Source organism: Numida meleagris, chromosome 5, assembly GCF_002078875.1.
Source record: "Numida meleagris isolate 19003 breed g44 Domestic line chromosome 5, NumMel1.0, whole genome shotgun sequence".
Lineage (NCBI taxonomy): Eukaryota > Metazoa > Chordata > Aves > Galliformes > Numididae > Numida > Numida meleagris.
The window spans coordinates 46,335,535-46,478,656 of record NC_034413.1 but is presented as its reverse complement, the minus strand read 5'-3'; the positions used below and the strand labels follow the sequence as shown (position 1 = coordinate 46,478,656).

Genomic DNA, 143,122 nt, shown 5'->3' with positions numbered 1-143,122 from the left:
TGTCGTGTGTAGGCATCAAGGGAATTACCACTGACTTCATGAAGAAAACAAAGGCAGTAAAAAGGGAGAGCAAAAGGGTAGCGTGAGCAGGTGGAGATGGGAAGCCACTCACTTTCTTCCACTCATCTGCTCTGAGAAGCATTTCTGCAGCTGTCTTCAGTGGAGTCAAATGGAAATGGACACACTGTTATGACCGCCTTTGGCTTGCACCGAATTATGTAGCAACCAATGAAGAGACAATCTTGCTGAAATCCAACTTAACTGTCTCTGTGAGTACGTGCTTTCAGGGTCCTAAACTACTCCTCCAAACATATGCTTCTAGATGCCATGCACTGGCATCAAGGGAACATATCAAATAGCAAGTACAACTGTATAACTTTTCCCATAATTCAAACATTCATACTCAACTAATCATCTGTATGGAATATTTTACCTTATTAATTGCATATACAATTAACTTACTATAGGAATGTATCTTCAAGACATATTCTAAACTAACAAAAAAGGCAAAAACAGTGTTTTCAAAGTTAAATGACATTTCTTGTAGAAGCTAGGAGAAATATTTTGAAGGATCTCCCAAAGGAACTGCAATGAAGACTTTGAGAAGTTCAGTCTCGAGTGTATTTAGAAGAAGGTAAAGAAGCAATTTGTTTGAGGGTTATAGTTCATAACGGTGTGCTCAGGCACAAATGAAGAAGAGAGAGAACAGCTTTAATTTGACCAGCTTAACTAGGAAGAAGAGTAAGCAAATTCCCACAGTTTTAGGCATATGCTTTCAGAATCTGATGGCTTTGGAAAAGCATTTCCACTGCTTTTCTGGTAAAATTAACCAAAACTCAGAGCACAGCAAGCTGACCAAATCAGGAGCTATCAGTCTGAACTGCCAGCAAAACAGAATCATTTTGACCAATCAAATCACCCAAATAGCGGTTTGAACTAATTCATCTTCAGCGGCAGACAGACCAGAGTGCAAGAATATCAAAGTAGAACATTCCATGTCAACCTCTACAGAAGGTTGCAGAACAGAAATAAAAGTTTTAGGAGGCTGACAGCGAGTGCATGTGTCAATGTTTATGAATAAACAAAATCAGGAAAATTGCTGAAGAGCAGCCAACACCAGGCAGACTGACTGAAGTACAAAAGTAGCCAGTACTGCCAGTACTATACAAACAAACACGTAACCGTTGTGATCAGTTAAGAAACCGTTTAATTAAAATGCATAAAATGCTAGAATGGATCAGAAAGATGTCAAGAAAAGGTATCAATATGTGAAAAGAAGAGGAAAAATTCAAAGGAAGTTAAGACAAATAGAAGACAAAATACACACAGATGACCTTTAGAAGTTGATGAAAAAAAAAAACATACAGGGATCTATGGAAGAACTAGTTCAAATGTCAAAGAGAGATGAGTGTATGGGAGTCATTTGATAGATATATCTGCTTTGAACATTATGTGTGATTTAAAAGATGAACTGAATGTTGCTTCATGTTCTCCCAGAACACTTTGGTTCAAAGTCACCTTTTATTTAAAACTAATGCTTGTGAAAGTTCACTCTCTGACTGCCAATGCCCTAAAAAAAACATCCTTCCACAGTTGCAAGACCTCTTTCTTCTTAAAAAAATAAAAATCTGTGCCCTGCAATTAAGCTTTGATTCACTAAGGGCTCTCAGTACTTGGTATGTTGCTGCCTGTCCTGATAACAGCTCTGTTGGTGACTGTGCAGACATGCTTCAGAGATGGACAGAAGTTCTGTCAAGTCTCAGAGTTTCCATTTAACAATAAGATGACGCTAAATGTTACTTGACTAGGATATTAAAAGAATAAACAAATGGGAGAGCTGCAGTATCAAGAAATCCATTAACGTATTGAAAGAGAACATCTTTATAGAAACTAGTCAGACCTTCTTGAGACCCAGTTTCCTTTTGTTAACAGTTTCTTTACAGCAACACGCTTGAGATGCTTTGCTTTAGCTTTGCACCTTACAACTTATGTTAATAAGAATGGGTATTATGATATCCTAGTGTAAGTCCAGAATAATGAGATCACTACCAGCCTTTCTGCACCAACCGCTGACACCTGCTCCATTTATCTCTCAGTCACATCCCTTCCACCTTTCAGTGCTCCTCACTATTTGACAAAAGTTTATTCATCACTTCTTAATTACCAGAAGAAATACCATGCCCTTTGAAAAAAAACACATTAAAACAAAATCCTGCACAACTACCATAAGGATTAACAAGTAAAATGCAGCAAGTTTACTAACAAGCTTATTCACAAACAGTAGGGAAGACAAGAAACCAAGAACAACTCCCTTATCTTGGTTACAAGTCAGGAAATCTCTCTATCCAGCAAGATACATAAGTTCAGGAATAAACATCACTAAACCCAACTAAATTTAGGCTAATAAGCTTTAATTCTTTCCTGATGCATCCTTCTGATAGGAGACCGCACAAAGGTGTCCACATTAAGTGAAAGCTGGGGCTGAAGGCAGAAAGCTGTTTAGTAGCTCTGAACAAATGAGTTCAAAAAATCCTTCATTTCAGCAAACCACTTAAGGGTCCGATGACTCCACTGAAAGTAATGCTCAAAATTACATGATTTACTGCATCAAGGGCAGCATGAGCACTGATGAATCATACTCACTCATGTCTTTCGTAGCCGAGGGTTTCTCGGACAGACCACGCGACCTGATAAGGGGAGGTTTGCTCTGAATCCTCCAACTCCTCTCCACTGTCTTCAGACCAATCCAGCCCTAAGGGAATTGAAAACACGAAAGCTGGGTGAAAAGTGGACCCGCCTTCCACAGGTCTCTGATCAACCTATGGCAAAAAAGACAAACGTATAGCACAGCTTGCAAGCATAATTATGTTTCATTAAATATATAACATTCTCAATTAGACTGTAAAGTTACACTAGCAGCTTCATTATAGTGTGCAAACAGCAGGCACTGATTTATTTCAAATTTGAGTTTTCCTTTTAAAATTCTTCCTGGACTCTTTATCCATAAGCGGTGAAAGCAAAGACATCAGCTTTCTTACCTATAGGAAACATTACAGCTCTTCTACCAAGCACGTGGAATCTTCAGAGATGAGGTAACAGTGAAGTCCCTGCCACAAAGAACTGACAGCCTGATAACTTCTAAAGCTATACGACCTAAATAGGCCACTTCCATTTCTGCTTATGTTCTGACCAGTGCTCTGTGCCAAAACACCTGAGAGTGGGAAAACTGTGAGACAGAGCAGCATGGGTAGAGACAGATACACAGCTACACAGGATGTTCCACTGCTCAGTCTTTGTAATTGCCTGCCAAATGCATATACTAGTGGGAAAAAAGAACTATAAGAAATGTAGATACTTGTGCACTTTTCAAAGGAGCATGCTTTTCCTTAACGATAATACAGTAGGTTCAACTCACTGTATGCATCAGCAGCTTCTGTTAGTCAAACTGATGGACTCTGTTATTGGCTTTCCTATTATATCCTCAGGTGGAAAATATTAGCTGGGGCATCTTTTGCAATTTTTCCTACTCTCACCCACATCCAGTAAAATTCTTGCCAATCCCTTGCAGCAGGTGGGACAAAAATCCTGCAGCCACATTTACAAGCCATCGTCATTACTTTTTCATTTCCTCACGTGCTCCTTGAAAATGGCACAGCAGTTTGGACAGAATTAAAGAGCACTTTATTTTTGCCGAAAATACACTAACTAACTCTATCTGAGATGATTCTGAAGTCAGATGCTTTCAGTTTGGGAAACACCTCAGTACTTGGTCACTTACACTCTGAGACAGAGGCACGTGTCATTTGGAACACAATCATCAGGAGCCCCTCTACCATTTAGAACCGACACTTCTGGAAGAAAGATTAGAAACCCTATTTTACAGCAACTTCAGCATCCTGAAAATATTTTCTTGGCTCCTATTTTTTAAGATACGCATATGAACTACATTAAGATAGCTTAACACATTTGAGAAAATGCCAGAATTATACTTGCTATGTTTTTGTTTTTTTTTTACACTCCTGCCTTCCATAAAGTAAGGGAAATACAGCTTCATCAGTGGATAAAGACTGAGCACAATGATACCATGTAACAAATTATTTACCCAAAGTTGAAAAATAAAATCAGAGTTTGGGTTGTTTTCACTTTCAATGGGCAATGAAGAAACAAAGGGATGAAATCTAATCCAGACTCAGCTATACTCACACTAAAGACTGCAGCTATACTAACAACCAATTACATGCTGCTCATAGCACGTACACGTAAAACTGAGTTTCTCTCCTTAAGGATTCTGCACCGCCATCTGTAGTGCTACTTCATCAATAAACACAAATCCTAAAATTTTCTGAACTAGCATAACCAGGCTTTAATATCAAGGCATATTATGAATAAATAACAAATACATTTTCCACTCTGACATGTTTAATATGTCAATTCTGTTAGCTGCCAAATATGAAATGTTCCAAGCATATATACCATTTTCATGTTTATCTTAGTATAGCATTTGCTTAACCCTACATTTGTAGGCCTAATCCATTTTCTACTATGCCTCTTTTTCAGGAAAATGTATTTCTCTGTCCAAACATCACATGAGAACGTAAAACATTAAACACAGAAAGTGATCTTTCTACAGCATCTCAAAACACAGGTCACTTTTTAAGCTATTTGAGTCTGTGACACGTGGAAGTGCCTCTGGAGATGCCATTCTTCTGAAGACCTGCATTATATATAGGATCATCAGACAAGATTTCTAACGAACAATGTCCTTTAGAGAATGTTATGGGATGCTAATTATCTTTGAACAAATAGTCAAGCTATCCCGTGAGTGCCAAAGGGCAGATCTTAACTGCAAATTAAAAAAGGTTAATTGAAACAGCAAAAATTACAGATGCTTGCAATTAAGTAAGATGTTCATATAAGTACTTTCAGATTTATTTGAAGTCTTTAAAAAAAAAAATCATCATAAATGGCATTCCTGCTCTAATATCACACACTGACCTCTGTTCCCCTTCTTCCGATCAGTATTTTACTTGTTAGGAAAGCACAGTCTAAAACTAAGCAGAAAAGCAAGGTAACTTTGGAGCACGAGGGACACGTCAAGGAAAGCTAGGTGTACCTGAGTCTGTATTCATCATCAGACAAATAAGCCATAAGGTCAGCTGCCTTTTTTGAAGCTTCACAGAGCACTACTGCCACAGCAGCAAGTTGGTTATTTTCATTTAAACTTTTGCAAGCAATAACTGATTATCACGGTTTCTAGATAATAAGAAAGGAGGAAACTATTTCATGCAGACAAGTCTCCACCTCTCCAACTACCTTTATAACGGTACTATTTTCCAGGCTGGCGCAACGACACTCTTCGTTTGTTGAGCCAAGTTCTGTACACGACTGGGTCCAGTTCAGAAAAATTCCCTTGTGCTCCAACTCTCCTAGCCAAGTCAACCATAAACTTGGATCTGTACTGAATGATGGACTGAATATCCCAACTTTCACTTGCACTTATTTTGTAACCTGCACTTGTCACATGGTTCAACCTTGTCTAGTCTGCAACGCGCCTTTACTAAACGGGCTGCAAATCCTCTGCACAATACGTATGTCATCAAGCAATGCTTTCTATGCCTCAGCTTGATTTCTCAAATGGTTAATGGTGCACTAATAAGAACGAACAACTAAAGCGCCATAAACCGTATGTAATAGGTCCAGACATCCCTCCATAGAGAGATGAGGCTAACAAAAACACCAAGTGATGACCTAGCGTAGGTTTATTTCATGAGAACGACACATGAAAGCAGGACAGAGGTAGGAGGGCATTCCTGTTTTGTGTTCTGTTTTCAGGATAAGAAAACAACAGGGAAGGCATTTATTATCTACCCACCTAGATGTGGAAACAGATCAGTGTCCAGCTGCTGTTTTCGAGTGCACAGTTTCACCAGTCTCTGTAGCCGGCTCATGCAGGACGAGTGCGGAGAAAAGGCTGTGGCTTTCATTAGGACCCGATCAGTCCTTGGAGGGTCCGTGATGGGAGCCCTAGCAGGTGGCAGGAGAGGCAGAGGTCTCTTGTTAGACAACTGCCGGGCTTGTGCTATAGTGTGTGTGGTGGGTGCCACTCCCTGCATTGGTAGGCTGGTGTTCGGAGGTTGAGGTGACTTGCAGACTATGCCCTGCGGTAGCCCTGTTGGCTTTAACAAAGCTGATGAAGGTGGCAGATGGGAGTGCTGCTGCTGCAGAGGCTGCTGCTGCAAAGGTGCAGGAAGGGGGCTAAAGTGCTCTTGGCGAACTTTTAAAATCTCTGTCTCTCTCTGGCGCTGCCGGTTTTGAGCCAACTTGCTCTGCAACTTTTTCCTCACCGTTGCCCCTTTCTTTAGGTCATCATCCTCCTCGTTGAAAGCAAAGGGGTCTTCTAGTTCTGCCTCCAGGTAGTGGAGAGGAAGCCTAGCCCCAGGAGGGGAGAGGGACATCCCATCCAGTCCATTGGGCATCTTCAAGGCCAGGGTGGGCATCGTCAGACTGAGGGCCATAGTATCCATCTGGTGCCTGACCTTTACCTCCTCTATGGGATCATTCTTTTTCTTCCTCTCCTTTTTCGGTATAAAGCCAAGTACCTGCAGGTGGCTGTTGCAGTACCTATGAAAAGTAAAAGCAGTCAGTTCTTAATTCAGTTCCTGCAAGTAAAACCTGAAGAAAACAGACTTCGCTAAAGGGAAACCTACACACAACATGAGAAATTGGATCAAAACACAGGAGATTTTACACACACTGTAAACAACTCCTTCGAACACAACAGATAATTGTGGTGTTCCCAACCTATAACAGAAACAAACTTTTCCAAGTCACAATTTGAAATCTTAAAAGTATTCATTTCTAATTCGTAGGAGACTCTCACAGTATATTCAAAGTATTTACTTTCTAGTAGGGTAAATAATCAAAACCCAAAGTGAACAAAACAAATGGACTGATAAATAGAAGAGTAAGAACTCAAGCTATTATCTGATCATACAAAACCATTTCAAAAGATCCCAGGAATGAGTACACTGATGAATACTTCCTTCATTTGGTTATTCTTCCGCTGGAAGTAGTTAATGTTTTCATCAATGCACACATCATTGTTATGAATCCCACTGTAGTAGGGAGTGGTTTGTCATGGGGACAATCTCACTGGAGATGCTTGCTGAGAAGGGTCAGTACTTGCAGTTAATGAAAAAAGTAGCTTCATATTTAAGCTCTATTTTAGCAATTTAACATAAATTGGTAACCAGAGGATTAGTGGAGTACTCTTCAAATAAAAAGCTAGTTTAAAAGAAAATCTGTGTTTTCTGAAGACGTTTACACAACGCCAAGAATATATATACATACAGATTTCAAGTTCTTCTAATATAAAAGAGTTACAATCTACAGGTGCAGATAGGTGCATACTAAGAAGTAAACAATTAATTCGTCTGTTTAAAATAAGCAGGCGATAGAGATACAGGAATCACAATCCCACATTTTCCTGCTTTTATAAAGGCAGACTTCCTGCCTCTGCAGAATGCCCCAGCACATGAAGCTTCTGCCCTTTGCAGATCCCATCTACAACTTGCAGCTTACAGAAGAAAACAAAGACATGATGAAAGAGTGATGTCTATGTATTTATGGACAAGATAAGGAAATATCCATGAAAGTATTCTTTAAAATCTTATCAGTATGATAGAGTAGAACCGAGCATCCTGTGTTGTAAGGGACGTAACCCGAGAAAATTAAGTTTTGTGGAACAAAAAAATAAAAATGAAATGACTCGTGGTCTTTATGAAGAAAAAAAAGTAACAAAAAAGGCCAAATCAACTCCCACATGGTTGAACACTTCAGTTTAGTGGCTTTCAATTTGTCGTCCTGTCCCTAAAGAAGCAATATGTGAATGTTTTCTGAATGGTTCATAAAAGGCATAAATCTAAATTACTGTATGTCCTTTAACAACCTCCATATAGCTAATGCCTTGAAGGGTCCACACCCACAAGGATTTACAAATCAAAAAAAGGCTGAAAAGCATTGCTACATATTACTGTCCAAATAATTTCTTTATTACATTAAGTCCAAAGTAATAAATAAATGAGACAAGCTGAAGTCCTTATTGGAACAGACTACAATACTATAAATTCATACTGAGATGCACTTCTAAAAATTAAATTCTATAATGAGGACTCAGCAAAGTTTCCCTTAAAGTCAATAGCACTATTCACGTAATTAAAATTAAGCACTTTCTTAGCATTTTGTTTGAACAAGACTGAGATAAGTTAGAACAGCACTTTTAGTATGACAGAATAAAAATCACAAACAGACAAGACAAGCACAATGGATTTTTCTTCCCTTAATACCATAAAAATGAGAGTTTTGCTCAGTTTGAATGTTTCCCTTGTACTGTTCAGAACTTATATTGCCATCTTGTGCTCATGCAGGAGCAAGGAGGTAAAACTGGAAACAAGAGAAAGCCAAACACAGAAAAAGGAAATAAACCTATGGAAAGGTAGTTGGCTTCTCTCTGAGTTCCAGGCTGCTAAGTGTTTAGCTTGCTTGTTTAACTCTAACTCTGTTCTCTGTTTTACACAACCGAGAATAAAGCTTTGGTTCTTACAAATGACCACGCTTCATCAGCAAAAGCCAGTAGTATCTTACACAGGCACCTCCTCTGGACACAAACCTACAGCTGCCAGGCTACATCACAAAAACACAGATCACATGCAGGTGGGTGTGCACAGGGACCTCCCTCCCTGCAGGCTCCAGGACAGCTTGGTAGCCAGCCCTGTCCCAGACTGGCCCCGTGCTGCAGAGGAGGGTGCAGGCAGTAAGCGGCTCTGCTGGAACCAGCCAAGCCGAGCCAGAGGTTCTTAAGATCAGAGACAAGGGCAGGGAAGCAGCTCTTGCTCCACTGAGGCAGGCTACTGGGAGGACGGGACTAGCGCCTGTTAGCAGCACCATGCCTTTTGCACGGCCCTGAGCACGATGCTGGGAGGGTCAAGCTGGCCCTGCACGCAGCCAGTGCTGGCGTGCCTGTCTCAGTGGCACAGCTTGTCATTTCCAAAACCTTCTGAGTTATTCTCAGCTTGCAGCATCATGCTGAGTACCTAATATAGTTTCTTCCCCCTTCCTTATTCAGCACTAAAGGCACTTATTCCGGTGCAGGTGAGGTCAAATGCAGTCAACATACGTGGTAAGAGCGGTGGGTTGATATCTATTAAAGCTACCACAATGCACCACTCACAAAGGTGACGGGCTGTGAAAGCTTTAGCCAGATAGCTTCCCACATCGTGGGAAAGGCAGGAACCCAGAAAACCAGGTTTTCTACCAACACCTGCATCCTGCTTCCCAGTACCTCCCAGGTTTGTATTCGGTTCAGTCACTTATTTAAAGGAAGATCTAACTAAACTGGAAAGTAGCTTGCACATTATTTATAGGGTCTGTTGAAAGAAGAAAATTAACAGATAAAACAGTATTTAAGCTAGCTACATTGTAATAATTATATACTTAAAAATATAAATAAACTGAGCATCATAATCTGTGTGTGTATTTGGACAACAAAGAACGAGGAGACGTATTGAAGAGGAAGTACAGGTGCACTGTCCATGTCTGTATCGTCCACTTATTTCTTTAAAAAAAACAAGATAGAGAATAGAGAAACTAGACTTCAGTTGAGGCAATGAAGTCATGCGCTATAAATAGCTTTAATTTCTAGAATGTTAATGGTTAATAAGAAATTTAATAATATAACAGCATATTAAACATCCTTGTGGCTGACGCCAACTCATTTGTCAGGGGTTAAGGGATAATTATTTTTAATTATCTGTGGACAGAGATGAGGTTTTGGCATATAATGCGTGCAACCTGTTAAGACATTCTATTTTTTAGAATCTTTAAAAATATATAAGAACGTAGCTGTCAAAGTATCATACAGCCTGCTTCTGATCACGTACGTGTCTCAAACTGACAAAATGACCATCTGACAGTAATTTCATACACAGAAGATTAAAAGCTATGAGCAGAAAACTCAGACATAGCAAACATCTTTATATTGAATAGAGTGTGAAAGAAGTCTCTTAAGATACAGATACAGGTTTGCCTGCCAAAAAAAACACTGTTTAGAGCAGGCACAATCTTATCACTAGCATTCATCAAATCTTATTGTTAAAGCTAAACTCCACCCTGAGAAGCAGTCTTTTAAAATATTCTTTCCAACGATCACATCCTCTCATTTGAAATTGAAAGTTTATTTTCTCCTTCAGACACCTGCCGTCCTCTTCAAGCTCTGTAATGTGACACTCGACATGCAGTCAAATTATTCTAATATAACATACACCAGATGTCATGACCACACTTCACTTTAACTTGAGAAAAATCAAAAAAGAACAAAGTGTGAACTCAGTTCAAGGTGTAAAGAAAAATCTCAAATTCCATGGGAACATATGAGACCTAAAAAGTGTCATTAAGTAGTATTATTTCTATTGTTTTTGAGTGTGATCCTGCTAAGAGGCAACTCGGTCTCAGTTGGCTCTTGCATCTGAAATTACAGCATATCATTTGCTCAAACAATTTCTATGACCATTTTTGTGAGCTTATTTCAAAGAGCCTCTATTGTACAGCAGCAAAGAAACAGTCACCGACTGTCAAACTGCAGCTTAAAGTTATTCATCTTGTGCCATTTGAGCATTTGCCCTACAGCTTTTGACAAACATTCGTGTTTTTTTCTCACTTCATCAGTCTCCTCAAGTGAAATGGCAGGTGAAGTGCAAGTTAATTTAGAGCACAGTCCAACTGTTGTTTCAGACAAGAGAGGGAGCTGTGAGCCAAGGAGGAAGTTATATGTAGGGCACAGTGGGAACACTGCTAATAACGCAAAAGGTTAGTGAATGGCAGCTAATAATGTGAAAGGTCAAGGAAGAGTGGTTTGATTCTTTTTTGGCATATTTTGTTTATATTTTAGGTTTAAAAAATTATTTCTAACAGAATAAGCCCCAGGTAGTTAACACACACATTAATTAAATACTGTGGTACTGGCAAAACCTAGAGCAATGAGTGAAAAATTAAAGTCACAGACACCTTGCAGATAGGATCAGACAAATTCTGCCATTTCACCCCAAGCAGCACCAGTGAGACGTGTGTTCAAAAAGTCTTCAAGAGCAAGGAAAAATGCCCTTGTGGTTACAGTACAAGCTGCAATTCAGGAAGCCTGGTTTGAATTCCCAGCTCTCCAACAACTTCAAGCACTATCTCTTGCAAGCCATTTCATATTGGGCACCTCAGGCATCTTCATTTGGGCAGGGATGGGGAGAGAAAGGGAGGAAGCAGAGAAGAAAGTGAGCAAACAGCACTTTCCCAGCTGACTGATCTGTTACCAAGTAATACATGTTTTGTTCCAGTAATACACCACAACAGATCAGCAGTAAAGCAAGAATACAGAGCTGCAGTTCTGCGTTTGCCCCTATGCGTCACTGCTCCCTAAGCCCAGAAGGTATGCATTTTCAGTTGCTTGTCCTGAAAAAGTAGATAGAAGCATGCTTTTGCCACAGTTGGCCAAATAAGCACGCCCTTTTAAGAGTGCAGACTATGAGTGACAAAGCAAACTAATCAGAACGGCAGATACTGCACAGCAAATTTGATCCACACTTTATAGTGAATTTGAGCAAAGCAAAAAACCCTCCTGAAAACTTCCTTGGGAGTGAGTTACTGCCCTTTTTGAACACTTGACTCCCACAAAAAACAAAATAAAGTTTACTGGTCTTACAACAAAACCCTCAAAGAAACATCCTGGAATTCAATTCACTCAGGCCCAGTTCCTCCCTCATCCTGAAACCAGGCAATATCTTAAAAAGAAATTCACGCCTACATCCCAGCCAGTTCCCGTGTCGCAGGTGGGCAACCACAACTCACCTACGGTCCTCAGATTTGGGGATGGGGTTGGTGCAGCGTTGGCTGTTATACTTGGCCACATATTCACATTGCTTGAAGGGGGCAGTCTTGTCCTCCAGAACGTGTCTGATACAGAAGGCGTAGCCGTTAAGTCGCCTCTGCTTGCACAGTTTGGGGCTATACGAGCACAAGGGCTTATTGTCAACCTCAGAGAAGTGTATGTGTTTGCCTTCATACATCACGTGACTCTATTCCTTGTGAACATCAGCTGAAAAAGCCAAAATATTAAGATAAATCACATAAGGAAAAAAATGCATTCAGTTCTAGATTGTGTATTTCAGTTTAATGCTAAAGAGAGACCCAAAACAATACCTGATTTTAAATCTTCTGTACCATATCAATGTTAAGAGAGAGCCCCAAGGACACCGCTATCCTGGAATGATGACGAATCAAGACGATGTGGATTGTCTAAGGAAAACATCAAAAAGGTCAAAGTCAGACAGAATAAAATAGATAGGATCATACTGCTTAATAAGTAAGTGGCCAGATGTGGCCATTTAACCTGTGGTTCAGCTGGCATCCAATAAGCCAAACCCACTAGCACAACTGTTTTCAACTATCAGTCACAGAGCTTTGGGAATCATAAAAGGAAAAAATGTTGACTGTCACCATGCTTAAACCTGCTAAACAAAACTCCACTCGTATACCACAAAATGATCAGAAGCTACAAGTTGGGAAAGGTTAAGCAACAAATCAGATCTCCTTCTTTCAGGAATCAAGCTGAAAGCTGATGTAACATTAACTCATTTGATTGCAGAACGGTTCTCCTTCAAGAATCTTTGCTTACGAAAATGCTTGGGACTATCCTCGCTCTACCAAATATTAATTTTCACAGGCAGCATAGGAAAGCCTTTCATCATTGTAAGATGTCTTTATCACACCTGGTAAACTGTCTGGCGATACTGTAGCTGCCCACTGCTTTTGCAAACAGAAGTTTTAGGCGAGTGCTGGCATTAACAATGCCAGAGACAGTACTCCCATTGAACCCAAGAGGGCTGAAATGCCATTTTGGCAGGAGACTGCTTTCTTCCCTGCTCCCCAAAACAGTCTCCAACAGTGCAACACAATAACAAAGCTATGAAAGCTTTCAGTACTTTTTCATTTCCCACCACTACCCAGTCTTCAGCAATCATCTTTCTTAAAACATGCACAAACAAAACCAAAGCAGCATCAAGTGAAAACTAACAGTGCACACAACCTGCAGCTCCCTGCTGCACCCAGCTCAGCCTGCCAAAGGCAGCTGGGGTTTGGGAAGGCCATCCTGAACCACAGGATGCATACGCAGTGTTTTCAGTACTCAGATTCAGGTGCGTTATACACCAAGCAAAGGAATGCACATAGAGGTGATATCCAGGAAGTATGCAGTAAATGAGAGACGTGTGACAACTGCACAGATTACCAACTTGACCAACTTATTTTTAAGGCACCACATGGCAAGGAAAAGATGGCAAGGAGGGAGGGGAGGCTCTGGCCTCTGCAAGGAAGGTATTTCCTCCCTGGGGAAGCCATCTCTCATCGCTGCAGAAAAGCACCTTGAGAAGACGGCAATACCATGGCAGCTGGGAATCTTAAAGTCACTGGCAGAACTAAACACTCTACCATACTTCCAGCAGCAAACTGCATAAGGCAGACATTTCCATTAGCTGTAGGAGCAGGACACAAGGTAGCACTGAAAATTAAAAAAATACAGCTATTTAAATAGTGTTGTAAGTGCACATGCAGCACGCAGAATGGAGATCTGCTATAAAACATGGTCCAAATATCAGCAACTCGATCAAACATTTGTCAGTAAGGAGGACTGTCCCATGTTTCCTCTCCATGCACAGTCCCCTTTCCAGCCACACAGGCCAGCAGCACCTTGGGGGCAGCCCTGGCACTTCACTTACAAACAATGAGAGCAAGAGCACAGACATCAAATCTGCTTCCCACTGCCTTCCCCTCAATGCAGGGCAGCACAGGAAGGTGCACACTCCATATATCTGAAACTGATCACTGAAGTGTGACCCTTCACAACGCATTCATCCTCAAAGCAACAACGTGAAAGGAAATCCCATGATGCCGTGCCTAAGTAGTAGCGAGGTGACCAGGGCTCAGGTCCCACATGCATGACAGAAAGCCTCCTCCATTACTGGGGTAGCAAAAGTAATTAAATGAGTCTAAACTAATTGTATTTCTTACACAGAACGAAGCTGACAAAGTCTTTTGCCCCAGAGTTTACTGCTCTCCACAGGGACCCAAAGCCTGCACTGGTGCCACAGGCTTAGCGTCCTGCATCAGGTGGGCAAAGACAAAGGACTGGACAGAACACGTCCATCTTGCAAGGATGGGGTGACCCACATGCTGCTATTTCTTTCCACCATGTTTTCTACCACCTCTTAAGCTGCTGCTATCGTGCTCTGCAGAGTTTTGGACTAACAGGTGACCTCCTTCTCCTTTGCACAATGCAGCCACATTTCTTGTCCGAAGGTTATCAAGCAGCAGAGCAAAGAGAGTTTTTCAGAGCGGTTCCAAAGTAAACAACACAAAACACGTATCTGGGTTCCTCAGTTAAGTTTTGGGAAGGAAAATGCTCCACAGTTCCCAACCACTGTAATTGTGGATTTATTCCTGTGCCCCCTGTCTTATTTTTGGACTTAACTCATAATTAAGTCTTATTTTTGCACTTATATTTGCAACGCAACCATGTTGAGGCAGGCACGGCATTTTCCATCCCACTTGTCTGAAAGATACAGGTCACAAGCACCATGCCATATGAAACACTGAAGCTGGGATAGCAGCAGTAATCCTCAGGGAAACCCCTGAGCTCGCACATGTATTTTGAGATCTATATTTACACCAAGAGAAGCTCAGAGAAATACAACCAAGCTCAAAATCCTGCTAGGAACCGATCAGTACAACCACACAGTAACGAATAAAAAGAAAGCTAATGCACCCAGCAGCCAGCGTTACACGGGGAAACTACAGCAACCCTCGCAAACTGCGATATACGTGTGATGGGCAGACTGCTACACAGACCCCAGAAAGACAGCGGCACTGCATGGACATGCTGACCCCACACCAGCCCTACAATGAGCCTTTTCTTTTCGTTCTGTGCCACATACAGGCGCTCAAGAACCGGGGAGATGTGGCACTGAGGGCCATGGTTAGTGGGCATGGTGGGGCAGGCTGGCGCTGGACAAGATGATCTTAGAGGTCTTTTCCAACCTTAATGATTCTATATATAAAACAAAGACTTCTTAATTTATCAATTCTGATTTCATCTGTTGTAGCATTTTCTTTAAAGGAAATAAGAGTTGTTAGCAGAGCTTTCTGCTGTGACACAGAAAGCAGCACAAGCACAGCACAGGCACATGCTACTTAACTGAAGAGAACTGAAACTACACTTAGCTAAACAGTGGGTGGGGAAAAAATATTTTTGTCCCACAGAATTCAGCAGAGATGACGGAAACATGGACTTCCCGTGGAAAATCAAATGCTTGAGCAGCTGTACTTTGCCACACAACTATCGGGGTACAAAACCTTTTGGAAGATGTTCTGGGGTCCGCAATTATACTCCACATTGAAGCTGTAGAGAGGTTCCAAACAAATTTAATTTAAGCCAGCATGTCCTTAGACTGGCTTTAACCACAACCCACAAATGAATGAAAAACCAGTGACTACTACTGGAGGAACTTATATTTTCCTTAAACAACTGCTTCTTAAGTATAAGATTTTGAGAGTAAGAACAGAAGAACTCAGAAATCTGTCATTGCCAAATGACATAGGACATGACTGAGGTTTTAAAAACCTAATGGTTGGGGATAAGTGACTACAGAATGGTCAAGTGACAAGTCACACAATGTTAGAACTAGAGGCACCTGGGGTAGTTAGTATGAGGTTGACTCAAAACACAGGAAAGAAGTACTTCTCTATATTGCTGCTGCTGCTCACAGGTAGTGAGCTGGTGGAACTCGCTGTCACAGGAGCTGCAGGAGCATGCAGCATCATTGGGTTCTGAAGGGCAACAGAAAAATTTATAGACAGTGTAGCCACTGATACTAAAAGTAGGCAGTGATGTACCTGCTAGCACGCCCAACTTAATAAACATGGACACCGGAGGAGCAAAAGAAGAAAACACTAAAAGAAATTGGGCTTTCATACTCTGCCTCAACAGCATCAGTTGTTCCCGCTGTCCAAGACAGAACAGCGGGTAGGCTCAACCCCTGAGCTTACCCAGGAGGGTACTCCTGACGTTCTTACAAGCTTGCCACTAACATCTGTCATTTGATAACATATTCATGTTTTACACCTGAGCAGACGACTGGAAGAAAATCACCTCCCTCTGGTAAAAGCCCTGTCTGGGCATGCAAAGAGGAACAAACTGCGTGTCCCAGCAAGGCTTTCGCGCGAGGACAGGCAGGATGCACAGCAAAGCCACACTCTGACAGAACTACTACACAGAGCTACCCGTCCTGCTGGCTGCAGCCACCAGTGGTCCGTACAGCAACAGAGGGTGGTTTGCAAAGTGGCTATGAAAAGACAAATGAGACTTAAATATACACATGCACACACCTGCGCAGCTGCCAGTGCCTGCTGCCAGGCATAGGAGGAAGCCAACTCTCAGACACTTTCAGTGCTTACAAGCATAATGGGTTCCCCCGCAGTGTGCATCGGCTCCAAGGGAACATACCTCTTCCAGTACAGTTAAACGTTCCTTCAGAGAGGTCAGAAAACAGCCAGTCTTGGGGAAACCTCTGCGAGATCATACTGAGTACCAGCATCGCGTCATACAGAAATTGGTACCTGGCATCACCTGTGTTCTACAGAGAAGTTAATGGCTCGGTCACTATTACCAAAGCCAAAGTACTACAGCCCCAAACCCAGTCAGCAATCCTGAGAAAACACTGCACAGAAAACATCAGAACATTTTAAACCACATGGGGTTAGATCTACTGTCAAATGTACGCTCAGAATATGACATTCAACCTAAGTGAGACCAAATTTAGGCAACGGAAACCCTAAATGCATTGTAAATTGCAATGAAATTATATGCCAATGGTTAAATGATGTATAATTAAGAGGACTGAGCTCGGAGGTTCACACATTGCATCCAAATAAGATCTCTTTAATTGTGACTTTTAACTGTGTTCTTTGAATTCTTAATACCAGCGCAGACTTAATACTGTATTGCTTGGTGTGTTCATGACATCTCACAAGGAAGGTGCAATCATCTACATATGCCCCAAACCATCACCTTGGGGCCAGAAAGCAGAACTCTGATCTCCACAAACCTCAGATTTTCCACGAACAGCATAAATAGCAGTTCTGCTGATTCCTTGACCTGACCAAGAGAGGATTCCCTGTGCTCCCACCGCCTGATCCTTTTTGCTGAGACTGACAATAAACACATGCACCTTAACGTGCTTTTGGCAACTTGGAATTTAATCCACTCAGAGTGGAACAGAGGCCATAAAAGTCATTACAAAAAGACACACATTTAAAACTACCTTACCATAAAACTGTCCAGTCAGTACTAGTAAAACGTGTATTATTAGAAAGAAGGATGCCCCCTCCCTGGAAGCATTCAAGGCTAGGCTGGATGGGGCTTTGAGCAACCTGGTCTAGAGGGAGGTGTCCCTGCCTATAGCAGGGGAGTTGAAACTAGATGCTCTTAAAGGTCTCTTCCCATCCAAACCATTATATGACTCTATGACTCCATTTCTTCCCATTTCATACCAAGAGACGATTACCTCTCGGGGAAGTACTCTGTTTTATCAAAAGAAGCTGTACCACATCTAATTGTGGTCACCACTGACACCACAGAGTTGTAACTTCTGTCTCCGTTCTATGATTTAACTCCAACTTTGGCTTACTTCTAGTCATCTAATGATGACGAGGCACCAAACCAAGCCTGCTTTAATTCCAGAAAGAGTCCAGTCAGTAAAAGCACGCAAATCAAGACAGAACACTGGGAGGTAACCAAAGTCAGCTACAGGAGTTCCCGTCGGGAACAACTCTATTAACTAGAGCACAGTCTTTGCTCAAGAAGACCTCTGAAGAGCCCACACAAGTGACGAAGGCACTGCACACACATGCAAGAACTGGGATGAACCTACCCCCAAGATGGAGGCACTGAGCATGCTAGACCTTACTGGACATTCTTAGTTCCCACCTGGAATCATATTTTGGACTAGTTTTCACATGTGGAAATCTACCCAGGAAGTCAGAAGCAGCAACATTGTCCTCATTCTGCCTTTTTAGAAAGCTCATTACTTCAACTCTGCAAAAAGGCAATATATATTGCATAAAGGTGTCCAACATATAAACGAAAAAGCAGAGGTATGTTATAAGCAACACTGACAATATGAATTACTCTTCATGATACAACACAACAAATACATAACTAAATTTCAGTATTACTCCTAATAATAACCAAACAACATACAGACTTGTAACAAGTTCCAGTCAACAACAGACAACATAACTAAGGAGAGGGGAAAAAATACTTGCTGTTTCAAAACTGTGCAAGTTGCTGGTTTTGTTTTCTTACACAAAATAAACTTCAGTAGCAATGGTAGAAACTTCACAGGATTTCAAGGAGGAAAGATGGTCAGTAATAAGACTTGTTACTGAAATTTATAGATTTCAATGTAACATTTCCTAAATAGAGCTATTCCTCATCTGTGGCTCCAGACTGGTTCCCTATCTCGGAAGGCTTTTGAACAAGGATTGCTCTATCTGACCCAGTCCAAGGCCCCTGTCCTGCAATCACATCCACACAACAGGATCCTCATGCTTGCACAGAAGCACACTTATTTCAACATGGCTATAAACAAACCCAGGGACTGCCAGGGCGACGGGCTGCAGAAAGAAGGTCTTCAGACACAGTAATAAATGGGACATTTAAGGAATTGCAACATTGCAAAAACGCAAACTAAAATGTTATCTCAAAATATCTAAACCATGATCCAGAAAGAAAGCACAGACTAAAATATAACCACACCATACCTTATATCTGCACTTGCATTTACAAAAAAAAAAAACAAAAAACCTAAGTCCCAGTCCATATTTATCCAAATAGCAGCTAACTTGCACTTGCATATGAGGTTAAACAAAATACTTCTGCCTTATTTTTAGTCCCAGTGGTGCACAGACAAACAAACTTATTTTCACACAATACAGGAATATCATTCTTGCTTCAGTAGGAATACTCAGTAAGTAAAATAAAGCAGCAGAGCTCCTCACAGAGCTGCCTTTTAGCAGTTATAAGCGATCAAAGTTTCCATGTGGCATTACAATGAATTTCTGCCTCCTGAGGATCTGCCACACTGCGAGAACATGGTACATGCAACTCCGTAGGACAAGGCCCTACATACAGCTCATTCATTCATCATGAAAGTACTCAAACATCAAAATTACACCTACTAAGTAAACTCGGGGTTGCTTTCTGTGGACAATTTAGCCTTACAATTAATAAAATCTGCCTTATGCATGTATATAATGCAAACAAACATACTAGGCTGAAGATGGCTGCAACAATGTCACTAGGCTGCAAGTGACAGCTTTGCAGGCAACACTTGTGCTGGGATTTACCCATTAGCAGCAGTACCCAGTCAGTACAGTCTGAGAGTGGCACTGCTGGTACAAACAGTGCCCAGAGGACAGGACGCTCAGCTGGAAGGGAACGATGTGTTGTCCTAAATCTGCCAATTTTAAGTATACCAATCCTTAAAAATTGAGAGCAGCCTTAAAATAAACCCTCATATGTTGTTAAGTAACAAAGTTAGAACTAACTGTAGATCTACACATTTTAATCAGATGGTGTAATATAAAGCTGTAAGTTGTTACTGTTATTCTCAAAATTTATTCAAGGTTACTTGTACAAAACAATTAGCCCTCTGAGCTAAAAGGCATTTTAAAGGAACATTTGAACAAAAGTACGCATCTCCAGCATGAGAAACCAGAGCTGGTTCACCTGTGTGGGGTGAAGTGTGTTGGCTGGCTCTCCAGTAGGCTCACTTCACAACTACAGACGTTCCCTTCCCTGAAAAAAAGCATCCTTTCATTTTCCGCTCCTGGCAGCAGCGCCTCAGAGGCAACCAATGCCCCACATTTGTCCTGACTACAGCCCACACTGTGTCCATCTCCACGGCTGAGGATGTGGGACAGGGCTGGAGGCCACACTCAAACGAGCCCCGGTTGGAATGGGACCTCGAGGGGGGGTCCCTTTCCTGGGCTGCGGGGTCAGGAGAACTGCCCCAGCTCAGTGGTGCTGAGGGGGCACCGCCCCCCCGGTCAGGGGGTGCCGGAGCAGGGCAGGCACTGCAGCACATGGTAGGGCACAAGGGTGAGGCCTTTGCCCCCCGCCCTGACCTCCGGTTTTGGGCTACGTCCCCCCACGCGGGGGCAGCTTATGGGGAGCCCTAACAGCCTTCCCACTACCGTCCAAAAGAAACCCCCGTTCCCACCCAAAAAGTTGGGAGGCGAAATAACCCAAACGAGCACGCAAGGACCGGGATGGGTGGGGGTGCAACCGCGGCGTGGGGGGGGGGAGAGGGGGGGGGGACCGCGGCCGCGTCCCGGGCGCCCCCGCCCCATCCCCAAGGCCGCCGAGGCGGGGCGGGCGCGACGAAGAGTGGGGTGAGCGCCCTAAAAACGCCACGAAACTTTCCAGGCCGCGGTCCCGCGCGCCCCGCGGGACCGGCACCGCCTCCGCAGCCGCGGCCCCGGACCGGACCGGACCGGGCCGGGGGAAGGGGCGCCCCCACCCCCGGCACCACCGCCGCTCATTAAAAGTCATTTCAGGAAATTAATGCCGTCCCCGGCACCCCCCGGTCCGCGCTCCCACCCACCCCCCCCCGCCCCGCCGCGATGTGGGGGGTGGAAGCGGCCCCGCCGCCGCGCCCCGCCGCCTTCCCCCTGCCCGCAAGGCTCCGGCTCCGGCGGCGGCGGGGCTCAGCCCGCTGTGGGCCCGGGGCCCGGCGCGGGGGGCCCGGCGGGGCGGGGAGCGGAGCGGGCAGGCCGCGCCGCGCTGAGGCCTAGCGCCCCCCCCCCCCCGTTCTCCCCCCACCGCCCTTCACCTCCCGGGCAAAGGCTCCGCAGCGCCGCGCCCCGACCCTCCCGCTGAGCCCCGGCGACCGTCTCACCCCCCTCCGGGGCTCCTCTCGGCGCCCAAAAGCCGCGAAACGCCCCCCGGCTCCCCTCACCCCCCGCTGCGGCCTACACCGCCCCGGCCGATCCCCGGCCTCGCGTAACCCGCCTCTCCGCCCGCCCTGCACCCTTCGCACCGCCTGCCGCGCTACGCGAGCCCGGGGATGCAGGCCGGGCCTGGCTTACCTTTCCAGCTGCTTTTTTTTTCTCCTCTCTCTCCTCTCCCCCCTTTCCCTCTGTTGGGCTGACAGATCAGAGTTTCCTCCCCAGCAGAGGGACTGGGAATGGGCTCGGGCTCTGTGCTGAGGAGCTGCTGCCCCCCTGGCTCTGAGGAGATCCTGCTTTTTGTGGGAAGGAAGCTTTGGGGGCTCTTTATTATTTTAAAACTACAAAGTGCTCAGAGGGTAGGTGATTATTAAGGGGAATCCCTGAATATATTCTCCAGCAAAGAAGGCAGGGCTGCTGGGGCTGCTCAAGAAGAGAGCCAGCAGCCTCCTACAGCACCACTACAGGCACCGAGAGGACATAACATCACAGAGCGGCTCCTCTGCCCTCCAAAACAACAACTTTCCTACCATCTTGGAGGTAGAAGAGGGAGAGAGGGAGGGGGAAAAAAGTACAGAAGGTTTTTATAAAGTGTGGATTTGGGGGAGGGAGCCAAATGGACAAAAGCAATTTTTTTTATTCATGTATATGACTTATTATTTTAAATAAAAATAAAATACAAAGGTATGTGACTGAATAAATAATTTTATTTATATCAAGTTAAGATCAGCTTTCTGAGATGGGGGGGGGAAGAGGATGTAGGGTCAATTTTTTTTTTTTTGAAATTTTTTTTTTTTTAAATAAGAATGTGTATTTTTTCATATAATTTAGAAACGTGGCTACTTTTTATTGTTTTGTGATAGTTCTAAAAATTAATATGCAATTGTGAAAGTTGGTATAACTTTTTGTGGTGCCGCTACTGCCAGTAGAGCAACTGCGATTGATGCGGGATGGTTTGGCAGATCTGTATCATTACATCCTCTCTCTCAAGGCATTGTAAATAAAACTGAATGTACAGGTAAGAAAAGCTTTTTTTTTTTTTTTAATTTATATGTATAAATATAGATCTATCTATGGAGTAGGAATGCCTTATAGAGAAGCCATGGGAGATTTAATGTGAGTGGAACCTGAGATAGAAATCTGTAAAATTCTGCTAATCTGTCATAAATTTGGCATCATCTGCCCCTCAGGAGGGGATGTGAAAAATAAAGCTCATAGAGGAAATTTGGAGGTAACAGATTAGTTTTTGTTTTTAGTATTTCCAAAGCGTATTGCAGCCTTTTAAAAATCTGTTTGAGTTCTTTCTAAGTTGCTGTTTTGATTTGGGGGCTTTGTTTCTGATATTTATGAATATGATTATTTCTGACTTCTTGCTTGCAAAGTTGAGAAATGCTGTTTAGTTATGCTACAATGCCCTGTAATACAGGATGGTCGCTGTGTTTTTCCTTCTTGCAGATGCTTCTGTTCGATTGTTAAACATAGATAAAATGCTGTCAAAACAGTATGAGATTTTACTGTGTGTCGATAGGTGAGAACACTGATCACCGCTTTGAGCAGACCTATGATAATGTTTGTGATAGGGTTATATGCAGCCCTGCACAAAGATGAACTGCAGAGATAGCTATTTATTCTTCCTGGAGGAAGATGAAATAATTAGGAAACTAATAAGCTATACATGGAAAAATGCATTTACATTTTTTCATTGTAAAAAAAATTATTCAGGTGGTGTAGGCTAATTGAGCTGCAATCAGACTGAAGTTGTATGAATGAGGGTATTGAGTTGTTTAGTATGTTATCACAACCTCCCTCTCTTCTGTCAAATCTGAAATATATTGAGTCTTACCTCTCTTACTGTAATTTTTTATTTAAAGATATATTTTCCAAATACAGATGTATGCCTTCGTTCTCTTCTGAAAATACACTTTGTCAGTTGCCTGGCGAGCATAGTGAGCATAGTTTGTGTGTTCATCATGGCTTTTTCATTTAGATAAATTAGTTTGAATTAAAGTTTAATTAGAAGTCAGTTGGTCTTTGCGTCAAACTGCATATTTTTTGTTTGGCTGGATTTTTTTAAAATGATGGTTAGTCTAATTAGCATGCTTTAATAATGCAGCGTTGCATTCCGTGGCGTTACTGCAAAGGTGTTTTTTGTATCAGATTATTAATCCATTAAGTGCATTATTCGGCTCTGACATTAGGAAAATAATAATAATAATAATCAAATGCATTGCTCCTGTTTCCTATTTGAAAAAATTGTATAAAAGTAATGGCATAATTAGGGTACTTTGTAATCTTACCAGTCATTATTGTGTCATTTGAAGCATGAAATATAATGATTATTTTGTAGGATATTTAAATAAAAATACTTCTATATTCTGTATATAAAACTCACTGCAGGAATGACAGCGATTACAAATGTTGATCGTAATTGGGATGATTAAAAAAAAAAAACACTTTTTGAAATATTACGAGTAAATGCTCTCCTGTGGCAATGGATTCAGAAATGAAACAAATGCAGAGCAAGCTAATACTTCCTTTTAGTCTAGATAAGTAACGGACCAAATTCTCAGACCAGTTTTTTAGATGCTTGCAGGTCTGGTTAATAATTCAGGGGTGTTTGAGGAATTGCTCCATACTTGCATAAAACTCATTAATAAGTTGTTAGAGTTTTGCTGTAATACAGTATTTAAGTTTTTACACTAGGTGATTTCTTGTATCTACCTATGTGTTGAACAGAATTGCCACTTTTAACTGGAAGTCAGTAGTTCAGTGTAATTCAAATGTAATACAAGTTTGTTCTTTTCGTGGCACTATTTATTAATTTTTAGTGTCATAGAGTGGGAGGCACAATGCTAACAACTGGTCTATACTGAGTCTGGCTGTGGCTCTTGAGAATGCCCATACAGCATGCTGAGGGGTGTCTTAGTGCTTTCTGAAATGGGATGCAGATGATACAACATGTTAGAGAAAAGGCTATGAAAGAAAGCACTTGAGAACCCAAGTACAGAAACAATACTAAACCCTTTCTTTGGCTTACGTGCTTGACTTCGCAGATACTGACTTTAATCGGATTACTTGCGTGCCTAATGGTACCAAGAAATGTGGTTTAGTGGGCAATATTAGTGGTAGGTAGACAGCTGGACTACATGATCTTAGAGGTCTTTTCCAACTTTAACGATGCTATGATTAAACATGCATCATAGCAGCATTATACATTTTTGTGACCTCCTGAGATCAGTTTGATTTGTGTTAACTGTGAAACCAGAAGCTGAAGAGAAATGTTTTGAATCCAGTTTGGAAACAGAAAACTGCAAAGGGATATTTATGAGTGGCTTTTTAAAAATATATAAATATAAGCAGTACTTTGTAACAAAGATAAAGAGGAAAAATTAGTTACATCGTAGATGTGTGGACTGCTGGCTGTTGTGTAGTCATTCAACAGAGAAATGAAAATGTCCACACTGTGGACAGAGGAATTCATTTAACAAAACTCTGCATGTCTGAAAGGATTCAAAAGACTTGCTTTTTAGTTATTTACTAAAAATTGCAAATATTGTTTTGCTCACAACAAAATGTTAAGCTGTTAACACTTCTAATCCTTAGAATTATCCTAGCAATTTTTCCTAGCAATCCTAGCAATTTTTGCTAGCTTTAGTCATGCAGAATTTTTTATATTGTATCATATAGTTACGGACGAGACTTGTAGCTTGGGAGTCGCATCATTTTGATAGAGTGGAGCTGTGCTCTGAAATTATTTTTGAGGAAAAATTCAATGGCCATGACTCCTGCACAAGGAAGGTGTGTGAGCCCATAGCAAGAAACCGCCCCTGTGCAGAATGTGGATGGGAATTCTGTCCCTTGATTTCCTTGTTACAGAATAGGTCCGTGTGGCCAAAACCCTGGACTAACCACTCCAGCCAGTCATTATGTTGTATGCTTGAGCACAGAGTGGTCAAGGAAAATTAAAGTTCCTTAAATCACTACTTCCAAGTTAATGAGGCATACTTTGCTGATGTGTCTCGCTGGTATTAATAGTGAGACCGAGGGCAGCAACACAGTGAGTAAGCCTTGTGAGTCTAATAAAAGAACTGAAATAAATGCTTTTGGTTGTACACCAGAGGAGACTGCTTCAAAAAGCAAACTGTGACTCTCCCAAGGTCGTCTGGACCCCAAGCACCTCTGGATCATAACTTAAGACTTTACGCGTGTGATGGAGAGTCTTGGCTTTTCAGCAAATATTGTTACAGCAGAGCTATGGTATTATTCCTTGACATGCATGTGTTCTGAAGAAACAGTTCCAATGTCTTCAAATGCTTGTGAAAGTGACCAGCAAGTTATTTAAAATACGTGAGAAATACCTGTGAAGGGGAGGGATAACTCTAAGCACGTAGACGTTTGTTAGAAATTTTTATACAGAGCCCAATTGATGTATGAGATCTTATCTTTTAAACATTTAAACACTGAAGGGGATGACAAGAAGTTCTGGTATGATCTATTCTTCTAAGTGAGATCTTGAACAGCATCTTTAAGGAGTGTTGCTTTATTTGATTGTGGTGAATTCTGGGATTGAGCTAGCCATTAAAAACCAGCACATTAGAGTTACTGAACAGTGCTCGTTCTGGTTTTTTTTTTTTTTTTTTTTTTTAAAACAATTCTTTGACATGGACATGTTGTTCATTGCAGTGGTTGTCTATGGGATGTCTGGATTCCCATTATCCTGCACTAGTATGTATTAGGTAACCAGCAAAACAATACCAACAACAAATGACTGTCTTTGTTTTTCTGAGTTTTAGTGTCCTTATTAAAGCTTATTGGAGCAATGGGAATTTTGCTGTGGATTTCAGTAGGAATGAGGCTGCAGAAGTATTTAACCAACTGGGAGTGGGCATATGCTAGCTTATTGCATGGTAATATAATTGACAATGAACTGAACTGAAAATAGTAATTAAGACTTTACTAACTTGTTCTTCATTACCAGTGCATATTTTAATCTGCATTAAATAAATGTTATTGTCTCCTAAATCTCAGCAAATACAAAATAGTAATATGATCAACTGTGGGAAAGTTGTCCAGAGTACATGACAGGCCTCTGTGGAGACTTCTTTAAATAGAAGACAAGTGAAAAAACTGCCCCAGCAGAGTGCTCTAATACAGTCCTATTTTACTAGGGAGGCCACTGTTAATTGAAAGCATGCTATTACGTTTTTCCTTATCTATACATTTGTGCTTATTGATATTTCATTAACTGTAATCGTGGCTGTTAAAAAGCTACACACTTTATTACCAGACCTTCTTTCAGTTACTCATCTGCATTCAGGTTACAGTGGATCTTGGTCATCACTGCAAAGATAATTCCAATTGTAGACCAAATCAGCGATCTCTTAGATTTCTGACAGCGTCCTGTATAAGATGCTTCAGAAAAGGTATGGGATGCCCCATGACGGGTAGCTCAGAAATAAAAAGCACAGCATTTGGGCACTGATCCCACATTTTCACTTTTTGGGGAAATGCTGCAGCTATTTCCTTCTCTGCCTTGAGCTATATACTTCAAAACACATTTAAAAATGAGGCATTTAGAACTATTTTTACGAATGGCCTAGTTTTGTTGGCTGTTTCAAAGTCTTGCCAAAAAAGTGCATCTCAGTTTGACTTGACTTTCCAATTGGGACCATGCTGATTTTTTTTTTTTTTTTACTTTTTTTTTTTTTCAATCAAAGAATCTCACTAAATTGCTCAGGGTTCAGTCTCCCTCTGGAACATGGGCTGCTGCTGCTTTTGGTTATGTAGATACTGAGTGGGAAATGTTTTTTTTTTTTTAAATCACAATTTAAAAACTTAAGTCTAAAGCGTGTCTGCACTATTTTGACAAGAGGTGGGAAAAGGAGACAGTTTGTTCCTCTTTAATCTGACCGTTGGTGCTAACTTTGCCTATACTTGCTCCAAAATGTAAGTGCTCAGTAGGGCTTTACCTTGAATCAACACACTCCTTACCTTTCTCTGATTCTCCATAACCTTCTGCTGAGGTGCAGGGCTACATAAAAGCAAGGTTTAATGTAAGGCGCATTTAAGAGCTTATTTACATAGCACTTCATTAAGAGAAAAGAGTGCTTAGTGACTGAACCCATCCATCTCTGCTAGACACATTCTTTCTCATGATATCTTTGCAGGCAGAAGAGTATAGGAAAAAGCAAGATGAAGGTTACTGTTCTGTAACTGGTCCTGCATCAAGTGAGAAAACATGCCAGCTGGCCACTGGGTAAGATCAAGGCTGCATCTGGGGAACAGATCTCTCCCAGCTCTCACCTCCCGCTTTGCTCAGCCTACATCAACTCCATTTCTGTGTAGACCCCTATTCTTTTATCAGTACCTGGACAAAAGTCCACACATCTGACTGTCCAGCCAGCACAGCAAACAAAAGAGGTAAGGTTTACACTATTAACTCAGTTGATAAGCACACCCATTTAGATTTCTCTTTACTACCTAGTTTCCAGTAGTCAAATTTGTAGAGCCTTGTTGTTATTACCGAGTTTCTCTAAAAAGTTATTTACTTTGTGACTAGTTAGGTGGCCAGGGAAGAGGGCAGAAGCAGGACAGCAACACCGCCTGTACTACTTACCTTTTTTAAAATAAGGTCTGGGTACTTATATTCAAGAAGCATCTCCTATATACACACTAACTGAAGGATGCAGGGCTTTCAAAAGTAATAATAATGTGCCTGTGCTCCCAGAGTTAAATAATGCTATCTTAAGGAAAAAAAAAAAAAAACTGTAGATTTTTTGAGCCTGTATAAATTTTGAAATGAAGAAGTGATGACTGAGTTGCTGCACAACTGAAATTATTCTTCTACGTATGTACAGTATGGATTTTCAGGGGGAAAAAAAAGGGTACTAACCCAAAGAACATAAGAACCAACTATTTTACTGAATACAGGATTCGGTTAAACCTTTTCCTTTTGAACCCACCACCTGTGGAAAGAACCGGCCGTCTTGCTTTTGGCATATGTTCTTATACACGTTCTTCTTTTGCTGTTCCTGCCACAACCTCCTTTTTCACCTAAAGAAGTAACATTCCACAAGGAAAGAGAAAGTTCGTATGCTGTGTTTGGTTACACATGTGGACATACCTGTTAACTGCCACATTAAAAATAGACTATAGTACTTCCAGGTGTCTCCTTAATGTGCATAGTATCTTTGCATGGAGTGAATAGTTACTTTGTACCACCAAGAGAACTGACCCTGTTGATAACTGGAAAATGGCAGGCTGGGTTGAACAAAATCCAGTACTTAAGGTTTGGTTAGGTAGGGTAAGGCAGACTAGGCTGTACTGAGGAAACCAGGAAGAGACTTCTTCCTTGGCAGGAGGAAAGCAACTTTTAAAATACTACTTGCTTATTATTGAAAAATGTCAAAGATGGAAGAAAGAGCTTTTAGAAAGTTGAGAATTCTATAGCAGCATTCAAGTGAACTCAGTATTATTCTACACCAGAAAAAGTAGGTTTTCCTCATGAAAAATTAAACTTAAAAAAAAAAGTTGGAAGTGACGACTTTATATCAGCATTTTGGTCTGCATGATTCCTGGAAGGATTCCTCTAGCTCTTATTACTCTAGCACCTCATTGCTGGGGTAGCTAGCCTTCTTCCAAACTTGCATTATCCAACATCCTGTAACGCTGAGCAGCGACTCACTGTTCTGAAGTCACGCAAAGCTTTAAAATGAAACCCCACAGTCTCCTCTTCCACTTTGCTATAAAAAGATCAGTGCACAGAGGAACTACAGTGAGATTTTTTCTTGTACTGGTGCAGCTGAAGGCCTTTTATCTTTTGCTAAGTTTTAAAAAGTTTAACATTTCAAAGCTGTGTGAAAATTGCTTGCTCCTTTTCACAGCATAAAAATAATAATTCTTCCCTTGAGTAGTTTTCTCAACTGCCAACAAAATGGAGAAACACAGACAAATATCTAGAGCAGCAGGTGTACACTGACACAAACCAGGTATGTTTGACTGAAAAGAGAGACAACTTGCTCTGAAAGTGCATGACAAAAATAGAGCGTTCACATCCTCATCAGTGTTTACAATAGCTAGATGCTCTGGAAGGTTGCAGTCTAGTGTCTAGGCCACAAAAAATTGTTCTTGGCAAATCAAAACTTCTATTGAGGCCGAGCTGTTTTCATACAAGAAGCGTGAGCTTTATAAATTACATGTGTAATGGCTTGTTTAATATTATAATTTATTTGTATACAGTCATCGTGTATGCAGCCTCTAGGTACAGCAAGCTGAATGCTGCATGTTCTCTCCAGCCACAAGAGTTTTATACTGTGGGACTATGTGAACTGATGAAAATGTGGATGAAAAAAGAAATACCGCTGCCTAGCAAATAGATTCTGAAAAAAAAAAAAAAAAGGTATTGGTCACAGCTATTAACTGCAACAAATACTTGGATGGAGTTGGTAGCGGTTTGATCAGTAACTAGCAGCTGGCTGGCTCTTCCACTGCATGAGCACCTTCAACAACTGCTTTCACACACTTGGCCATAGTCTGGGATGCTCGACTGATGGAATCTGCAGAAAAAAAAAAGACAATACCACATTTGTATGTAAACTATTAATTTTCACCATATGCAGATTTACACAGCCACTATAAAAATATGTAGTACAGGACTGCATACAAAGATGAGAAAGAAAAATGCCCTATACTTTGTGGGAATTCCAAATGATTTCATGAGAAAATTTTGTTTGAAGGAGTCAAATTCAACATATATTACTGGAGAGCTTTAAACACGTCATAAAAATCATACTGTAAAGCCAAGTAAAATGTATTGCTGGTTTCAGAATGGAAAAGCCATCCTCTACATACCTGTCATATAGAAGTCTTTTATTGTGAGCTGAGGTGGAACAAGAGGATCAGCAAGAAGCTGCTGCTTCACTAACTGTGGCAAGAAAGGAAAAAAAATGAAATTAAGCAGCTTTATGATAGGAACTCGGTACCAAAGCATTTCTGTTGTGAAATCTGCATTCACTGTTCAGTGTAGATCAAGTTATGCTTACAGTACTATGTATGAAGAAGGCTCGTTTTCTTAAAAAGCATTAATCTATATAACAGCATTAAACCATGCTTAAGTGCTTTGGTTTTGGTTACCTTTGATAATTCATTTGCCTGTTTGAAGTAGTTAGCCTCCTCCACGTCATCATACCGGACCAGATTAGGAGATACTTCTTCTAGACGCTTCCGTATTTCAGCAAGGTTCTCGTAAGGCAAGGTCAAACCAGCCACCTAAGAGATTCACAGAAAGAAATGCCATCAAATCCACGTGTTCAATACACTGTATTTTAACTACCAATCCATTAGCATACTTAAAGTAGAAAAATAAATAAATCAGGAAAACTCTATGCTCCTGAAAACATTGTCAGTTCTAACATACAAACTGAAGCCGTTACACCAGTCATAGTATTCTGTTGAGCTTTTGATGCCTACAGTTAGAACTACATGGCAGTAAAAAATAATAATAATTAAAAATAAATCAGGAAAACACTTTCCAATAGAGAAGGAACTTAACCACTCGGTATACTTTTACTAGGAGCAATTTATAGTGGGGAAAAAGTACCTCAGAGACAGCTCTAATGATTTTCCAGTCTTCCCTTGCCATCCCAGGAGGTGTTACTGCTACTCTTGTCTGCTGGGCCCTACCTTCAGTATTCACGTATGTTGCTGCTTTCTCTGTATACGCTGCTCCTGGGAGAATAACATCAGCCATGGGAGCTCCCACATCCCCGTGATGTCCTGAATAAGTGAACAAAAAAGAAAACTGTAAACAACCGCATAAGACATAAAGAGGAATGCTTTAGTAAAGTAATACAGAATTTCTGTGTTCCCAGAAGAAAGAAAAAAAGAGCTTGAGGTTCACTTGATCAGACAAAGCGTATTTTGCTGACTGCTCTGAGGTCTTACGTGCTCATCACTTTGGGGAAAATGAAGAGCCTGCAAGCAGTATAAAATAGTGATTCAGCCTCTACAGCCATTCAGCTTAGTGAATTAAGGTAAGACCAAGTTTTGGTATGACAGAACAGCTGGGAACCAACTTACTTCTTTCTGCCAGGTCTGAAGCTAAGCTCCACATTGTCAAACTGGTTTATACTCCCCTATTAGTCATCAATAATTTCTTATTTCTACTTAAGAAGTAGACAATCTATCATTTGCATGATGGAAGATTCATTTCTCATCAGAAAATTAAGGCTATAATTTATCAAAGGGTCAGATATGACCCTGTGTAGGCTCTCTCTCCAGCTTTTAGATCACAACGCTTCTACATTTACACCTACTAATTACCTTGATAGATGATAAAGCAATCCTTTGGCAAATCCTGACGTGTTATACAACCAGAATCCGCTCCCAAGAGATACAATAATTTTGGAGGATTTTTCCTAATTGCCTCCACTCCTGGTTTGAAACCCAGATCCAAAGCAGCTACCTGGCTTGCAACCCTACAGGAACAAACATTATGACTGCAAGTTATTTCAGAAGTCTCTCATCAGAACACGCTTAACTTTTTTTTGACCAAATATTTTGGACTGCTATGTCTCTAACAGTAACAGAACAAAATTGAAGCATAAAGGGAGCTGAGAATTTTGATAAAATAGTTGACAGAATATTAGGTTGGTTCTGCCTTTTGACAGACTGCTGCCAATTTAACTCGTCATGACAAATCTCACTTAAGATGGGATAGCAGAATAAAGGCAGACAGTAAAGTTCACGGCCTAGTGGCAGAGAGCTAACTTGTCATGTGGAACACTATGGTTCACATTTCAGCCATGACCTTTGCTTAGCAGGACTTTTCATTTAGAGCACTCGCATGGCAGATGAAAGACAACCACACTGAATCATCTTAATTCTTACGACCACCACTTCATCACTATTCGCTTATTCATACACACCCAAAACATCCTTAAAATGAAATCGCCATTCTTAATTTGCAGCATTTACTTTTCCATAATCCTACACAGTCAGGTGCCATGTTCATGGATATATTTAGAAGATTCTCTCTGTAGAGTACATATCTTTCAATGTTACTGAGGTAAAAAGTAAATTGAAAAACATTTCTCCTTTCATGCGAAATAGTGATTTTTTTTTAACCTATTAATATTCCTCAAAAAGTTTTGACCTTGGCTCCCAGACACAATGCAAAATGTGGCTTACACCTTTAAGGCCTTTGCTACTTATGTTTGTCTGATACAATCAGGAATATAGGTTTCATTAATTTAAGTTGTTCTTGGTGTGCCATCTCTCTGCCTTCAGTGTAAAGAACATGAAAGTCATGATAGTACAGGAGGCTGGCAAACCACATGTAAAAAAGGTAGCAACATTGTCCTTTAGTTCATCAGCACTTTGATATTAGATGTTTGAGTTTCAACAGTAGGGTTTTACATTCCAGTTTCCTTCAGAGCTCCATGCGTTGCTCTTGCTAAGGAGCTTTAGACAGAAGGACTTTGTTGAATCTCTGAATCTGAGAGCAACTGTATTTTCTGAAATTGTTTTTCCTTTACAGAAGTTGTCAGTGTGACAAAGTTTTAGAATGAGTGGAGAAGGACCTTCACAAGAGAAGCTTGCCTATTGAAATAATAATGGCACTAAGGTGAAAAGTTTTAAGGTACACACACCACTCAGTTAAGAACCTGCACAGTAAAAGGAATATGAGGCCATACTATTCAGATAAATTTGCCTTTCTGTTTTACTTCATCAAGATAAGAAGCCATCATTTAACAAGTGGCACCGGTCTGCCCTGCCTTCTGCTGGGCACTTGGGTATGTTATTGAACCTTGTAAATTTACACATTAAATTCCATATTTAAAAATAGCAGAATAAGAGAATCTAACGTAATCTTGTGAAGAGCCTGAGAAGTTTGCCAGGTCAGGAAACCCATTTTTATTTATGCTTCTGCTAGTTACATTCCCTGCAGGTTCTAACCTGATACAGCGTTTGCGTATACACAAAGAAACGTGTACGCATACTTTAAGGTAACCTGTGTAGGGCCAGCATTAAGGAAATGAAAACATCTCCAAAGAAAAGCTTTAAAGCAAACCTGTGAAGGATATTCATAACTTTCCAGTCAGAACCAACACCGCTCTTAGTCCTGGCATTTTGTGCAATGGTGGAAACTGCAGCATGGATAGCTGCTCCATCGTTGCGCTGCAGTGCTGCACTTCCTACCACCACCATTGGCTTTTTAGCCTGGCTGAGGACCTGTGCAAGTTAAGTATCAAGACATGAATTCCAAGGCTCTGAAGACTATTCTTGGCGCAGATAATGTAATAGATAGCTTAATTTCTACATAAGTCTTCCATGCAAAACTACAGTTCTGAAATGGTCATCATTTCATTTAGTGATAAAGCCAAGAGAAATGACTATGACAGTAAGCTACCCTGTTAGTACAGAACTATACTCCACACTCTTCAGTGGAAACAGCAGTGGCTGAAACAGCTTCACATCAAGAAATATTTCAAGAGTTTCCTGCACTGGAAAGTTTTACCTTAATATATTAAACAGTTCACACACACTTAGTGCACACCAATCACTACCTCATCTCTGCATTTGATTAAAAGCTAATAACCCTATACACAGTATGGTACTTCTGATCAAATCTGTCTCTGTGAGGAGTCCAGATCATTATTCAATGTATCTGAACATTTAACAGTTAGACTCTCAACTAGCATGTACCTTGCAGAATGCATGTTTCCCAGAAGCAATGTCCTGGAGTATCTGTGGTGATTCTCCCAGATGATCATACGTGTAGGTCAAATTCACAGCAGAGCCAACGAGGGCCACGTGCAAGTCATTGTGAAGCCAGCTGAAAATGCAGCAAATATATTATACACCAAAACAAATACGAAATTTTAGTCAAACCCACTGATAAAATTTCCCAAAATAGGATGCAAATTCTTTCTAAACAGTTTAAACATCTTTCACTGTTTTATTAAAATGTGGCTTAACATTACTCATTTAGGCAAGCTTATGGTTTTTAGAGCAATTTCTCTATATACATTCTGGGAGTAATGCAGCAGCACACCTTATGTGAGAAGTTCAGGTCTCAGTTCTCTTCTTCCCTCAAACTTTTGCCAATTTAATGGAAAAAAAGGATGCACAAAATGAGGTGCCGCACCTTTAAGGCATCTTTTACAGTGTTAGGCAAAAACAAAATTAAAAAAAAAAAAAAAACAACACTTACAGCTATTACTAAGACTACTCTTTTGCTTAATTCTTGGTTACTTTAGAATTGAAATTAGAATCGTTCATAAAAGGAAAGAGTTCTGAATCCCCAAACGTTAGGTAGGACAGGGCTTTTATAAACTTCAGTTATCCCCCGCTGATGCATCTTGTTAAATTAGCAGTGTTCAGAAGGTTGGGAAGTGGTCCCACTGCTTGTCAAAGAAAACACTACATTTGAATTATTGTTTCTACATCAGAAAGTTTGGTTTGTTATAACAATAATACAAAAAGGAGCAAACTGATGCTGAAAACTATTCTTTAAAGAATTATGCCTTAACATACATCTTTAAGACAAAGTCTGAGGTGTCTGCATTACATAAGAAAGGAATAAATGCGCATATGAATCTCTGTAAAATGTCAAAGTGACAATGAACAAAACATAGCCATACACTACAGGAAGAGACACCCTTGGTCTACACACGTCCCCTTTACTAAAAGGGTGAACTAAATCCACCAGGTCCACCTGGATGAATGCCCTCAACTTACTGCCTGCAGCTCCAGTTGTGCCAAATCCAGATGCATTTGCATGCTCATTCACCACCAAGGGATACAAACCTCTTTCGAATTCTAGCATTAAAAAGTGGCGCTTCAAAGCGTGGATTGGTGCCAACCAGAAGCAGCACATCTGCCTCCTCCACTCCAGCAATCTTGGTATTAAGCAGGTAGTTAGAGCGTAAATCTGTGCTATAATAAAGTGATATAAAAAAGAAAAAGGCAAGGCAATGAGGATTCAGGGAAGGAGTGAAGAAATAAATGTGAAAAAGATTCTAGATGTCCCAAATATTTTTTCACCTCAGGAAAAGATATTTTTCAATCTGAATTACTAACCCAAATAGAATCGGCAGCTTCTGCCTTTTCTGAGTGTCAGAAACAGAAAACATGAGAAGAATTACAATGTAGACAACTGAATAGAATGACTGAATTATCAAATTTACAACAGAATACAAAACTAACTCTCAGTAGCTTGTCAAACCGCAACAGAGTCAGTAAACGTGAAGCACACAAACCTTGTTGTAGGGGAGACTTCTGCCTCCACTCACAATCAATACTCTATATAAACAAATGTTGTGAGCTCAAATGAAACCTGCTAACATATCAGCGATTACTATCCTCGGTCATTTCAGAATCTTACCACAAGACAATTAACAGGCTGGAAAGTTTATTGATGTAATAATTACGAACTCTGCCTTGACTCTTACCCAGCTCCAGTAGTAGGGAAGATCTCTTCTGTGCAGAGCGTATCGCAATTTACTCTATTCAGTAAGTCTTTTAGAGCTATTAGTGCTTCTGCATCCACCAGTCCTCCTACAATTGCTGCTACATCCTTACCTTGGACAGCCTTTAGCTGGAGGGACAGAAAGTATAAATGTAAGCAAAAGAAGCCACAGAAATAAATTCCCTTTGGACTCAGGTAAATGCGTATTACATCACGTCAAGCCAAAGCCAGGCAATCTGCTAGCCTGGAGGAACACAAAATCAGCGGTAGGAGACTTCTGCAAGGCAGCAATTCCAGCTCCCTCAGAACTCACAACTGAAGCAAAGAACAGCTCTATGCAGGGGTCTTTCACTTGAATTATTATCGGAAGACTAGTTAATGCTTTTATTTTAGTGAAGCTACAGCACAGACAGAAAACAAACTTCCATTAGACAAGCTCTGGTAGTAAACTCAATTCAGAGGCATTATCTGAGAAGCAATGACTTTCATAACAAATCCTGCTACTGTACCACAGGGTGAAACATCCTTGAGGTAAGTTCAATTACAGTTATTCAATTCTACTTCAACCACATAAAATTTTAATCAAAATCCAGAGCAGTCATGCAGCACTTCATTTGAGCACCAGAATCAATCACTGCACACAGAAAGCAATGAGGCAAGCACGATTCAGATAAAAGTAATACAGAATTAATGGCTCTGATGGCAAAAGTGTTGATAGCACAATTCCAGTAAATTTAAAGATTCAGACAGATCGGAGTAATTTATGAAAGGCATTTCCTCTTGGGTTTCTGAAGGAGTAGTTTAGTTTCCTATTTAAATGCCCCAAATTATGCACTGCCTGCATGGATGTGAAATCATGATAAGGCAAAGTTCTTCGGGTCATCTAATCCACAAAATACTGAACGATATGCAAAAGATAAGAGATGTAAGTGGAAGTACAATAGAAGTCAAATTCTCCCCACTAACCTTAGAAAAAAAATGTCCTTTTCTATGTAGCTCTTTTCCTATTAATCATTTTAACATGTCCAGCCTTAGAAATTAATTTTACATGCTACATATATTGAAAATTGCTCTTACCACACCAGCAACACGAGTTAACACATCCTCCCATGAAGCATAAACGAAGAGTCCTTTCTCATTTTTGATCATGGGCTGTGTAAGCCTCTGACGCTTCAGACCATCATATGCAAACCTGAGCCAACACCACTGATATTAGTAAAGAGCAAAGACAAAGACATTTGTGTATACCAGATACTTTCTAAGACTGTACTTAAAAAAAAAGTTTGCAATGATTAGAAAAAAAAATAGAAGTTCTCCTCCTCAAAACCATGCAAAAAAATCTGACACAAAAAGGAAAATGCCACAAAAACGGCACAAAACCCAATAGCTTCGATTATCATATTAAAAGTATGTTGTACCAATTACTCTTCATTCTATCTTTCCAATAGTAACAGCGAAAATCAGAAGTCAGAGCTACTGTGCTGGTTTCTGTTTTAAAAAAAATGTGCCTTTAACGCACATGTGCAAATTCCTCCCACACACCTTGTTTTGTCAGATATCCATTCCTCATTGATATCTTCATGCAGCCTTGGCAAAATTCTCATCACTTCTCCAGTCCTTGTGCTTACTACAATGTTGCTTCCAACTGCATCAAGAACATCAATGGACTCTACCTTCCTGTTCAGGAGAATCAACAAACCATTTGCAATTTTCTATAGACTAAGAGCACGCAACTGCATAATAAATATTAAAAAAAGAAATCACGTGTTGCAGTGTAAGCTTTAGATTCACAGTTAAGAGCTTAGTTTCAAAGATATTTTAAATCATATCCTCAACAATTAATTTAAATTTGTTTACTTGATTTCAATTTTTCTTTATAGACATCTTTTCTAATAAGCGCAACCTCAAAGATTATGAACATAATCTGAAAGATTAAAAGTATAGTTTACTAACTATATCCAGAAACTCTACCATTTTTTCCTTTTCTTGAAAGATTTCTCAGTCAATAACAGAACATTAGGTTTAGTCTACTAAAAATTCTACAGTAAAAATCGGAAAAAAAAACCCTTGGATCCATAGGCAGGCGTACTGTCAGATAAAGTGCAATAAGAAAAACAGAGAAAGGTGCATCTTCAGTGTATGCTAAGACACATACCTTGTCTCCCATGGGCGTGCAGTAAAGGCATATGGCTTGGAGGTAAGTGCACCAACGGGGCAGATGTCAATAATATTTCCTGATAACTCTGACATGAACATTTTTTCAACATAGGTACCAACTTGCATGTCATTTCCTCTTCCGGTTGTTCCCAAGTCATCTACACCTGCGACCTCACTAGCAAATCTGGTAGATACAAAAAGATTGAAAAATAAATTTGGATGCTTAACAGCAACACAGCACATTTTTCAACTCATCTTATTTTCTGAAGATGAACATTAGCCTTAGCTCACATACCTGAAGAAAGAGAACAACTACTTAGATATAGTCCTGGACATGATGGCACTGCCCAACGTATCTATCTGCTGAAATTCATTTAGATGGGGCTACAAAAATTAGGTGTCGTTAAATCAAAACACCACAGAGGTTCAGTGGTCACTGAATTTCACAGTCAAAGTCTAAGATCAGCAGTATCTAAGAACTTCTTTCTGGAAGTAGGCAGGTATGTTGTATTTTTTTTCCATCAGGCTCAAGTTAGCTGGTACTGAATCTCAGGACTATGGAACAGCATAAATATAGCTACCAGAGGCTGTCTGAATAGAATAAATAAATCTTGCAGCTATGGCTGAGGAGGTCACCAGTTCTGTCTTAGAGATGCCAACTTTACTCCCATGTTTTGGCCATCTCTCTCTGCTTCCTATGACAGCTGTCTGGCAGCTCTGGGAAAACAGCCATCAGTCCCTACCAGAAAGAGTTCTTAAGTACAATTAGAAAAGAAAGAAAAAAAGAAACATTGATTGCCCCTCATGTTTCTTTGACAAGTAACAAATTTATATAGATATTCCTGCTCAAGTACTCTCTCCCGTGAAAAATAAAGGACGTTACCTGATACACCGAGTGCACTGTATACACCGAGTCATGATCGTTTTAACTAGTGGGCCAATGTTCTTGTCCTCAACTGCGCGTTTTCCCTCTCTAAATCTACTCCTATCACTGCCAAACATCATTGATTGATCCTAGAATGAACAACAGAAAAATATATGTATCGGGGGCTGCCGGACAGCACAATTTCACCTAAGGCAAGAAAATTAATGCACGTTTACACCATTTAATTGCATGCTGTACCTGTAGGTCACATTCTCCACCCTGATCACAGATTGGACAGTCCAGTGGGTGATTTGCCAGCAGGAACTCCATTACACCCTCTCTGTTGGTTTCAGGAATACAGTTAATGTCCACTCCATTATGTCCAGCAGACAGTACAAGTAATCAGCCACAGGAGACTAAAAGAAAGGTACCTTGCTTTCCTGGACTTCTCAGAATTTGTCAGTATGTTCCAGCCCTTCATAACTGGCATGGCACAAGCAGCTACTGGCTGCAATCATCATAAACAGCAAGCATGAGCACAACAGTATGGGCATAAATCCCAGCCTCCCCCCCGAATTCTGACATAGGCACCTGTTATTAACTTAACACGTTGCAGAAATAAAAAAGTATCTGAAATAAAAAATAAAAAAAATCTAATACAGAGTCACTAGAAGTCATACTTACTAATAACTTGCTATATAAGAAGGTTAAATAATTGAGGTACATTATTTTGAAAACCTCTAGTACTGAAGTTCAAAGCATGCATCATTATTTACTGGGCACTTATTTGGATACAACATTTCCCAAGAGTCTCGGAATAAAACTTTTCACAAGATGACTGCAAGATTAACAAAAACTCCTGCTCAGAAAATGAATCCTTCCTGCCTTCCACTCACATCATGATACAGATCATCATGACTTCAGTCCGTAACGATGTAACACTGCCAGAGATGCAAAGTTTTAACTGCTGAATTCAAGCTGAGGTGAGCTAGAGAGTTTTATATGGGTACATAAATGTTTATTTAAATGTGTAATCCAAAAGTAAACTCCAAAAGAATGCCTTAACTATCTAACTAGATTTCTTAGAACAATACTGCTGAAGACAGTATTCAGTCCTAAAGTTAATTACTATTTTACAGTGGACTTCAATGGTACAAAATGCACTAAAATATAAAGCAGTAACTGCAGTCTTCCCTTAGTTAGAACAAACCTGCAAGCACTAATTCTATGGCTGAATCCAAACAGTAACTGAAGTGTACTGCTTGCATGCTCTCAACTGAAAATCTGCAGGTGATGCTTGAATTACGTAACATAAAAATACATCTGAAAATACACAGTTATCAAATGCTCATCTTCAGCAGCAAGATAATCCCTAAGAAACAGAGTGACTGATCCATAGGTTTAAAAGTAGACAATCACTACAGCCCAGCATATCTTGGTCTTAACGCATACATAATACAGAGATTAACTTAAAAGCGGGAAAAGGGAAAAACCTGCTTGAAGCAGCTGAATTACAGTAATTTGTGTGCTTAAGATTGTGCAAAACAAGTATTTACAAGATTAACTAGGCCCTAAGCACAGCAGAAAACTGCACTTCTTATGGAACATACATAGTACCTTTGGAGCTTTCTCTATTTCCACAAGACACATCCTACAGTTTCCAGCAACAGAGAGACGGTCATGGTAACAAAACCGTGGTATCTGAATTCCAGCCTTCTCACAGGCCTACACAGAATAAGGAACAAAGGGAAATTAAATTTCAGTCACATCTTTCAGTAACACCTCATAACATATAGCTGGGTTTTTTTTTCAAAGAACAGCAGTTTTAGTGCTCGGAAATACAGTGCATTCAATCTTTCAACTTAAGTTGACTAAACTTTTAGCCTTTGTAGGAATAAATTTTAAAAACTGTAAACAAGCAGCAATACATAAGGTTATCAACTATAAATACAATTATTTTTCAACAAAATGACTGAGGAAATGAGAATTGACCTTTCTCTCATTCCTTTCCTCAAAGGACAGAGAAATTTATTAGATAGGACACCAGAAGCAAAAACAAAGTTTTAAAGAAAGAAGGCACTATTTGCAGAAAAGTGCATAAAAGAGCAAAAAATGAAAAATATATAAGAATGGCCACTATAATGTCAGATAATTCAACAAAATAGGTACTCTGCATGAAGGCGCCGGGCACTGTCAATTTTCAACGTAAACAGAAACTCAAGCCCAAAGAAACATTCTTCCATGCCATGCCTGAAGAGGTAACAGGAGGACTTAGACAATAGATTTCGTGAGAATGGATTAAGGCCCTTCTTGCTTAAAATCTTCCCCCATCTCATGAGATCTACACTATAGCACTAGCTTCAGCTGCCATGAGAAACACCACAGAATTATTTGTGTATGTGCCACCACTGAGAAGTCAGCATCAATTAATTAATAAATTAGTGTTTTTTATCCAAAGAGTGAGAGCTCTATCTTGAAACAAAGGCTATGTCCTTATTTATTATACCATACTCCCACTGAACGGCTGCTTGAAAAGATGGCAGTCTGGAGAATGATCTACTTGAAATTTTGGCCTGAAAAGCCACAAAAATGAGCATAAGATGGGAGACCCAGGGTCTGCTACTCCCCACAGCAGAAAGAACAACAACGCAGGAACAGCATTCTGAACCATAAGAACTAATAACCAAAAGTGATCCCTTGTTTCTCTGAGACACCACTTTAAGGTACAAAATCAGCAGATGAGAATGCTCAGCTCAGCCAATAAGCAGACAGCTGCCGCAGCTTCTAGAATCAAGAGCTAGAATTTGTAGCTTATAGAATTTGCCATACTGATAGAGTTCAGAGCTAGAATTTGAACTAGAACTTATTTATGCCTGTTCTTGTACGGATTACTTCAGCTTTGCAGTTTGGGTTCAACGTGAAACGGGAGGCGTTCAAGGGCAGGCTGGACGGGGCCCCGGGCAGCTTCACGTGGCGGGTGGCAGCTCCGCCCACAGCAGGGGTGGAACTGGGTGGTCCCTTCCAATCCCAACCAATCCCTGATTTTATGAAGAGAGCTTCTGCAATGAGAACCGAATCGCTGCGAAGAAGTGAGATGGAGGTCCAAGAAAACCCTGCCGTGCCAGTGCCCGCACCTGCAGCACTGTGGTTCCGGGGTCCACCAGCACGGGCTGGCCGTCCACAAACACCTCTATCTGGTTGCTGGCTGCTGTGGCGGTCGTGCGGCCTGAAAGACAGGGAAAACTTTTCGTAGCAAACCCTTCCCCGGCTGCTGGACGCGAACTGGCAGACCCCGCGGCCCTCCCCTCGCAGCTGCACAGCACCGGTGTAACTCCGCTTCCGCACGCCTCCCACCGCCAGCACCCTCCCGCAGCGGGACGCGGGCGCTGTGGGGAGCGCTGGCGCGGGGCGCGGGCCGGCGCCACTTACCGCGTACCGCGAAGGCCGGCGCGGCCGCAGGCAGGGCCCTGCGGAGGGCAGGCAGGCGCAGCATGGTGCTCTGCGGGGAGAGAAACGGCGCTGAGATGTATCGGTTCGAACGCTTTCGGTCGGGTTTTAAACAGGCAGAGTGACGGCAGCGGCGCGCGGCCCGGGGTCACCTTGCAGGCGGCTCCCGCCGGCAGCCCCGGCCCGCCTCACGGCCCGTCGAGGGCGCGGCGGGAGGAAGGCGCCGGGACCCCAGCTGCAGCCCGGTGCCCCGACCTCGAGGAGGAGCCGCCGCCGCCGCCGTTACCTGCGGGCACACGACGACTGGCGGAGACGGCTCGGCCTTACCCGTCCGCCTCGGCCCCTATGACGACCGGCTCGGCCCTTTCCGCCGCTCCTTCGGCAATCTCCGGGAACGAGCCGCCCGGAGCGCGCGCTCGGCAATCTTCGGAACGGGGCTCTTCGGGGAGTTCCGCTAGGTTGCGCCCGTCCGCGATTTCCGCCCTCCGGCAGAGCCCTCTCGGCCACCGTCAAACGCGCCGCTTCGGCCAGTTCCGCCTCTGCCGCTGCCGCGTTCGTCGTCCGACTCCGGCAACTTCCGCTGGCGCAGCGAAGCGGGGGGAGGGCGGGACGGGACGGGGTGCTTTAAAACACCAGTCCGACACTGACAGGCCTGCCGAGCTCCACGCGTACCGCTGCACATCTCACTCTAATCCATCTCAGCTCCTATGACGCCCGCTTCACAGTACGCCCTGCGCTGGAGCGGTGCCCAACCCACCGGGAACTATTTCGGTTCTTCCTAGCGGAAGGATACGTGTACGTGCGACGCCGCGCAGGACTTAAGCCCTATATAAGGGGAGCGCAGAGGCTGCCGGGCCTCTTTGCGCGGCGGCGGGGCTGGGCGGTTGGCTGGTGTTGTGCGCCGCTGCCGCCATGGGCTTTGGGGACCTAAAGTCCGCTGCCGGCCTGCGGGTCCTTAACGACTTCCTGGCCGACAAGAGCTACATCGAGGGGTGAGGGGCGGCGGGAGGGAGGCGAGCTGGGCCGGGCCGCGGCGGGGCCTGATGAGGGAGCAGCGGGGAGGCCCCGGGACACGCGTGTGCGTAAACCTCTTGTCGGGAGGGCGGGCGCCGAACCCTCGGCCGCCAGGGCGCACCCGCGGTGTCGGACTGCGGGGCTCCGCGCTCTCGCCGCCGTTCCTGCAGCCGGGCGGGCGCCGGGCCGCTGCTAGGGCATAGGCCGCCCTGTGTTCGGCGGCGGGTGCCTCGCGTCCTGCGTGCGTTGAGGATGGGGCTAACTAAAGCTTGTTTCTGCAGGTACGTGCCCTCCCAGGCCGACATAGCAGTCTTTGAAGCTGTTGGTGCCCCGCCTCCGGCGGAGTTGTTCCATGCTCTTCGGTGGTACAATCACATTAAGTCGTATGAAAAGCAAAAGGCAAGGTACGCGTAAACCGCAAAGTGAACACGTGTGCAAACCAGCATGCAAACTGTTGCGTTTGTGTCCGAGCTTAAAGAGGAAGGGGCTTTTCGCTGGTACTGTACGGCTTGTCAGAACAGAAGATTAGAAGTAGAGCAGACCTGCCAGTATGTTACAGAGGCCAGTCAGAGTTGAGAAAGCAGAATCTGCCTTTGTGCAGTTATGGGGCTCCTGTAGAAGCTTATAAGAAAGTTTGGGTCTCGTTGCTGCCTCCTACGCAATGATGAAAGCTGGAAATTGCTTCCAGTGGTCTACTCCATAAGGACAACAGCAGAACTAGGAACTATGACAGAAGCCTGAAGACAGCAGGCAGAGAAGAAATAAGAAAGGTGATTCGTTCCGATTTTTAATCCCAGAAGGTGATGCTAAATTTATGATTGACAGTACAGAAACACATACAAAGAAGGGGGACTGTAAAAGCAGATGTTATCTCTTCTCTTTTTTAGTGGTTTTAGTGTTCATGAAAGGTGCTGTATTGACATCCATGGAGACTGCAGGCCTCTCTAAAAAGGTACAGCATAGGTAGTGTCGGTACTGCTACACTGCCGCCTTTTTGGGCCTCAGTCCTGTTCTGGAGGGAGTTCTTGTGAAGTTGGGTGGCTCAGCTCATTTTTGAAGCTCTCAAACCTAAACGGAACTGAGATGATAAGCGTTCTTCTGAAAGTCCACTCTGGTAACTTCAGCTAATTACTGAAAACTAAGTCTAATTTTATGAATCTATAATAGCAGTTCACAGTAACAATAGGAAATTAATGAGATTTTGATCCATTGTGGATCATCAATGTGGTTTCTGTTAATTTAAACAAATGAAAATATTTTTAGGGAAACAAATTGATAACTCCTTCCACAAAATATATTGAGATTTCATTATGAAGGCTTTTACTATCCATATAGTCACACAGGGCAGCAAAATAACACAGGATCCATCAATGACTAGATAGGCAATCTTCGTAGGATTTGCTGTAGTTTTAACTAAGGTGTTTTCAGAAGCATTGTTTTGGGGAAGGTTTTCAAGAAGCAGAATTAACGTTTTCGAGTTATCACAACATTTTTGCTATGAATGTACTTATGAATGACAAATAGGTAGTATTTCTACAGGTATTTCAGTAGCTTCTTAGTACCTGTTGTTTTCCTTTAGCTTGCCAGGAATAAAGAAGGCTTTGGGGAAATACGGTCCTGCTGATGTTGAGGACACAACAGGTGCAGCCACAGATAGCAAAGATGATGATGACATTGATCTTTTTGGATCTGATGATGAAGAGGTATTGGTGACTTTCTTGTGTTTTAGTTTTATATATATGTAAGAACTACCTGGATAGGCAAGTTTTTACCTTACTAGTTTAGGTTACTTTAATTTGTGACCTTAACATATACTGTTCAGGATCTGTAAACTCCAGTGTCTTTGTAGAACGTAACACAAAAACTCTCCATTAGAAAGAAATATGATGGGATGAAATGTCTATTTTGACTGGTTACATGATGAATAAAACAAAAATCACCATCTTTCGGCTGACAGCTGTGATGATTTGTTTTTTTCCTGAGTAGATGCCAGTCAATGTAATAGTGCTTTAAAGATCCAGGGGTTTGGTGCTTTTTTTGTGACTTTGTATTTCTCTTTCAGGAAAGTGAAGAAGCGAAAAAACTGAGGGAAGAACGCTTGGCCCAGTATGAATCAAAGAAGTCCAAAAGTATGCCTTTGAATAACTCTGACCTTTTTATGCATTTGAACAGGATGGTTAGAAATAGATATACTTCTCTGGAATGAGGCAGAAGTGGTTTGCTTCACTTGAATTGTCTGTGAGCTTAGCCTTTCCTATAGCAAATCATTGAACCTTAGCATACTTTTTGTTCTGCCTGTTGTACTTCTGCTTGTCCTACCAAAGAAGCTGAGCTTTTTCTCTACAGAAGGAGAACCCTAGGATTTTCTTTGAATAAAACAGGTGAAAAGTAGTATAAAACACATCTGCATGAGAACTTTGGCAGACTAACTTAAGAAGGCTGATCAATACTTGGTGAGTTACGAGAGGAAAGGCTGCCAGGTACAAGTCCGTCCACAGTTACTGGTCTGAAACTGTTCAGGACTGTAGCAGTTGCAGTATTCCCTCTGTGGAAGATAAACTGTTACGTAGTATTAAGCTCCTTCTCAGATCCATTAAGAAGGACTCGCTATGTAACAAACAATGTTAGCTTATGTTATCTTTTCAGAGTATTTTTCAAAAGCGTGCATCTGCATCTTAAAAAACCAGGATATATATTTTAAAATACCCTTAAAAATGCATGTTGGCACAAGAGGTCTGTCTGAGTTATGAGTTTTTTATTAAGCTGGGAAAGTTGTTCTTGTGAAGTTAGTTTTGCAAGTATATTCATGAGTTTGTGATTTTCCTTCTTTTTTTTTTTTTTTTCCTTTCCTCAGAACCAGCTGTTGTTGCCAAATCATCGATCTTGCTTGATGTGAAACCTTGGGACGATGAGACAGACATGGCCAAATTAGAGGAGTGTGTTCGAAGTATTCAAGCAGATGGCTTGGTCTGGGGGTCTTGTAAGTAAAATTCAAAGTGGGGAAATGGTGATCATGTGATCTGTTAGGGTACTGTATGAATAGGTAGCCTTGGGGTTACTGTTGGCCCATCTGTGATAATGCAGGTAGCTAAAATAGTGAACTAACTGCCATACTACATAGATCATGTGTAGCATGAGCTGTGCATGTATGGGGCTTGGTGAACTAGCACCCACTAAATAGCAAGCTGATGTTTTTCTTTGCGTAATATCACAAGAGTGATAATTTTAAAGGGGTTAGTCAAAAAGCTGCTAAAGCAGAAACAAGGTTGATTCAAATAAGCACTTTTTAGATCAGCTTGTTGATTAATGCTATCAGCCAGTTACATCTTTGATTTGCATTTCCAAGCAAGGAGTGTTTAATGCTTTTTTGTTTTGTTTTGCAGCCAAGCTTGTACCAGTTGGCTATGGTATCAAAAAGCTTCAGATTCAGTGTGTTGTTGAAGATGATAAAGTTGGAACAGACATGCTGGAAGAAAGAATAACAGCTTTTGAAGATTATGTACAATCAATGGATGTAGCTGCTTTCAATAAGATCTAAGTCTTGATACATCTAGAATAAATGTAATTGCAAAAATTGGGCCATGTCTGTGGTTAATTCAAAATCATAGTGCAGTCCAGTTTGTTAATGTAAAATTTGACTGATGGGTAAAGTAGAGGCTAATAAACTGGATTTCTAGGATTGTTCCAGCACCATAGTGCCCTAGTGCCAGAGAAAAGAGTTGGTTTTTAAAAAATAAAAAATAATAAAAAAAAATTATACAGTTGCCTTATGTCTAGGCTTAACATTTAGATGGCTTTAAATACCTGAAATGCCCTTTCCTCTGTGTTAGGCAAAGTTGCATCCTCAGAAACTTGTAATTCTTCTGGAAGAAGAGATGGCTTTCAGGGAGAAGCACAGGGCTGTAGCACTTTAAGAGGAATATAAATTTTGTATAGAAAGGGTGGTGAATAACCAAATGGTTGTATGGTGGCTTTTTTCTTTTGAAAGCTAACAGTTTAACTCTCACTAAATGAATGGAGACAAAGATAAGGAATTTTAAAGCAAGGAGGACTGCAGTGCACTGGAGATTATGTGGTGAAATGGACTTTTTAATTTGACTTGAGACTGCCAGGGTAACTTCTCACCATCTCCTGTTGTGTGGACCTGAGTTTTTCTTTTTTTTCTTCTGAAGTGTTTAAAATAAAAAATAGAAATAACCTCAAATTTTGCATCTTTTGGGGGGCCTCCTTCATTAGTACTGCAAATAGTGGTGTTGACAAAATGGTGTTAACAATTCCTGCTTTAAGATCAAGGGCTTAGTGCACCTTAAACTGCAGGCCAGCATTGTTTTTTTTTTAACCTTGAGTGGCAGGATCGTGATCCTTGAGAGGTGGAATTAACGTACAGCTCACTAGGGGGCAGCGTGTCCCTTCAAGAAGGCCGAGGCCTTGGCGCCTCGGCACCTTGGCCGGTGCCATGTGCTGGGTGGATTAACGTGCAGTGGTTGCATGCTACAGCTAATGCACGTGGATGATACCTTGTAAATTTGTTAAAATACAGCTTACTACAGTGTTACTGTGCCTCTGAAAAATCTGTATCCTAGGCAGAATAAGACATACCTATATCAAATGTAACCTATAACAACGAGATCAACAGTAAATTTGAGAAATATAATCATGCATAGGAACATGGGAACACATGGGTGCATCTTTTAAAAAGGGCTGCCAGTTACCACTATTTTAAGTAACAAAGTTTTAACAGAAGTGTCAGAAACACTTCTACACAATCTTCAAAAGTACAAACATCAGGAAGTTAAGACTAGAACCTGTTGCTATTAAGTTCTGTTGTTTTATTTTCCTCTGCAGTATCTGATAGCAAAATCAGAGATATCCCTTTCCTCTGGCATTTTTTTTTTATTGTAGAGGTTTGAATGAGCATTCTTCTGTCCAAACAGTGCAGGAGAGTAATTTATATTTTTTGGTTATTCTTTGGAAACAAATCTAGAATGAGTCTGTCTTGTTTAGGTATTTTCCATTATTCTTGCTGGAATGAGTTGGAGACAATTCTGTAGCTGATCTTGGTACGAAGGAGGTAGTAATTACCTTGCAAAGTTATTAGTCCGTTTATTTCTACAGCCCAGCACTGATGTTGTGCCAGACTCTATACTACCTGGGGGAGGCTTTTGGTCGAGGTGGTGGTTAGATGTTGGCAATATATTTTTTTTAATCCAGACAGCTGGTCCAAGCAAAGCGTTGTGAAATACTTTATGTACTCAAGACAAAGCAAATTAAAATTCTCTTGTCTGAAAATCGAGCTCTTTACTGCATATGTTTGTCCTCATATACCTCACGTGCATGAAGAAATCTGAATAAACTGAAAAAAAATTCTCGTAATAGAAAAGGTCAGGGTTTGTTTTCATCTTTCAAAAATGTCAGGAAGGTGCTGTTCTGTGAACAGTCGCTGCATATTTGCTGCTGAGAAAAGCAAATGAACATATTCTTTGGAGCCAACCAAATTTTATTACTCCACTTGGAGTACAGTCAGGAAATGAGCACTAAAACACATCATTCTTAGAAAGATGTCAAGGAATATGTGGAGAAAAACTGAAAACAGTTGATTTTGGCACATTCAGCTGCATTGTGCCAAAATATTACAGATGAGTCACTGTGTACCAGGCAGTGAATGACTCAAAGGAAAGAATGCTGCTTACCAGCTTTCCAGCCCAAAGTTAAATACACTGAAATTCCATGGACTGTCTCACTCTCAGACTCTGAGACCAGAGCCCAAAGAAACAGCTACAGACCACAATCAGACAGTTGCTATTTATACAGCTATCCGTACTGGATGTGCTTGTGCATACATACAGATGCATATATATAGTTTTATGTATAAGGCCTCATTTACAGTATAAATGCAACTTAGGTGTTAGAATGTATGTTATCTGAAAGCCAGTTTTACTCTAGATATGGAGGCCAGTAACAATACAGAGCTAGTTCAGATTTACCTAAAGCTTTATGTTTTTATTGTTTGCAGAGTTTTATCCCGCATACAACTTCTTAAGCGGTACTTCCTCAGAAATTGGCCCACTCTACTTAGCATGTATATTTGCATTGGTGCATGTGTGATTCTACAGCAGGCAACAAGTTGGAGCAGAAAATAGGACAACTGGGTCTACTGCCTCTTTCTTACGCAAGTGAACTTCATATCTTGGATGTACGATCTCAACTGCAGCTTGGTAGAGAAGTCTGAATTTGGCTACATGCTTATGAAAGAATAATTGTAAGCTCTCTAAAACCTGAAAGTTTAAACACAGAAAAAGAACAAGGGCCTTTAGTCTCAGGTTCAGTAGGAAATATTTCCACTAATTCTTTGCACATTTTAAGTGAGCCAAAATACTTTCTGAAACACCTGCTTAGTATTTTACAACCAGCTGGCATTAAGAGCACAAAAGTAAGTGACAAGAAACTACAGCACCCTGGCTCAGCTGAGTATAAGACAAAGCAATGGGAGAAAACATTTTATTTCCATGCTTCTTTTGAAGGAAAAGGCAGCAATTCAGTATTCTCTGTATTGAGTTACTTCTCTGATTGCAGAGTGAAGCTAGTGATTGCCTGGTTTGGCTGGGATATAGCTAGGTGACTCCTACTTTAAACAGTAGTGAAATATTTGCATACTCACAAACCACTGATGTCTGATCATGATCTCTCAGATGAGGATGCCTAGATCAAAAGTGTTATCAGTAGCGATCAGAGGAATGTTATGTGCTCTTTTGAGATCAGTGAAGTATCGTCAGCAACAGGATTACAACAACATTCCTGATAGAAAACCCAGACAACTTTCTATTCAGGCTGTCCACACTGCAACTGCACCACACCCAAATGATGCGTCCTTTAAAAAATTTAAAGGAAAGTAGCAAGCACAGTTAAGCCAGCTGTTTATATAAAACTGTATATGCTAAGATGCACATCTCATTGGCAGATGTGAAGTTAGCAACACCTCCAAATCTGTCAGCTATTTTATAGATGGATGGTGATGAACAGTCACTGAGCAGTTTCGCAGCAGTGCACAGGCACATGAGTGTTGTCTGAGTCCCACAGCTGCTCACTGATGGTTCCTGAGCGGCTCACCTCCCACAGTGCCAATTTTAGCACCTCAGAGACTGTCGTCTTGACCTGGGCCTGGAATTTCTTGCTAATGAGAACATAGAGGATTGGATTGAGACAACTGTTGATGAAAGCAAGGCCCGTGGAGAGGGGAATGCCATCCTGCAATAAGTCGTGCAAATTTTCGTCATGGTGAGCAGAGAGCTCCACAATGCTGAATATGTGATACGGTGTCCAGCAAAGAAAAAAAGCTACAACTACAGCAACGATGGTCCAGAAGAGCCTGCTAGAAGTCAACACAGTTCTCCTCTTTACTTTAACAATCAGCAAGGTGTAGCAAATGACCATGGTCAGTAGAGGAAAGAGGTAACCAAATGCAAGCCTCACCCAAATCAGAATGTGATGTCTCAGCAAAATGAGTTCTCTGTCATGCATATGGAAGTTGTTGTAGCAAATGGTGACATTGTTGAGAACAGTAGCCGTGTCTCTAAAGTATAGGGCAGGGCCACCAATAATTGCAGCTGACATCCAAATGATCCCACTAAGAATGAGGGTATTCTTTATAGTCCGGTACTTGTAGGAAAAAACTGGGTGGACAAGGCGGATGTAGCGGTCGAGGCTGATGAATGTCAGGAAGAAAACACTGGCGAACATATTCAGTAGTGCGATGAACGAGTTCATTTTACAGAGCCATTTCCCAAAAGGCCAGTGGAAGCCCATTGCCACGTATGTGATATAAAGGGGCAGAAAGAGAACAAAAATGAAATCTGCAATGGCCAGATTGAGGAACCAGAGTGTAGAGACAGATTTATCCCACTTGAAGCCCATAAACCAGATGACAATGGCATTTCCTGGGACTCCCAGAAGAAATGCCACACTGTAAAATGAAAGGGAAATCATATGGGCAATGCTGAGGGTGGACTGAGGTGATTCTTCTTCCTCAGACAGGTCATAGAAGTAAGAGTAGTTCTCAAAATCTTCAAATGTCATGTTGCACAGCTGCTTTCTAAGAAAGAAAAGAAATGGAACAATCAAAAGGGAACTGTTTCATTGCACTGTGCATAGTAACCTGCAACTCCTTTGAGTTTAGTTTCACATACCTATCACTTCCTAGCTGTCAACCTCTATTACAAAGCTTGTGGAGTATTTTGGCTCAAAACATTTCAAGAAAAACTCAAGACAAGTAGTCTGGGAACTGTTTCCCTTACCTTTATTTCTTAAGAGATCACTGACCACAACATCACTGGTAGATGACGTTGCAAAGTTCTACTGAAGTGTGATTTGTATTCTTTTCTAGCTGGGTTTAGAATTTAACTGCTCTGATCCTATTTGAAACAGATTTTATGGACCATATCTGTATCAGAAATCAGAGAAGCATCAGGCATCTACAAAGGCAAGAAAGTGCCAGGAAGCCTTCCTTCTCTTCTAAAGAAAAGATTTATGTGCATCCTCACACATCTCAAGTTATAGTTAACAAAATATAGACAGTGATTTTGCCAGCAAATGCAAGTTCATGGCTTTATTCCTGTCTATCACGTATCTGTCCTTGTATCAAGGAATGCTGATTCTCAGACCCACTCAACATGCTAGATTCCCTGGGATACAGCCCAGACAAAACGCAGCAAAGGATGTAGAGAAGGAAACATGAGGAAAATATTTCAGTGGCAATGCATACAACTGGCATATTCTTCCACTAGTGATCTGAGAAACAGCTAATAGATGAAAGAAAATAAAGTTTCCAGGAGAATAATACACACTGTAAGAGCTACAGCTGGAAAGATGTTATATTTGGTTTGTGGTTCTGTTTATTTGTTGGTTTTATTAGCATTTAAAAAAAAAACAAACTCCATTTTCTTCTGTTACAAAAGCTTCTGGAACTTACAACACAATTTTTCAAATAGGAATTTTCCTGTAAAGCTGAAGAGGATGAGCGTAGGAGGGAGTAAAAAGGAAAACATAAACCAATAGAAAGATCCAGAAGACAGAAGAAAAGGGGAAGGGGAAGGGGAAGGGGAAGGGGAAGGGGAAGGGGAAGGGGAAGGGGAAGAAACTCAGAGGAAAACATCAAATGACAGTTGAGCGGGAAAAAACACCTAGAGGTTCTGTGTTCATTCCAAAGTACAGAAAAATAATAGTATAGATGACAATGGTCTGACAAAAGTATCTGCCATACGCAAAAGAAATATCCTGCTAAATTCTATCACCATTTAAAGCAATGTTTTTTGGCTGGACTCAGCTGCACTGGTAGCAGGATATGACCTGCCCGTTGGCTGTACCATGGATGAGCTCAATGTTACATTTCTGAGTGCTAGTTCTGTTCAGAAACTGAGATTCATCCCGCACTTTTGGAACCCAGCTATGCATTCCTGTAATTCCATTAATTTTAGTATGCTAAAAGACAACAGAAGCAGGATGTCAGGAGAAAGCTGCCTCCAGAAGCACATCTGCAAGCCTGTATTTATATACATAACTTTCCTCACAAAAGTGAAGCTATATACGTGCACATATTGGCAGGATTTGATTTCTCATTTATGGATGGATGGGGCAAGGTTAAAACAACAACAAAGTTGTGGAACTTCATATCTCTTGTTAAAAAAAAATCTGTAATAAAAGTCAAGAATCTGGTCTATCAAAAAGCTATGATAACATTCGCCCCTTGCAATTTACATCAAGCTAAAGGAATGTTATTTACTTCGCTGTCCTGATAAAATGATACGTATTGGGCTGTATTCATGTAATTACATGCCTCATGGGGGTAGACTCTGCATCAAATACTGGTACCACCCATCTGAGTAATTTTTTCAAATAGCATAACATCTGGTAAGAAATGGTATAAACAAGAAGCAGTACCACTAACATCTGGAACAACGCTACATTTGTACAGTTTCAGAGAATACTGAAGTTATTTGGATTTTTAAGCATCTTTGCCTGTGTACAGAATTATACCTTCAAGTTGAATTTATGCAATTAAATAAATCAGCACAATTTTTCAGTATCTTGATGATTAACATCCTGTATCTTAGTCATTAATCAGGTTTGTTTCTAAACTTCTCAATAGCTAGCACAATACAGCACTTGAATTCAAGCATTTTCTCCCTATAAGTGCAACCTCAAAACTATTTTTTCCTAACTGGGCTAAAAACAACAACAGTAACAGATGTTTGCCTACTGCCCCACAATGTTCATTTAATATTTAGAATTTCATGGATGATGTACAGCAGAAGGAAAACATAGCTAAATATCAAATACTTACAAGCCTCCTGTAATTTAAAACATCCGCTGAAAGAACATACATCTAAAATGCAATGTACTTTGAGGAAATATTTTTCCAAGGTTATCTTTCTCCTTATCTCTAACTCCCAGTCTTCCAATATAGTAACTCTTTAGGATTGGGGCGAAAAAGGCAGGAGGAACATTGTTTACCACTGCTCTCAGGGCACAGATGCTGAAATTAGGCTATATGGCTAAGACTTAGCAAGACTGCCAATTCCATTTGCAAAGCCCAGAAGCTTCTGCACCTACCTTCCACATATACAAAGCACTTCTGTAACAGGATTCATGGCATTAGGTGCTGCAAGACAAGCAGTAGGGAATTTTCAGTGGAGCTATGCTGTTTCAAGGTAGTAAGGACACAGATTTTTTTCTCCTGTGATAACTGCTAACCATCATTCACAACAGATATTTCTTCATGTTACACATACAGTCCCAAATGTATGAGTTTATTTATTAATACATTTTAAGAAACAGAACTATCTTGCAGTTCAAGACCACGTCTTGAAAGTGAAGAAATTTAATTTTATTCCTTATTTTGCTTCTGATTTCCTGCACAATCTTTGCAAAATGGCCTAATTTCCAGACTGAGAAGACTCTTTCATGAACCTGTCTGCAAACAGAGGTCCAGTAGAAAAAAAAAGTAGACTTTCTGCAGTTTCCATTTGGCTTTCAGGCCTACTGTTAGAAAGGGTGAGGGAGAGGGTGTAGTTCAATGTCTCAGACCCTGCTGGTCCAGAGCTGCAAAAAAGGGCCACAGAGAGGAAAATATGTTTTAATAAACAGGAAAATGTGGTCAGAGACCTGGCAATAGGACTTGGGGGCAGCTACAGGTTACAGAACAGTGTCGTATTGCATTTGGATGAATATAACCAAGCTTAGACTTCATCCTGTCTTCTTTTTAAATAGTACACAGTCTGTGTAAAGTGTATGCTTAGCAGTTGTCCTTTGACTGGTGTCTGTTCCTGTTTGCTGAGGTCACAAGCAGCTCTGAAAACCGACTTTCCTTGATTCAGTTTCTTAATTATGAATATAGTTGTTTTTAAGCAAATAGATTTCAGAATGTTTGACTAGGAGGTTTCGTTTCCCGTCCCCTTCCATAACACGGAAATTAATTATGAAATGACTTCATAGGAATATCACAGGATGATGCTCAGTGTTAATGCATTTCAGATCCTAGGACAGAACATTCAAAGAAACAAAGATTATTAATAAACGTATCTAAAACATAAAGCCTAAGCTGCTGGGAAAAAATTTACCATGTGTCACACGCAATGCCTTTCTCTGCATTTCAGGGAGGAAATGCAGAATAAGATCTGAATTGACAGATTCACAGTTTTTTATTACAAGTACCTGAATTTTGTATTCTCTGCCACCATTATAGTATTTTAGAAAGTGAGCCATAATGACAACTCATACAAATAGCTGAACCTGCTCACAACAGAACAACTTTTGTCCCAGTAAGAAGGGGGGACAGTTATGACATGGGACAAGGTCTATGGACTATTCCTGGCTATGCCACATGCATCCTCTTTGACCAGGGGAAGTCATTCGACCTCACCATGCCCCAGCCCTGAGGTCAGTGGAATGGCTTTGGAATTAAATTAGGCTGGGTTTTCAGTCTAAAATAGGAGACGACAAACAGAACAGTCACTATTTCCTTTCACCTCACTCAGTGTAAGGTCTTTCTGGGGGTTCAAAGATCCCCAGGCAATATGCAAGTTAGGGTCCAATTTAATTGCACTGGTAGTTTCTGCCATGTATGTGGGCTGCAGCCCATGCAGCCTCTCCCTCACACTCGGCCCTAAAATCTTAGAAATTTACAGATATGTCCAAGGGAAGAGCTTATTCATTGTGTCGGTTAAAAGTTAACACAAATATTTGAGAGGCCACCTCTAAATCTGTTTGTTCAGTGTGATAAACAGTGCTGAGAGCCTTTGGGCAGCTAAATTCATTTCAGAGGTCTCAATAGCAAGCCCTGACTCAATAGGAAAATTATAGTATGTAGAGTTGGCTGTCTCAATAGTTAGTTTCATAAGGGGCATATAATGCACAATCCCTACTTTTAATGTTTTCATGAATAATTCAGAGCTTATCATACTCTGCATGTATGATCTATGGCTACAGGAAAGCCCGTTTGACTGATTCATTTCAACATTTGTCATTTGCAGGAGTTAGATGCTGAAGAACAGCTAGCTTTTCAAAAGGTCACCCGAAGCCTGCTTTTCATGCTGTGTCTTAGCAATCCGTGTGGATATGGGATTCATTTGAGAGCCCCCAGGAAAAAAAAAATCTTTGAAAAAAAATCTTCAAGCTTTTGAGGTGCCAAATTTTGAATTTATGTAGCTTCAAAAACATAAACTACTAGGTGAATTTTATGTTTATCTGTGATGTTCAAAACACAGATGGCTGAGCAAGTTTGTTAGGAGAATATACATATTTCTAGAAAGTATTTTACAAAGGCATAAGTAAAGATCCTAAAATTCACAGACAATACCAATGAGACGACAAACTGTCAGCCAACTACGTACTAAGATGACCACCTGCCTCCCTGTAGAAACATTCCTACAGCAAGAAGTGCCCGGTATACCCATGCTACAAATTTAATTACAGCTATGCTACAATTTAAGCTTAAAACCCTGAAGACAAAGCTACTAGGAAAGTGGTTGCTTTATCTGGTACACAGAAAAGCAGAAGCAAGGCTTGCGTGTATGTTTTCTCTTCCACAAAAATGCACAATCGTTCTAATGGTCGGTAGACATATGGTAACAAAGTGACTTTGTATGCTGCTGTGAATTCAATGACTTGAACGGATAGTGATAGGTATGATACGTAACAGAAACATTTTCAAGACATAGCACAGATATAGATTTGCTCTAGCAGATAAGACAAGAGTGTAAATAACCATCATTCTCCATTCTATCTCTCACTGAAACAGTGTTGGAAATGCATATGCAATGTCCTAGCTAGACATCTTCTAAAATGTATGCCAAAAGCAACTGTCTTTAAGCAAGGCCAAACATGATACTATTAGTCATAACACACCACTTCATCTGCGGTATTGAAGTCATCTGACCAGATAATAGTCTCATAACATTTTGTACAGACAAAGTGAGTCCTGCAGCGAGATTAACAAACTCACAGACAGACACAGTTAATACTGGTAAAACAACAATTTCAGACATGGACTTCTGCTGCCACAGAAATGTTCAACAACAAATGGAAAACCCAACTCTATATCTAAAGAATGCTGCTGTAATGGAAAAAATATCTACAGTAACTCTGGTTTGAATATAACAAATCATCCAGACAACTGCTGCAATTGGGTAGCTTATCATTTCCATAGAGAGGTAACTCAAAATTTTCTAGAACCAGCAACTGCATTTGGTAAAAACTCGTTTATTTTCATGCAGATCCCATGCACTAAGATTTCCGTCTCCAAAGAAAACACAGAAACTTGGGATATGCACAGGGAAGAGATGACCTGGTAACTCCATAGTCAGTTTGTGCTCTCATTACTCTCTGTTAATACAGCTAAAAGTTTAAACAACTCTTTTAGTATTCTTTTGAGCGTAAAGGGTTATCGTAATCTCTGCTAGTCTATTGTGTGACCATAAATATATTACAAGGTCAAGCAGAGTCAAGAAAATGACAAAAGTTTAGATAAACAGTGTATCTCAATATTTAAAATATGGTCTTATATCCTACAAGTCAGAACTGTCTGACTGAGTATTTACATAACCAGTTGTAACACCTAAGTATTCACAGGCTGTAGTGAAACTGGACTCACATGGGAAGTATCATCAGTTGATTTACAGACAAACAAGAAGGTTGAGAATGAACTACAGGAAGTCTCTGATAAACCAGGTGTTAAACCTAGTATCAGAACCTTGCCTGGTTCTTCAAACACAGTCTGATCTTCCTTTCTTAAAAATAACACCATGCTTTCACTCACAATGAAGTGGAGAAACCAGAGCTTCACCTCTGGGATACCTTTTCCCTCCTGAAACAGGACTCTGCCCTGTGACATGATGCCCACTGTTCTGGTGGGAGCCAGCACCTACCTGGGCAGCCTTGCAGATTTTGGCTGGCTTTCTCTACGATGAAAAGGAGCCTGGATCTCTGTCCAGGCTTATCTTTATCTGTCAGGTCCAAGTTTTGTACATATCTTAGTCTTCCTCAAATGCATCTCAATATTTAAAATATTTATATATTTCCCTAATATGGTACAGGGAACACTCCCTAGCAGTGATAAGAATAGATGGCATTTGATTCAAGTATTAAACTAGAGGCTTGGAAATACTGGTTTTACAGGTTTCCCGTATTACCTTTGCAAATCACTTCAATGTCACATTGAATTTGACTCCACCAGACACAGTACAATACACTCCGATAAGAGTTTAAGACACTGAGGAACATCATACTCAGTTTTCTTAAAAGGACAATGATTCTTAATGTTTCTGAAACATCTCACTAGAACAATATGAGGCTGAACTCTTTGAAAGACGACCAGAAAGAAGAAATGGGAGTGTTGAAAATGGTATTACGTTGATGCTTCAGGGGCTTTCTACTCACTCCCTCAACCAGGTAGCTTGAAAAGAGATCAAAACTTGCTGTGCCAGGCTCACGCTTGCTGAAAGAGGCAAGTATTTTGTGTTGGGAAAGTATTCAAAGGCCCTAGCCTTTGGAGATCAAAGCCTCACTGCATCTAGACACAGCAAGCACATAATGAGAGAAAATTCCTGCCTTGTTTATAATCAAAACAGAATAAACAGACACAAGAGAAATAGGGAAGGAACAGAAGTAGCTTGCCTAAAGCCAAACAGTAGATTCAAAGGAAGAGATGAAGGCAGAATCCAGACCTTGCCAAAACAATGAAGAGGCAAATATATTTTGCGGATAAAGGGAAAAGGTGCTGGTTCTTCACACCTGCGTCTTATAATTCTAGAAATATTCTGAGAAGTGTCAGAAAGGGACGAGAGAGATATTAGGGAAGAGAAGAAAGAAAGAAAGACACAAAGTTTGGAAGAACACAAATGAAGTTAATAGAGATGGGAATACATTGCTCCCTGCCTCCCTGGAAGATCTTTCTGTGATTTCTGTGATCTAATCAAGAATTCTGAAAGTGAAATTAAAAATGCCATTCATTGCCCATTAGACTGTGCATGTTTTTCTGCCTTCTCTGTATGCGGTGACCTGATCAATATTAAAAAAAAAAAAAAAAAAAAAAGCAAACAAAAAGAAAACTCTAGCCAAAAGAAGTAAACAGGTAACTAAACATTAGACTAACCATGGAAAATTTAATTTGTTTGGCTTCCATTCTTACACGAGTATACCTGGGTACTAGATAGCTGATGGCTAGAAACGTGTTAAAACTGCATCTACAAGTCTTAATGATTTTAGGGTTAAAAAACATAAGAATAGTAGATACTGGGAACTGGATACTCTTTGGGAGCTAAAGTTCCTGGAAAAGTCTGGAGTCTTCTGGAGTGCTGGCCTTTGTAGATACCCCTGAAACCAAACCTGGCTTATAGAAATGGGTTTTGTTAATTTATCACTGGGCCCACTAATGAAAAGGTATTGTATCTGAAGCAGGACTATTCAGTTCCTCTAAAGAACTGTAATGCAGTAAAGCAGTGGGCAGGTGAAAAAGAGCTGCAACAAGCCAGCAAAAACTATCTCTTGAAGAGAGCACTCATAGCCTGATATGTGTTTTCTTTCCTCACATCTCCAAGCCCACGGCATCTGGAACACACTGAAAATAAGAGCATAGAAGCAAACGCTTTGAGGACAATTTTTCTTTTAGTGTCAAGAACTTACAAGTGTTGGAAAGATGATCCATGCATGACGATATCTTCCTTTCTAAAACCAAATGTCTCCTGGGTACTGCCCACCCCAGTCTCAACAGTTCCTTCTGGTAATGAGCCATGAGAAACTGTTCCTCCAACTCAGTTCTCTTCTGCAAAGCCAGCAACAACACAGCCCTGCACTCTTATGAAACTTCTAGCTTCAGACTGAATGAACACAAATCAAACCACTGTTAGAAATAATGAGTGAAAATTAGCCAGACAACCAGCAACCACAGTGAGAGAACATCTGAACTGTTGGCACATTCCACTAGACAAAATGAATAAAAAAGCCAGTAACAAAAGCATTCAACAGACTGCAGTGTTCTGCAAAACTATCTATTTACTGTTTGGAATAGTGGAGTTATTCACACATTCACACACAAAAATATCTAAGAACAGATCACAGACTGAAGAATTTATATGTAAAATTATTCAAGAAGAATATTTTATGCAGCTAAAATGAAAATGTGTCTTAATTGTCATTGAATCTATACATCTTCTATCAAGCTACAAAAAGAGTTCTGGTATTGTGTTTGATTTTGCGAGATAGCATTTAAAAAGGCTAAAGGGGAAAATGACATGGCTATCACTAGGGCTGAATAGGAGGTGGAATCCAGCCCTGCTTATTATATGCTCATATAGGAAGCTTTAAATCTTGTTGCTTCCTAGAAAACACTATTCCATGCACTGAGTGACAGATGCACATCATTCCATCTTACTTCATGATAGTAGGGGAAACACACACCTTTCAGCTCAGATCATAAAGAACTCTTTATAATTCTGCATGACTAACTGTTCAGAATAATGATGTTCTTAACCTTTTAATAATTACAGAATTGTCAATTGTTAAAAATCAATTTGTTATCTGAAGTTGAAATGATATCCAGTTCCTGTTCTGGAATCTAGATCAGAACCAGCGTACTTCTTTTTCATATTACTGGAATTTGCGATAGCTGTAGGAGATGTACTATCCCTAAGCAAAGCAAACAAATAAAACTAATACAGGGTGCGGGGAGATATTTCAGCCAAGGTCAGCTGGCATTCTTTGGCAGCCTAAAATACTTCTTGAACAGTATATGAACACATTTGAAAGTTATTAAAAATGAAATTCACACCTACTTTCATATCCCTTATTGCTTCAGGGTTGGTTCAAAATAACCTTTGAAACAAATGAGTATCACATTCTTTATACGAAGAAACTCTTTTAACCACTATACACTACACTACCTTACAGAATTTGCCTGTGAGTGTTGTTTTGTTTGTAGATACACGTTATTCTGAAGGAAGGAAAAGAAAGATTTAAAACTTAATAGAAAGATTGACCTACCTTCTTCAGCTCTTCAGAAGAAAGCACACTAAGTCAGGGATGTGCTCTCTGTAGCAGAAGGAAGAATGAAGTGATCTGTAGAGTTCAGAGTGACTTCAGTGTGATTCCAGCTGCTTCACTTGGCTACTGCCTTCCTCCTAATAAAGCTGCAGAATGATATAACACTGTGTTTGTTTTCAGCTGTGAGGAAGTTGTTCCCAACTTCCCTTGGTTTGCTAAACCCGGTTTTGAAATATTGCCCTTCTGTATAATCTCAGTATTTCACCAAAATAAATGTTAGACATGTGAATGAATCATTTTGGCCAGTGTCCAAGCAAGCAACAGATGTGGTGGCTGATGAATGGAAATGGACTTTACAGTTGCAGGCTGCTTTTTGTTATGAAGAGAAGGATTTGAACAGTATTTCTTTGTTTCTGTCCACTCTGGTTTATAGAAAATAATGTTGAATGAGCAGAAAGATGCTTAAGAAGCTGCACTGAAAGCATAATTTGTTAACTGTATGGTGAGATACTTTCAGTTTGTGTTTATAATTATTAAACTCCTTTTGTATGCAAGAGAAAAGAGAACTTCTCAAAGTATGAGTTACTAGTCCTCTTGCCCACCAGTCAGTGTAATTCTGTGGTCAGACATTTGAACCAGGCTTTAGGAGACTTGGCTTGAACCCCAGTTCTGTCAAGAGGCTACCGAGTATTTGTGGTCAGGCCTCATGCTCTCCATGTACCTTAGGATCTCAGCAAGTAAAATGGGAATATTATTCCCCTAGTATGTTCATACCATAGTTTCACCTGACTTGGATGGTACTGCATTCACCATACCATTTTAAATCAGCTGTGAGTCTGTCAGCCCAGCCTTACCAAAAAGCAAATCTTAACAGCTGCACTGATCTGTGACTAATGCAAAACACCTAAAATGTTCAACACCGTTTGAATTCAGTCAGTTCCAAATTTTCCAGGTATCAACTCTACTGATTTCAGTGAAAATTAAAAAAAAAAAAAAGAAAAAAAAAAAGAGGGCATTACTTAGTGAGAAGCAGCATTACTTAGTGAGAAGCAGCATTACTGAAATTTCAGCATCTGGCTAGTCAGACTATCAATTTTAAGCGCTACTGTTACTGGCCCACAAGTTATATATTCTATTATCAGAAGCCAGAAACTCCTTCCAGCAAAACAATCACGCTTTGTCTTTCTTCCACGTCAGCTCTTCTTGTTCTGCCAATATAACATAAATTGCTGACAGCTTGTATGAGGAGGCAAAAAGCTACGAATGAAAGAAGGATGGAGATTATGTTACAGCAGGACACAGAGTCTGGACCTGGAGAAAAGGACGGCGGTGGGACATGATACCTGCAAATATGTGACATAGAGACAGATAGCTGGGTTGCCTGAAGACAGCCGAAAGATTTCAGAAGACCTCATGATTTGGCTCCTCACTTGCGTATTTTTTGCTGTTTAAATATTTCGCCTTTCTTCTAGGAAACTGATGAGTGAATCTTTGCTGATAAAAAGCTCTTTTAATAGCAGTTCTTTTGTAAATATTGGGATAGGGTGAATACAGGCACCATTTAACAGCAGATCTGCAAAGGATTTTGCTTGTAAAAGTATGAGTCTATCTCTGTAGGTACTTGGTGAAAACCAGTTATTGTAAGGCAGTTAACTCAAAGGCTTGCTCAGCACTATTTGAGTAAGATAAGAGAGAAAATTACTGTGTAAAAATGCCCACGAATGCTCTGCACTAAAAGACAAGCCTCAGCAAGCAAAGTAGAATTACATACATGTCAACTGCTCTTCACCTTCTCGGTGTAGGGAGTATTCTGATGAGTGCAATGGTTTCTATCAGTTTGAGGTGGTGAGCAGTTGTCTATAAGAGCCTGTTTCCTTCACCGTAAACTTAAGCTGATTGGGACTGCTCTAACGTGTACTTAGTTGATAGTTCAACTCCTTCATTCTTCTGAAGCATAAGAGGATTAAAATTCACGCAGCAGTTTTCTTCATTCTGCCTACCATGGTGGCAAACACGAAATCACAACTGCAAAGGATCCAGAAGAAATTTTGTGGAGACGATTTTTCATAAAAAAGGAGGGCTTTTTTTCTTCCCTAGGAAGAGCAAGTCACAGCATTTCAAAGACATTTTTTTCTGCCAGTAAGCTCTACCTACATTTCCTCCTTTTAAATTGAAAAGGACTTCTGCACTGATGAGCAATTACCAAATTTGCACAGTATGACCCGCACATACAATGTATCTGTGAGCAAAAAAATAGAGAACAGGATTTTACAGGCAAAATTCCATTTAATCTGAATTTTTTTTGGTCTGTTTTCCGCTCAGAACGAAAAATATCGTTTCATTCTCGCGCAGTTTTGATCAACCACAATGGGAATCTTACATCCCCAAGGAATGTAAGCTTGGTTCCTACAACTTCCTATGTTTTAATTCCTTCTGTGCTCAGAGTAAAAACTGGAATGGTGAGTCCAACATTTTTGCATGTACTTTCATGCAACACATTAAGCATTGATATCATTTTACCATTGCGACCTTTTCAGATAATTTTTGAATGTTGTACTTGCAAGAAAGTAAGTGAAAAAGTTACCCCTTGTTTGCTTTCATGCCTTTGCCTTTTCCAACATGGAAGTTGCTTTTATTTCACTGTGTTGGTTTTGCCTTTTCAACAGGGTAAGTTAATGAAGTTCTGGAGTATTTACTCTCCATTTGGGTAAGTGTAGGACTTGCAGAGCAGAGAACTAGTAATATATATCGGATAAATAAGGGAGAACATTTTCATACAAATAACAGGTTTGAGGTTGAACAGCGGTGGATAAACTAGGTCCACAGAAAAGCAAATGCATTTTAAAACTCTTCAGAATTTTTCTTCTTTTCTTTAAAAACAAACATACAAAAAAAAACAACCTATAGAACAAAAGCAGTATATCTGGAAGAAAAAATACAGAGAAGCCTTCTGAAAGAAGCACTTCACCAGTATTAACCAAAGCACAAATTACAAACCGACTAACAAAACCAAAACAGCTAAATTGCCAGGATTACAAATAATTGCCTAATAGTTGTGACAATTATTTCCCACTCATAGGACCACCGGTTCTTATCAAGCTGCATATTGATATGAGCAGATAATCTAAGCACTGAAGAACACATCAGACTAAATCCAAAGTGTATAAAATCAATTTAGTTGCACTAACCATGGATTTGTAAATTAAGTCAAACAAAAGAGATTTGTTTTTCCCAGGGTTAATTTAAGCTGAAGAACACAAGAAATGAGCTACTTACTTTTTGAGGATTCAGATGTTTACAGTTCAGTTTGTTTCAGTTTTAACTATTCACTGTTCCTTCGTCCTCATTGTTTGAATTAACAGCTCACCGATAAAAAATCTGCTCTGGAAAGACTGGATTTAACTACTTGACAATCAGGAAAAGAGTAATTTCCTCCCTTTCCGTGAAACTAATGACTATTCACGCCTATCCTTTCGGTGAAGCTGTAATGTTTGCTTGTGGCTTAACTGCCCACTATATACCATAGTGAGCAACTACAACATTCTCCAGCGTTTAGACCAAACAACTTGATGAAGGGACGTTTTTTCTTTTAGCAGATCCACATCCTCGTCTTACACAGATATTGGAATTCTGAAGACTTTCATGTATAACGTATTGAAAAAAATCAACAACGTGCAAAAAAATGCACCAGCATAGAAATGAATAACTGTATGTATGTAGATATATGTATATGCATACAAGTTTGAACACGATTTTTAAAAGCAGCACTCCATGCAACTCCTGCAAACAAAACAAACACAGTTTTGTGATGAATATTGGACACTAATTTACAAGGAAGTGAAAGAAAAGCACAGAAAGGAACCTGAGCCATACTTTTTCAGGATTTTAGCTACCTCCATCCACTTGGGCCCAAGTCACCAGTATGGATGCCTACACCTACTCTTTCAAATAAGTGAAGTCTTTTTTTCTATTTAAAGTCTAAGTTCTGAGGGTTCGGTCATCCATCTTTTACGTACCAGCCCTTTGATTAAGCTCTCAAATCCACAATTCTATTGGGATTATATCCTAGTGTTGTCATAACCCAGGAGGTCATTTATAATTCACCTTCTGCAATCATCCATAACAATTAACAGTTAAATTGTGAAGTTTGTTGTGATGATTAACAGTGCAGAAAACAAGCAGGTTCATAAGGAGGAGAGGATGAGTGCCGGGCCCTCACCAGCCTGCCACTAAACTATCTCTCTCAGCTACTGTGATAGCTGTGACAGGGCTGCTCTGAAACACTAAGTGAAATTGGAAATTAAAAAGTTCTCATCACATGCGAAATATAGAGAGCAAAGCTGAGGTTTGATACAAAATAAAGTTACCGCTCCCTGAAAATATAACAGGCAAGGTGCATATATAGGACATAAGGGTTATCAAGCAAGACTGCTGCTTTGCGGCATTACTGCTCAAAATCTGAACAGGGAGAAATATCTAGGCACATGTGGAACAGTGAAGCATGCTGCTTACTCTCTACAGTACTGTCTAGCTGATAGCATTCCTTAGGATTTACGGGCATGCAAGGGCTTTAAACTGGACAGTAGCACCTTGTATATAAATGGAGAATGGTTCCTGAACACCAGTGCAAAGCCATTGCAAATCAAGTTCAAACCAAGCCCAAATGAAGCATAATCAACTACGGATCCTCTGATGTGGAGGTCAGTGGTTTCAGCGAATTTCGTTTGTATCTTTAAAGTTGCTTTTTACAGTCAGCTACATTCGTCAGATTGTTTTTCTGCTTAGTGGATGTAAATGCTTTTTGTGAAAGGTGCCAGGTGACCTTGACTTCCTGGGTATCAAAGTTACTTTTCCATAGCAATGAATATGAGACTTAAGGAATGTAAGCTACGTAGCCCTCAGCCTCTGTAAGGAGAAGGGAGCTGAGACACCCGAGCTTGATACAAAATGGCAAGGCTGTTACTGGTTGAACAGTGTGCTGTAAGAACATTTCCACGCTGTGTATCACTCTTATCTCGCAAGTTGCCAGGAAAAGCCGAAACTGACATCAGTGTTTTTTCACATTTTTTTTACATGCTCACCATTGCTTCAGAGGACTTGAGTCTAATGGCCGTGTAGTTTTAATACCAAATGAAAAAGGAAGGATCCCGAATCCTTCACTCTACTGCAGCCACGTGCAAAAAGATGTAAAAATAAGGACTGCACATTTTCTTGGAAAGCATGGTGAAATCACTGATATATTTAAATCACACACAGAAACAATCACCAAAAAGTAAGTTTCATTCACAACAAACACTGGCCAAATCTGAAATACTGTCAAATACCTTCATGTTGCAGAAACATTTTCCAAAAATATTAGGCAAGAGAAAAAAAACCATTGATTTATTTTCCCCTCATTCAGTCTTGAGGTTTCAACTTTAATTTATAACATAGTTGTAGAATAAGTGAGTATTGTGTCAGGAAACGTTTCTAAAATCACATACTCTTTGAGGAAATAGTATATTTGCTCCACCCTCTATTTGAACTGTCCCATTATTGTTGTACCTCTACAATTTGCAGCAAATAACTAATCTACTAGGAGTGCTCCAAAAGTAATGCCTCCTATTTTATTGTATTGACCCTCAATGTCAGAGGTGCATGTTGGTGGTATGGCTGTAGTGGTTGAACCTTCCCACCAACATTCCGTTACATGTTGCTGCCATGTGACAGGTGGCAGCAGAGGGGCAGCCGGACACAATGGCATCTGGCAGGTAAGTGCAGATGAAGCAAAGGGGTGGAATTGAATTCCCCCACGTGGAAAAAAATGGCACCCGCTGACATTCATTGATACTTGCTGAATGTTTATGGAGACCAAAGAGTGGATGTGAGCACAGCAAGGCAGTGGGTGGTGTGCTTCAGCAGTGGTGAGAACAATGTAAAAGACAAGCCATGATCCAGACAGCCATGCAAGTTTTTACAAGCATAGCACACAGGCTCTTTGTCATCGCTGCGAAAAACACATAGATAATGGTGGTGACTATGTTTTGTAGCTGAGGATTTGCTCCACCAAATAGTGTTATTGTGCTCTTTGTATCTTTTGTATTTTCTATGGAAATAAATAGGAGCGACATTTGGAGTGACCCACTTTCCGTTTCTGTTACCCTTGCAGAGAAGGAAACTGCCACTTCTCCATTTCAAGATGAGAAACAAGGCAAAGGGGCATTACACTAAGTGTACATATCTCATGTCCAAAGCAGAAACTGATTTCCAGTCACTTCTGTATTACAAACATAGACCATCCAACAACATGTAAGAGACTGCTGGTTTTATTGGTGGACCAGAAAACAAAGACACTAAACTCTGACGTAGAGAACTACTACAGTTCCAGAATTAGTACACGAAATGCTGAACACCACTCAAATAAAAGGTTTTTTGTTCTTTTTCTTCCTCCATTTTCTGAATTTTCCAGGAAATTGTCTCCATATTTTCCATTTGTAAGAGAAAGAGGTTTCTTTCAAAGGCTGACGTTGTTGCTTATCAGCTTTTCTAGACCAAAAGCAAGTTTTGTCCCCGGAGAAAAACAGAACTTCTCTATTCCACATAATTTAACTTCCTGCTTTTTTTTTTTTTTTTTTTTTTTTCTGAATAGGATAAAGAAATCTTTCTTTAAATGATTCCCAAAGTAAAACAAGGTAGAGTTTGCTTGCTCTCAGGTGTAAGAAAATATTTTATGTGGTTTATTGTGGGAACATTTAAAAAATTAAATATAATTTAGAACAGCCAGTGTGGAAGAAAAGAGCATTTATTTAATTACCTTGGGAATACATTTTGACCCCACCTAAAAATGCCTGCAGAACATCCACTGACTCAACATAATAGCATATATATTTGCAGCTCCCTGACTCCTCTAAATTACACTACAGAGAAGGAAGCTGCTGAGGTATTTTACTCTCAGGGTCATCTTACATTCACGCATATCTATTTAAAACTGGAACTGTTCAACTGAAATTTATATATATAAATATTTAATTTAGATATTCAAAGGGGTCAAGGTAGATAGAAAACTTTTGGGAGCCTGAGCACTGAATGTTCTTAAAAAACAGAATACATCTCCAATCGGCTTTGAGAAAATTAACTCTATTGGAAGTGCATTATTCCCTGCCTGAATAATGGGGATAAATACTTACTTTCATGAAAAAGTCTCAGAGTTTGTACTATGACAGAAAGGGAGGTGAGCTACAAGGGAGAAGTAGCCACCTATGATTCCTATTTAAAATATTTCAAGGCTCACATTAGCTTCTCATAAAAAGCCTGCATTCATTTTGTGACACACCTATACCATGAAAAAAGGATAGTTTAAAATCTGCCAATCAAACATTCTGCCATGCAGTTGAGAATAATGCTGTTCTAAGTGTGTTTTGCTCCTGTTATCTGTTTGTGATTAATACTAGAACCTACTGTTCTTTCCATTTCTTTCATAGGTGGAGGCTCTCAGGTCATAGAGCTCCCTTCAGCACAGGTAAACGGAGTCATTTTACTACTTTCTACTGCATTTGCTAGCATGCCTATTTCAGATATTATTGTATATTTCAGACTGATTTGGTAATGAACAACTTCACTTGAAAGTGTTGTCAATCCTCAAGGGCTGATCTGACTATATCAAACAGGCAATTTTAAATGGTGCTATTTTAAAAAATAAATATAAAACAAATTGGGAACAGAATTAAGAAATGTTAAGGGACTATTATTTCTGAAGCTAAAAATAAATCCATGCACAAGCTGAAGGTGAAAGTATATCCTGCAATTCCTGACCATTCATGACAAGCAACCCCCAACCTACTTCCCGTCCTAGTCCTGTTCTTTGTGTCACGTTTTTAAAAACATAGACTCTGCTATTTCAGAGAGATGAACTCGCTGAACAATTATTAGCAGAGTGTGGAAATAACTGTGAATGCAACACCAAACTAATTAGCATTTTACGATGAAAGATGCATTCTCTGAAAGCAAACTTTATTTCGAGTTACAAATGGGAAAAGGATCTGGAGATGAGTTTCCCCTTTACTTTGAAAAGTCCAGCAAATTTTATTTTGCTCCACAAGAGGGCTGTCTGGACACCGAGACAACATTTTCCCTATGCTATCTTCAGTAGCCTGGTTAGGCTCGGTCAAGTAAGAAAGAATTTCATGCAGTGCTAGATAAATGCATACAAACTACTCAAGTGCTGCCTTTATTTCTTTGCAGAAAGTCTGTTCTCAATTTCTGTTTTAGGACAAAGTGTCTTGAAAACTTGTTAACTTAAACTACGTGAAAAGATTCAAAACAGTTGAGCAGTACTAGAGTACGGATTTGAAGAGTAAACAAGAACAGAAGTAGCCCCCAATGCAGAAACTTTCTGAAAGCACTGAATTCTAAAACATTTTGTACATTTTCACTGTTTAAAGTGACACATTTTGAGTTGTCTCATCAGCTGTTCCTTCTGGATGACCTGCCAACAAATGAACAGCAACAGCAGCTGTAACAGCAACAACAACAGGCTCTGGAACCAGCCTGAATGTCACAGAATTTTGCTCAGCATTATCATAATAAAAATCTCAGTATTCTCTACCATACATGTGTACAAAAATCTATTACCCAGAGCAATTACAGAAAAAAAAAAAAAAAAAAAGGGTGTGGAGGGTGTTAATCTAATCCTTTAACAAATATAAAGATTTCATTTATTTTTTTTTAAACTCTGAAAACACTATTACTAGGTATAAGTGGAGTGATTAGATAGGGGAAAAAGTACCACGGAATATCACATCATTCCTCCAGTTAGTCTGGTACCTCATAACAGTGGCCCCTACAAGATTATTGAAAAATACCAAAATTCCTTTACGAGAATTTTACACTTCTTCATAATTAAAGCTTTTAATATAACACCATGTATCATGGAACACTCATTCTCCTACAGAGTTGAAGAGACCCACGCTTCCCAATTTCACTCAGAACTGAAGTGCTCTAAAACCTACACACGTGCTTCGGATTGTCTCGACATTTGCTGTCCTTGTAATCCAGGCTAGGCCTACTTATCCACCTTTGTGGCTATTTGGTTACAGCACCCTCTGCATACCTCAAAGCCTCAGCCCTCAACGGATGTCAGTCATTCAACACTCAACTCAGACTCTTAATCAATTTTACCAAAACAACAGTTCAATGATAAAATAGACTTTTAAAATTTAAATGGGAAGCACATATGTATCAAACTAAAAATCTGAGCAGCTTTCCTCCCAGATAGTTTTATCAACCTTGATTTTCATTTGTTACTCTCTCTATGCAATCCTAACACAACTACTGGAAGAATTTTGACTCTATTTAGGAAAATATATATTGTTTACATTTGTCAGAGGTTTTTTTTTTTCTTAATATTCTTCATAGCTATAACTTTGACATGGATTTGGCTAACAGGAGCAGAAAAACATATCAAATCGAAGCAAAAGTAGAAAGAAAAGCAGTACAAGGACAATATATGGAAACAGGTATAAATTGGCACAGATATCATCTAACGGGAAAGAAGTTGGATGCTCCTATCAGAAGAGAGAGAAATTTTTAAAAGTGGGAAGGAAGTTTCTCAGCCCTGATTCATCATTCATGTACACATGTGAGTAGGCTAATTCCTATGGTCAAGAGGAGACTAGAGGGAAAGGACCTCTCTCAATACCTTAGCTGAGCTTGAATCAAGATGCAACCTCAAGTTCATAAATACAGAAAGAGCTGGAAGCCATGAAATAACTGACAACACATGCCTAATTTCTGCTGTCTTTGACTGATAGTCCAAAAGATAGAAAATTCCTTTCTCTCATTGCAAAAAACATTCAGGAATATTCCAAGGACAAGCTAGATGGCATTGTAAGATGGATTCTGCAGAGTTCTCTTCTTTGCTAAGGATTTCTGTTTTACACAAGCTATTCTGGAAATGAAATGTTAGTATTTGAGCTACACTGAAACCTCAGATACGTGAGTGAGCTTATTTTGTTCCAACAAGTCACGGAGGGTTGGTAATCCACAGCAACTCACTAAGCTCGCTACGAACCCATCATAAAGGTAAACTATTTGGCTTGAGATAGTATTTCAAAGCGTGTTTGCCACAGAAGGAGCATTCACCTTTAAACAATGCAACTCTGCCAATATGAAATGATTTGGCCATGTGCCTGAGTCTTCACATATGTAAATATTCTCCAAAGAAATACTGCATTTCCAAGATTTTATGACTGCTTCTCACAGATCTCCATTGCTACCCACAGGATGCTATCTAAATCTAGGTTTTCACTTGTCGATCACTGAAATCAAGAATCATTTCCATGTTTCTGAAGTAACTCATTCTCCCCACATATGTTTGTATTGCAATCTCATACCTTCTGACCAGTCTGCCTTACTCAGCTATGTCCAACAAAATAAACAAAACTACAATTAGTTTATAATGATTAGTGGATCTTGTCAGGCTTGAGAAGCAAAACCCCTATGCTATACGTACCTAAGTATAGTATCCCCCTTACTCGTTTAATCAGTTAAGAGTTTTGCCAAGTTCTGTATTAAACCAGGCAACCAAATGCCACCAGGCAACTTAAGCTACTCATCCATTGGCAATGAAAATATATCTGTATCTACGCAAAAAAATCCAAAGAATTCAACAGCAATTAAAGTAATTTCCCTCCTAAAGTGAAGCCTTCTCCTGCTGTTCTTCCGTGCTGTTTTTCTCAGACTTTCTGTGCTCAATTACTTGTTCAGTGTGGGTGGACATTTCTAAGTCACGGTTTCATAATCACACAACAGCAGCCCCTTTTCACAGCAACCTCAGTTTAAATTTTCCAGTCATTCCCCCCCCGCTGCACCAGTCATGGCTGGTATCTGCACCTGTCTTCTCACGTAAGTGCTGGTCACCTTTGCCTCTGCTCCGGCTGCTTAAAACATCCTGTTTCCAGCAGCAATAATACAAGGGAAACATGCAATCTCTACTTTCCCACGGCAGATTATATCTAAAGTGTTAAAAACCTACAATTGAAAGCAAAAGTGAACTTGAACTATATCATATTCTTAATCTCACTCGTGAGAAAACCGAAAGCTTTTTTATTTCCACGGAAAGCGAACAGATCCACCACCATACCGCAACCACGGGCCGCCACCTCACCGAGCAGCCCCAGCAGCCGCTGCCCGAAGGCAGCAGCCCAGCGCCCCGCCCACAGCGCGGCCCGCAGCGCGGCCCGCAGCACCGCCCTCCGCCGCGCCCCCCGCCCACAGCGCCGCCCCGGAGCAGGAAGCCGGGATGGCGTCCCATGACCCCGGCGTGGCACGGAAGGACTTACTGGGAAGGGACGGAGGTGAGGCGGTGCCGGGGAGCGATTCGGGCGGCGCGCGGCAGCGGCGGGAAGGCGCGCCGCGGGGCGGGGGGGCAAGCGGCGGGAGGGGCCGCCGGGGCCGTTGGGGCGAACGAGCGCGCGTGGAGAGGGGCGGGGTCCGCGCGCTGCCCAGCGGACCTGCGCGCGCGCTCACAGGCGGGGCGCCGGCAGCGCCCCCTCCACCGCCGCCTCGCCCCGCAGCCCGGCGTTACGGCGGGCAGGGCTCACCGTGCCTGGCGGAGCCCTCGGAGCGCCGCGGCCCTGCCCGGCCCTCAGAGCTGCCCGCGGCTCCGCCCCGCGGGCCGTCGTTTTTGCTCTTTTCTCGTTGACTTGTTGCAATACGAGAGTGGCACTAGAGTTTCTTCGGTGCTTTTGTTTTTCGTTTTCCCCGGTGGTAGAATGTCTAAACTAATGCTAACGCAGACGCGATTTACTCTTTAATCCAGCAGCTTAAGATTTTCCAGTCAGAAAAATCCTAACAAAGCTAGAACTGTCCGCACAAAGTCCACAAATCTGAGAAGTCCTGTGTGGATTTTCAGAGCTGATAAAGTGAGGAGCGCAGTTGAGCGTGCCTGATTTTGGGAGCTGTTACTGCGCTCTGCTTTGCACTTGATCTCGGGGCAAATACACTGCGTATATCTTCAGATCAGCTTCTTACTTTGTCCTGTATCAGTGTTCTCTCAGAACACTGAGCTAGGGCAGCTTGTTTCTCCTCTGCTATCAGCTGCTTACAGAAGTATCTCTGCAGGTTCTCCTCAGATATTCGTCTCTGTTCGTGGCAGTATGTGCGTGTACAGGTCTTACCTTGCGTGCCCCTCCCCTGTGAGGAAATCTGGTCCATTGAATCTCCTGAACAGTAGAAACTTGCTGAGGAGATGTGCAGACTGGAGTATCTCCATTCTGGTAATAGTCCCGCAGTTTTGATTTACAACACTTTTAACTCAGTTTAATGTGTGTGAGTAAAGCCTCAGTATGTAACAACCACTGAAATTACTTGAAATAAAAGAAGTGATAAACCACTGTAGTGGTTGCCCTCCCACATACTCCAGTTGCTGCTGTCGGGCATTTCAGAGTTGAAACGAGACCCTTTAAGTTATGGTGCTGTCATCCAGCTCTGGGGCAGGATAACGGTTTGTGGTGCCCCTGCTGACTCTGGATGAGGGTCCCACTCTCCTGTTTCTCAACAGTCAGAGTGAATGGGATAATCTCTGTGCTCTTACTGCCCTGTCCATCTAGAGCATAGGTGGATAGTAAGATTCAGTACGTTGACTTCAAGTGCAAGGAAGAAGTTATTTTCCATAGTGCATCATTCATGAAGGATAGTGTTGTGGGTTTTTCTTCATGTTTTTGGGTCCCAGCTATGTATAGATCTGTTGATTATATCAAGAAAGCCTTTCTCAGTTGACAGATGAGGATCAGATTATCAGTAAGCAAATTCCCCAGGTCAGATTTTCAGGGCCCCAGGGGAATTCCTATGTTCTTCCTAGGCCTGGGATATCGTTTCCCTCCAAGTGTAATCCCAGCTGGTGATTTCCATATTGTTGCTGGAGCTGTGGGCACTGTCTGTCAGTGGTGTATATCAGCTTTACTGAGCCCCTCCTATGGTGTTGACAGCTTGTTTCTATTGGGTACGAAATGGCAGCGCTAACTTAGTGGTATCAATAATATATTAGTCAGAAAGAGAGAAGTTTCTAAGAGCAATTTTCTTTTATTATGTGGATTGATACTGTAGAAATAGCATGAGAGAGTTCTGTTTTATTCTTTGGAACTGTGATATTAAGATACTCCTGTTAACCATAACTACTCTAGCAGCCCTACTGTTACATAATATAAAGTAAATAGTGGAAAAGAGCAAAACAACTTGAAAAAATCCAAACACTTGAGACTGGTAGTATAGGCCTCACAGAGGAGCATAATGTTTCCCACATATGAGAACAGGCATAGGAGAAGGGAAGGAATGATTCTTATAAATGTATACACACCATATATATGGTAAAAGGTAAAAGTCACTGTTTGAATCTTTAGATTTGCTATTCCACATTTACGTTAAAGGTAAGCCAAGAGCAGATCTAGGAATTGCGAAGTCCTGAGTTTTAAGACTAGGGCAACACTAGTGACAGGGATTGTGGAAATTCTTGAGGTCTTTCTCTCTTTCCGTGTCTGTAGTGAGGAAATTATAATACTTCATTGAGTATGTAATGATGAGTTCATAAAATGCTGTGAATATCCAACATCCTGTGAAAGTTCCAGTTAGTGTTCTATTGCAATATCTGGTGAGTTTGCATAAATAAAGGAAACTGTTGTTTTTCTGAGTAGGTTCATAAATAAAACTCAGTTTAGCTAATATTGAGGGTTTTTGTTTTTTTTTTTCTTCTGCTATTGTAGAAGCATATTTCATTTCCTGAATAGTAGCATCACCAGAATTTGATATGTAGAGACTACATGGAAGAAAGAGGGAAGAAAGTTATTCTGATAGGAACAGTTAACATTGAGGGAGGAAAGAATTGTTTGTGAAGAGGTACAGAAAAATTTACTTGCCTAAGGGCTAGGAAAACGTGTTATTAGCTCTATTTTAAAAGGCACTTTAAATTAATTTTTGACAGATGGGATGAGAAGAGACAAGTGTCCTGCACTGCAAATGGCCTCCTGTTTGACATTAGTTGTTTGCTAGCCTGAAATCGTCTTTGGTGGGGGAACGCTGACAACGCTAAGGTTTGTATTAGAAAGTTTGGCTTTATTTTTGTATTCTGTAACGTAAAAGGATTGTGTTAGAAGATGTTTATGGTTGGGCACCCTAAAGCATGTTACTGCAGTCATATTTCAATTAAAAATTATGGGTTTCAATACTGGTTTGCTCGTCTTCTGAACAATAAGTATTACTTTTCCAGCACGGGTGATTATTTTATTTGGTCTAGGTCTTGTATAGTTTTTATTAGAGTACATCTTCCATATTCATTGCAAAGATAATTGCAAAATTAAATGAATTTGATGTGGTTTTTGCGTAAAAACCTAACACAGTCTAAGCTGTATTCATAAATATAGTACTTAGTTTCATTAATTAGACCAGAAATTGTCCTGTCCTGTCAAAGGAAGTGTGCATTCTTAAGTGTAATATTGGGGTAACCTAGTAAAGCAGAAGTTGTTTTTTACAATGCAGATTAATTTAAGTCAAGTCATTGTCTACAGCTGAAACTATGTAGTACATCTGAACAGCTTGGTCTGAAGGATGGACTAGAAGATGGGTCTGGGTTTGTTTGTTCATTTTTTCTGTTATTTTAATTCTCAGTTGTTTCATTTTTGATTTACAGATGTTTGACAGAATCAAACCATCTGATGAAGCTTCTGCTTCTTCAGCACAAGGTGAGGCATTTAAAGTACATGTTTTTATTGTAGTTTTTTTTTTATATATAATTTTTTTTTTAATAATAGTTATCAGTACGGACATCAGTTCACCTTACAGCTTCAGTTGTGTCATTTGATTTCCTAAATTTCAGTTTGGAACTTAGATGGAAGAAGTGACTTCTAAATTATCTAAAAGTTTCCGTACAAACATGATTTTCTTTCCCTATGGTAAGCTGTTTAAGACATGCTGCATGTGATCAGCTTGATCAGCTCTCCGATCAAGTATGGAACGGTCTTATAAATGTAGATTTCTTGATCTTGATCCCAGACAAATGTGAAAAATACCAACTCACCTTAACCATGAAAGGGTGAAGCTTATTTTATGAAACTCATGGAGGATCTTTGAGAATGAAATGATCTCTCTAAACGTTTATTCTAACTTTTAAACTTTAAAATACTATTTTTGACAAGTACAGTGTAAGGGAACTAGATGACTGCAAGTAAAAACTTCATTTTTTTTTTTTATAATAGGAACAGAAAGACATGGTGTTGAAGGCTCACTACAACAGGACAGCAATAGCAGGTAAGTAAGGCGATAATCTAACTGACATCCAGTTTACTGCTTACACAAAGTAAAACAAGAATAATCTATTTTTCCACCTTATATGTCATCTTGTGTAATGGTTGATAGTGATGCGATGTAGATCAAGTGTATGATGGAGATCTTTTATCTTTACGCATATTATAAACTGTAGGGGAAGGGCACTGTAGCGCCCCAAACCAATTATGTGCGTGTCAGAATCCTCAGTTTTCATTTTATTCTTTTTTAATTTCAGAAGGCTAAAAATAGAATAATAAAAGAATGACTGCCTTTTTCTGGACAGACAGATCTCTTCAGACTACAGCCAACTCAAATGAGAATCTGTGCTAGTTGTGCCTTCAACCTGTTATCCTTTGTTCTGCATTTAAGAAAAAGTTTTCTTGGGAATAGCTTAAACTATGCATTCCTACTTGCCATTATTATTCTGAAATAGAAATGTTTATTTTGCAAGTTTGCTCCACCTCTAGAGTGAGGTGGATGTTCTGGGTTTCTATGTTAAGAATGTAATTAACAAGCCAGCATTTCCCATTTTCTTAATGAAATGTCTGGCTAATATTACCTGCTTCTTTCAGTTTACGTTCAAGAAGGCAAGATCATCGTCGGCCTGGAGTATCCACCATGCAAAATAGACAAGGATACTGCAACTGCTGCCACGTACACTACAGTAATCTGGAACAGGTAGGAAGGCTTCTGCATGATTCAGCAGCAGAGAACGAGAAGTACCAGCAGGCTTTGTGAGTTTACAGAACATCATTTTCTGCACTGAACAACCAACTCTGAATGGAAAAGAATCGATTTGTGAATTGTACAAAGTATGCACAAAGAAGAGGAATCCTTCTTAGCCGTTATCTGTTATGAAGAAACTGGTGGAATGGCATGCTTGCTGCAGTCTGCTTGTCTGAAGTGTCACCCTACTATGCTTTACACTCACTAGATTTATTTCTGTAGCTTTAACCCTGAGAATTAGATACACTGTTAAATATTAGGGTTAATATGTTAGATATCATAGCTGAGTACTTTTGATCAACTATTAACTTATCTGTTCTTAATTCTGTTTGTCTCTTGTCTTCTAGACTTTTTTAACTAGAAAGTAGAAACTTATTCAGTCTTCTATGCTTATGAAAATTCTCCTTAGTGTGAGTAAATAATGAGGTGTTTTCTCAAATGAAGTTCGTAGATAATCATCGTGTGTAAATGTATTTACAGTATCTGTTCCAGTCACAAGAGATTTGTGAGCAGCTCTCAGAGTAGCTGATTTAGGTTCACTTCTGAAGGGATTTCGACACGTTTCAGTATTATTTGCATCTCCCTATACATATTTAAAAATCTCATTGAATTCCAGCCTTAAAGTAGAAAAAGCTGAAGATTTTTCTTTTTGTTGAAACATTTTCATTGTAACAGCAATGTTTTACCTGTGAAGTAGTTCTTCTGAACAGATCAATGTGTAAACAGTAATATTAAACTAGTTATATGTTTTGTCTTTCTTCAGCATATTTTTAGCTCCCAGCACAGACATTTTACCACTTACTGCAGGAATCGTATGGGTACCAGTAGCCTGATGGAGCGTTTCCTGCAAGATGTTTTGCAGCATCATCCCCATAGATACCATGACAACAGGTATAGTAATGTTTGTTTGCTTTTTAAATATGTGCTGGTAGAATGCATATATTGTGAGTTCTTTTTTCTGCTCCATCACTGAACAGTACATTTTGCCCGTTTGAGGTGAAATGTGTATATTGAATGCAATTTAGAAATGAGTGTATTTACATAAGCATTGTCCAAGTATATTCCTTTAGTGTTGTCTCTGTGCTTTCAAACTTTGTTTCACTGCTTATGAATTTGATACAGCATCACTGATAACAATTAAATGTAAAGACCTAACGAAAAGTAGTTAAATATTTGGTCAGCAGGTATATTAGCAGAGTGTACAATTGACATGCATTTACAAATTCTTACCATAGATGCACTCTGGGCTTAATATTTGTCTATTCTGCAGTCTATTTTATGATGTGTATTGAAGTGGTTCATAATTTTGGCTTGTTGAATGTGATAGTGGTTTGTGGATTATGTCAGGTGAGTGTTTATATGTTTATTTTTTTACTATCCTTACAGTTTACACATGGAGTTGCTATTTGTGGGAATTGCATTAATTGGCCGATTTGTTAATGCTCAGATTTCAAAAACTGTTCCCTTTATTTATCATGTGCATGTTTAAGCATGGTAAGAGGGAGTATAAACATTTTTCTGTAGGAAGGTCAGCTGAAAGGAAATTAGTTAAGTCTTATTCCTTGTTATAATCTGCTAGGCATTAAAAAATCCTAGTCTGAGCCAAGTGTATCTTGATAAATAACTTTTTTATCAGTATTCTTTCTATATTTCTCATAGAGAAAATATTGGCTACGTTTTAAGGCAACACCCAAATGAAAAAGGCAGGTATCTCTAGAGGTATTGCTAGTACAAGGTTATTTCATTTAGCGAATAACACCTACTAATTAGGAAAACCAAGCTAACCACATTCCTCTAAGTTGCTGGAAGATGGAGCAGAATAAGAAAAATAATGTACAAAATACAGATCAGGTTGGATGATAAGTAGGAGAGAAATAGTCCAATATATGTACAGAGTTTAGAAGAAGAAAACCAAAGATGAAAAAGCGTGAATAGATTTTTGTTGTGATTCTGCTCTGAAAAATGGCTAAGTCAAAATATCATGTTTTAAACTAATATCTGAAATAAGAATTGAATGACTTGGATTGATAAACAGTTTCACTCAGTTACTAAATACCTATACAAATAATACAGAAATGAGTTCACACAAAGGGTCTTAAGATTGTCATTTAAAAGAATTACAAAAATATTTGTGAGACTTGATTTGTTTTTGTGGAACCAGTATCTCTAGTAGTGGTGTGGAAGGTAAGTCGTTTCCTTCTGAGCTTTGCCTCTTCCTGAATTTCCAAGGAAATACCTTCCTTCAACCTCTTGATGTGATTGTTTTTTTCATTAAAGAAATAATATTGAGCATTTAAGAAATCTTTACTCTGATTTTGGGAATAATTTGTAGTAGAACTACTGGAAGTACCTAGCCTCAGAACTGAAGTTCTGTTCCCCCTGGAGGCATTTGCTTATAAATTATTTTTGAAAATCACGCGCAATCTGCTAAGTGAATGAGGAGCCTGTGAACTTGCTATAGTTCATCCATAACAAAATGCATTTATATTTAATCTTCTAGCAGCATCTAGATAGCGAGGGTTTCACACTAAGATGGAAGAACCAAAGTGACAAAGTTTTTTTAAAAAAAAAGAAAAAGAAAATTCTACTCATTTTGGCCTTCTGTTTAGATCTAATTCTGATTTATAAGATTTTGGAGTTAAGCCAAAAACGCTTTACCTAAGAGCTTAGGTGCATGCCTCAGTAGGGCACAGCAGTTCAGTTGAATGGCATAATTCGATCATCTGATGTATTTGATTACATCACATTCATATGGTAATAATCCTCTTTTTTAATGTGTTACATGAGGTTTCTTCTTGTGCTTAGTCAGTTCTAATAACCCTTATCTTTACTTCTATTCATTCTATCCTCCTTCTTTTTTTTTTTTTATCCAGAATTTCACAGTATTCTATGTGACTATACACCTTTGACCGAGAAAAAAATGATTTATTTTTGAGTTAGGGAAGGAATATTACACATTGTGCCATAATCTTTTCTTCATTTCCTTTTTAAGTAACACTTGCATTTCAAGCAATGAGGAGTTGTGTACTGTTGTTGAATTGATATGGCTGGTTAGGCTCAAGCAAAGTGTGTTGCAAGTTTTTTTCCTTGCTGTTTACAAAAATTTAACTCAACCTTCCCACTGCATTCCTTTTTATTCATATAATATTTATAAATATAATATAAAATAATATTTATAAATATAATATAAAATATAATATTTATTATATTTTATTATACAATAACTGTAATCATTTCTATGTCATACTTTACAAAAATGGCAAGTGAGTCATAGAACAGCCTGAACCAGAAGGGTATCTTTTTCTGATCTTTTGTAATAGTGAAGAGTGATTGTTTAACCTATTTGATATTAGCCATCAGTTTTTGGTTTTTGATTGCTTTTTCTCCTCCCCCCATAATTATTTAGGTTTTTAACAGACTCTCAGAGACCTTTATCACTGCCTATTGCATGGTTCAGGGATCTGTAAGGCACAGCTTTTCCTTTTCAGAAACCATGGTAGCGAGATCTTAGAATCTTCCAGCTCTTTTATTCTACTATGCTATTACTTTAGCTAACTTACCAGTTGCAGCTCTAAAAACTATTACTTGCTATGAAACTTATTGTTTTGGTACCTAGAACTACTTTATGTAGTAAAGCATCAACAATGTGTTTGCTGTGTTCGTTAGTTCAAATCAAGTATGCTATTTCCCTGATAATTGTGTAAGCGAACTGTTCATAAGAAGTTAGAAGACAGTGAATTGAGGAATGATAGTTTAGTCAAGAAAAATCACATCAGGCTGTCTTTGACAGGGTAACAGACCTTGTGAATGAGGAAAATCATCTATCTTGATAACATCTGTCATGTTGCATCTATCAAAAACCCAGATTTTGGCCTGTTCCTCTATGAGGCTTATTAAGCAAGCTAAGGAAAATGTGATTAGAGATTAAATGGTGATGAGTATGTAGCTGTCTGAAAAATTTTATTCTTAACTACTTCTGGCTTGGGGGAAAAGCATGAAAAAGACTGGGAGAGATCCAATAAAATCTAATGTTAGACCATCTTTGAGCTCTGTCTTGGGGCTTGAAATTGGTGGTTTCAAGCGTAGGTTATCAGTTTGTGTTTTTTTGTTTCTTTTGCTTTTCTTTGTTTTTCTGTTTTGGTGGTAATCCAATGAAGTATGTTTTTGTGTGTTTTTTTTCCTATGCTAAGTCTTGTCAAATCTATAGAGACCAAATGAGACTTTACTTTTAAATAAAAATGTTTTTTGAAACCAGTTATGTTTTTCAACCATAAAACAGATCTTCTAATCTGAGAATTCTTGTTTTATCTGTCATGTCTCAATAAAAGATTGAGACATAGCTACCCTCAGATAAGATCTCCTGTCATTGTTTCTCAGTATGAAGTATCTAGCTAGAAATACTTGGTATCATCTGGCTTCATTAATAACTTTATAAACTTGGACATAATTAATATGTGTGAGTCCTTCAAGGACTTCTGCACATTTTGTCTACTAAATGCTTACAACTATAGGAAATTACTATACAGTGGAATTTATTCTTAGTACTTCCATTAGCAGATGAATGCACCACAAAAGATGCATGGCTGTCTGCCATATATTCAGACATCTGTTTGAGTGTCACAGGGTCTGATTATAGTTGTCAGGTGAAGCATCATCTTCTCTTTTCAGTTGTATTTACTACATTTTAAAACTATTTTCATCCACTACACATATTTAAACCTCTTGTGTTCTAGAGATGCATAACAGAAATAGTCTGTATTTCTCTGTTCTGTTAATTCTGCAAGACATAAAACACTTTTATCTGAGACAATCCTGAAGGCAGAACTGCCAGTTCTAGAATATCTGAAAGTGCTGTTGCCACAGTGAGTCTGGACAATCGTAACTTAGCTTCTTAGAGAAGTGAGTCAGAGCTGTGGTATGCCTGTGAGAAGCAATAAACGTGGAATTCTGTGGTAATGTGTGCAGAGTTCCTATAAGGCAGCTGTGTTTTGCAGGAAACAGGCATTTATACTCCATAGTATTTTTATACTATGCCATATTATAACGTTCAATTTCCTTACAAAAGCTCATTATTTAACAAATTATTGTTTTACCAAAGAAATAACTTGTTTATGAGCTCACAACTTCCAACAAAGGAAAACTCTGTTTTTCTAGCTTTGCACTATTTTAAAAATCATTGTAATGTAAGTTTGGTAATTCTTAATGGATAGTTGCATGAAGAGGGTAACCAACTAACCAGCCTAAACTGTTGTCTTTAGCTTTGCGGAATGTTCCTTCCCCCACTTTCTAGTGGAATGGTTTTGCTCAAGTAGCAAAGTTAGTGTCTTGAGTTTGTTCATTAGGTGCAATTACTTTAAAAAAAAAAAAAAAAGTAAAAAAAAAAATCTTAATCATATTTACAGTGTTTATATAGGATTTTTTTTTAACCCCACTTAGGCCGACCTATGATGATATGCCACTCCCTGTCACTCCGTTGTCTGCCAGGATTGCTTCTTCAGGAGAGGTGGAGAAAAGGAAGAATAGAGGCAGACAGGTGACTTCCAGCAAAGACCAGGAGTCCATCGGCGATGTGCGCTCTTCTGCTCCATACCTGTCTCATGAGCACACAAAGGAAACTTCTGTAACGCAGACATTTACTCAAAAATTAGAAACTGAAAAGGAATGTGTTACAGGAACATCCCAGATGTCTATGGGCAATTGTAGCAATGAGAAATGCAGCGTCCTCAAAGATGCTCAAATTGCAAATCATAGCCATGAAGGCCAGTTTAAGGCTGTGAGCCCAGTACCTCAACATTTTTCTGTCGATACGTTAATTCATAGTTCTTCTGTTAATCGTAAAATAGAAAAAAATGTTAAGACTTCGTCATCATCAAATCATATTCTTCATAGAGGATGTGATAACACAGGAATGGAGGTATGCAATAGGGATGTGTTGACTCCCACTCTGGCGCTGGTTCACCCTAAATGCCCTTCGGTTTTGCATCAGAATCCTGTGTGCAGCCGCAGGAATTCTTTACATGTTACCTCAGGTCAATCTCTTTTAAAACGAGATGGTTTACAAACTCAGGATGAGACTTTGGTGTCTGATTTCCGTCTCAGGGATACTGTGGGGATCAGCAGCTCCCTAGGTCTTGGGACTTCCTCACCACTAGCAAGATACAAAAATGTGAAGGTGAACAGAGAGGATGCAAGTTCAGTGGATGAAACTATTGAAAATGTTATTTTGAAATATTGCCATGGAACTGCATATGAAGAACTTCATTTCAAAGAGGAGAATAATCTCTGTTTAACTTTTTCATCACTTCTGGATCATGCTCATTTAGAGGGTTCTGAAATGAGTTTTGACTGTGATGCACCTATTCAGTCAGGAACAGACTTACCCAAGGCAGCTATAAAAGACATAGAACTGCTAAAAGAGGTCCAAATAAGTTTACAAGATAAAGACTATGGAATACAGCTCTCTTCTGTTTTAAAAAGTGAGTCAGTGGAGCAAATAGAAACAGTGAAACAGAATGTAGCAGTTCATCCTGAAGAAGCAGTTCTTCCAGCTCTGCCTCATGTGCCTCCTTCTTTTGTGGGAAAGACTTGGTCTCAGATAATGTATGAAGATGATATAAAAATTGAAGAACTTGTGCGTGATTTCAGGGAAGGTCGTTTTCGCTGCTACTTTGACAGTGAATCCTCAGCCAACTGTACAGGAAAGAGAACGAAGAAAAAAAAGCAGAAAGATGAAAAAAGGAACAATACTGCCGAGGGTAATAGAACAGAAACTGCATCAGTTAAAGCTCTGCCAGAGTTTAATGATGCTTTAAGTGGTGGCTCTGATTTTGATAACCCATCGTTGGCTTCAGATACGCTATGCAACCCACAAATTCTTAAAATGCCTAGGAAAAGGACATGGCGCCTAGCTTCAAGATGTCAGGTGGTAAAGGTCAGCCATGGCACCCAGACAAGTCTATTGAACTACCCTGTAACAAAAAGAAAAATGACCAGAAGGGAATCTGATCCATCTGATCAAAAAGCAAGCATTATATGGCCAGAAAATGAAAAGACTCCGAACATGAAAACTAGACTATGTGCCCTTAAACTTCCTGAGTCCTATAGCAAGATTATGAGTCCTGTGCAGCCCAAGACAGTGGTGTATGTACTTTCGTGTCCAGAGTTGAAACAGTGTAAAGGTAAACCTGTAGATATTCCCAAAATGAGGAAAAATCGTAATTCCACAGATAGCAAGGACTCTATAAGGTATAAATACAAACAGTGTTCTTTCAAGTATTATGACCCACTGACAAACAGAATTCTGAAAATGCCTCCTAAGAATTCAGTTGGGGAAAAGGCCCAAAAGCCTTCTCACGTTCGACAGCTGTTCAGAAGTCTTAGCTTTGATGCAAATATGAGGAAATTAGCCGATGCACAGAGAGAAAGCACACCAACAAAGTCCTTCAGTCGGTCGGACTTCTATAGTTCATCTTCAGCAACTTGTCTGCCAGAGTCAGGTAAAGGGAACGATACGCTCTTAAGTCAAAAAGCTGATGGATCTTCAGTTTCCACGGAAAGAACAGATTGTCTGGTATCTAGTCACTCTGAGAACTCTTTTAAACACCTGGTCATTTCACCTTTGAGTTCTCACCAGTCTGTTGTTGAAGGAGATGGTAGATTAACTCCATTTAACAGCAGAGTTACCAAAACTCCTCTGACCTCCATCAGGGGTGACCGATTAGAGAGAGAGAATCCAAAAGCAATATGGAAGAGAAAAGAAAGCACTAATAAAGAACCATTTTTTTCCAAAAAAGCTGCAGGAGCTATGTCTGTCAGGTGCACTGTTGGGAGGAGAGGAAACAGAGTAACAACAGGCAAACAAACTTCCAGAACTAAAAAGCAACAAAAAGAGGGAATGAGAAGGAAACTTTCTCCTTGTGCCCAGAAATCTTCAGCTTTCCCCATTCATAGGCACCAAACAAGGAAAACTACAGCGGGAAAACACCTTAAGAAAGAAAAACCTGATGCTAAAAAGTTAAATGTGAGGAGGAAGTCAAAAAGGACTTTTCTGAACTCAACAGTCACAGGTATTCCTGAGAAGAGACAGAAAGTCACATCGGAATCTTTTCCCAAGAAGCCGGAGAGAGCTTCTTCCAAAGTCAGAAGCTGGGAAGTAAGTGGAGATCGGGGTCACCCTAGCACTGTGAACCGACCCTCAAGAAGAACTTCTGCTGTACCATTACTGAGAAACTGTATTGTTCTACCAGGTGAGAGCTAGCCACCAAAACTACTTTTTTTTTTTTTTTTTTTTTTTAAATAGCCAGCACCTGGCAAAGGAAAGGGAACAAAAGGAGGCCATAGACAAAGCAGTTGAAGTGCCAGAGCTGCAGAAAGCATAAAGCCAGTCTAACGTAAAACAGGTACAACTTTAAACTCTAGTTCCTGGTATATGGGATGTTATATATTGCACTGCTCTACTGTGTAAAGCTGCAGAAGATGTGCATTTGAGTTTAAAGCACTTACGTAGAACCCTATTTACTAGGCCTCACCTGTGCATCAAAACAAATGGGCTTGAATAGTATTATGTTGTTTTAATGGGATTATCAGTGCGTAATAGTGCACTATAATAGGGTAAATTAGAAGCTGTATTAATTAATTGTGCCTATTCTCATTTTTTTTCCACATAATTCTTAAAGTGCAAAAAATGTTTCTGTTATGCTAGAAATTAAATTAAGATATATTCATCTGGGGTGAATTCTGTGTATGTATTTTGTGTTTGTATATATGCACACCTTGTTCAACACATAATATGGTATATACTTACCTAATGAGTGGTATTGAGATTAATACAGTATGATACAATTCAGATCAGTGCTTTTTTGAAATGAAATGTAACTATACATGGTTTTATATTGATCCTTTTTCCTGAAATCGTGTCCAAATTAGTTATTTTGGACAAAAAGTCACTGTGGGCTGTTATCTAGCAATAATGGACCATCCTGGTAAGGAAATATGTTTCTCCTGGTTACCGTGGTGGTGTCTATACTGAATCCTCAAATTCTGGAAGAAATATAAGTTTGGTGTTTTCTTTATTCTCTTTTGTTTTCTTTTTGAATAGCTTGTTAATAAAGTTCATAGGTTAATTTGACATTCCTTAGGGAGGGGATGGAAATGTTGTAATACAGACAAGTAGCAATGAGTTCTTGTAGTGTTTCAACATGGAATTTGAGACCCTGTGCTTTTTTGGGTTTTAATTGGGTGTACTGTTGGTTACGTTTTTGTTCAAACTTTATTTTAAATATTTAGTACAATATTTAAATAAAACAAACCTGAAGCAGCATCCAGTGTGTTAAAGTTCAAATATCTGCTCAAAACAGATATTTACATAAGCTGAATTAAAAAATAAAAACAAAATAGTCCATAATAATTCATGTTAGGCAGTTAATATTCTATGTCTATTGGGAAAAAAGTCTAATATTCTGCGGTTTGGGTTATATTTGTTTTTGAGTTTTTGTTTTGGTTTCTTTGTTGTATTTCTTTGGTTTTGTTTTGGTGGTTTTTATTGGCTTTTAGTTTTTATGATGACAGCTTATTTGGTTAAAAAGTGTTTAGGAAACAGAAACCCCAGTGCTGAAATTGTTTGTACACTTTAAAATCAATATCAGTTTTTCATTTGTCTTAAGTTTTAAGCAGAGAATTAAGCTTCATCACAGTCAGGGCTTTCGTTTGTACATCTGCAGTTTGATGCATTGTATAATGTATCCTGTTGTAAAAGTCTTTGTAAATTCTATACTTGTACAATATATCTTTTTTACATAGCATAAGAATAGCATATGAAAGACCCTTGACTCTGCAATTGCGCACTGTACCTGTGCATTCCCTCCCTCCAAATCAAAACCTATTCTTGATTAATCATTTTCTGAAGTGTCAATGGGTCACTAGTTCGTACTGAGATAAAGCTGCACTTTGAAATGTTGTATTTTTAAATAAAACATCTGAAAGAAATGTAAAAGCTGTCATCATAAACTACTCATTGTTAAAAAAACGCATCAAAAAAACTTCCCAAAGTATATATACATGCATATTTCCCAGCATAAATAAAAGATGTGCATGTACTTAAGACAGCTGGAAACTAAATTCTTTTACAAGTCAAATATAGTCTGACATTTTTTAAATTTTTCTTTTAGTTTTGAAGTAAAAGTTGGTTTCTGTGGATGGGTTTTCCTATGGTTGTCAGTTGACAAAGAATCTTATGACTGTATTACAAGTCACTGGAAAATAAAGGGTTATAATATGAGTTTTTATAGTCCTCTAAGCTAATTGTGCCTGTATAATTTAATATTTTGTCTAATATAAAACTGATTTTTTTAAAGCAAAATTTTAATGGAATGGTTTTTATAGAAAGGCTAATTTTTAGAATAAAGTTTTAAAGCTTAAAAAAGATTTTTAAGATAAAGTTTGTTTTAAAGCAAAGCTTTAAATTAACTATATATAAGTCCCATTCTAACATATTTTTATGATACAAGAATGTTTTCCTATCTGATTTCGTCTGTCTCATTTTTCACAGTATTGTACACATGAAAAATACGGATTGTTTTGCTTGTGAATAAGGTTTTATGCACATTCTACTTTAGTGTATGTCTGTTTACACTCAAAAATGCTGTTTTCCATACTCATTTATTGCAAGCTTGTGTTTGTCTAGCATGCACATTTCCTTGAAACTTTGAATAATAAAATACCTTGGGGACTACAGAATGACTTAATTTTTTAGCATGACTTTTTCTTTCCCAAATAATATACTCCTTTTCTGAGTGTGATTCCACTTTTCTTAATATTATATTTAAATAAAAGTATAAGAAGATACATACTTAAGAGAATTGATGAAGATGCACTCAAAACGTACATGAAGGAAAAAAGAGACATTTTTCTGAAATCTTAAGGAATTATTTACTTAACAAGGAAGTTTTTTGCTGGTATAGATTTTGCTGCCATTATCAAATACCACATTGTTCAGCACCAGCATTGCTGTAACTTCAAGATGTGGTTGTGGAGATTTCAGCAATGGAAAATGCATGCTGAAATACTTTCTCATTGAAACTGATGGGAGATATTTTTAGTTTGGTGGTTTTATTAACATTAATGGATAAAAGCGTTTGCCAAAATATTTGCATATCTTCATGTACAAAAGCAAGAAAAGGTGACTCGATGATGAACAAAATCACGCTGTTAGAATCTAACTGGTAGCAGTTAGATGCGGACTATTTTGTAATGGCTGAGAAAAAAGTTTGCATGTCGTTTTGACCTACTATATGTTCGTACTTATTTTTAATACATTTCATAATTGTAAACCTATGAAAGTACTCATTCAACTTTTTAAAACAACTTCATTCTAAGCAGCTTGATTTTTACTTCTAGTTTTGTGCTTCTCGATTGTGAACTAGATTCTTACTGTGCTAGGTAAACAGAGTAACAAGACCCCCAAAATTTCAACGTCTGATGCATGCACGTAGCAGGTCTTCAGTTGTTTTTCTGATTGACTGCAGGGGAATAGTTAGGTCAGGGTTTGAAGTGGTGATGGAGCACCTGGTGAAGGGTTTTGGCTGGCCGAGGGAGCACAGGCAAATTGTTTGCACCTGTGCTCCCCAGCTGACCAGAAGGGGTGGATGCAGGTGGAGCCCCCTGGGCTCATGTAAGGGCCAGCCACTGCAGGGAGAGCATCTCTTGGACCCAGACTGCTGCTGAGGAGCGCTGCACAGCCAGAGAGCCCCTTCAGCACTTGGGTGAGTTCTCTTCTTCTTTCTGTGTGGGACTGTTGGGCTACTTGTGAATACTTTGGTATCACCAAGAACCTGTCAGAAGCAGTTTTGTTTCTTTGTGAGCAGAACATTGATGTTTTTTAGTTCTTTTTGATGAGTTTGCATCTGATGTTCATCTGGTAGTACTATTGAAGTGCATCTCTCTGGGACTCACAGATATTTAGTTGTATTTGTAAGACTGACTTAGTCTGAAGTAACGTTTAAGTTTCACGCTGCATTTGTGTCCAAGTAAGAATGCTTCTTCATGGGTTTCTTGTTCTCACAATTGGTAACTTTTGAAATATTCTTGCCTGATGTCTATTAAATCTCCTTCTTTATCTCTACTGCCTGTGGTCATTTGACACAATGTGTTTTAGTAATTGTATGTTGATGTTACAAATATTTCCAGTAGCATTGTTAGGTGTTCTTTCTCTGTATCCTCAACTTATTTGATGTCAGACTTACTGTTTCCTTGTCTTTCCTCACTCATGCATTTGGGTGTGTTTTGTTTTGTGTTTACATTGTGAAGAGCTGTATTATAAAACTGAATATTTTATTTGGAAATAAATTAGTTGAGAGGTAATGGAAGTGGATGGTGACCTCATCTGAAGTGTAGAGAACAGGTTTATCTTTGTGCTTCACTGCTTGGGATTCTCCTTCCTTTACCGAGTAGTGTTAGAAGGGAGTGGGATTATGAATCTTAACTCCTTCAGCTGCCTTCCTTTCTCTTTCAGCTAGGGTAAATCTGCTTGAGAATGGAATAATCTGAATTTATTTTGTATATAGAATACTGTTTCAACTCCTAATGTTTTGGGGACAGATTTAAAGAAAAAAAAAAAACAAAACTAAAATGTACCTCACTTGCTAATGTGATTGAAGTCCAGTCATTTTTATCACTAATGACTTATTTAATGTTATATGCAGCCTTTCAGATAATACATTTTAGAAGACTTTGTAGTTGCATAAATTTGAGTGTGCCCAGAAGGAGAGATTTTGTTCCTTGCTTGCTTAGGTTTTACAGTTACAAATTGATTCGTTCCTTCAGCAAAACGAATCCTTTCTTTTTTTTTTTTTTTTTTTCCTCCGAAATAAAGAGCAAGTTTGTATGTATTGTAGTTTCTTTATTCTGGAAGTAGAATTTAGCTTGAAACTAGTTGCTATGATTTGTTATGGAGAGAACACTGGAACACTGCAAAATGCCGTGGAAATCTTCATTTCATTTTACTTATTTTTAAAAAATTATTTTATTTAGCGTTGGCTTAATAAATGAAGGAAGTAGTGGCCAAAAATACCATAATGTTGAGTGGTTATGAATTTTTGAGTACTTTAAATACGTTTCCTGCTAAATAGAACACCAGCACTGGATTCTATTTGGTTTTGGATTCATTGGAGACATTAGTGGTTTAATGTACAAAACTGTTTCTTTGGCTCTGGAAGTTGTAAAGACTTGCTTGAAGTGAAGAATTGTTTTTTAATGAGATGTGATCACCGGTCAGTATAGCTTATATTAGTTGTCAGTGATTTTTAAATCCAGGCTTTCTCTGTTAAAGTTCCCTTCTTACGCAATACTGAAAAGCAGTTCTTCCCAAATACTAGCATTTGTGAACAGACTTTTTTTTAATCTCTTGCATCCTCAAAAATGTACTTCAGCACGTTAAAGCTAGTGAGGTTTATGTATTTACTGTGTCATACTGCACTGACATTGGCACTGGTGCACATGAAAATATTGGTTATACCCTACCTTAATCATTATTAATATTGAATAAATAAGTTGCAGAATCGAAATGTACTCTTACTAGCTCGCCTGTGAAGCTACCTGCTGGCCTGGAGATTGTGCTTTAAGAATTAACAGTGAAGAGGATAGGTTTAGTCCTCAGGACATGTTTCACCCCTTGTGGATGCGATGCACATGTATGACTTGCTTTTTTGAGATTACAGATAGAAATGAGGAGTAAAACTTACAATTGTAAGGGATGAAATAGGAATGAAACCAATGAATAATCAGTGTTTTTACTTTCCTTTTTTTAACTTTATATTTCTTTTCCCTGAACCTTTTTAAACTGTCAAAATCCATTTTACTTTCTGTGGTGGTTCAGTTTAGGTTCCTTCGTTCTTCTGGCATGTTATGTTTATTTGCTTAAAACGCGAATAGTATTTCTCTTTTTTACTTCTGCTCCTTCTGGTCCTTTCAGCAACTCATAACAGGAGAAAAAAAAGAGTATAACAAAGGTTGCACACCTATTTCTTTTAGAAGAAACAGGTTAATAAATAAAAAAGTTCTAAGGCAGTGTGGGGCTACTAGCAGGAATTTCCAAACACTGGAAGCAGCTCTGATAAAATTCTGACTAGTGACTAATCAATCACTTGACCAAAAGATGATGGAAACTCGTGCTTTTCTTTACTTCTTTTCAGTGGCATTAGACTCAATCTTCATACAATTAAAAGTAAACATACTTAGCTTTTGCAGCAGGTATTTCATGGCTTTAGATTTCTAAATGTCTGATATTTTCATTCTCCATCCTGTTTTAGCAAACTGGCAATAACTCAAGAAATGACAATGTGTTGTAGTTTTGAGTTGAATTTGGGGAAGGATAAAGTTGGAATCAGTCTGTATTTTCACCTACTAGCTAGTTAATGTTCATACAACTTGAGAATGCGTAAGTGTCCGATATTATCCAGAATTACCTTCAGTATTCTTTCTTCAGATGTCAGTGTTCCATGTTTTTTGTAAAATGCGTCGGTAAGCACAGGTGCTTTTTTTTTTTTTTAGAGCTTAAGAGATAACAACAGTAACAAAATTGTAAGTTACATTTTTTTCCACTTCCAAGTTTACATACAATTCTATAACAATGATTAGGTTAGTATTCACTTTCTGTGCTTTTTCTCCCTTACAGTCCTCCCTTCTCCCTTTTTCAAAAAGAATTCCATCTGCAATTCAGAGTTCTCCATTTTTATTTAGAGTAGGATGTGATTAGTGTCCTTTGTCTTTATCACAAATATAGTAATTATGTAGCTATTGCTTATGTCTTCATACATCTCTCCCTTTTCAAGAAAACCTTAAGAGGACCAAGTATCCATATATGCTTCCAGTGCTTGTGTCTTGTTCTGTTGGCTACCACGTCCTTTTCAGCTCTCCTGTGCAGCTGGGGTCAAGTCCTCTGTTTTCCCTTATTTCATATAACTTTAGAACATGTTAGAAAAGAAATTTTAATTTGCAGAAAAAAAAATGGTTACAAATCCATATTCTTTTTTTTTTTCTTTGTAAGACTCACATTCTTAAAGGGGGGCAGAAACGTTGTGGACTGCGATGATTTTTATATGTCAAAAACATTTGTCATTAAATCTGACAGTTGTATTTTGGCAAGCCTTGTGTTCCTAACATCTCTTCCAGATTCACAGAACCATTTGTTTCTGTCTGAGATTTTTGTATTGTTTACTTTGCCTTCTGTCTAATATTTTGTTCTAACTGGCTTTGTGTTAATTAGATCTAATGACATTTTGCAAATGTAATGCTCAGGGTAACTTGCTGTGCCTTATTTCTCTGGGACTTGTTTTGAGCTTTGAGAACTTTTAAAATTATTTTTGTATGTACTTGTTTCATTTGTACAGTCACACTTACCTTTGTAATGAGATAATATTTTGAATTTCCGCTACTGATAATCAGATAAAATAGCTTCTGATGAGAATGGGTTTTGAAAGGGAGTTTAAAGCAGAATTCCTTTGCAGACTTGTGCTGCCATTACTTTCTCCAAAGCAGGTTGGTATAGTGGTGCAAAAAGGCAAGCTTCATAAAGTGAGACCGGTGATACCTACATCTTCAGGTAGGGATGTAAATAGAAGTGCTATAGATCAGCTGTGCCAGTAATACCAGGCAGAACAGTGCACTTTTCCATTGCATTCTTCTAAACCTGTTATGAGCAAAAACTTGATATATTTATAGTGGAGAGCTGAATTTACATTCACAGCATGTAATTGCATTGTTTGTCTTCCATGTTATGTTTAAATTTAACATGGGTTTTGTTGTCATTTTCTTGTTTGTGTATGGTGGCGTGTTGGTATCATCAGTTCAAGTTCTTTCTCCTGGTCTGTCCTTGGTAGGATGACAGTGCTGTCTTTCTGCTTTGTAAATATGTTAATTTATCTCAACATTATAAGGGGAAAGAATTAATGTTTTTCCGTAAGCTGGCTTGTGAATCCATTGTCATCATGCTGTATGTTTCTTACTAAGTTCTTGAATCACAACAAGACGGGGGGAAGGGCATCAACTTCCAGCTCACACATACTCCTCTGGAAATCTTATGTAAAGATAAAAGTTGTGGGTTTGGTTGAGTTTTATTTCTTTGTGTGGTTTTTCTTTTTCCTTCAGCACTGTTTTAAAGAGTTACATTGTGCAAATATCAATGTCTTGCCAATCCAAATGCTCAGTCTGTATGTGGATTTGAAAGGACTGAGTGGTGAAATTCAGTGCAAGCTTATAACCTTATGTTTAAATTTGTTTCATGTTTCTTATTCTTCCGAGTGGACTGTCACTCACACCCATTTCTTATGTTTGTACTTTCAAGAAAAGCGTACACTTTTGTTTCTAGATGATGAATGCTGATGTATTTACATGCTAGGTGTTGATGCTTTTTGCTTGATTTCTAAATTTCTATTTATTTGAGTGAATATTTAAATTTAATGTTGTTGATGTAAGTGAAGGTTACATACGTAGTCTCTAGAGGTTTGAGATCCTATTTTGTAAGTAGTGTGTGGAAGTATATCTGTTCTTTTTCAGCCTTGTAATATTCTATCAGCACACATGAAATGTTTCTTTTGTGATTGCAAAATGTGTCTATATGTCTACTATGCTAAAAAAGAATGTTGAAGAGATGCTAATTAAAGGGGAAAGAAATATCTTTTCTTGATAAAGAGATTTTTGAATACAGCACAAAAGGCCTTAATGATATTCACTGTGTGAAATCAAGACTTTATCCGTTCAAATTTAAGTATGCTCTGGGCTTTATTTGTTAGCTAGAAACTGTTTCATTCAAAGATGGATCAACAAATTACATTGAATAACAGATTTTCAAACTTTGGATGTGGGTCCTAATTATATACAAAATAAACTTCAGATTTGCTGTATCTGCTCCGTTCAGTGGAGGATAATAGGCCATAAGTTGGAGCTTAAATCAACTTAGAGATTACCAGCAGGTTTCCATTAGTTCTGGGAGTTCTGCTTTTAAGCTTCAGTTGAAATCTTTAAAGCTTTCTACTGCTTTAGCCTGCCAGACTGCTCCAGCTGTGGCATGATATTCATCCACGTGGTTGGTCTGAAATTAGCTGGTGTTAATGCAAAAGCCTCCAGTTGCAGAAATAATCAGGATCATTCCCTAAATAGGATTCCTTATTCAATTGAGTATTCATTCCACTATTCAGATTGCAAAAAATATTTCTCTTCATTTGATGCAACTATCTAACAAAATAATTCATATATTTATCATTCTGAAAATGCTTTGCAACTATGGAAAACACTGTCTCGTTAATTTACCTGTCTTGCAATGAAGAAGGCCAGAAATGTTTGTATTATTACACTTTATCTGCTGCTTCCAATTAGGAACGTAATTTGCTTGCTTTTGTTCAGTGGTTTACATACTGGATAACAGAAAAATAAAGTTCTTTTCCTGTCACTCTGCCTTGAGCCAAAATGCTAATTCTTGCTGTATTCTTAACTGGTGTTTTGATAGCATGTATCACAACATAGGCGACTGCACAGATTGGCTGCCAGAGTACGTGCTTCTCCCAGCTGCACAGCTGCCTCAGGCATGCTAACTGTAGCTTTATTTTTGTAAGAGCTATGTCAAAACCATCTATTTATAAACCAAATCAGAAAATGCCCTGGAACCATAATTTTTCTTTCAGGCTTCACTTTCAGTTATCCACAAGCTCAGTATCCTGCATTCATAGATTGGATTATAAAATTTTATTACTATTTAGACAAGTTAAGTCTTAAATTATATTTTCAAATGTCCCAAAATTTTAAATATTGGTGTTTTCTGCCTGCAAAATGAAATGTAAAGGATGTTGGGGTGCACTAACCAGACAATGAAAATGGATTTTTTTTTTCCCATTTTCATTTTATGAATCTTGATGATATTTTCTCATGATAAATTAGTCTCGTGCTTGTTTTAAAGGTGGGGAAAGGGAGGTAAGAAACTTAAAAGCAATGTTTTGAAAATGCTTGCTAATTTTGTCTGTGGTTTCAAATCAACATACATGCTCACTAATTCTTAGATGTTTGAATGGTTGGGATGCCAGTCCTAGTCTTTGCTAGGTATTTATGAGGATCAGGCCCTCGGTGACTTGAAACTAATACATAAAAATTGGCATTCAAAATAAATAAAGGACCTTAAAAATTTGAAGGTTATCAATCTTCCAGAATACACTGAAGAAACATAAAACCTCCAGTTCTTTCTTATTTTCAGATTTAAAAAAAAAAAAAATGGATTGTAGGGAGTGACTTTGGTAGAGCCTGGTTAATATGATGGACTTAAGACCTTAGTTGCATGAGTCAAACTGCATTAACCTCTTGTGGAGTCATATTTTAGTCTGCAGGCAACTGCTCTTTTCTCAGTTGAACCATTTTCTAATACGGGAGTAGTCAGGATAAGGAATGAATGGCCAACAGTCACCCATAGGCAGGTGATGTAAGGAGCCTATGCAGATGATTTGGAAGTATTTGCTTTACAAAATAGTAGTCCTTTCTCTCAGATTAACCTCCTATAACTAAGCACTTTCTTTAAATATAAATGGTTCTGTGCCATTTTTAGAACACTTGGATTACTTTGTTAAATTATTAACTATTTTTTTTTCATTGGGAGGAGAGGTTTTATAGAAATGAGAACAAGATCTTACTCATGAGTTATTTTTAAAATGTGTCAATGTGAAGGCTTGTTCTTGTGACATGAAGTGCAGTAGAGCTGCTGTTGTATAGATATTGAAGGAATTACAGAAACTGCAGATAGGGAGAATTCTTATTAGATATAAAGCTCTGTCTGGGTTTGGTCCCTACAATGTACTTTATGTTCTGATTCTGAAAGCAGCTGTTCAGCAGTTCTTGGTAAAGTTTTCTGTTCTTTTCTTTTTTATCATGTTTCAGGATCCATCTAGTAGGCTATAAATTGAAGCAAGAGGGAAGCTGATGTTTGATGCTTAATTTACCAGTAAGCGTTTTCTGTCCTGATTTCAGACATGGAATGGCAGTAAGTTACATGCCATCTCCTCTCTCTTCTCCAGCTTCTTCTATTATTTGTTTTAGGAGTTGCAGATAAAGAAGCACTGAGTTCCTGTTTGGCTTGAAGGCCTGGCAGGAGGAAGGCTCACCTGGAGGCAGGGCACTTGTATAGGGGCCCCAGAGCTGGTGGGTTGCTATGGGTCTCACCTCCCAAGCTCTCCGTGCTTTCCATGGCGTATACAAATGCACCTGCTCCCCAGCAGTTCCTAAGTCTGAGCATGGTCAGGCACAGACATGTCTCAGTAATGATGTCTACCTGCTCCTGAGTAGCTCAGCATCTGAAGAGACATAAGCTCATCTAGAGCTGGGGCTCCATTCTCCCTGGTAGGAAACTGAAAACAAGACAGGCGTGTTTGATTTCAGAGTGCAATGAAACATGATGTAAAAATATTATCAAAATCCACTAGCAAATTGAATTATTCTTCTACAGAGTAGAACTTATCTGTTATCTTAACTGAAAATACTTTGGTGAAAAATGGTGTGACAAATGGGAGTTGAGGGGATCACTAATTCTCTTTCTCTTAGGCCCTAGAGAATTACTTTCTCCAAATAAATTTCAGAGTCTTTTCTTTCCCCATCTAACAAACCAGTTTCAATTTTCCTACTCAGATGGTTAATCACATAAGTATTTGCTCAGCAAATATGAATGTCTTGAGGGTGATTTGTGAAATCTCTTAAAAACTTGCATTATGTAGACATTTCTTTTCTCCCCATGTTAGTATGCCCCAAGTTAAAATTCATGATTTGAAAACAATTCTATCTTATTGTTCTGTGGTGTACTTACACTTCTTCTTGCACTAGGCAAAATCATATTTTTAATGGAAAACTACAAAATCTCAAAATTGTAAATGGATGTATTCTTGCAGTTTATCTAGTAAAACACTCATCTGACACTGGCAAAGCATATTCAGCAGATGGCTGGGGAAGGCCTAATCCTTTTCCTCCTGGCATGTAGTATGCTAATTACTATTTGCCGTGAGCAGAGAGCCTTCTGAGTATTTGGTTAACTTTCATATTTGGACAGAATTGTTTGCTGGGGAAGGTGGTGGGAAGATGCCTGTGCACAATTGAAGACAACTATATTGTTTAAAAAAAAAAAAAGAAGAAAGAAAAAACACTGAGAAATCTGCTATCTCCAGTCATAGAATCATAGAATGGCCTGGGTTGAAAAGAACCATAGTGATCACCTAGTTTCAACCCCCCTGCTGTGTGCAAGGTCACCAACCACTAGACCAGGCTGCCCAGAGCCACGTCCAGCCTGGCCTTGAATGCCTCCAGGGATGGGGCATCCACAACCTCCTTGGGCAACCTGTTCCAGTGCATCACCACCCTCTGTGTGGAAAAACTTCCTCCTAATATCTAACCTAAATCTCTCATGTCATAGTTTAAAACCATTCCCCCTTATCCTATCACTATTCACCTATGTAAACAGCTGTACCCCTTCCTGTTTATACGCTCCCTTCAAGTATTGGAGCGTGTAAACAGGAGGGGTACGACTGTTTACAGTCAATTGGAAAGATAACATGGCTTGCTGTCAGCATAATTCAAATCTCACTAGGGATTTGTGCTGGATGGAACTTGGGTTTGGCATGATAAATAAGAAGAAATTGCAGCATCTTCCATCAAAACAGCGTTGATTTTCAGAGGAGGCGGCAAAGGATCTCTTGATGTCTCCTTGTGATAGAGCCATCTGAGTTCTGTGAAGGACATGCTATGGGGGCTTGCCGAATGAGCATTTGTTTTCAATTCCATTGAAGTGACAACGTAACATCGCAGCAGAGGATCCAGAAAGAGACCAGGAAATAAACCGTCTGCCTAACAAGGGAGAACTGTGTGATGAAATCTAAGATGCTCCTCCATGCACCTAGAGAATTCCCTTTCTTCCATAACAGTTCAGAGAGGATGTGCTTCTTACTGTTCCGATGTTCCCTTTCACTGGTGCTTCAATTCCAACAGAGACATGAGAGTAAGAAGCCAAGGGATGGTGAAGACAAAATGATACCGTCCTTGTCCTGAAACCTGCAAGAGACAGCAGTTGTGTTCATGCAGCAGTAAGCCAGTTGGGAAGATTCTGAGGTGAACAGAGAACTGGTGAACAGGCAGAGCTCAGATGGCTGTGATCAGCAATGCAGAGTCTAGTTGGAGGCCTGTTACTAGTGGTGTTCTCCAGGAGACAGTGCTGGGTCCAGTTTTGTTCAGCATCTTCATCAGTGATCTGAATGAAGGGATTGAGTACATTCTCAGCAAGTTTGCTGATGATACAAAGCTGGGAGGAGTAGCAGATGCACCAGAAGGCTGTGCTGCCATTCAACAAGACCTGGACTGATTGGAGAGCTGGGCAGAGAGGAACCTGGTGAGGTTCAACAAAGGCAAGTGTAGAGTCCTGCACCTGAGAAGGAATAACTGCGTCAATCAGTACAGGCTAGGGGCTGACTTGCTGGGGAGGAGCTCTGCAGAGAAAGACCTGGGTGTCCTGGTGGACAACATGTTGACTATATGGCAGCAATAAAACAAGGAGCAATGGGCAGAAACTGGAACACTGGAAGCTCCATGCTGATACAAGGAAGAATTTATTTACTGTCAGTATGACAGACCACTGGAATGGGCTGCTCAGAGAGGTTGTGGAGACTCCTCCTCTAGCGATATTCAAGACCCATCTGCATGCCTGCCTGGGTGACCTGCTATAGAGAACCTGCTTTTAGCAGGACTTTTGGACTTGATCTTTAGAGGTCTCTTCCAACTCCTACAGTTCTGTGATTCTCCTTACCATGGACTACATGGGCAGAATTGATCTGTTTTGGCTGATGCAGTGGTATCTCCATGCTACACGCATGTGTTAAGATGTGGTTTGCAACAGTGATGGTGAGAGGCCAGCTGGCTAAGTATTTGGCACCTTTTGTCACAGTTGTTTTTCAGAGTATGCTCTTGAGCTGGAACTTATACCAAGGAAATAAACTTATTCCTTGAGACATGTACCTGAATTTTAGATTTTCCCTTGTCTCTAAGAAAGTTAAAATTCAAATTGATGTTCAATTACATTCAAGACTGCAACATATTTTTATATTATTTTGATAAGATTTAAGTTATCATCCTTGTGTGTCTCCATACTGATGATATTTATGAAGAAAAATAAGTTAGAAAGGAAGGTCATCTGAATATTATTTTTCTATATGTGAGCTATGACTGTGCTCTGAACTTATGCTATAATCATGAGACTGAATAGTTTTATACATGCTAACTGATATGGCAGGTTAGACAGTATTTGTACCCCACTTCCATGTGCTTCACATTTCATTTCTACATGTTAAGTAGAGAAATGTTATTGGAAACTGTCAGATATTATCAGGTTTTGGGTATTCTTCAGTAGTGTTGTAGATCAAAAGGTTAGGTATAATTAACAGTGCTTCTATATTCAAACTTTGCTTTAGCATATTGAATTGTGAAGCAAATATTTTTCTATCTCTAAGAAAGAATCTGATTGCTGCTATGAATATTAACCTTCACATCTGAAAATGGTGGTGTAAACATGCAGCCTTTTCACATCAAAGTGACTGGAAAGTCAGACAAAGATATCAGGATGGTCTGGCAGCCTTACCTGAGGCTGGTTTGGCTTCTGAATTTATATTGCAGTTGACTGGGCTAGCAGGAAAGAGGATTATGGTCTGTAAGACTTAGCATGAACCTTATTCTGTGCAGTGTAACTTTATTTCAAAGGAAATGGAAGGGAATGCATTTTCTGTTTGGTGTATTAAGTAATCCATTCACCCTGCTTACTTGCCTAAAGATCCGGCAAATGATCAAAGGTAACCTTTTCTCAGAATGAAACATGTATTACTTCAGTGGTTCAAATTAGTAGTATAACTTGAAACATTGCCATTACATTCCTATCTCTAGTGAATGAAAAATTCCAAAGCAAAGGTTGTTTACCTGAACTTCGTAGAAGTTAAAGTTGTTACCACCTGCTGTTTGCCATTTAAAAACTGTAACATGTCACCTGCTGGAGCTTCTTTGTTGCCTCTTTTCTCTCTCATGGCTAGTAGGTTGTATTTCTACTCATATGAATACTGGTGGAGAAGTTGTTTGAATCCATTGCTCCTGTGCCATGTTCTGTTGCTTAGGGTCCTGTGAGGTCCGTCACCAGAACCATGGTGGGAACCTGCATGTTGAGAGTGTTCTCCTGCTGTTTAAATGCATCACTTCCTCAGTGACCTAGTACTGTGAACTAAAAACACTTCTTCATAATTACAGCAACCAATAATTTTATTTATATTTGCCACTATAAAGGTTTCTGTCTTAATTTTTACTAGTTTGCTTTTAAACCTTTAAAATCTTTATGTAAGTTAGAAATAGCTTGCGATCAGCTGTCAGTTCTATGCGCGTGCTTCTTCTAGAAATGAGTCTGTAGGGATGACTCAAGCTTGGCAGCCCAACAAAAGATGTTCCCTCTGTAAAACAAATAGTTACATCTGAAAATGTGAGACTGTTTCTTCATTGCTCTCTTGGAGGGGAAGAAGAAAAAGAAGAGACTGCTAGGATGGTCATGAATATTTTAAATTTGAGCTCTACAGTTCAGCTGCATGACAGCTCATACAAACCAAATTACATTTTATACCCTGACTGGATAAGCACAATCATGCTTCCAGTACAGATGCCAGTTTCGGCTCTGTAACGAGTTATCTTATCTGAGCCCAGACAGAAGGCTGTTGCTGTATGGCCACATCTGTAAGGGCTGCTCTGACACTAGGAATTGCTAAATACAACTGACCTTGTAGCCCTGCAGTGAAGAGGAAGTACTCCATGAGCTGTGGCCAGCATTTTCCTGTCTAAAAGGAAACAAAATAGCATTGAAGGCTAATTGAAGGTGGCCATGCTGCTGAGGATAGGTCCACAGAGAATTCAAGGTCATGTGAACAGTGTGACAGCCTTAATCCATATTTATGCTTGGAAATCAGGGAGAGGTTTCAAGCATGGTACCTCCCGCAAGGTAACAGTGCAATTTTACACTGATCTGGGCACAGTGTAGAGTGGGAAAGGCAAGGGTAAAACTGTTGGGGTCAAGCAAATAGTGTGATTCTTTAGCTATTATAAAACAGGCTGTTATTTTGAACAGTACTGTTGAGTGGCCAATCTTCTGGGCCTGGTTTAAAATTACATGGGATTCTTGTGGTTGTTTCTTTGCAAAATAATGCAAAAGAGCTTATATAACTCAGCTACACTTTCATTCTAAACATAATTTCATTTTTTTTTTAATTACACTGATGCTTCATGCCTGTATTAATTCAGCTATTGTTATTTCCCCCATAAAAAATGGTGGGTGGCATAATATTCTGAAAGACTGTTGTACTGCTTAAGAAGCAGCAAAATCAGTGGATGGCTGTGGCTGTTAAGACGCAGTTTTCTATAAGAAAACTTGATTTATCAGTAGGCAGAATAAGGAAAAAAACATCTTGTGCTCAGCAGGCTCTCTTTGGTAAATGGAAGTTTCATTGATTATGCAGCAGTGTTGGAGAGCAACATAAATTCTGGAATGAGGCCAAGATAATGTAAAAGCAGGAAAGCACTGTCCAGTGGGAAAAACCTTGGACTGCAGAGGTCAGATTGTACTTCAGACTGTGCAATTAATCTGCTTTATGTCTTTAGTCGTGTTTCCCTACTGTTTTATGCTTTGAGCTCTACCATTTGAAGTGTTTCTATTTAAGAAACTCTTTTGCACTTCAAGCTCAATATGCAACATCAGCATGTAGGAACAGTAATAAAAACTAAGAGTAATTCAATTTCTGTGACTAAGCTCTTGATTTTTACAGCCATACGATGCAAGTTTGAGGCATGCCTTTGTCGTGAGAAGAGGTTTGGTATGAATCCCAATTTACTCAGAAGTGGAATTCCTTTTGATTTTGGTTCTTTCTCAGTAACTTGATAATTGCATTGCTTTGATTATCAGCAAATTGGTCCCTCTCAGCTAATTTTCTGGAGTTGCTTACAGTAAGCAAATATTTTCTGCAGCAAGATAATGCAAGAGAAGCTGAAAGATGGTTGAAGTTGGAGCATTTATTAGCCATGAGATCTGGATGGAATTTTAGAGAAAAGCAAATTCATGAATTCTCTGTAAGAAGTAGTTTTATAAGTGATCATAGAGAAAATAATTTTCAAGTATGGATTTTGAATAGTAAATGTCTTTTTTCCACAATGGGGAGTGGGGGAAAGGGGATATGCTGTAGGAAAACTAGCATTTTTCCATCGTGTATGCTGCAAAGGTGCTATATGCAGGGTACAATAATGCTATTTTAACTTCCACTAAGTCTTCAAAACCTGCTACATTTCCATAATAACAACCCATAATTATGTGTTTAAACTTTATGGTTAACCAGTGGGATAAGCAACCTCTGATAATCATGGGGAGCATATGCATGTAAAGAAATAATAAGGTCTTTGAAGGGTGACTAAGTGTAAGTTCTTGTGGGTGAAAGGAAGACTGGAAGCAGCAGGGTAAAGGGCATAATTTCATATCCTTGAGTTCTGGTTCTTGGTGTAGCAATCCACATGGTCAGACTGTATGGGGCTTTTGTGAGGGCAAGTGTGGAGTATCTGCTGTCATGGTTGTGAAGGCTTGTTTTATTTTGAGTGTGTTCTAGATGTTTGTGACTGAGATCTTGGTCAAGAAAATAAGCAAAAAGTTTGAGGGATGAATTCTACGTTAGGAAAGACTGATGTGGTCTCATTTTCCTCTGTACCAAACCAACAAAATAGAAGTAGTAATCCTCTAGAATATTCACTGCATTATAGTGTCAACGGTTTGAGTTTAGTAAACTAATAAATATTATTGGCTTCAGATTATTTTTTTTATCTTTGGGACACTAAAAAATTTATTGCAGCTTTCTTAGGAAGCAAGAATTGTCTGAAGGAATTAACTGCAGAAATAACAAAAAGCACTCACTGGGATTGGTACCAAATTTTATTGTGATGTTACAGAACTTCCGTGTTGATATTACCAGACACTGTCTTCAGTAGGTGAGTGCTGAGAATCACCAAATCTGAGAGACATTTTCAAAATTTGGGAACCCGTAGATCTGGACCAGTTGCTGGGGGAAAGCCAAAAGATGATGTTATGTAGTTGTATATCAAACTTGTAAGAAAATGAGCTTAGAATGCTGGGTCAAGAAGACTAGGAGAGGGATGGTGACATACCAATCTGGTATGCTATCCAAATGTATATATATGTGTATGTGTCCATTTATACCATATCCAACACATTTATCTAACAAAAAAGCCTTATAGAAACTCAAATGTATGGGATATCCTAAGCCTTTAGTGCAATACTTTGGTATCAATTTACACTAGTTTTTCTTATAAATTCATACCGTCTCTAGAAAAGTGATGCTTAGATGTTGATTTAGGGTCTGAAGAGGAGTCAATGTCAAATCCTGTGTATGTCCTCAAATAGGAATCTTTCAGGATAGTATGTTTCATATCTGATGATTCATCCCTATGCCTAATTAGGAAAGGAACAGGGAAACTGGTCCAAGTTTATCTATGGAGAAAAGACAGAATGCATAATTGGATGTAGCAGTTTCTAATTTTTTCCTATTTTGTAGAGCTGCATTTTATGGAAACACCAAGGTTTTCCTCTTCTGACTAACACTGCTGCTATTCAGCATTTTTGCTTACCTTTTCTAACATAGGATTACAGCAGTGATGGCAGCAATATTGGCACAGGGCTCTGCTGGATGCACATGGTAATTCAGACTGTAAAGATTTGTTACTTGAGCAGCACCCACAGCATGTGCAAATAGTGGAGAAAGCAGGGTTCTTTTAGAATTTTAGGGGATTATAAAATAAAAATAAATTATAAAAATAAACATTATAAAATAAAAACCAACTATAGTACTTTTTAAAATGCTGCATGTCTGTGTCCAGAGAACCAGCTTCCCAATACTAGTAGCTGTAGCTTGCACATTCCTTTTCTTGGTGAGTCTTAGTAGCTCAAGCAAGTATTGTACTGGCATGGCCATATTCCTTCTGCTTCTCAAGATAATGCAGCCCTTGCTATTCTGGGCATCTCTGTGCTGAAGATAACATTCTTACTGTTTTCATCTGCAGTTTCATATTTTTACCCATTTCTTCTTGGGCTTTGATGCTGTAAGCATTGACATCCTGGACATTTCTACCAGCAGGGGGAATAAGCTGCTAATGCTAGTGCTGGCACAAGAACAAATAGGTTTCTGCTAGGCATGAATAAAATTAGACTGGGAAGTAGGAGGATTTACATAGCGATTCGAACGTTGGGCTTCTGGAGCAGCTTTCCAGTGGTACTGGAAGGCTAAAACCCCTAGTTAATTTTAAATACAATGTATGAAAGGAATTGCATGGTGGAGTAGCTGGTGAGGGCTTGACAGAATAGCTCAGGAGATCCCTAGCAGTCCTTTCTTCCCATGTGCGTGAGCAAATGAGCCAAGGAAAGAGTGTTGAAACCTTTCCTTTGCAAAGTCACACTGGAGTAGCTCCCATCTGTTTTTTTACAGAATCTACCACTTGTAAGTATTTGATCAGCTGTGGCAAGTCCTTAGGATATGAACTTGGACTGCATGTACTTGTTTTTAAGCAAGTATAAATTAAAGTATATTTAAGTGAAATTTTCCCTGCCACCCTATCTTTCTTTCTTGACATTGTTTTTGCATGTTAACACACAAGAGTGAAAAGAACTAGCAAGGACCAGGCCTGATGTCACAGCCACAGCTAGAAGTGCTTGCTTATTAAAAGAGCAGCACTTTTTCTGCTGGCAGCTTGCATGTTTTACTTGCTAAGTATATCTGTATTGAAATAGATGACAAATGTGTTCTAGATGGCCTCATTGACCAGCATGTTTCTGCTTCTGCTGTGTCTATTATTAATAAATTGGACAATATGGTGAATAATTGCAGTCTTTAGAACTAAAATGTTTGCACCAGTGGCAAAAATACCTCACTGCAATATACTGTATGCGATCACTTGCATGCAGTAGTTTCAACATTGCCAAGGAATCCTAACAAATAGCTTGTGAAATCCTTTGGTTATGAATGCATACTCACACAAGTGAGTTCAGTCTGAAATAAGTTTGGATTGGTTTATTCAAAATAAATATTTCCTGCAATCAAAAATAGCTAGGTTTCACCTGGATACAAATTGAACTGTAGTTAATAAAATCTGACTTGTTTGATATTAGTGGCACAGCTGTGTTCTCTTCTCTCCCTTGCCACATATTGCCAAGATACATTTGTTTTATCATCTTACTACACTTGTCCTTACCATTAATATTTCGTAATGTTGAAGGGAGGGGGTGGGAAGTATATCCTGATTACCATGTATATTCTAACCTGTAGGGCTGGAACCGATGGTGCTCATAAGAGTTCATTTGTGTAGTACTATTGTGGAGAGGAACAGCTAGCAGTAATGCTAAGCATGCAAAGCTTGATAAATGAGTGGCAATTCTAGTGGAAAAAAAAAAATAGCGTTTTTACTGTAATCTATAATAATAAGATAGTGTTGTGCCCAGTAGAACATGAAGGGGAAAGCTGCACTTAGAACTCTGTTGAACTACTGAATAACAGGAGAATGTTCTTCCTCTAGAGTATGAGGTTGAAATAAAGATGGCAAAGTGAAAAGCAGTGGAAACCTTGTGCTGCTAGATCTATAGTTTGGAAAGCAATGCTTGCTTCAGAAGAATCTAGATCAAAAACTCTGTTTCCTGAATCTCTTCTGTGTTTGTTGCATTACTGCAATGTTTATGTTGTCTTCCTCAGTTGCTGGAATGTGTTTAATGAAACTAAGTGAAACAGTAAAATCAAAATGCTGGGCTGCAGCTGTGATGGAGGGATGTGTAGCAAGACATGGACATCTTTTATGTTTACATAAAATGCTTACATACATTTTATATTTACAGGAGGGGAAAAAAAAAAACAAAACATCTTAAGGAAATATTCTCCTTCACACTGATGACTGAGGAGTTATTTGAGAATAGCTGAATATTGAGAATCAGTGCATGATGTATTATTTTAAAAAGGTTATACTAATGCATTGCATTGTTCATTATAATTCCCAGGTTTCTTCTAAGTACAAATTATTTGTATTATACCTGATATTTTTATGTTCTGTAGTATATTTTATGAAAGCAATTAAATATGAGCTGCATGAAGTTTCAGTGCAGATTTGTTTTAGATTTTAATCCCTTGCCAAGGAACAGAGAATGGCTATCGCCTTCTTTTGAGTGCACGTTAGAGGTTGTGTGGATTAGATATGTGCCAGCTAATGAAGTTCCACTGTTGCTCAGTGTCCCTGTGTGCCTGATACCCCCTCCTGTCCAAGACTCAGATTTGTTTTATTTACAGCACTGGCTGACTTATGTGCTACTGCAAGTCAAAAGAAAATGTTTGTGCGGCAAAGAACACAGCAGGACCTTGGCCTGTGGCTGAGCTTGCTAATACTGCAATAGTATGTAGTCATAACTGCGCTTGACTACTGCACTCACTTGACAGCAAAGCTCAGCAATGGATGCTTCTGCTTTGCTGTTTGTGCTGCCTCGTGCAGCCTTCTGTGCCTTCTGTGGTGCGTACTGTTTGGTCACCCAAGACCAGTCTTAAACTACTCAGGCGGTGTTCTCATTATTACAAAAGTAACTGGGTTAGTTCTTCTGTGCTTGGAAACTCCTTGTTAGGCTGAATATTTGGTATTCCATTCTGATATTTGATTCTGTAATGATCATCACTATTGCGAACTTGATAGTCAGTGATTTTATGCCATTCTTGCAAAGGTTTACTGCTTGATGCAGTCATCTGTTTGCACCTCATGAACTTGTCCTTCACATCCTGTCTGCAAGAGAAATAGTCCTCTTTCTATAAAACCAGTAGCCAGTTTGTATATGTGAGCAACATACAGGAGTAACTCACCTGCTCTGTTACAGGACCTAACTTGATTCTTGAAATTAGGTTAGATATTTGAAGGTACACTGTTTTGCTGCTGCTGAAATCCAGAACTTTTCCTAATGTCCCAATGAGATATACTTCAATAATGCTCAGTCAATAAGACCAATATTATTTATGCCTTGGGTAAGTAGAACCTTAAAAGTCCTATTCTATATAGAGATTTTTCCAAGTCAAGCAATACACTGACGCTGTGTGTTTTTTTTGTTGTTTTTTTTTTTCTTCCCAGATGATACTAGAAAAAAGATTTGATTGTGTGGACAGGTTGTGTGTTTACCATGGAGCCTAGGCTCCCATTTCCTGACTGGCTGTCAAGTGTGAATAGAGAAGACTGCTATCAGCAGTTCTGCATCTGAAGTCTTTTCAATTTGAATTGCAGCACTGTGTTTTCAATCCATGTGTTCACTGACCCCCATCCTGATAAGCGAGTGATGAATTTAAAAGCTCAGAGCAATGGTCTGGAGCTGTGATGCAAACTTTGTTTATCACCTGGATTGAAAGTATGTGTCTGCCTTGCATAATATCCGTTTTCGCCATAGCCAATCTTGAAGCACTGGCTATCAGTGCTTTCCTGCATGCCTCTGACTCAGCTTTCAGTTCTTTCCATTGGATACGGATGTTACTATGATAATCCTTGTTTCTGATATCTTGCTTTCAGGCATTCACAGTACAATCTGAGATTATTTCAGTGTCTTTCAAAGATGAAAGCTGTTTTGTTTTCTTTTTGTAAAATAAAAGGCAGCTGTCATTCTTAGTGGGGTGTTTCACATAGAGCTGATTATGCTCTCCCAGCTGCATGACCACCTGAAAGTTTTTATCAGCTTCATAAAACACAGCTTGAGCAGTGTGGCAATCAGTGATTGGGAGACTAAGTGTGCTGCTTGAGAGGTTCTGGTGACATCTGATGCTGAGGAACAGCTGGGCTGCATGGAGAGTGTCTGGGAAAATAGCTATCAAGGAACACCAGTTTATATGGAGAATTTTTATAGGATCTCCCTAGACCCAGACAACAGCAATCCTGAGGTGTTTTCTGCCATTTTTCATACTGGGCCATTCTGTTGCTTTCTGCTGGCTGGTATTACATGCTTAATTTTGAGCTTCCCCATGTAGCACTGTCTGACCAGCATGTGCTGATAGGTAAGTGGCATGTGCAGATCAGAATGATTTCGTTGTTTTAAAAAAATCAGTAATGGTGCTGCTATAAAACAGTTGGCATGGTAATGAAGTTGTAAAGTTACTTATATCTTCTAAATTAGCTATGGTAATGAATTTGGTGATACAAGTCTGTGTTAATGCAGGCTGGTCTTTGAAGAAAGTTAGATGAAGCAGAGAAAATTCCTGTATTTCTGGAAATCTGCATGGTACCTGGACTCAGCATAGGATGAATGAGAAAAAGGGAGATCCAGGCAAAAAAAGAGAATCATGTCTATTTCCTCAGCAGGGAGGCCTGAACCCAAATAAAATTCCTGGATATCGCGAGTCTGCAGGCACAATGCACGCTATGAGCTCAGCATCCAGACTGGTCTATGAGTAAATGCAGCTGTAAGGTCTCCTGACGCCCGATGCTACAGAATGATTCTGAAGATGCAGATTTATCTTATATGTGGCTGAAGTTATTTTTATCTTTGCAACTGTTCCTCATCCTCGTGGTTCACCCAGGCGTGCTCGACTGGAGGCCGAGGGCTGCTGCCCTCAGTGAGGAAACGCGCCTATGCGCGGTGCAGGGCTCCGGGGACAAAGGAGAAGCAGCGCGGGGCCGCGAAGCGCGGAGCGCAGCCCGCTTTCAGGTGCCGCCTCAGCGGGGCCGTGACCACGGGGGGCTCGCGCCACCTGCCTGAGGCGTTAGCGGCTGCGCGTAATGGCTCGCGTTGCGCGTGCCGGGGGGAGAGGGCGTCCGCAAGGGCTGGGAGCGCCCGCCCATCCGCGGCGCGCGCTGGGGCGGCGGCAGCGCAGCGGACGGTGACCGCCCGGCCCCGCCGCGCGTGCGCCTGCAGCGGGGTTGTGCGGGTTGGGGGGGGAGGAAAGGAGAAAGTGCGCGCGCGCCGCTCCCGCCCGCCCTCGCGCTGAGGTAGCGGACTCCAGTCACGGCCGAGCGAGAAGGCAGACGGGCGGGTGCCGCGGCGCGGAGCCGCCTGCTCGGCCCCCCCACCTCCCCCGCCTTACCGGCCCCGCGGGCGCGACCTGTGGGGGTGAGGGCCCCGCGCTGCCCGCCGGCCGGCCGCCCCCCGCGCCGCCTCGGGGCGCTATGAGCCATGAAGCCGCCCGGCAGTATCTCCCTGCGGCAGCCCCGCCGCGGCCGCCCCGCGCTCCTGTCGCTCCTCGTCGTGCCGCTCCTGCTGCTCCACGGCTCCGCCCGCTCCCGGGCTGCGGCGGCAGACGGTGGGTATGGCGGGTCCGCGTGCGAGGCGTCTGCTGCTCTCTGCGCCCCTTCCCGACCCCCTTGCCTCCCTCTTGGGTGATGAACCCCTATAGAACGCCTTGCCACCCGGCGAGCTCTTCCTCCGCCCCTTCCAGCTTTGTGTACGCGCCCGTTCCTCCGTGTGTAACACGGCGCTCGGAACAGGTTTCCTTTCCTTGCTCGCGAAACGGAAAAAATGTAAGGCTTCCCTGGCTGCGCTGTGCTGAGGCGGTGCTGCAGTGCTGCACGGAGGGTGGTGTGAGGAGAAACGCTGCTGAGGTATGCGACAAAAAGGCATAGGTGGCTTCTGCGCGCGTCGGGGTGCGTGTCTGAGCGGGGAGCCGGCTGGTTCGCCCGGCTGGCTGCCTGCCTGCGCCGGTTTTTGCTTCCGAGCGACTTAGGTGGTGTAGAATATACTGCATACAGCCGTTCTGCAAATCGCCTTACTGCCCATTTTACGCTGTACGTTGATTGACTGTATTTTAACGCGGAAAGAGACAGCATTTCATCTGAAAAGGTGCCACTGAAGCCAAGGCTCTTGTCAGAGTTAAAGGATGCGGAGAACTTCCTATTATGTATGGCGCGTGTGCTTTTAGAGTTCAGTTTGTCTTAGAAAGGTGGCAAGAATTCTCAATCCCTTTGTAGATGTGTATTTATTTTTTTATGCGTATGTGTATCTTTTGACATGGAACAGACCTTAGCTAGTACAGGAGGTTGTAGAGTATAACTATGTATCCGGTAAGACCTTTTTTTTTTTTCCTCTTAGTAGCTGAAAGGTGTTAAAATATTTATTAACCATGGCTGTATGTGAAAAGGTACATACGTGCATTTAAATAATTAATGTTATTTCCAAACCCATTTTATTTGTGAAAATGAATCAGATCTAGCTCAGTGAATAAATTGTGGGGTTTTTTTGTTTGTTTTCTTGAGTAACTAATTAAATATTAGAAAACTGTGAGTTAAGTGTGTCACTTTTAAACTGAAATAAACATATTCTGCCATCTAATTTATGGCTGGTGTATCTTTTTTTTCCTCAGACCTGCATTGGAATGAAACGGCAGGCAGAACTGAGGGGGTACTGGCAGATGAAGAGAATGCATTTCAACTGAATAAAAGCAGCAACAGAGAAAATAACAGCTACAGCAGTGCAGTCCAGAAAGAAATCACACTGCCTTCAAGACTCATTTATTACATTAACAAGGACTCTGAAACCCCTTACCATGTCCTGGATACTAGGGCAAGGCACCAGCAGAAACACAATAAGGTAGGGTAGAAAGAGACTGCTCTATGAAATTATAAAAAAAAAAAAAAAAAAAAAAAAGAAAAAGTAATATGAAATGCAGAACTGTGTGTGTTTTTGTAGATCTTCAAGACTTAACGTTGGCCCTTACCATTGTTTTTAGGAATTAATATAAAACATGTAATTAAACAAGAACGTGATTTCCTGTGTCTTAATTAAAATAGATTTTAAGTTTCAAGGTGGTTCCGTAGTTGATCTGCAGATAAAATGAATGGTAATTACTCAAAATTGGTCTGACTGACCAGTGCAGCTTCTGGTAGCTTGACTTACTTTGTACCATCATCAGCAAAATGCTTCTTCCAAAATTGCTCTGCAATGGAGAAATACTTTATGGAGATCTTCTTTAGAAATCTAAACTTAAGACGTGAGTTACTTGACACTGAGTGTATCACGCACTACCTAATAAATGCAGTATTGGTTTCCTGCCAGTGTATGACCAGCGAAGACCAATGTAAGATGTGTGGGGTTGGTGTGTTTTGTTTTCTGTGATCTAATCTAGTCTTCTATTTTGTGTGGATATAAACATTTCTGAAATTGCATGGAACTGGATAATTCTTTTTTTTTTTTTTGGAATAACTTGATGTAGAGGTAAACATCTTCTAAACTCTGTTACTCTGTTACCTCTAAAATTATTCCATCATACTTATCATAAATTTATATTTAAAAAAATCATTTTTTCCAATAAGTTAAAAAGGCAAAGTGAAGATAAAGAGGGTTTGAGTAGGAAGAAGTTGCCATGGTAGAAAAAGACAGTAAAGCAGATAAGTGTATATGGTATTATTGAAAGACTTAGCTATAGTGGAATTCTTACCAATTGAATTACACTTCTTTTGGAATATGAATTTAGTATGTGTTATGCTTTTGTTGATACTGTGACATTTGAGAAATGAAATTAATATGGAGTTACTGTATAATCTTAGAAATAGTTGTGTAGTTTTTATATTTTCATAAGAAGAAAGGTTACTTCCTAGCTTATTGAATTTGGATCCAGCACGTGTATTTGGATGCATCTAGATACACCAATACATTGTATGGTACAGAAAAATCGTCCCAGTGTTGGAAAATGAGACTACTTAAAATAAGGCTATCCTCAGAAGTTACACCACAACCTTCTCGAAGCATGCGAGATTTTTATTTCTAGTGTGTTTAAAAATGTCTCAGATGTTATTTAGGAAAGAATAAGCCATGTCAGTGGTATACTACAAAAAACAACCTTCCTTCCTTACCCCCTCATAACTCATGCAGAATGAAAGTGCTCTTTTTATGCAAACGTTAGAGACATGGAAAAAGCGTAGGTCCTTCAGAATTCTGTTTTCTGAAGCTGCTCACTAGTATTGTCGTAGTATTTCCTTTGGGGAAATGCAGAGGTTTATTCCCTGAACCCTGGGGAGCTGCCCTTGAAGTGAGACCACTCTTTTCAATACTTACACACTGTGGACTTTGTCCTTTCTTAGGAGAGGGATATGGAAGAAAGGGGAGTGCAATTGGTTGGAGACCTGCCTTGGGAATATTGCTTCTTCCATGTTCCTGTGTGAGTTTTTCATGAAACGCATAGAGGTGAAAGTCTGCCAGTCTCTTTACTTAACCAGCATTCTCACAAGAACGTTGCTGCCATTGCCTATCCTTTCTATGCCCTACCTTTTCTCTCTCTGCCTGGTGGGGTAAAGCTCTGCAGAAATCAGTGCTGACAGAATTGGTATTGATTTCTTTAGGTATGTGTGGTGCTGAGTATTGTGTAAAATGGATCTTTCCACTCAGTATCCATTTTAAGCCTTGGCATTGCTAACACTGCAGTTCTTCCCACAGAAAGGTCCTTTAAGTTTGGGTCTTCATGGAGGCTGACATTATGTTGACTTCTTCTGACATGATACTTATTTTGCTTTGTTCTTTAACTGAATGAGAGGGTTGATTTTGTTCCTTGTCTGGATTGATTGTATTATTATTATTATTATTATCTTATTTCTTTTAAATTTCCTATTCCTGGAGCACCACACAGCGCTTCCCTTTCTCCTGCAACTTCTCCTTCCCTCACTCAGTTTGCTTCTTGCATCTTTCTTTGCATGAGATTTTTTTCTTCTTTGCTCCTCCATCTGTTTCACCAATAACACAATAATGAGTATTTTGGTTATTTTGTCCTGTTTAACATTCACTGTAATCACGGATGAAAAAGTCTTCCTAAGATATAAAGGGAAAACAGTCCACAAACAATAAAAACACCACTGAGTAGTTGGATTGTGGAAGATGCGCATGGGAGTTTTGTTTTGGGAGGAAGAGGGAATGAATTTCTTACTGCTTGCTTTTATCCTTTCCTAGATTTAAAATAAATGCTATGTTGTAATAAATCCTGATTGTTAGACTTTTTGTCTCCCACATAGCTAATAAAAATACCTTTACAGTTGGGTGAAGAAATAAATCTGTATTTAGGATTGATTATTTTCATGTTCAGAAAAAAGAAATTGCCCTTAGATACATTGGGCAGTAATGGAATTAAAATGCTAGTATGGGTTATTTTTCTTTCTTTTTTTTTTTTTTTTGCTGTATGTATATTTTTCCCTCCATTGTTTTTGGAACTGTATGTCCTTTAACCTAAATTTTCTTATCACTTTTAATATATAGTGTAATATATGATCTATAGGTATGTGATGTGGATGTACTCCCTGACTATGTATATGACACAGTAGACCCATGTGCATTGAACTTCACTGTAGTAGCCAGAAGAATTTAAGCCATTGGATAGTGGGGTTAGGCTTGAGCGCTTCAGAAATGCTGAATCACTCTAAGGAGGGGAGAGTAGTAGAAGTTATGCATGCGTGTGAAAAAAGAGGTTAAGCTAGAGAAATACAGTTATGTAAAATGACTTGAAATAAAATTTGTTTTTCTCTAGAAGTCCCTTCATAAAATTAAGAGCCTGCAACCTTCCTTACCTGTGTAGAAATGATGAGCTGACTAATAGAACAGCTGACTGAAGAATTCAAAATTTAAATAATTAATTGTTTTTTTTAGCTCTGATATTCTTTATTTCCTTCTACTTCTGAATTTGGTGAAATGCCATGAGAAGAGGGCATATGTAATCTAAAATGTTGGTAGAATCTCTCTCATTTGTTCTTGTTTTTCCAAGAATGTTTTCTTGCTGTGAACAAAAATGAATGTTCAGCGTAGTTTTGACTTTATGAAATGGTCGCTCTCCAAGGTGGACAGAGTTCTAGTGTGTAATCTACTTTCTTTTTACACACTAAAAAAATATTTTGAATACTCGATACTTGAAGACTCTCAAGTCTGTACACCTCTGTTTCCTTATAGTTAAGACTGTCCTTTCTTCTGAAGTTATTTTTAGTATGAAATGCTAAAAAATGAGTACTTTTGTTTATAAAAGCACACTAAAGAAGCTTGCAAGAAACCTGAAGCTTGCTGAAAAGCTCTGAGTCATTTGTGTTCTGCTTGTGTGTCTTTCTAAACTTCTGCAGCTGGAAGTAGCCTTTTGATAAGCTCTTGATTGAGCCAGATAACTGCTTTGATACATTTTCACAGACTGCGTATGCAGATTGTTAGGACACAGGGGGAAGACTACATGGGCCACAACTTGGCATGGAATGCTAGGAGCAAATCCTTGTGATGGCCATCAGAGGGAAAACCTGTCCTTTTGAGATCACAGTTCAGGGCAAATGTAACAAATTTTGAGTGGAAAATGGCTTGAATTAAATCATAAGTCATAAAGAAGCAATGTATGTTACATCTTAATTCTAAGTTCTTAGTGTAATTTTGAAAAAGGGATGTTAAGACAATAATGACTGAAAGAAATATGTAATAGTAGTTTTGACTGTGAAGACAGTTCTATCCCCCCAAAATTCTGTTAATTTTGTGCCATTTTCCCTGGGATTTCTTTCGTTGCTTCTGTTCAGCTCAGCTGTTAGTAATTTAAATAAAGAAAATATTTCTGCGAGGCCTAATGCTGTGTTTTCTGCTATGTTACCCTGTTTGAAAGGTTGAGATACTGATAAGTCGCAGTTTCTGAGACTTGGTTTCTTTCTTGGTATGTAGCATGCCCAACATGAAAGAGGCAACCTCACGATGAAAGGAAAACAACTGTATCGCAGCCATAGTGAAGGAGGTGGTATTGAGGAGAAAACAGACCTGTTTTGTAAAACTCGGAAGAATATGTATGGCTAATAGCCTCTGAAAAGGTGGCATCATGTGAGGTCTTACTGAAATACAGAGAGAAGTCATGTGCATTAATTACTATATTCCCTTTGCCTGTCTTAGGATAAGTCTTTTCATTACAAGAGGATTTAAAGCAAACATTACAGTCCCCATTGAAACAATCAAATTAGTGAATGAACTTTATGTAGCTTATGTATGAGTTTAATAGACTGTTGGGGAGTCAGCTGATATTTGCATTTTTGTCAGAATTTTTGGTGCTGCAGCTTCAATTTATAGTACTTGCAAATAGATGATGACATGTGCTTTGTCTTTTGATCCTGTACTGAGTTCGTATTAATACAAGGGCTTACTTGCATGCTGCATCTTCAGTAGTTACTGACAGTAGGGTCGAAACTGGTCTTCCTATTTTCTGAGAGTAGAAGGACATGTGCCTTATCCAAACTTTTCCCAGAGTATGAGGGCTGCTCCAAAAGTAATGCCTCCTATTCTTTTTTGTTGGCCTGTGACCTCAGAGGTGGATGTTGACGGTACAACAGTAGAGGATGAACCTTCCTGCAAATGTTCCACCACGCTTTGTTGCCATGTGACAGATGGCAGCAGAGGGGCTATCTGACAAAATGGTGTCAGACATGGAAGTGCATGTGGAGCAAAGGTGTGTCATTGAATCTCTCCACATGAAAAAAAAATTGCACTCATTGGCATTCATTGGTGCCTGCTGAATGTTGGAATATCACAAAGATTGCACCAGGTGGGTCCTGCAAATGCTCACATGGGAGCAGAAAGAATACCATATGCAAGTCTGTCAGGACCTATTGAACCAATCTGAAGCCGAAGGTGACAGTTTCCTGGATCACATCATCGCTGGTTACAAGATGAGGTGTCACCACTATGAGACAGAGTTAAAACAGCAGTTCCTAGAGTGGCAGTGTGTGAATTCCCTATAGAAGAGAAGATTCAGGATGCAGCCCTCAGTGGGTAAAGTGCGTGGTGTCTTTGGTGATAGGAGAGAGGTGATGCTTCTGGATTTCCTGGAACCTGGACAAACCATCAACTCTGACCGTTGGATCACAGTGCTGACCAAGGTGAAGGCTGGAACTTCCGGAGTCAGGCCAGAGAAGGAGACGTCCTTTCTCTTGCAACACAGTAACACTAGGCCCCATACCAGTTTGTAGTCCGTGCCAATCTTGGCTAGACTGTTGTACTACACCCTCCATATAGTCTGGATTTGGTGACTTCTGACTTCCATTTGTTAGGGCTGATAAAAGATGGACTGTGTGGGCACCATTTTCCTAGCAATGATGCGGTCATAGCAGCTGTGAAACAGTGAGTCACCTCCACTGGTACAGATTCTTGTGAATGTGGCTTGCAGGCTTTTGTTCACTGCTAGTGAAAATGCATAGCAAATGGTGGTGACTGTGTTGAAAATGTTTTGTAGCTGAGAACTTGTTTTATTGAACAGTGTTGCTGTGCTCTTTGTATTTGTTGTAATTTCCATGGAAATAAATAGGAGGGCACTTTTGGAGTGGCCTGTGTAGAACCCCATACTTGTTTTCTAGCTGAAATGTGGGTCATGATATTTCTGAAAAGGAAATTTATATGTTCTGTCTAGTATTTATAGGCAGTTAGATACCACAGAAAAGTGATTCAAAGTATGGATGCACTAGTTTGTAGAGTCTTGTTAGCAAAACCCAGTGAGGGATATGATTTTTAGAGGCCAGCACCAGCACTACATATGGGTAGCTGAGTGTCATCATGCGGTGAGAGACTAGTGGCTTACTGGTACTGCTATCAGAAGGAAGGTCTAGATCAAGAAGTGTTTTGATTGAATAAAATCTATCTAAACCTGATTTAGATTTCTGATTCCAGAACAGGAGTGATGAAGCCCTCTGCTCAGCTACTTAAAATGAGAAAACTTTTGGCCCTTATTACAGTCAACAGAGCTACATGCAAATAAAGAGCTTATCGCATGGACATCGTTATCTCTGTGAACACAGCAGAAGACCTATAGGTAGTATCAGTCAGTTAAATAATGCTGTTATGTTTGTTTAAAGACTTGTGACAGAATTTAGTATTTTTTGCATTTGGAGTAGATTTACTGCGAAGGTGTCGCTTCTTGTGATGATAGTATGCTCAAACATATTAACAAAAGCAAGCTTTTGAGTTGTGACATGGATCAGTAGAAACTAGACTCCAGTTACAAACTTGTAGTCCTTTCATATCTTGAAACTTATAGAAAGCTCATGATTGATGGGAAAGAAAGTGGGATTCTTTATGTATACGTATAGATTTTTGATGTGGAAATAAAACAGAGATATTGATGTGGAAATAAAACAGGGATACTGCATTGCACAAAAAGCTACAGCACTCTTAGGATGTTCCTAATATGAAGAATCTCTTTTTACAGTGACAACATGAGTAATCTGACCATCTAGATCAGAGAACAAAAATGTTTTTTATTGTTTTTTTTTTTTTTAAACTCAGATCGAGGGAGAGGAAAATGTTTAAAGACTCTCACCCTTCTTCAGCTCATTCCCATATATTTGATCAGCAAGTCTTTCAGTGCAATTTTTCTGCAGCAATTTTGCTGCTTTGCAGTTGAAGCAGCCTACACCTGTCAGAGCAGGCACCTCTGCAGTGATTTTAAAATAAAAAACATGTACAAAGGTACTTAGTCTCCTGCCTGTGTAATGTGCAAATCAAAAGAGCACCAATTTTAAGATTATAGTCTTTTTAGATTATACTTTAGGCGTTATGTTACACAGTAGCTGGTAAGAGAATACTGTGAAATGATTCTGGTATACACCTTATCCCAGATGATTTTCTGAAATACTGTTTCACATCATGATGATACACAGCAATTATAATGGCTAAAACACTGGTGGCAGCTCACTGGTGGCTTTCTGTGCTAGCCTGTTACAGGAAAAATGTCAGTTTCAGGATGAAACAGTTGCATTACCTTTATCTGATTTCTGGCTCACAGCTTTCATACCTGATTATACATTACTAAACTGGATGAACAAGATCTGTATTTCACTGCAGTGGTGGAGTATCATGTTCACCTGAATTCAAAGCAGTGCTTTTGCTGAACAGCAGGGATTTAAAATCTGGTGTTCTTTTTATAACCAATGGTTTGAGCTGAGTTTGCTGGAGAACATGCTCTACTGCAGGGTGGAAAATTACCTTGTCAGCTGCTTTACAGTAATTGTGTACAGGCTTACATGTATTGTAAGTGAAGCACAGTAATAGACATACAGAAGTAATTGCTTTCAGAAATAGCACTAATATTATTTTTAATACTACCCAATTGACTTTTTTTTCTGGTAATACTTTCAACCGAGAATACAAGTCGCTTTAAATAAGTTCAAGTTGCAGAAATGGTTGATGGGTTGGCAATTCCAATAAAGAATGCTATATGTGTGTCACCGAATGGGCTTGAGTGGACAAAATAAAGCTATAGCAGATCAGACTGGATATCTACCTAGCTGTCCTGAAGAGCAGTCAGTAGATGTCTAGGGAGGGATATATGGTGTAACAGTCATGGGATGCTGTTGTCTAGAGTGATTTCCCATCCTCCAGCAATTGCTGAGTCAGGACCTTCTAGGAACCAGAATTTGTCATTTGGATTTAATAGAACTTGAGAGAATTCCCTCTCTTTAGTTTATAGTTTCTTTAATACAAGCATAAACTTTTGGTATCTGTGATGTCTTCAGGATTTTCACAGATTTCAAAAGCTGAAGACATAATTACAAACACGCCACAATCATTTTGAAACGTTTTATTATTTGAGTTGATACACATCCTGCACTCTGACTAAATGCTTATTTCCTCAATCAGTTAAGTAGCTTGAAACATTGCTTGATGTTTTTGAAAGTAAATATATTCAAGAGTTTTAGTTACTTGGTTTATAATTGGCAGTCAAAACAATAATAGTGACAAAACCAGAAAAGTACTTTGTAGAAAACTAAGTACTTGTTATCTCTCTCTTAGATGATTATTTAGCCTCCAAGCTGCTAGTGTCCCAAAGAGCATTTGAAAATATCGGGTATTTTAAGTCATGCTCAGTCTGTTGGGGGAGATGAAAGAAATTCTGCACCAGGACCAAAATGAAAAGTTTTTGGTTTTTTTTTTTTTTAGGCCTACCCTGGAAGAAATAAATAGTCACTTTTGATGTTACTTTTCTGTTCAATGTAATTTAAAGGTGATGTTTGGGATCACTTTTCTTTTTGCATAAATTTCATCCTTGAAACAGACTTTCTCCATCAAGTCTCCTGCTTCCATTTATACTCAAACTGTTTCAACCTGGTAACTCAGAGCATCTGCAAGCTCACTTTGCCAGTCCAGTGTTATTTCAGCAAACTGCTGAACTGCTGAGACAACCCCTTCATTTACAAAACAAAAAAAAAAAAAAAACCACCCCAAAGAAACCAAAACTTCAGTGCTTGATACTGGTTTGCTTCCATATTACTGTAGATACCGAGCACCTAGCAATATTACTTTTAAATTTATTGTTTAAAATTCTTACATTTTTTAATAAAGGAAAAAAAAAAACAAACAGGTTTTGGATGAGGGCTGTTTAATACTGAAGATTTTATTTCATAACTATACATTTTGTGTGGCTTTTTTTGTTTGTTTTTGAAGGAGCACTGTAAAGTTTCTTAGTTGAAAGGTAAATAATAATTCTGGGGGCAAAGAGTGATAAACTAGCAAAGGAAACACCAAAGCTGAATTTAGATGCTGTAGCAACTTCTGGAAATAGATTTTTAAGTTGATGTTGAAGGATTTTATAAAATATGAGTATGTTTGCTGAGGAAAAAGAAGATGAAAATCAGTGGTACTCCATGTAGTGCAAGAGTGGAAGAGGAACATAAAAAAAAATATATAGTTTATGGAAAAAAAATTCCAAAGGTAAAGCAGAGTTGCAGGTCTTGCAGGTTGAAAAGGTAACCTTCATATTATCTAAGTTACACAATAAACAGCTAGAACTTTATATATGTTTTGTGATGTATCTGAATATTTATTGTGGCGTTTAATTAAAAGCAATATTTTTTGGTCTTTTGATTAGAGGGCACAATATTCCAACTTTATGTAGTTACTTATTTTGTATCTTACTAGCATATGGGTAAGCAAGATATGATTAGAATATTACCAGTGAAGTTCAGATCTGATCTCTTTTGCCCTGCTGAAAGACCATCTTTGCAGAAAGAAATTCTTGGACCATCTCTTCTTATTTCTCTAGAACACAGCTGAAGGTGTTTTGAATGTCTGTTGTAACTGACATCAAAGTATAGAAAAAATATATTGAAATATACAGTCTATATATTTGAGAAAAATTGAATTTTGTGAAAGTGAACTGCCTGTGTGAGACTAGCCGGTGGTATTTTGTTTGTTTTGAGTAGAATCTTCTATATATTGGTTTGGTTATAATGCCAGATATAAAGCTTTTAATTGTGAATAGATTATTTTGAAATAAGTCCTTCATAACATTTAATACAAGCTTTGCCCTGATTTTCTCATAAGAAGCCTTGTATCACAAATGCTTTAATTATTGTGGGCCTTTTAAGGTGAATGCAATAAACTTAATTAAAAGAACCGTATACTGCACTACTTAGGCTTTTGTTACGTAGCCATCGAGCTATGACAAAATATAGGTATTTATATGAATCTGGTTGCTTGGGAGGAAATGAGCGTGGTTTCCATAACTTTGTTTTTTACAGATGTTAGTCACAAATACTTATTGCATATAAAGCTCAATTGTTCTTTCTGACAACTTATAATGTTTTGCAAAGCTCTATAGTATTGCTGTGTATTCATGTTTACAGGCTGTACATCTGGCCCAGGCAAGTTTCCAGATTGAGGCCTTTGGTTCCAAATTCATCCTTGACCTCACTTTAAATAAGTAAGTGCACAATTTGAGGTTTCTTTCTGTCCTGTTCTAATTGTCTTCAACTTAAAGTACAAGGTTAGGGCATGTGAAATTACAGGATCTGCAGAATACTATGCTGTTGTCCAAGTTTATTAATATAAAACAACGTGTAGCCTATTTTAAGCAAGATTGCTATTACCCTTACTGGCATCCATAACATGGCTTTAAATCTTTGTAACTCAGGAAAGATAATGATGCGAGAAGATGATAAATATAAATCAGCAGTTTGGTCCTCAGAAGCCTAAAACTAATAGTGAAATTTAAAGGCATTTAAGACTTGCATTTACGATTAAATTTGTAAAGTGGTCTTTATATTAATACACATTCAGTAAGTGGATTGTTACAATTACGGATTTAAAATCTATAGTTCAGTTCTGCTATAATTAAATTGCTGTCTGTTAAAACTTCATGCTACCAGTCTTTATGGTAATTAAAAAGAACACCTCAATGATTAAGAATAAAGAAATAGCATATTCTGTGTACATTTTATGTGGAATTTTTAAAAATGTCTTGTTACAACAGAAGTAATTGCAGAATGAATGACTTTACTACCTACAGTTTCTAAATCTGTGTGATAGCACCAAAAATCACAGCAACCTACAGTGAACATTATTCATAGGTAGTAGTGAAATGATGATAGGTGTTAGTAACTTACTTCCCATATTGCTACGATATTTCCATGCTTGCTATATTTGCGGAATGTTACAGAGAATGATATATACACCATTTCTACTTCTGTCCTGGTGTAACATAGTTCAGCATATTGAACTGTGGCTAGAGATGTTTGTCATCATCTTTGTTGTTTCATTTACACGACTGCTCAGATTCAGGACAATAATACGTATATTCATTTCTGGACACCGTGTACTTGAAAGCGCAAAGACTAGATCTGTATAGGTGTCAGTGGTTTACGCACTCTCCATTTATAGATGGAGAAATTACAGTAGCACCAGTATTTGAAGGGTGTCGATTTTCTTGTTTTTGATGTTGTTTGCTTTGATCTTAATATGCTGATGAACTGTCATGTAGGTGTTATTTTAATTGTTCAAGTTGCCACGTGGGAATCCTGCAAATATTTGTATGACTGGCTAGTCCTTAATGATCTGGAAAATGTATTATTGTCACTGTAATCATGATGTTCCTAATGAAGTGGGAGTCTTAGTGGTATGGCTGCATTGGAAGGTACAGCCTAGAATGTATTTACCTGTAAAGTAAACAATAATTTTAGATAACTCTCTGGTCTAGAAGACCTAACTTGTAATAAAGCTCAGTGTTGGTTTAGTTTTTTATATCACTCCTGTTTGTGTGTCCTCAGCTAGAGATAGGGAACTGTTTGTCTAAAAACTGGAAGAGAGCTTTTGTGCCACTGAAAATTTGCACTGATAAAGTTTAAGAATAAAGTGGCAGTACGGAATCAATACTAAATTACAGGTAAAATAATCTTGCATTATTGCATGAAAGTGCTTTTGCAGCTTCTGCTGTCATTGAGCTTTTCTGCACACGTATGGGAAAATATACAAGTAACATACAGCATTGTCCTAACACCTGATTTATATATATATAAAACAAAAAACAAAAAAACTTTAGAGGTATGTTCAGTAATTCAAAAAATAATAATTTTTCCCTCAAACGATACTGTCAGTTTATGTAAAGAACGTGTTTATGTACTTAATGATTCCAGTGTATCTGATCTGGTATATCTAGTATATAGAATATATTTTTATCATTTATGTATTATGCTTTAAGAAAATGCGTGAGATGCTGATGAATACTTTCTATCGGTCCCTTTCCACCAACATGTCACAGAGAAAATTTTAAATTGCAGTCCTTCAGCTGAAGGGCAAGCAAACCAAGAGTTTCTGTGGGTAACTTATGTCCTGTTTAAAGCTACCAGTACTTATGTTCTGCTGTAGTACTAAAACACATCAGAGAGAAATGCTAACAAAAAGCAATGAATTAAAAGTGTGTACTTGCTGTTTTTCATCGATGAGGGCAATTGTTGATATTGTCTTTGGAACAGAAGCAGTAGTTTTTTGTTTGATGGTTTTGCACCAGCCTCTACATAAAGGATTTTCCTCCTCTGGGGGCTGGAGCCATGATAGAGCCTTCATCTATAGGAATTCTGCAGGTTGAGGAACAAACAGGTAATGGATATACAGTACCAGAGTGGGACAGAACCAAGGTTAAAAATAATAAGAATAATAATTCCCTCCTTTCCCATTGAAAAATTTTATCAAAAATTAGGATTTGGGGGGAAGAGGAAAACAAAAAACAGCTCGTATTTTTCAGCTTTACTTTCTTTTTCCTTCACAAGTCTTACCTAAATTTCCAGGAAAATGATTATATGAAAAAAAGTACTGCATCTTTGGCATGAACTGAAAAAAAAAATACTAACTGTAACACGACTTAAGTATTTGAGACAATAAAATATGATGACTGGTGTGAGCTGTCACTTAATGCGAAGTACAGGATTGCACGCAGCATATTACAGCTAGTTTGATCCATCAGTTTAAAGCATCGTAAATGTTGCATTGCCTTTGTGGTATGTGTTTCTATAGGGCTGAATGTCACTTGAGAACAGTCACAGAGGAGATTGTTACCATCATTTAGAAAACAGGGCAAAGGCATTAACAGGAAGTTAGTCAGTGTTCTTGGTCTTTGTTTTGATTTTAAACGGAAATGAGAAAACTAGTCATAACTTTTACAGAAGGAAACTTCAGATATGTATAACGTTTTCTTAAATGCAAGTCTACACACATAGATTGTTAAATGGTTCTTATGAGATACGGAAGTTGCATAAATTAAATATGATATTATTACTATAGCAAGTTTAATTCCAGTCTGCTTTTTAAAATTTCTGGTACAGGTGAAATACAAAGAACTCAGTATTTTACATTTCTGCATGCGTACTCCTCTCCTGTGCGTATATGCAGTCTTGAGAACTGAAGCTGTAGATTTACTGCCTCTCTGAGAACTTGAGGCAATCTATCACAAATTATCATTTGCTTTGGTGGGCATTCCACATCTAAAAAGACTGAAAGATAGACACTATAACCTCACAATAGTTGTTAATACACTTTAATATGAAAAAAGCTTTCCTTCATTTTGGCAAGAGTTACAAATACCTGATAATGTGGAAAAAACTTCATTTTCAATTATTGTATTCAACCACAAGCTAGAAGGGTTAACTGTAAGCAATTGTAAGTTATTCTCCTCTTAAAATTTTTTCTATAATTTTGAGTTTTTAGTGGGATTCTCTTAACTTCAGTTATTGTTTTTGATCCTGTCATTAAAGCTACGATAAAAATGTGTGTTTTCTAATATTATGCATATGTGCACATTTGTGCACTGTTGTGCAGTCTTCCAGCACCTATTCACTATTCCAGCAGGGCAGCAGGAGGCAGCACCGATCCTACCACTGACCAAGAGCTTTCTTTCTTGGCTCAACATCTCAAATTTTTCTCAGCAGTATTTTCAGCTCCCTGTCATCTGCCTCTTTCATTCCTCCTAGAATTTTCCAAATCAGTCTTTTAAATATTCTTATTTTTTGTTCTCACTTTTTCCATCATCTCATCCCCTTCTTTTTGGCAGAATTTTGTAAGACAAAGTGTGTGTGTGCATTTGTTCTAATGTAAGTTTTATAGGAGAAAACTTATAGTGGCAGCCATAAAAATTAACTTTAGAGTGCCTGACTTTCAAGCACTCAAGTTTTGGATTTCCCTGTAGTAATTAAGTAATGCCCTTATGCATGCTGTGCAATGAATGGCTATCAGTAAAGTCACTGACACTAGAGCTTGTTTCAACAGGATACAAGAAACTCAGGCTACTTTCTGTGTGAAACTCTGCTTTAAGTGCTGATATAAAAGCTGTTGAGAAGCATGTTTGTGCATGGAACGTAGTGGGAGCCTCTGAGAAGAGACATCTTAAAGAATCTGGATTTAACAAACTATCAAAAACCTGTGAGAATGTGCTGTTTGGCTTATTAAAATACAGATGGTGTTGTAAATGTTAGCTCTCTTGTCAGGCCACTTGCTTTTGTGTTGAAAATACTTTATTCTGTGCATTCTTTATTCTGGAGTTAATTAAGTGTGGATATTGCACACTTCTAAACAGAATCATGAATGGTGGTCACCTGAGATATGACTGCAGCTGCTGGACTGGTGGATTGTTCTGGCCACAAGCTTGGGACACGGCAAATACATATATGGGGAAATAAGAAAATGCTATGAAAATCTGCGTGGCAGCATGAGGACGTTTATTGCCTCTCCCACTGTAACAGCTACAGGCATCAAATAAAGGAGGTGCTTCTCACAAAAGATAAGATGCAAATCTTGTCACAGGATATTGCACATATTACATTGTTTACAAGAGTTTTAAAGGATTGATTGGAAAAACTTATAGAAATCTATGTAGAAATTCAAAACAATTATACCAATTCCAGTTTAGGAAGTCCTAGTGTCACAGGTAGCTCAGTGCTGAGAGAACCCTGAAACTCTGAAGGAATAGAGCATGTAGTGAATTCTGTCTGAGGAAATGAAACCTAAGTTTATTTTATGTGTTTTTAAAGAAAAAAAAATGTTTTAAATTGAAGAAAGCTTTGACAAATATGGTTACCATTCAGTTATGCCATTCTGACAAAGATGGCATCCCTCAACCTTACATTAGAGGGTGAAAAAACTCATACTGATAGTTCAAAATCATCTGTTTTCCCTGCTGATTATGGAATAAATTAATCAATTAAAATGTAATACTGAATGAACTTGAACCACAGTTTAAATAAAATCTTTATTTTGTCAATTGCTCTTCTAGGAATACTCTGTCATAATGAATTAGACTGAGGTATTTTCCATATTACAGACCTCATTTTCTGTAATATTGTCTAGCAGCTCATTTCTTCAGAGCCTTTCAAGTAGCGCTTTTTAAAGCAGTATGATTTCAGTGCTGTGGTAACAGGAAGTCCTGGTGGAAACTGAGCAAGATGCTGCTCTTAATAGTCTGAAAAACTCTTCAAGCTATTGCTTTTACAATACTTGCTGAACTGACCATTAAAATATAGCATGCTCCATCCTCACTGGACGGTATTAGGTCAGGAAATGGCTCTAGAAGTTCTTAACTAGAGGATCAAAAATGGTTTTCTGAACTCCTTTGAACTGACTCAGATCTCTTTAACTTTGGAAAGCAAATTAATCCAGAAAATAATCTGTAGCATTTTCTGCACCTTTCTGTAAGACTTCAGGATGTGCTTTCCTGTTAGTCTTTTCTGACTTGAAGACCTTTTAAAGAACAACAATACTGAAGTAACACTGAGGGAATTTCAGCTTATCATATTTGTTGTCAGATATGCTTTATCTGAAAGAGAAGCCAAACAAAAACACACACACAACAAAAGCCAGACTATGCATGAAATGATCTTTTTTAAATAAGTGTGCCATTACGATGTTTGTAGCAGAGACATTCTTTCATTCCATAGTTAAGAAAAAATTAACCTATACATATGCATCATCAGATTTTTATTTTAAACAGACATTCTTGATCCATGGTATCACATTTTGATTTTTAACCTTCCCCAAGATGTAAGAAAAAATAGTGAATTCTTTTTGATTTTTTTAATGTCCGTATTCATTATTATTTTTATATTTATTGCCCCAAGAAAATCTTGTCAGAAGAGTTTCAAAGGCAGTAGCCAAATAACGTTTATTGTAAATAGCTACTAGAAATTTAGATTAATAATAAATTTCCAGAAGAGTGTGTTTTTTGTTTGTTTTTGGTTTTTTATTTTCAAGAAAGTTATTAGATCTAATTGAAACTGATAACTGAAACAAGGCTGTAGGTGGCCATTTATTAGGTGACAGTGTCTTGATGATGTAATAAAATGCTGTAGAAAGCTTTAGGTTTCTTTTCGTATATTTATGTGCTACTATATGCCTGTCAAATAAATGGACAAAAACACATGATGTGTTTTCTGTGAAGTAATTAACAAGAAGGTTTTCAACTTGGTTGTTAAGTGTGATTTTGAACTTGAATCACAATACTTCAAAAAAATCATTGGTGGTAGGTTAGTGTAAAGGAAATTGAAGAAGATAGAAATGTATTTAATCTGTAGTCTGATTTTTACCACAGGCTGCATACTGGGTTCCTGGAAGCTAAGTTAGTTACTTGAATCTGAGATCTTATGTCCTTTTCCTAGCGTAATCATTTTCTTTTTTCATAAGGATAGTTAGATGACAGCTGAGGTAAGCTATTTCTTACACATCCGTTCTCTTCTATTGGTAATAACAGAAGTGAAATGTGTGCCAAGGATATGGATGTCAGCTCTTCAGGAAGCATATGCTGCTTTAACAGCTGGCTTGTGTCTTCAAAGAAGTTAACCATGAATGGCATTTCCATTTGCTCTTTATTTAGCTTATGTGTCTAAAGCCACCTCTCAACGTAACTCAAGAGATCAAGAGGCAACTCAGTAAAAACAGTTATCTAAGACAAGCAAGGTAGCATAGAGGGAACTGTAGAAAAGGACACCGCAGACTCAACTTTATTTTGTTCCATGACTTTGTGCATCATATCTAATTTTGAGTTGCATTTTGCTGCAAGTGTTTGTTATTAAGTCATGCTGACGTGGTACTAGTCTAAATAGGCTTTTTTCTGATGTGATCATAACTTACACAATTATTGGGAAAAATGAATTTGTAAACTGGTTGCATTTCTGCAAATGAACCAAAATGTAAATGAATCAACTGAAAGGTGACAAAACACAGTCTGATGCAGATGAGGCACAACAAATATTTTCTAAAACTCAGAGCTGCCTTTCGAAAGTAGCTTTAAGCAATCCATCAATGGTAATGAAGGAAAAAAGTTATTTTATGTGGAGATCTCTACTTCGTGCATGAGTTCTGCACCTTATTCCTTAGGCACCTGAGCCCTTAAACTGTATATTCAAGGCCTTTCTTTTTTATGCCACTTGCATGAAGTTATTTTAGATCAGCTTTTTTTTTTTTCCCTCAAGGAATCTTCTCCTTTATTTTTGTCAGAGTTGAAGCATTAATAACAGGTAAAAGCTTTGGTAGAGAAAAAATCTGTAGTGGCAGTTTTACATTTAGTTTTGCAGCTATTATCTCTGTAACTTTAGCAAAATATAGAACACTTCTCTGTACCTAAATTTTTTTTTTTTTTTTTTTGGTAGCAGTAGTGGAACATTTTTGCTGAATTTTTCAGTCCAAGGCCACTTTCTCCAGTATCACGTTTCAATATTAACCATTTATAAACATGGAGAAGTGTATTAGAAATGTCTTTATATTGACTTTACTACCAGTATAAAGAACAAGGCAGATTGTTGTTAATACAGGAGCAACTGGTTGCGTGTACTAGCAAAGCCATGTTGGAAAATGCCTGCAGATGTACTGCCCCCCTGCTGTTCTTCCCTCTTGCTCTGAATAAGGTCACGGTTGTCTCAAATTAGCAGCATACATTAAAGGATTTCTGAATGATTGAAAGTATGTGTTCTTTTCAGTGTTCGCAATGTAGACTGGTACTAGAAATACACATAAGTGATACAAGGTGACCTGCCTCAATATGATGCATTTTTTTTCCAGTCATGATAGGATTTCAGAAAATGAAGGAGGGTACCCACAAAAGCAATTATCCATAAGTGATCCAAAGTACATGATAGGTAGGAAGGTGGCTAGCAAGAATCAGGTACCAACCGTGGTAGAACCTTATTTTAAGATGACTGATATTTTTCAATTGAATACATAAATCAAATATTTCCTGTGGAAAATATTTTCCTATGGAAAATATTCAGTAAAAATGCCCTTGCAATACTTCGGTGGTTAATTTTGACAAAATGTAATGATCAGAAACTAGTGCTAAATACCCTGATATAGAGTAATCTGTGAATCTACCAATTTCTAGGTGGTTGATTGTGTTGTATTTAACGGAAGGATTGTTCACAAATTAAAGGTGCATTTTGTTCACAGCATGGTGTTTGGGAAGTATATCATCAATAGCAGGCCCCGACTATCTTTGGAGGGTTATTTGCTCCGTACAGACAATTTTATTGACGTGCCTTGTATCCAGCAGGTCCACAAGACAGTAGAGTTGGCAAGTCAGTGATAATGAAAGCGAATAGTCTACTGGAAAAGCCACTGTCTACTGCATGCTTTCTTTATGTATGTAAAATATATATAGGAATATTCTGTCATAAGCATATAATGTTGAATACTCTATTAATTACCTAAATAAGGAAGCCCTTTATAGGTGGAAGTAATGTGAAGCTGAAGGCTGGAGGACATAGCCAAGTTACAAGAGTAGCCCAACCAAAATCCAGGAAAGTAACACTGAATTCTGGAAAGATTCTGCAAAGGATGGGTAAAAGAACTTTTGAGCAGCTCTCACGTCACATGCAGTGGGACAACTCTAAGGGACAAATCTTGTAATTAAGCTACATATGCTTGTGAGTCTATGGATACAGTGGGAGACCACTCACTGCAAGTCTAGCAGAGTGCCAAAAGCGCTGGAGAGTAGTGAAGGCAGTTCTGAGGTCAGTCACGTATCATGGCTATGAGAGGATTTAAATTAAAAATAATAATAATAAAATTCCTTGATTTGGAAACAGATAAATTGGTTTGAGGAAACTAAATGGAACTTGGAATTTGGAATTCCAAATGGAAGCAGGTATGTCTTTAAAAATCTGAGTGCAAGTAGAAAAAGTACTAGTGGTTTTAAGTTTTGTATTAAATACAAACACTCAAATAAAATCAAAAGAACAACTTTGGCCTTTGCATGCAGTACTAGCTTAAAAGGCAAGAAGTATAAGCAACTATCTTTTAGGACTTCAACTTTCAGCTGAGGAAAACTTGCGCATTATGGTGTGAATGTGAGTTTTGCAAGAACAGCAAAACAGTTTTATTCCTTGTGCTTCAGTTGAACCTCACCTCCTGAGGTTAACCTCATCTACTGTATGAGACGGTGGTTGGCTGTGATCAAAGGCTAATCAAAGCATTTACTGAGCGCAGTTACAAGAACAGAATGATTGAGGTTGAAGTGGGAACATCAAGGCCAGTTGAAACCACTTCGTTAAGGCTGCTTCTAGTTGAGTATAGTTCTAGGTTTTAACCATCCTCATGGAATTTTCCATTTTCCCTCTTGTGCTAGTTACCTCCAGTCTTGTTTATACCATCCCTTTAAGTAGTTGAGGACTTGATAATAATAATGAAAAAGACAAATAAGAAAAGGATGTTACCAACACTCTTCAGTTTAAGTGCTTTGTATACATAATCCTCTTTAAAAGCATCGAACTTTGTCATGCTAAACGCAGTGAATGTTTGTACTGAAGTCAAGCACTTGTGCTATTCATAGTGTTTGTGTTTTCTTGCAGAAAATGTATAGTTTACCACGATGCCTATCAAGAAAGTCAAAACGATTTTATGCAGCTGAATTTATTTTTAAATCAGCACTTTAAATGTGTATATATTTAAATACTGCTATCAGAATGAAGGTTAAAACAAATGATGAGGGACTTCAGTAATTATTCATGGCTATTGCTATTTCTTTTGCTCATCCTGCTCTCTCTTAGTGCTATGAAAAAGGACTATTAAGAGAACCGCTGGTAACTGACTTCAGCAGGAGCTCTGATAGATTTAATGCCTGATAAAGGCAGGATGAAGAATTGATTTTATGAGCCATTAGTAACAGTTAGTGTTGTCAGGATTGCTTATAGGGTATCTCATTTTGAGATGTGTTATTATAAGTACCCGTTAGTCATGAATTCCTATCAGAACTATTTTGTCACACCAGGCTTTCATCATAATGATGGTTTTTATTCATACCAGCAATACTTTTTGTATTTGTGTCCCTATCAGATGTTCTCATGGCTTTTCTGTTTGGAAGGCTCTTAGAGGCCTTAAAAATGCTGAGAAGTCTGGACCACATTGAGTAACGTGCTGATTTTGTAAATATGATGGTGCCAATTGACCTGTTTGAATGCTTTGCTGTCCTGAGGGTGCTGTGCTGCAACCCTGACTGCTGCAACCCTCTCACTGGTTGAGATGTGAACAAGACATTGAAGGTGTCTAAAAATAAAAATAGAATTGTAAGTTATTTACAGTATAGGGATTTCTTTATGCTTCAGAAATGTATCTTGCCAGTGTGGTTTAGGGAAAAAAAAAAAAAAAAGGAGTGAAAAAGGAATCTGAGAAGAAGAAGTGAAACAAGCAGAAGGAATAGTATGTGTTTTTTGCATTTATGCTTGATTATTTTTTAAAGAAAATGTTTGGAAAAAAGTTAAGATTTTGCAGAAGTGAAAGCAAAGTACAGATGGTACAGAAACACTGTTGTCTTCAGGACAATCATGTATATATTTGTCCATTCTTGCATATAATGTATATTATTTTTAGATGGAATATAAAATGTTTTTGAAAACAATAATGAAGCATACACGTTGAAAGTAAAAGTTATGGGCAGCTAGCAAAATTCTAAAGTCACTGGACTTTTATTTTTGTATATTCAAGATAAACATAGTGGAAGACTAAAATAGGATTGGAGAATGGAACACACTCTGTCTCCTAGTGCATAATCAAACCATCTACTGGTCACAAGCTGATTGGTTTGTTTGGTTTTTTAGCTAATTTACAAGGAAAGAAAAAATGGTTTGGAGATTCAAACTAAAGCATCCACATAGCAGTGTAAAGAATATTCAGATTTTTCTCATCTTGATGTTTCGTTTTTTTTGACAGTGATTTGTTATCTTCCAATTATGTGGAGATTCACTATGAAGATGGGAAACAGAAGTTTTCTAAGGTACTGTGCTTTTAAAATGAGGCAGAATGGTATATCTGAGGGAACAATGCCAATAGCATGTTTTTAAAAAGGGTCAAAACACCAGAAGCCTTTTTTACAGACATAAGGAAGCTCATCTGGGCTGGGGCAGTGACAGATGATCCAGGTAGTGCTAGAACAGTTATGCCTTGTAAAATGTAGGGGATGGAGGGATTTAAGTCACCATTAGTGTAGTCTTTATTACATGTGCTTAGCACAGATTGCAAGAGGAATAGATAGTGGAAATGTAAGATGTACAAACAGAAAACTTTCAGTGACTTTTCCTTGTAAGATTTATACAGCTGGGAAACAAAAAATGAAAAACGTAACCACTGGAGTTAGTAGAAAACTAGCGTGTTACATGACATCTAATTAATTTAGTTTGTCAAACTGGCTTCTAAGTTGAATTTAGCATGAATAAGCTACTGATCCAAAGACAAAGAGATAAAGTTATGCAAGGTAGTTTAGCGCTAAGGAAATCAGAATCAACTTTTGATTGTATTAGCAACATGAAGGCTGACAGGTTCACAGGAAAATGGTAAAATACATTTCCAGGGAATTACTTATTTCGTAGCTGGTACAAATGCTGGAACATTTGTTGTGAGCTTATTATGTATGAAACGTATCTGTATTTAGAGTGGAGAAAAGCAAGCAATCACGTTACATTTATGCCTTCAGAGACGTGGGACTTTTTGGCCAAATATTAGAAACCTGATTATTTTGCCCTTGCTATAGAGAATTACAAATAAAATGAAATAGATTAGGTCAAAATAAAACAGTTACCTTGCAACATAATTATTGCAATGAATTGTCTTGTATTCTACTGAAAATAAACTATGTCACGTATCATACTAAGAAAGTGATTTTGTTTCATTAATACTCAGTACTCTGCAGAATGGGCAAAAAAGCTAAGTGATGCAAGAAAACAATTCCCTCTGGGATTTGGACAAGCTCATGCAATTGTTAGCTGCAGCGCTAGCACTGAGCACTGCGGTTGCTGAATCATGAATCTGACTGGAAAATTATATTGGAACTTTAGACTGAGTAAATGTACTGCTTTTGCATGCTGCAGTAACTTGATCCAAACTTCCTAGGGGATCTTCTCTGAATTGATTTGTTTAGAAACAATAATATAGCTTTAATTTATAACTCTATTATACTCTATTCATTATAAGTTCAGAAAATATACAAACAATTAATTAAGGAGATCAAATGAGAACTACATCCTAAGCTTTTTACAGTATCTTGTAATCCTTTTTAGACTTGAATAAATGATTGTTTTGTTTCTGGATGTGGAAGCAAAGATGTGAGATCTTGATGAAAAAATACTGTATTTTCTAGATTTTTATTAAAAGAGTGAAACAAATAGTGATTCAGGGAACAAATAGTGATTTCCTCACTTGCATGATAGTCTGTAAAAAAGAAAAAAATTGAAAAGCTGCTTGTGCAAGTAAGATGATCACCAGTTGTTAAAAAAACATGTTCTGAGTATTCTCACTAATGGAAAAGTAAATACATAGTGGTCGCTTTCAGTATGATACTTTGATTTAGTTGGAATTCAGATGACATATGACACCAGAATTAAGAATATTTTGATGATGAATGCTACAATTTTCCATTGATGTGGGAGTAAGACAGCTTTACTAAAAGGTTTGTAATATATATTTTTGAGAAGGCTTTTTAGTTTAGTTGTTATTGTTGATAGATATTAAAGACCAACTACTTAAATAAAGTAAATCAGTGTCATTCAGTTTTCTTATTTTAGCTTCATTGACATACAGCAGCAGAACTTCTGTTATTTAAAAGCTTCTAAGTTCACTAGTTCTTTCACGCATGCTTTGGAGAATCAGAATAGCATTTTGGTTTCTTTCTGAACATTTCTGGCCAAAACAGTCTTGTTCTTGATGTTCTCTGTTGATAGAAAATAGACTTATTTACTAGATTGAATCAGTCCTATGAAGCTAGTTTATTCTACCCTTGTTCACAATAAGTAGTTCTGTAAGCCTGTAACAGTCTAATCAGTTTATTCGTCAGTGATTTATGAAATTTTAGGGATTAGTGATTCTGCTGTCCAGCAGTAAGGATGGAAAAACTTCAAAAAAATCAGGTTTAAAAGATCTTCATGAAAATATTCTAACACTAGCAATTCTTGTGTGTGAGTAGATGATGGTTTGACAGTACAATTATTTATGAATTTCCCATCTTAATCATTTATTTGTAGTCTGGTCTTCAGATATTTCCTAGAAGCCTTCTAGCCTCTGGGTAATAGAATGGTGCTTCTTTCTGAGTTCAGGAATCTTTGAGTTTTCTACAAAATGAAACCGCTTCAGTGTGTTTTATTGAATTCAGGGAGGGTGCTGTGACACATGGTACCTGGAGACAGAGTGGCCATTAACTTGTGAGCTAGACCATGTTTCTGGAAAGTGAAGAGATTTGAGTTAATTCTCCTCAAAGTGACCTGGGAAACAGGTTGAGTGCTGTAGGCATTAGCCAGAGGAAGGGCATTTCTATGTACTGGTTTATACTCTAGAGGAGAAAAAAACCAACACAAAACAACCAACAATGAAAGCCACTGTAACTGTGTTTTGTGAGAGCCTCAGCCTTGTCAGTCTCTTAGATGCATTCTGAGCATCCTTGAAGTCCCCTTGGATGGTTTGGCTGCTTCTATGCTCACTTCAAAGAGAGCTTAGTCAGGAGCCAATTGCTTCAGGAGAAGAGAGCTCAGTTTGGTTTGCTCTGTAATGAAGAGCTGGATGAGGCCAGGGAGCTTGCACTCTGAATTCAGAGTAAAGCACGTAGATTCGACTAGAGTTTAGGTCGCATATAGGCAAGGCTTTTCAGGATCGGAACTTAAATATTTTATGTACCAATTTTTCTCTGCAGCATTTTGATCTCGTTTTTTCCTGTTCCCCTCGTATATACACATATTGCAGCTTGACTAACATTCCTTTGGAGAGCAGACAGTCTATATTCAGAGTTGCCCTGAATGCCCGTTTGATAGCACATTTGGCACTAATTCTGTTCTGCCTAATCCTTGCAGCTTCTGACTCTTCACATCCTGCATTGCAGCATTCAGCAGGGTCTCCCTCACTTTGTATAATTAAGGCTTTTGAGAACGGAGATGTTAGGTGTAGTTCGCCTAATGTTGAGGTGTTGTTGGGTTTGGTTTTGCTTGTTTAAGTCTCTAATGTTTAAACATGCTTGTAGGAAATTTAACTGTTATTTTTTTAAGAGCAGAAACTTGTCTGAAACACGACTGCTAATTAGTTTATGAAACCATAAAAGTACTACCTTTTAAAAATAGTTAGATTTTGCATCTATTTTTAATTTTATGCAGTTAAAATCAAGAATTGACTTTGATTACTCTTTTGATTAATAGACTAAAAATTTAACTGCGCATTTTAGTGTTGCCAAGCCATGTTCACTTTCTGGCTCATTGATCATCAGTAATACTGGTACCTATGTTCTAATGGTATAATGCTTAAATTAATACTTTTTAGAGAGGGAAAATCAAACTTGAGTTGGTAGAATGCAAATTGAAGCCAAACACATGCCAGGTAATTGATGAACGTTGTCTTACTTATAACTTAGTGGACCTGGAAGGCATCAAGAATCAAGTCAGCTCATGTGACCTGCGTTACGTAGCAGTTCTATAGAATCAATTTGCAGCAAAGAAATGCATGTAAAAAAAAAAAAAAGAAAGAAAGATGAGGAGTGCTGTGACATCAGCAAGAGAATAACTCACATTGTAACTTGAAGACATAAAATATTCTTTACCGGGCAAGTTTTTCTTTTACTATCGACGAGTAATAGTCCTTGGGATGCAGTTTAACTAGAGACTGCTTTCTCTGAAATTTTACCTGATGGAAGGTGTTAGATATCTTTCCTGTTAGATTTAAACAACAGATATGAAATCAGAGTAATTTTCTGTGTTTTTCTTTTTTCTTTTCTATCTTTTTTTTTAACGTGAATAGGGTGGGGAGCACTGTTACTACCATGGAAATATCAGAGGTATCAAGAATTCCAAAGTTGCTCTTTCAACTTGTAATGGACTTCAGTAAGTGCACTTTCTCATTTTTCAAACGAGTCTATTGACTAGTTACTACTCTTGAATATTATATCATAATGTGTGATGGACTAAAATTTTCCAGACCAGATGATGTTTGAGATTTCTAAACACCAGATTGGCCAGTTACGCCAATCTGCTCACACCTTTTTTAGTATCATTAGAATTAAAGTCTTTTGATACTGTCTCATGAACCTTTGAATATGGTAAGTGGCAATAAACATTTCATTAAAATGACTTACTATGGTAGAGAATGAACAAGAATTGTACTCTAGCAGTCTGTTTGCTCAGTATTCATGCATGGGACTATCGGCCCACAGAAGAATTATTCTTTTTGCTAGATTACTAAAAAAAAAAAGTAAGAAATTAGTTATTGTTAAGCGTAACTTACCTCATTCTGCTGCTAATATCTGTCTTAGGACTCCCCGTTTTCTTGGTCAAATATTTATACTCTGGTTTTTGATCATTACGTTACCATTGCATTCAGTATCAGTTTGTTGAAATGTGCCTGATTTATGAAAAAATAATAATAAAAAAATTCTTAGCTCTAGCCAGATATGATGGTAATACATATACATATGGAATTATTTTAATATTGATCAGAGTTTCAGCCATAATTTCGGTTTTATTTTGTTAAAAATCATATGATGGAGTCAAGTTAATTCTCATGTAATCCTAAATATCAGTTCTGTTGCTCCATGTTCTAGTGGCATGTTTGAAGACAGTGCTTACGTGTACTTGATAGAACCTGTGGATTTGACTCACAGTGCAGTAAGTTTTATTTTGATCTGATTTTCACTTGGTTTGGGAAAGAGAGAGAGCAAATAAAAATAATAGAATAAATCAGGAAATTAGTGATCTGTGTTGTGCATTCATATGAAAAACAAAAGTATTTTAAAACACTTGATTGGACTTCTCTAAGGCAAGAAGTGTGCAATTATGTACGGTCTAACATTTTTCTTTGCTTTTCTTTCATTTTTCCTTTTCCTAGTCATTGTTAATCATTTAGCTGTTGGAAGTAGAATAGTAAGACATTTTCCATAGCAGATGGCTACGCACTGTCAAAAGGTGTTTATTGGTTTTCTCTAGTACTTGAACTAAAGAATGTATAATTTTATAGAAGGGTGTGAAAGTCATCCCTCTCGCAAAACAGCTGGATCCAAGTTGCTCTTTGATCTACAGTATTTCCAGTAAGATCTTAATGAAATAGATAATTATATGAGGATCTATAGATGTTGATGTAAAGTCACTGTGTAGTTTAAATTATTCTGATCCAGCATAGTCATATATTCAAATATTTTTATGGGATTTAGGACTATATTTATGCAAAAATCTTGTTAACTATAATTATTTTTGTACTTCATGTTAAGTATATTATAGCACAGCTGTTCCTAAAACTGTCTATTTATAGAACTGACTACTTTCCAGGAAGGCTTCCACATCCTGAATGGTTCAAAGGTTTGAGTGGTTTTCAGCAGAATGATTCTGTAACATTGAGACCTAAACCTTAAGAATTTGCTTTCTCACCTAGTCTGTAGGGCCTATTCCACGTGCTGTATCACAGCTCTCAAACATGCCTCATTTAAGTACTTACCAGTATATGACAAATAACATAATGCCACAGAATTTATATGTTTTAGTGACTGTAAAGATTAATTTGTAGCCCAGAGAAAGATCTGCAAAGTCTTTGACTCCTGAAGCTTTCAAAGAGAGCAAATGAGCGTTCAAAGGAATCGGCATCGTTTAGCTGGTCAACTCTTGGGCTGTGCAGGAAACTATATAGACACTGAAAAATGTTACCTCTGAAAACAATTACATTTCTCAGTCTCCTCAAAAACTGTTATGTCATGTAATGCGTTTTGATATAGCACATATTCATAAAGATTGTGAGGCTAAAAAATGACAGTACAGATACTGCAAATTTCTGGAAATTTTATTGACAATGGTATCTGTACAGTAGTCAGAGGAGAAATTCTGGAACTGAGATACTATCTGCCAATTCTGTTAAGGATTTACGTGGTAGAATTCTAAATGAAAAGAGGATGGATGAATGTTTTGTTTATTTTTTTTCAAAATGCTGAAGATCAAAACAATACACCTGCAGAGAATTTTCAGAGACTCATATTTTTTATTTTTCTGTGTGAGATAATACCGTGGCCGCAGGCTTCAGGTTGTAGATTATTCAGCTTGATTAACCTTAACTATGGTGGATGCTATATGAAACATTTTTTTTCAGAAGAAAAAGAACAAAACCGAAAACAGCGAAAATGTGCTCTTATTTCCTTCAGTTCAGTATATATTTCTCTCACAGGAGTTACAGAACAGTAGCATCCTACCCTTTGAAAAGAATTGCATGTTTTGGCAGCCTGTATAGAAGTGTCACAGAAAAAAAGACAAGTGTCTTCTAGATATACCAAAAGTCATAATTTGGGGCACGTCACGCTTCTAAAGAACACGTGCATTAAAAGGCTTCTTCTTATTGGTGTACTCAACGCTTAGAGTGAAACAAGCCTCTTGAAGATACCATATTGATTAGTTTCTTGCATTTTGCTGCAATTAAGATGATAGATTTTTGTCATAAATAGTAAACGTATCCTTGCATTTCTTCTGTGAGTGGAAGATTTCATCTAAATGTATGCTCTTTAATTTGATTTATTGGAATAAATGATTTGCATTCTCTAGCACTAAGGATTTTAAAGGAGTCTTTTCAAGTAATCACAAAAACATCTCTGGTATCTGAGTTTTGTATGCCAGTAAATGCTCCATGATTTGCTTAGGATTGCAAACATTGCTTCAAATTGTTGCTATGTGAAATTGGTACTGTGGTTTTTTGTGTTTTGTGGAAAAGTAATAAAAATGAAAAATATTGAAAGAAATGCCTTACTTTTCACTCCACAGTATTAATTAGAAGAAAATGCTGCATGTTTTTCTTAACAGGAAAGTAAAAGTAGGCCACATATCATCCAGAGAACTTATGGAACACAAACCTCCAAGCAGCTGCAGGACCTTGGTATGATTTTGCTTATGAGTTTTTCAGAATTGGAAATAATTGTATATATAACTTGAATAATTTGCATATTAGGCTAATGGAGATATTTTAAATTGCTGCTCATTTAGAAACGCTTGAAAAATAAATGCTGAACTTTTTTTTTTATAATTATTGCAATGGAACTCAGAAAAGCAGCTGACAGACTTTCCTCTATGAAGACCAACCAGCTTTCTTCTGCAGATCATTTAATTTAATCAGTGATATGAATGCTATTGAGGACAAGAAATGAAAGAAAACATACATCCTAAGCCCAGGCTGCAATCTTTCTATCTCCCCTTGCATGCTTTAATTCTAAATTTAGGTTTCCAAGTGACTTGAGTTTTGATGTGAAATTCTTAATGTAGATTTTACAAGAATTAACTTTTCAATATCAAAAGTTTTTCTAACTTTAGTGATCTTAATCTCTTTTTGGACATTGCACTGGTAGTTTAAAATAATGCCGTGAAATTCTTAAATTCTGATTTGTACAGAGACTGAATCTAGTTCTGAATGGCCCTTTATCTCTGAACTACTGTGGCTGAGGAGAAAGAGAAGAAGGAGAGCAGTGAGTAGAAATGTGACCCCGAGTTAAGACCATTTACAAAAACAAAGCCCAAACCATCCATTTTGGATTTTGAGTTAACAGAAGCTTTAGAAAATAAATATTTTGGTAGCTTAGAATTGTTATTCAATACAAGTATCAAACAATAAAAATATTGACATAAAAGCAAAACTATACATCAGTAGAACAGAAGTTTAGTAATGAAAATGACTTTAGAAAGTGGGGTGAGTTTTAGATTTTAAATCTGCTTGATAGAGATTATTTTTGGATGAAGTATTGCTTTCTGAAGGTAGCTACTTTAGTTTCACTTGGCGTGTTAAGCAGCGTGATCAAAGAAAAATTCCAAATAAGGACATCTAATTTGACTGGGTTATTGAGAGAACAAAAGTTGTCAGTCCTCATGCATATGCATGAGAGCAAGGGGAATAATTGGGTTTAAGAAAATTAATTTGTATTTCTTCACTGACTTGTACAATCCATGGCTTATTTTTGGAGGGCTCATCTGTTTTTAGAAAGTTCCTTTTCAAATCTGTGATGAATAGTACAGAAACCTGAGAGTTGCTAGCATTTGAGATTTTTTTCTCCTTTGTTTAAGTGGAAGCAGTGGTGATTTCTGAACTGACCCAAAAAGTAAATTCTAAACTTATTCCAAATCATGCAACTCAGATTCCCAGCCAGTGTCAATTATCAAAACTCACCAAGTTAGCGGAGCTATGATGATTTACCATAGTTGAAGGTCTGACCCAGTTCTTACAGACTTACAAACTCTACATAATATTTACAGGTAATCCTATTAAATCAGCAGCTGCAGTTATTTTTGAAAATCCCTCCATCTTCATGATTTCTCAGAGAATTTCTTTAATCCATCAGGCATCTCGTGGTGTCTTTGAAGAAATGAAATATCTGGAGCTCATGATTGTCAATGACCACAAAATGGTAGGTATATCAGTTCATTGATTCCTTTTGATTATAATTTGTTGACTGATGAATGACACTGTACATTGTCAACGCCTTTTGGGTTGAGTATTTCATTTATCAGCATCTGCTACTGATAATACTGTAAGACAGAGGCTGTAATACCAGTACAAGTTGTTTGATTCACAATGTGTTTGTCATTTGTTTAAAAAGAATCACTTTTTTCCCCCTCCTTTCTGACTTGAGAAAACTGGAAAAAATGAGACCGGCTGATATTTGTTATATAAATGTTATTGCTTTCACAAATTATGCCAGGTAAGGTATCGAAGTGCCATTACAATACCCCTATTAAAAATTGAAAAGAGAATTGCCAAGGGAGTAATGTGTTTTTTAAAAGAGAGATTATTGTTCAGTTTCCACATTTTGGGAATCCCATGTCTCAGTGTTTAAACATTTTAACCACTAAACTACTGAACAGAAAGTCGATTGTTGTTGCTGTCACAGTCTTACATTTTTCAAGTTATCTGTTATATTCTCCTTCAACCTTCCTTCTCTCAAATTGTCTGTGATTTTTTTTTTTTCCTGCTAAAATGCAGCTGTCCTTGTAGTTGTTAGTAAAAAGACTTTTTTCCTCTGTGAGAATTATAGGGTAACTCTAACTCTGTAAGAGTTACGTGTATTCCCTGAGCTGTGCTTTATTCTGATGAGTACTTTTCATTTTGTGTTCTTATAGACTCCACACTGCTTTGGTATTCTGAAAATATGGTATGCATATTTTCAGAACTGTTCTGAAGTAATCCCTTCTTGGAGTCCATTTTAGCCAGAGCATATGGTTAGAATATTAAGTATAGGTTTAAAATTTTTCGAGTAATGAAGAATATACTGCAACCCACAGCAGGTTCCTCATGAACAACTTGGTTTGGCCTCATTTTGAGCCTTTTTCCTTAGTTTTCCCAACTTTTGAGAGGCAACTAAGTGCCTCTTTGTATGATTTTGTTTCTATGTGTGCAAAACCTTTTTTAAAAATTATGTTTATGAAGCAGATTCAGCTTATTTTATGTGCAAATAATAAATTTTTTTTTTTTTGAAGTTTCTATGAAAGCTCATTGAATCCATCACGTTGCAGCATGTTTTCCCAATTATTTTTGCTGTCATGGACACTTGTTAGCACTGAATGATGATTTTAAAGAGCCAGTCTCAGAGCAGGATGCAGTATTTTGCAGATAATATAACATTTCCAGAACCATTTCCTAAACTATACAAATACTCTGGTCTGAAAATAACCCATATTTAGTCTGTGACAAATCAGCAACGTGGAGGGAATTTGAATGGGTGGGAAGAGTAGGACAAACATTTCTTCAACCATTTTCGTTTGTAAACCTATCTGCTAGGAGAAGAGTGTTCACGTGTTAGTAATATAGTGGTAGGGCATAGTAACTAAGGTTACAGATATTTTCTTATCTTGTCTGAGATCTGTGCTTGGTATTTCTTTTGAAGAGAATATTTCTGTGCCTAGTTCCTCTGGCATCTCTTGTTAACAGCCGTGCTTACAGGACAATCATCCTGTTCCCTATGCTTGTGACAGGCACTAACTATTGTCTCCTCTCAAGCTTTATTTGTTAGATCTTGGGACCACAAACACTCAAGGACCACAAACACTCAAGATGACTTGCTTCAGAGTTGTCAGTGGCTCAGAAGCTTATTTTCAAAGAATAAAACATATACTTAAGGAAGCATTCACGAGTCCGAGAGTTCAAGTGGACTTTTAAGGTTTTCTGTTTACCAGTAGAGGGCAGATTTCTCCTGCAGAAGATTACATGTTGGAAGTAGTGTCTTAAAGATTTTTGAACGTTGTGTTATTAAGTGATTATGTTTTTTCACAAATTTTTCACTTCCTCTAGCACTAAAAGCACACCTAAATGTATTTACCTAAATTGTTGAACGTTTTACAGGCTGACTCAGCTTAATTTCTGTTATAGGAGCTATGTTTAAAGACACGTCAAATATTGGTATTGATTTTGATATTTAAATAGTTTTCTGAAAACAAGAACATTTTTCAAAGCATGTTATTTTACTTTTCCATTTCTGGGAAAGTTTGACATTGCGTCAAAACAAACATAACAAAGCAGCTCTTCCCCCACTGTTTTGTTCTAGCATCCTGGTTCCCTAGGGAGCAAACCGAATCCCGTAACATAGCTGCTATTCCCAGTGTGCATCCTAAGCACTTACTAGTACTGCAGCTGAGAACCGTAACCGTAACAGCTTGGGAACCGTAACAGTGAATACCTGCATCTGTAGAAAAAAACAACCAAACAACAAACAAACAAACAACCCCCCCAAAAAAACAAGCAAAAAAAAACTTTCTGCAGTCAAATGAATGAGTCTCAGCCATTGTTAAAGAGTTTGAACTTTATGTTGTCTCTGTGGCATTTTGTCTGTACAGAACTAGCTTGCTTGTGCAAAACTAATGAATTTAAAGTGGTGGAAAAAATGTTATCTAATATGGAGGAGGAAACTGCAAATCATATTTTGTAATACAATTTTGTTTTATAATTTTTTTTTATGTCGTGAATTCATGCTTAGATGCTAAGGCAGTGTCTTTGGAAAAACTGATATTGAGCAGAAGGGATTTGTGGGGCAGGATGTGGAAAATCATACAAACAATTATAACGACATGCATAGGAATTAGGAGGCAGAACTTGTAATACAGCTCATTTAAGTCTATAAAAATGGGGAAAAAAGAGATTAAGATAGTCACCTGAACTCTTTTGACACTTGAAACACATATTTACTTTTACCATGCATTCCCTTTTCTTTTTTCTCATTGTCATAACTAATGCTGTCATAAAAATCTGGTGCTATTGTAAAGAAAGAATGCCATTGCAAAGAGCTGTACACACAAGGCAATTGCTAAATGCTTCAACTTCAGGTTTCATAATTATTGCTATGGAACGGGGCTAGTACTGTCTGGTACTTAACTCATCAGGCTAAGCACGGTTTTAATGGGTACAGCATTCTCTCATTACAAGCTCGTGTTTATGAGCTCTAGAGATGCAATGAGTTTATCTGTGATTTTGTCTTGAACATTTGAACTGTGCTTCTAGATATGATATTTCTTGTGCTTAAATGATCTTCCAAGGATTCTTGAAGATGAGATATAGGCTGTTAAGTTTTGAGTTTTTCTCATAGTCTTTCTTAAAATATTAATTTTCCTTCCTTGCTGTGAGGTTAATGAATGAGTAATAAATATTTACATTCTCACTGTGTTTTTCTTTTTCTTCTCATAGTTCAAAAAGCATCGTTCTTCAAATGCATACACAAACAATTTTGCAAAATCTGTGGTGAACCTTGTAGATGCTG

General features: G+C 38.8%; 6 protein-coding genes across 24 annotated transcripts in view; 3 read left to right on the top strand and 3 right to left on the bottom strand.

The window, feature by feature from the left end:
- Positions 1 to 21,615, bottom strand: part of INO80D (INO80 complex subunit D) — a 44,371-nt gene extending 22,756 nt beyond the window's left edge. Inside the window, exons 1-6 of one of the 4 annotated variants that reach the window (XM_021400732.1) lie at positions 21,247 to 21,615; positions 19,886 to 19,954; positions 12,244 to 12,339; positions 11,893 to 12,139; positions 5,873 to 6,621; positions 2,644 to 2,752 (exon numbers count right to left, since the gene is read on the bottom strand). In XM_021400732.1, coding sequence (XP_021256407.1) covers positions 2,644 to 2,752; positions 5,873 to 6,621; positions 11,893 to 12,110 — 1,076 coding nt within the window. In that variant the 5' untranslated portion in view covers positions 12,111 to 12,139; positions 12,244 to 12,339; positions 19,886 to 19,954; positions 21,247 to 21,615. Of the gene's footprint in view, positions 1 to 2,643; positions 2,753 to 5,872; positions 6,622 to 11,892; positions 12,140 to 12,243; positions 12,340 to 19,885; positions 19,955 to 21,056; positions 21,078 to 21,116; positions 21,142 to 21,246 lie in introns of those variants that run through there. The other 3 variants (XM_021400733.1, XM_021400734.1, XM_021400735.1) reach the window with 3 other exon arrangements.
- Positions 28,636 to 42,722, bottom strand: NDUFS1 (NADH:ubiquinone oxidoreductase core subunit S1). 3 transcript variants are annotated; one of them, XM_021400748.1, is made up of 19 exons: positions 42,197 to 42,221; positions 42,027 to 42,096; positions 41,732 to 41,823; positions 40,215 to 40,322; positions 39,029 to 39,105; positions 38,856 to 38,937; positions 38,616 to 38,746; positions 37,731 to 37,916; positions 37,118 to 37,252; positions 36,653 to 36,767; positions 35,559 to 35,704; positions 34,915 to 35,043; positions 33,811 to 33,940; positions 33,176 to 33,336; positions 31,426 to 31,580; positions 30,704 to 30,879; positions 30,238 to 30,372; positions 29,956 to 30,028; positions 28,636 to 29,660 (listed from the first exon to the last, which is right to left on the bottom strand). In XM_021400748.1, the coding sequence occupies exons 2-19, from the start codon at positions 42,088 to 42,090 to the stop codon at positions 29,569 to 29,571; spliced, it is 2,187 nt and encodes a 728-aa protein (XP_021256423.1). In that variant the 5' UTR covers positions 42,091 to 42,096; positions 42,197 to 42,221; the 3' UTR covers positions 28,636 to 29,568. The 3 variants fall into 3 exon arrangements, with proteins under 3 accessions (XP_021256423.1, XP_021256421.1, XP_021256422.1); XM_021400746.1 differs by lacking the exon at positions 42,197 to 42,221 and adding an exon at positions 42,331 to 42,722 and having other exon boundaries at positions 29,297 to 29,660; XM_021400747.1 differs by lacking the exon at positions 42,197 to 42,221 and adding an exon at positions 42,372 to 42,722 and having other exon boundaries at positions 29,297 to 29,660.
- Positions 42,876 to 46,636, top strand: EEF1B2 (eukaryotic translation elongation factor 1 beta 2). Its single transcript, XM_021400770.1, has 6 exons — positions 42,876 to 43,036; positions 43,340 to 43,462; positions 44,638 to 44,761; positions 45,121 to 45,187; positions 45,913 to 46,038; positions 46,442 to 46,636. The coding sequence occupies exons 1-6, from the start codon at positions 42,957 to 42,959 to the stop codon at positions 46,594 to 46,596; spliced, it is 675 nt and encodes a 224-aa protein (XP_021256445.1). The 5' UTR covers positions 42,876 to 42,956; the 3' UTR covers positions 46,597 to 46,636.
- GPR1 (G protein-coupled receptor 1) lies at positions 48,538 to 71,989 on the bottom strand. Of its 4 annotated transcripts, none has more exons than XM_021400767.1 (4): positions 71,906 to 71,989; positions 60,588 to 60,733; positions 59,232 to 59,425; positions 48,538 to 51,147 (listed from the first exon to the last, which is right to left on the bottom strand). In XM_021400767.1, exons 3-4 carry the CDS (start codon positions 59,255 to 59,257, stop codon positions 50,079 to 50,081), a joined length of 1,095 nt encoding a protein of 364 aa, XP_021256442.1. In that variant the 5' UTR covers positions 59,258 to 59,425; positions 60,588 to 60,733; positions 71,906 to 71,989; the 3' UTR covers positions 48,538 to 50,078. The 4 variants fall into 4 exon arrangements, with proteins under 4 accessions (XP_021256442.1, XP_021256440.1, XP_021256441.1 ...); XM_021400765.1 differs by lacking the exon at positions 59,232 to 59,425 and adding an exon at positions 53,664 to 53,712; XM_021400766.1 differs by lacking the exons at positions 59,232 to 59,425; positions 71,906 to 71,989 and adding exons at positions 53,664 to 53,712; positions 63,864 to 64,332.
- ZDBF2 (zinc finger DBF-type containing 2) lies at positions 71,837 to 87,349 on the top strand. 3 transcript variants are annotated; one of them, XM_021400731.1, is made up of 8 exons: positions 72,116 to 72,841; positions 74,542 to 74,650; positions 75,247 to 75,298; positions 75,812 to 75,863; positions 76,454 to 76,559; positions 77,371 to 77,498; positions 82,044 to 84,759; positions 84,907 to 87,349. In XM_021400731.1, the coding sequence occupies exons 3-8, from the start codon at positions 75,247 to 75,249 to the stop codon at positions 84,958 to 84,960; spliced, it is 3,108 nt and encodes a 1,035-aa protein (XP_021256406.1). In that variant the 5' UTR covers positions 72,116 to 72,841; positions 74,542 to 74,650; the 3' UTR covers positions 84,961 to 87,349. The 3 variants fall into 3 exon arrangements, with proteins under 3 accessions (XP_021256404.1, XP_021256406.1, XP_021256403.1); XM_021400729.1 differs by lacking the exon at positions 72,116 to 72,841 and adding an exon at positions 71,837 to 71,920 and having other exon boundaries at positions 82,044 to 87,349; XM_021400728.1 differs by having other exon boundaries at positions 82,044 to 87,349.
- ADAM23 (ADAM metallopeptidase domain 23) overlaps positions 108,613 to 143,122 on the top strand; it is a 71,536-nt gene continuing 37,026 nt past the window's right edge. For 3 of the 9 annotated variants that reach the window (XM_021400739.1, XM_021400743.1, XM_021400742.1), the window contains exons 1-10: positions 108,615 to 108,982; positions 110,039 to 110,265; positions 120,279 to 120,355; positions 131,110 to 131,173; positions 135,166 to 135,248; positions 135,965 to 136,028; positions 138,195 to 138,267; positions 138,777 to 138,850; positions 139,718 to 139,783; positions 143,050 to 143,121. In XM_021400739.1, coding sequence (XP_021256414.1) covers positions 108,856 to 108,982; positions 110,039 to 110,265; positions 120,279 to 120,355; positions 131,110 to 131,173; positions 135,166 to 135,248; positions 135,965 to 136,028; positions 138,195 to 138,267; positions 138,777 to 138,850; positions 139,718 to 139,783; positions 143,050 to 143,121 — 927 coding nt within the window. In that variant the 5' untranslated portion in view covers positions 108,615 to 108,855. Of the gene's footprint in view, positions 108,983 to 109,022; positions 109,281 to 110,038; positions 110,266 to 120,278; positions 120,356 to 131,109; positions 131,174 to 135,165; positions 135,249 to 135,964; positions 136,029 to 138,194; positions 138,268 to 138,776; positions 138,851 to 139,717; positions 139,784 to 143,049; position 143,122 lie in introns of those variants that run through there. The other 6 variants (XM_021400736.1, XM_021400741.1, XM_021400737.1 and 3 more) reach the window with 5 other exon arrangements.

Excerpts from the sequence above, each read along its gene's own strand:
- GPR1 (XM_021400765.1), bottom strand. The coding sequence starts at position 53,701 with ATGAATCCTGTTACAGAAGTGCTTTGTATATGTGGAAG. Across the intron at positions 51,148-53,663 it reads GTGCTTTGTATATGTGGAAG|AAAGCAGCTGTGCAACATGA; the intron begins GTAGGTGCAGAA and ends TTTCTTTCTTAG.
- EEF1B2 (XM_021400770.1), top strand. The coding sequence starts at position 42,957 with ATGGGCTTTGGGGACCTAAAGTCCGCTGCCGGCCTGCGGGTCCTTAAC. Across the intron at positions 43,037-43,339 it reads GACAAGAGCTACATCGAGGG|GTACGTGCCCTCCCAGGCCG; the intron begins GTGAGGGGCGGC and ends TTGTTTCTGCAG. Across the intron at positions 44,762-45,120 it reads TTGGATCTGATGATGAAGAG|GAAAGTGAAGAAGCGAAAAA; the intron begins GTATTGGTGACT and ends TTTCTCTTTCAG.
- NDUFS1 (XM_021400746.1), bottom strand. The coding sequence starts at position 42,090 with ATGCTGCGCCTGCCTGCCCTCCGCAGGGCCCTGCCTGCGGCCGCGCCG. Across the intron at positions 30,880-31,425 it reads TTGCTTTATCATCTATCAAG|GACATCACGGGGATGTGGGA; the intron begins GTAATTAGTAGG and ends TCACTTATTCAG. Across the intron at positions 30,373-30,703 it reads TCATTAGAGCTGTCTCTGAG|GTGGCTGGTTTGACCTTGCC; the intron begins GTACTTTTTCCC and ends TGAATCTCTTAG.
- ZDBF2 (XM_021400729.1), top strand. The coding sequence starts at position 75,247 with ATGTTTGACAGAATCAAACCATCTGATGAAGCTTCTGCTTCTTCAGCA. Across the intron at positions 75,864-76,453 it reads CAACAGGACAGCAATAGCAG|TTTACGTTCAAGAAGGCAAG; the intron begins GTAAGTAAGGCG and ends TGCTTCTTTCAG. Across the intron at positions 76,560-77,370 it reads ACTACAGTAATCTGGAACAG|CATATTTTTAGCTCCCAGCA; the intron begins GTAGGAAGGCTT and ends GTCTTTCTTCAG.